This window comes from Chrysemys picta, unplaced genomic scaffold (assembly GCF_011386835.1).
Source record: "Chrysemys picta bellii isolate R12L10 unplaced genomic scaffold, ASM1138683v2 scaf129, whole genome shotgun sequence".
NCBI classification, from domain to species: domain Eukaryota; kingdom Metazoa; phylum Chordata; order Testudines; family Emydidae; genus Chrysemys; species Chrysemys picta.
The window spans coordinates 9,745-136,613 of NW_027052836.1; the positions used below are offsets into that span (position 1 = coordinate 9,745).

Here is a 126,869-nt window from a genome sequence, read left to right on the forward strand (position 1 = left end):
GGGGAGGAGGAGTCCGGCACTTGGGTGGGAAAAGCTGAGGTGACCCTAAGGGGGTGGGGAGGTTGGAGCCTGGGCGGGAAATGTTGTGGTGATTCTGAAGAGTGGGAGGTGTCAGAGCCTGGGCAAGAAAACACTGAGGTGACTCTGAAATGCGGGTGGGGGCGGGGTGAGAGCCTGGATGGGAAACACTGAGGTGAATCTGAAGTGGTTGGGGAAGGGGAGTCAGAGCCTGGGCGCGAAAGTCTGTGGTGACTCTGAATGGGGTGGGTCAGAGCCTGGGCGGGAAACACTGAGGTGACCCTAACGGGGGGAGGGTTCGGAGCCTGGGCGGGAAATGCTGTGGAGACTCTGAATTGCGGGGGGTGTCAGAGCCTGGGCAGGAAAGGCTGAGGTGTCTCTGAAGGGGTGGGCCGGAATGGCTGAGGTGATGCAGGAGGAGGAGCTCAGCGCGAAAGATTTGGTACTTTTCTGACTCAGGAGGGGAAAATCTTATCTGAGAGTTGTGGAGTTGTTGTAAGGGTGTCTGACTAACACATGCTTCTGTGCTCCCTCTCTCTGTTTCAGGCATCTTCAAACACAAGTGGACAAGAAGAAAGGTTGAGGAATGTCAAGCCAAGGGGAAGAAAGAAGAGAAGTCACTGAAGCTGGAGGCAAAGGAAAGGGACTCTGGGCACAGTAAACTGCCTGTAATCAGGCCTCCAGTCATCTTATTACACTGTATGGGGATCTCAAGCCTTTTAATCCCTTGAATAGTATGACCCCCCTGTAAATAAGCAGGATCCAGGTCTTATGCCTTTTCCCTTTTTTTTTGGAGGGGAGGAAGATTGGTCAAGTTTAACACTGTGGGTCAAGTGACCTACTGCAGTGAGCTCTCTTTCTGTTCTGGGAAGTCCCCCTTTCTTTTGTATGTATGTGTATGTGAGTGCATGTGATACAAATGGGTGTGAACATCTGCATTTATTTATTTATTTTGAGTTCTTTCAGTTAAATCACTGCAGTGCTTTTTCTTTACTCTCCTCAGAATTGGAAAAAGAGCTGAATGTGTATTAATATATTTATCCTCCTCCTCCACACAAAAGGGAACAGTAAAAGCTCAGATATCATCTTTTAGTGCATAGGAGAATCTCTCTCCACTTCTGCTTTCTTTAGGTTGAATTCCTATTAGTGGGTTGATGGCAATGAATGGCCTTTAATGAGCGTGATTTAGGTCAAAGGAAGTAAAGCATGTGCTAGAACCTGGACAACATGACCACTCTGTATCAAGGATTTTGGTACCTGCCCTTCATTCTTTTGACAGCATGCCACATCAGCAGGTTGCTGGAAGGCCTCATTTTGTAATTAGGGGAGAGACTGAGTCTCTCTCTCTTCTGGGGGGTATCGATCTCTGTGGAAACCTACGAAGACTGACCGCCCTGTAAGCTGGGTCCCGGTATGTGCCATTGTGTCCTTCTGACATTCTGCTGGGTTATCTGGCTAGTGTGAGTGACTGCCCTGTAATCAGAATGCCAGTCACCTCCCTCTGTCTTTGGAGGGGCATTGAGCTCTTTGTTAAACTGAGCAATGTGACCGCCCTGTATCTGGGGTCCGGGTCTCTGCCCTCTTGTTCATTTGGCTTTACGCCGTGCTCTGCCCCATTAGTCAGCGTGACAACCCTGTAATTAGGGTCTATGTCACAAGCCTCTCTAGGATGGGACATATTGAGCTCTTTGGTACTTTGACAGCTTGACCTTCCTGTAAATCAGGTTATGGTCTCCCCTATTTGGCTAATGCCAGTGACCACCCTGTAATCAGGGAACAGGTTGCATCTCGCTTTTGAAATCTGGGGGATTAGAATCTAGACCATAACATGGGCAGCTTGACCTCCCTGTAACTAGGGTTTGCGTCTCCGAGGCCCTTTGGGTCTCCGTTAACAGGTTGGTGAATGTGACTGCCCTGTAATCAGGGTACAAGTCACCTCCCCCTGTCTTTGGAGGGGCATTGAGCTCTTTGTTCAACTGAGCAATGTGACCGCCCTGTAACTGGGGTCCGGGTCTCTGCCCTCTTGCTCTTCTGGCTTTACGCCGTGCTCTGCCCCATTAGTCAGCGTGACATCCCTGTAATTAGGGTCCATGTCACAAGCCTCTCTAGGATGGGACATATCCAGCTCTTTGGTACTTTGACAGCTTGACCTTCCTGTAATTCAGGTTATGGTCTCTCCTCTTTGGCTAATGCCAGCGACCACCCTGTAATCAGGGTACAGGTTGGACGTTGCTTTTGAAATCTGGGTAATTAGAATCATTTCCGTTACGTGGGCAGCTTGACCTCCCTGTAACTAGGGTGTGCGTCTCCGAGGCCCTCTGGGTCTCTTGGCCTCGTGCTGTCTTCACAGCCTGCTGCCAACGACCGCCCTGTAATCAGGGATCTGGTCTTTGCCCTCTAGTCTCTTGGCACTTGGCCAAATGCAGCCACTGCCCTGAATGAGCACCCTGTAAACAGGGTACAGGTCTCATCTGCTACTATTTATGGCACGCCCATGACACTGTGTCCAGAGTTCCGGCCCTTCAAACAGCGCTTCCAACTTGCCTGGAATTCTGCAGCCAAGTCTCCTGCTTTCTACTCACTTTTTGGACTCTTGCAGATCTGACATGCTACTGGTGGTAAGATCCGAAAGGGAGTGTCTGGGGCTGTTTTGGACTAAGTCATTCCAGGCAGTATACCTTGTCACATTGATTTAGGAATACTTGTCAATTAATTCCTTACCCCCCTTCATCATTTTATTCCTCCTGATTTTGTATGGAGGCTGCCTGGTGAAATAATTGTCAAGGGGAAATCTGGAGATTGTGGCTTTGGAGGGGAATGGGCCCAGTAGTTTTCTCACCCAGTGCAGCTTGGGAGGAGCGGGAAATGCTTGTGGAAATGTCTGAGGACCACAAAGAACTGTCTTGGACCTAAATATCCAGACTGTCTGCAGATGCGGAAAGGAACAGTATTTCAGTAGATTACACTGAGTTTGCGTGCGGGACATGGCATTGTCGGTTCTCACTTACACACGCCTTGTGCTCTCTCTCTCTGTTTCAGACCTCATGAAGCAAAAGTGGAGAAGAAGGAAGTGTCAGGAATGCCACACACAGAGGAGAAAAGAAGATGGAGGAAAAGGAAAGGAACTCTGGGCACAGTAACCAACCTCAAATCAGGCCTCAGGTCATGTAATTAGACTGTAGGGGAATCTCGAGCCTCTTAATACCTTGAGCAGCGTGACCGCCCTGTAAGCTGGGTCCCGGTCTGTGCTATTGTGTCGTTTTGACATTCTGCTCCGTTATCTGGCTATTGAGGGTGACTGCCCTGTAATCCGGGTGCAAGTCACCTCCCTCTGTCTTTGGAGGGGCATTGAGCTCTTTGTTAAACTGAGCAATGTGACCGCCCTGTAACTGGGGTCTGGGTCTCTGCCCTCTTGCTCATTTGGCTTTACGCCGTGCTCTGCCCCATTAGTCAGCGTGACATCCCTGTAATTAGGGTCCATATCACAAGCCTCTCTAGGATGGGACATATCGAGCTCTTTGGTACTTTGACAGCTTGACCTTCCTGTAATTCAGGTGATGGTCTCTCCTCTTTGGCTAATGCCAGCGACCACCCTGTAATCAGGGTACAGGTTGCATCTCGCTTTTGAAATCTGGGGGATTAGAATCTGGACCATAACATGGGCACCTTGACCTCCCTGTAACTAGGGTTTGCGTCTCCGAGGCCCTTTGGGTCTCCGTTAACAGGTTGGTGAATGTGACTGCCCTGTAATCAGGGTGCAAGTCACCTCCCCCTGTCTTTGGAGGGGCATTGAGCTCTTTGTTAAACTGAGCAATGTGACCGCCCTGTAACTGGGGTCTGGGTCTCTGCCCTCTTGCTGATTTGGCTTTACGCCGTGCTCTGCCCCATTAGTCAGCGTGACATCCCTGTAATTAGGGTCCATGTCACAAGCCTCTCTAGGATGGGACATATCGAGCTCTTTGGTACTTTGACAGCTTGACCTTCCTGTAATTCAGGTTATGGTCTCCCCTATTTGGCTAATGCCAGCGACCACCCTGTAATCAGGGTACAGGTTGCATCTCGCTTTTGAAATCTGGGGGATTAGAATCATGTCCATAACATGGGCAGCTTGACCTCCCTGTAACTAGGGTGTGCGTCTCCGAGGCCCTCTGGGTCTCTTGGCCTCGTGCTGTCTTCACAGCCTGCTGCCAACGACCGCCCTGTAATCAGGGATCTGGTCTTTGCCCTCTAGTCTCTTGGCATTTGGCCAAATGCAGCCACTGCCCTGAATGAGCACCCTGTAAACAGGGTACAGGTCTCATCTGCTACTATTTATGGCACGCCCATGACACTGTGTCCAGAGTTCCGGCCCTTCAAACAGCGCTTCCAACTTGCCTGGAATTCTGCAGCCAAGTCTTCTGCTTTCTACTCACTTTTTGGACTCTTGGAGATCTGACATGCTACTGGTGGTAAGATCCGAAAGGGAGTGTCTGGGGCTGTTTTGGACTAAGTCATTCCAGGCAGTATACCTTGTCACATTGATTTAGGAATACTTGTCAATTAATTCCTTACCCCCCTTCATCATTTTATTCCTCCTGATTTTGTATGGAGGTTGCCTGGTGAAATAATTGTCAAGGGGAAATCTGGAGATTGTGGCTTTAGAGGGGAATGGGCCCAGTAGTTTTCTCACCCAGTGCAGCTTGGGAGGAGCGGGAAATGCTTCTGGAAATGTCTGAGGACCACAAAGAACTGTCTTGGACCTAAATATCCAGACTGTCTGCAGATGTGAAAAGGAACAGTGTATCAGTAGATTACACTGAGTTTGCGTGCAGGACATGGCATTGTCGGTTCTCACTTACACACGCCTTGTGCTCTCTCTCTCTGTTTCAGACATCATGAAGCAAAAGTGGAGAAGAAGGAAGTGTCAGGAATGCCACACACAGAGGAGAAAAGAAGATGGAGGAAAAGGAAAGGAACTCTGGGCACAGTAACCAACCTCAAATCAGGCCTCAGGTCATGTAATTAGACTGTAGGGGAATCTCGAGCCTCTTAATACCTTGAGCAGCGTGACCGCCCTGTAAGCTGGGTCCCGGTCTGTGCTATTGTGTCGTTTTGACATTCTGCTCCGTTATCTGGCTATTGAGGGTGACTGCCCTGTAATCAGGGTGCAAGTCACCTCCCTCTGTCTTTGGAGGGGCATTGAGCTCTTTGTTAAACTGAGCAATGTGACCGCCCTGTATCTGGGGTCCGGGTCTCTGCCATCTTGCTCATTTGGCTTTACGCCGTGCTCTGCCCCATTAGTCAGCGTGACAACCCTGTAATTAGGGTCTATGTCACAAGCCTCTCTAGGATGGGACATATCGAGCTCTTTGGTACTTTGACAGCTTGACCTTCCTGTAAATCAGGTTATGGTCTCCCCTATTTGGCTAATGCCAGCGACCACCCTGTAATCAGGGTACAGGTTGCATCTCGCTTTTGAAATCTGGGGGATTAGAATCTAGACCATAACATGGGCAGCTTGACCTCCCTGTAACTAGGGTTTGCGTCTCCGAGGCCCTTTGGGTCTCCGTTAACAGGTTGGTGAATGTGACTGCCCTGTAATCAGGGTGCAAGTCACCTCCCACTGTCTTTGGAGGGGCATTGAGCTCTTTGTTCAACTGAGCAATGTGACCGCCCTGTAACTGGGGTCTGGGTCTCTGCCCTCTTGCTCATTTCGCTTTACGCCGTGCTCTGCCCCATTAGTCAGCGTGACATCCCTGTAATTAGGGTCCATGTCACAAGCCTCTCTAGGATGGGACATATCGAGCTCTTTGGTACTTTGACAGCTTGACCTTCCTGTAAATCAGGTTATGGTCTCCCCTATTTGGCTAATGCCAGCGACCACCCTGTAATCAGGGTACAGGTTGCATCTCGCTTTTGAAATCTGGGGGATTAGAATCTAGACCATAACATGGGCAGCTTGACCTCCCTGTAACTAGGGTTTGCGTCTCCGAGGCCCTTTGGGTCTCCGTTAACAGGTTGGTGAATGTGACTGCCCTGTAATCAGGGTGCAAGTCACCTCCCCCTGTCTTTGGAGGGGCATTGAGCTCTTTGTTCAACTGAGCAATGTGACCGCCCTGTAACTGGGGTCTGGGTCTCTGCCCTCTTGCTCATTTGGCTTTACGCCGTGCTCTGCCCCATTAGTCAGCGTGACATCCCTGTAATTAGGGTCCATGTCACAAGCCTCTCTAGGATGGGACATATCGAGCTCTTTGGTACTTTGACAGCTTGACCTTCCTGTAATTCAGGTTATGGTCTCTCCTCTTTGGCTAATGCCAGCGACCTCCCTGTAATCAGGGTACAGGTTGCATCTCGCTTTTGAAATCTGGGGGATTAGAATCATGACCATAACATGGGCAGCTTGACCTCCCTGTAACTAGGGTTTGTGTCTCCGAGGCCCTTTGGGTCTCCGTTAACAGGTTGGTGAATGTGACTGCCCTGTAATCAGGGTGCAAGTCACCTCCCCCTGTCTTTGGAGGGGCATTGAGCTCTTTGTTCAACTGAGCAATGTGACCGCCCTGTAACTGGGGTCTGGGTCTCTGCCCTCTTGCTCATTTGGCTTTACGCCGTGCTCTGCCCCATTAGTCAGCGTGACATCCCTGTAATTAGGGTCCATGTCACAAGCCTCTCTAGGATGGGACATATCGAGCTCTTTGGTACTTTGACAGCTTGACCTTCCTGTAATTCAGGTTATGGTCTCCCCTATTTGGCTAATGCCAGCGACCACCCTGTAATCAGGGTACAGGTTGCATCTCGCTTTTGAAATCTGGGGGATTAGAATCATGTCCATAACATGGGCAGCTTGACCTCCCTGTAACTAGGGTGTGCGTCTCCGAGGCCCTCTGGGTCTCTTGGCCTCGTGCTGTCTTCACAGCCTGCTGCCAACGACCGCCCTGTAATCAGGGATCTGGTCTTTGCCCTCTAGTCTCTTGGCATTTGGCCAAATGCAGCCACTGCTCTGAATGAGCACCCTGTAAACAGGGTACAGGTCTCATCTGCTACTATTTATGGCACGCCCATGACACTGTGTCCAGAGTTCCGGCCCTTCAAACAGCGCTTCCAACTTGCCTGGAATTCTGCAGCCAAGTCTTCTGCTTTCTACTCACTTTTTGGACTCTTGGAGATCTGACATGCTACTGGTGGTAAGATCCGAAAGGGAGTGTCTGGGGCTGTTTTGGACTAAGTCATTCCAGGCAGTATACCTTGTCACATTGATTTAGGAATACTTGTCAATTAATTCCTTACCCCCCTTCATCATTTTATTCCTCCTGATTTTGTATGGAGGTTGCCTGGTGAAATAATTGTCAAGGGGAAATCTGGAGATTGTGGCTTTAGAGGGGAATGGGCCCAGTAGTTTTCTCACCCAGTGCAGCTTGGGAGGAGCGGGAAATGCTTCTGGAAATGTCTGAGGACCACAAAGAACTGTCTTGGACCTAAATATCCAGACTGTCTGCAGATGCGAAAAGGAACAGTGTATCAGTAGATTACACTGAGTTTGCGTGCAGGACATGGCATTGTCGGTTCTCACTTACACACGCCTTGTGCTCTCTCTCTCTGTTTCAGACATCATGAAGCAAAAGTGGAGAAGAAGGAAGTGTCAGGAATGCCACACACAGAGGAGAAAAGAAGATGGAGGAAAAGGAAAGGAACTCTGGGCACAGTAACCAACCTCAAATCAGGCCTCAGGTCATGTAATTAGACTGTAGGGGAATCTCGAGCCTCTTAATACCTTGAGCAGCGTGACCGCCCTGTAAGCTGGGTCCCGGTCTGTGCTATTGTGTCGTTTTGACATTCTGCTCCGTTATCTGGCTATTGAGGGTGACTGCCCTGTAATCAGGGTGCAAGTCACCTCCCCCTGTCTTTGGAGGGGCATTGAGCTCTTTGTTCAACTGAGCAATGTGACCGCCCTGTAACTGGGGTCTGAGTCTCTGCCCTCTTGCTCATTTGGCTTTACGCCGTGCTCTGCCCCATTAGTCAGCGTGACAACCCTGTAATTAGGGTCTATGTCACAAGCCTCTCTAGGATGGGACATATCGAGCTCTTTGGTACTTTGACAGCTTGACCTTCCTGTAAATCAGGTTATGGTCTCCCCTATTTGGCTAATGCCAGCGACCACCCTGTAATCAGGGTACAGGTTGCATCTCGCTTTTGAAATCTGGGGGATTAGAATCTAGACCATAACATGGGCAGCTTGACCTCCCTGTAACTAGGGTTTGCGTCTCCGAGGCCCTTTGGGTCTCCGTTAACAGGTTGGTGAATGTGACTGCCCTGTAATCAGGGTGCAAGTCACCTCCCCCTGTCTTTGGAGGGGCATTGAGCTCTTTGTTCAACTGAGCAATGTGACCGCCCTGTAACTGGGGTCTGGGTCTCTGCCCTCTTGCTCATTTCGCTTTACGCCGTGCTCTGCCCCATTAGTCAGCGTGACATCCCTGTAATTAGGGTCCATATCACAAGCCTCTCTAGGATGGGACATATCGAGCTCTTTGGTACTTTGACAGCTTGACCTTCCTGTAATTCAGGTTATGGTCTCTCCTCTTTGGCTAATGCCAGCGACCACCCTGTAATCAGGGTACAGGTTGCATCTCGCTTTTGAAATCTGGGGGATTAGAATCATGACCATAACATGGGCAGCTTGACCTCCCTGTAACTAGGGTTTGCGTCTCCGAGGCCCTTTGGGTCTCTGTTAACAGGTTGGTGAATGTGACTGCCCTGTAATCAGGGTGCAAGTCACCTCCCCCTGTCTTTGGAGGGGCATTGAGCTCTTTGTTCAACTGAGCAATGTGACCGCCCTGTAACTGGGGTCTGGGTCTCTGCCCTCTTGCTCATTTGGCTTTACGCCGTGCTCTGCCCCATTAGTCAGCGTGACATCCCTGTAATTAGGGTCCATGTCACAAGCCTCTCTAGGATGGGACATATCGAGCTCTTTGGTACTTTGACAGCTTGACCTTCCTGTAATTCAGGTTATGGTCTCCCCTATTTGGCTAATGCCAGCGACCACCTTGTAATCGGGGTACAGGTTGCATCTCGCTTTTGAAATCTGGGGGATTAGAATCATGACCATAACATGGGCAGCTTGACCTCCCTGTAACTAGGGTTTGCGTCTCCGAGGCCCTCTGGGTCTCTTGGCCTCGTGCTGTCTTCACAGCCTGCTGCCAACGACCGCCCTGTAATCAGGGATCTGGTCTTTGCCCTCTAGTCTCTTGGCATTTCGCCAAATGCAGCCACTGCCCTGAATGAGCACCCTGTAAACAGGGTACAGGTCTCATCTGCTACTATTTATGGCACGCCCATGACACTGTGTCCAGAGTTCCGGCCCTTCAAACAGCGCTTCCAACTTGCCTGGAATTCTGCAGCCAAGTCTTCTGCTTTCTACTCACTTTTTGGACTCTTGGAGATCTGACATGCTACTGGTGGTAAGATCCGAAAGGGAGTGTCTGGGGCTGTTTTGGACTAAGTCATTCCAGGCAGTATACCTTGTCACATTGATTTAGGAATACTTGTCAATTAATTCCTTACCCCCCTTCATCATTTTATTCCTCCTGATTTTGTATGGAGGTTGCCTGGTGAAATAATTGTCAAGGGGAAATCTGGAGATTGTGGCTTTAGAGGGGAATGGGCCCAGTAGTTTTCTCACCCAGTGCAGCTTGGGAGGAGCGGGAAATGCTTCTGGAAATGTCTGAGGACCACAAAGAACTGTCTTGGACCTAAATATCCAGACTGTCTGCAGATGCGAAAAGGAACAGTGTATCAGTAGATTACACTGAGTTTGCGTGCAGGACATGGCATTGTCGGTTCTCACTTACACACGCCTTGTGCTCTCTCTCTCTGTTTCAGACCTCATGAAGCAAAAGTGGAGAAGAAGGAAGTGTCAGGAATGCCACACACAGAGGAGAAAAGAAGATGGAGGAAAAGGAAAGGAACTCTGGGCACAGTAACCAACCTCAAATCAGGCCTCAGGTCATGTAATTAGACTGTAGGGGAATCTCGAGCCTCTTAATACCTTGAGCAGCGTGACCGCCCTGTAAGCTGGGTCCCGGTCTGTGCTATTGTGTCGTTTTGACATTCTGCTCCGTTATCTGGCTATTGAGGGTGACTGCCCTGTAATCAGGCTGCAAGTCACCTCCCTCTGTCTTTGGAGGGGCATTGAGCTCTTTGTTAAACTGAGCAATGTGACCGCCCTGTATCTGGGGTCCGGGTCTCTGCCATCTTGCTCATTTGGCTTTACGCCGTGCTCTGCCCCATTAGTCAGCGTGACAACCCTGTAATTAGGGTCTATGTCACAAGCCTCTCTAGGATGGGACATATCGAGCTCTTTGGTACTTTGACAGCTTGACCTTCCTGTAAATCAGGTTATGGTCTCCCCTATTTGGCTAATGCCAGCGACCACCCTGTAATCAGGGTACAGGTTGCATCTCGCTTTTGAAATCTGGGGGATTAGAATCATGACCATAACATGGGCAGCTTGACCTCCCTGTAACTAGGGTTTGCGTCTCCGAGGCCCTTTGGGTCTCCGTTAACAGGTTGGTGAATGTGACTGCCCTGTAATCAGGGTGCAAGTCACCTCCCCCTGTCTTTGGAGGGGCATTGAGCTCTTTGTTCAACTGAGCAATGTGACCGCCCTGTAACTGGGGTCTGGGTCTCTGCCCTCTTGCTCATTTGGCTTTACGCCGTGCTCTGCCCCATTAGTCAGCGTGACAAACCTCTAATTAGGGTCCATGTCACAAGCCTCTCTAGGATGGGACATATCGAGCTCTTTGGTACTTTGACAGCTTGACCTTCCTGTAATTCAGGTTATGGTCTCCCCTATTTGGCTAATGCCAGCGACCACCCTGTAATCAGGGTACAGGTTGCATCTCGCTTTTGAAATCTGGGGGATTAGAATCATGTCCATAACATGGGCAGCTTGACCTCCCTGTAACTAGGGTGTGCGTCTCCGAGGCCCTCTGGGTCTCTTGGCCTCGTGCTGTCTTCACAGCCTGCTGCCAACGACCGCCCTGTAATCAGGGATCTGGTCTTTGCCCTCTAGTCTCTTGGCATTTGGCCAAATGCAGCCACTGGCCTGAATGAGCACCCTGTAAACAGGGTACAGGTCTCATCTGCTACTATTTATGGCACCCCCATGACACTGTGTCCAGAGTTCCGGCCCTTCAAACAGCGCTTCCAACTTGCCTGGAATTCTGCAACCAAGTCTCCTGCTTTCTACTCACTTTTTGGACTCTTGGAGATCTGACATGCTACTGGTGGTAAGATCCGAAAGGGAGTGTCTGGGGCTGTTTTGGACTAAGTCATTCCAGGCAGTATACCTTGTCACATTGATTTAGGAATACTTGTCAATTAATTCCTTACCCCCCTTCATCATTTTATTCCTCCTGATTTTGTATGGAGGTTGCCTGGTGAAATAATTGTCAAGGGGAAATCTGGAGATTGTGGCTTTAGAGGGGAATGGGCCCAGTAGTTTTCTCACCCAGTGCAGCTTGGGAGGAGCGGGAAATGCTTCTGGAAATGTCTGAGGACCACAAAGAACTGTCTTGGACCTAAATATCCAGACTGTCTGCAGATGCGAAAAGGAACAGTGTATCAGTAGATTACACTGAGTTTGCGTGCAGGACATGGCATTGTCGGTTCTCACTTACACACGCCTTGTGCTCTCTCTCTCTGTTTCAGACCTCATGAAGCAAAAGTGGAGAAGAAGGAAGTGTCAGGAATGCCACACACAGAGGAGAAAAGAAGATGGAGGAAAAGGAAAGGAACTCTGGGCACAGTAACCAACCTCAAATCAGGCCTCAGGTCATGTAATTAGACTGTAGGGGAATCTCGAGCCTCTTAATACCTTGAGCAGCGTGACCGCCCTGTAAGCTGGGTCCCGGTCTGTGCTATTGTGTCGTTTTGACATTCTGCTCCGTTATCTGGCTATTGAGGGTGACTGCCCTGTAATCAGGGTGCAAGTCACCTCCCTCTGTCTTTGGAGGGGCATTGAGCTCTTTGTTAAACTGAGCAATGTGACCGCCCTGTATCTGGGGTCCGGGTCTCTGCCATCTTGCTCATTTGGCTTTACGCCGTGCTCTGCCCCATTAGTCAGCGTGACAACCCTGTAATTAGGGTCTATGTCACAAGCCTCTCTAGGATGGGACATATCGAGCTCTTTGGTACTTTGACAGCTTGACCTTCCTGTAAATCAGGTTATGGTCTCCCCTATTTGGCTAATGCCAGCGACCACCCTGTAATCAGGGTACAGGTTGCATCTCGCTTTTGAAATCTGGGGGATTAGAATCTAGACCATAACATTGGCAGCTTGACCTCCCTGTAACTAGGGTTTGCGTCTCCGAGGCCCTTTGGGTCTCCGTTAACAGGTTGGTGAATGTGACTGCCCTGTAATCAGGGTGCAAGTCACCTCCCCCTGTCTTTGGAGGGGCATTGAGCTCTTTGTTCAACTGAGCAATGTGACCGCCCTGTAACTGGGGTCTGGGTCTCTGCCCTCTTGCTCATTTCGCTTTACGCCGTGCTCTGCCCCATTAGTCAGCGTGACATCCCTGTAATTAGGGTCCATATCACAAGCCTCTCTAGGATGGGACATATCGAGCTCTTTGGTACTTTGACAGCTTGACCTTCCTGTAATTCAGGTTATGGTCTCTCCTCTTTGGCTAATGCCAGCGACCACCCTGTAATCAGGGTACAGGTTACGTCTCGCTTTTGAAATCTGGGGGATTAGAATCATGACCATAACATGGGCAGCTTGACCTCCCTGTAACTAGGGTTTGCGTCTCCGAGGCCCTTTGGGTCTCCGTTAACAGGTTGGTGAATGTGACTGCCCTGTAATCAGGGTGCAAGTCACCTCCCCCTGTCTTTGGAGGGGCATTGAGCTCTTTGTTCAACTGAGCAATGTGACCGCCCTGTAACTGGGGTCTGGGTCTCTGCCCTCTTGCTCATTTGGCTTTACGCCGTGCTCTGCCCCATTAGTCAGCGTGACATCCCTGTAATTAGGGTCCATGTCACAAGCCTCTCTAGGATGGGACATATCGAGCTCTTTGGTACTTTGACAGCTTGACCTTCCTGTAATTCAGGTTATGGTCTCCCCTATTTGGCTAATGCCAGCGACCACCTTGTAATCGGGGTACAGGTTGCATCTCGCTTTTGAAATCTGGGGGATTAGAATCATGACCATAACATGGGCAGCTTGACCTCCCTGTAACTAGGGTTTGCGTCTCCGAGGCCCTCTGGGTCTCTTGGCCTCGTGCTGTCTTCACAGCCTGCTGCCAACGACCGCCCTGTAATCAGCGATCTGGTCTTTGCCCTCTAGTCTCTTGGCATTTGGCCAAATGCAGCCACTGCCCTGAATGAGCACCCTGTAAACAGGGTACAGGTCTCATCTGCTACTATTTATGGCACGCCCATGACACTGTGTCCAGAGTTCCGGCCCTTCAAACAGCGCTTCCAACTTGCCTGGAATTCTGCAGCCAAGTCTTCTGCTTTCTACTCACTTTTTGGACTCTTGGAGATCTGACATGCTACTGGTGGTAAGATCCGAAAGGGAGTGTCTGGGGCTGTTTTGGACTAAGTCATTCCAGGCAGTATACCTTGTCACATTGATTTAGGAATACTTGTCAATTAATTCCTTACCCCCCTTCATCATTTTATTCCTCCTGATTTTGTATGGAGGTTGCCTGGTGAAATAATTGTCAAGGGGAAATCTGGAGATTGTGGCTTTAGAGGGGAATGGGCCCAGTAGTTTTCTCACCCAGTGCAGCTTGGGAGGAGCGGGAAATGCTTCTGGAAATGTCTGAGGACCACAAAGAACTGTCTTGGACCTAAATATCCAGACTGTCTGCAGATGCGAAAAGGAACAGTGTATCAGTAGATTACACTGAGTTTGCGTGCAGGACATGGCATTGTCGGTTCTCACTTACACACGCCTTGTGCTCTCTCTCTCTGTTTCAGACCTCATGAAGCAAAAGTGGAGAAGAAGGAAGTGTCAGGAATGCCACACACAGAGGAGAAAAGAAGATGGAGGAAAAGGAAAGGAACTCTGGGCACAGTAACCAACCTCAAATCAGGCCTCAGGTCATGTAATTAGACTGTAGGGGAATCTCGAGCCTCTTAATACCTTGAGCAGCGTGACCGCCCTGTAAGCTGGGTCCCGGTCTGTGCTATTGTGTCGTTTTGACATTCTGCTCCGTTATCTGGCTATTGAGGGTGACTGCCCTGTAATCAGGGTGCAAGTCACCTCCCTCTGTCTTTGGAGGGGCATTGAGCTCTTTGTTAAACTGAGCAATGTGACCGCCCTGTATCTGGGGTCCGGGTCTCTGCCATCTTGCTCATTTGGCTTTACGCCGTGCTCTGCCCCATTAGTCAGCGTGACAACCCTGTAATTAGGGTCTATGTCACAAGCCTCTCTAGGATGGGACATATCGAGCTCTTTGGTACTTTGACAGCTTGACCTTCCTGTAAATCAGGTTATGGTCTCCCCTATTTGGCTAATGCCAGCGACCACCCTGTAATCAGGGTACAGGTTGCATCTCGCTTTTGAAATCTGGGGGATTAGAATCATGTCCATAACATGGGCAGCTTGACCTCCCTGTAACTAGGGTGTGCGTCTCCGAGGCCCTCTGGGTCTCTTGGCCTCGTGCTGTCTTCACAGCCTGCTGCCAACGACCGCCCTGTAATCAGGGATCTGGTCTTTGCCCTCTAGTCTCTTGGCATTTGGCCAAATGCAGCCACTGCCCTGAATGAGCACCCTGTAAACAGGGTACAGGTCTCATCTGCTACTATTTATGGCACCCCCATGACACTGTGTCCAGAGTTCCGGCTCTTCAAACAGCGCTTCCAACTTGCCTGGAATTCTGCAACCAAGTCTCCTGCTTTCTACTCACTTTTTGGACTCTTGGAGATCTGACATGCTACTGGTGGTAAGATCCGAAAGGGAGTGTCTGGGGCTGTTTTGGACTAAGTCATTCCAGGCAGTATACCTTGTCACATTGATTTAGGAATACTTGTCAACTAATTCCTTACCCTCCTTCATCATTTTATTCCTCCTGATTTTGTATGGAGGCTGCCTGGTGAAATAATTGTCAAGGGGAAATCTGGAGATTGTGGCTTTAGAGGGGAATGGGCCCAGTAGTTTTCTCACCCAGTGCAGCTTGGGAGGAGCGGGAAATGCTTCTGGAAATGTCTGAGGACCACAAAGAACTGTCTTGGACCTAAATATCCAGACTGTCTGCAGATGCGAAAAGGAACAGTGTATCAGTAGATTACACTGAGTTTGCGTGCAGGACATGGCATTGTCGGTTCTCACTTACACACGCCTTGTGCTCTCTCTCTCTGTTTCAGACCTCATGAAGCAAAAGTGGAGAAGAAGGAAGTGTCAGGAATGCCACACACAGAGGAGAAAAGAAGATGGAGGAAAAGGAAAGGAACTCTGGGCACAGTAACCAACCTCAAATCAGGCCTCAGGTCATGTAATTAGACTGTAGGGGAATCTCGAGCCTCTTAATACCTTGAGCAGCGTGACCGCCCTGTAAGCTGGGTCCTGGTCTGTGCTATTGTGTCGTTTTGACATTCTGCTCCGTTATTTGGCTATTGAGGGTGACTGCCCTGTAATCAGGGTGCAAGTCACCTCCCTCTGTCTTTGGAGGGGCATTGAGCTCTTTGTTAAACTGAGCAATGTGACCGCCCTGTATCTGGGGTCCGGGTCTCTGCCATCTTGCTCATTTGGCTTTACGCCGTGCTCTGCCCCATTAGTCAGCGTGACAACCCTGTAATTAGGGTCTATGTCACAAGCCTCTCTAGGATGGGACATATCGAGCTCTTTGGTACTTTGACAGCTTGACCTTCCTGTAAATCAGGTTATGGTCTCCCCTATTTGGCTAATGCCAGCGACCACCCTGTAATCAGGGTACAGGTTGCATCTCGCTTTTGAAATCTGGGGGATTAGAATCATGTCCATAACATGGGCAGCTTGACCTCCCTGTAACTAGGGTTTGCGTCTCCGAGGCCCTTTGGGTCTCCGTTAACAGGTTGGTGAATGTGACTGCCCTGTAATCAGGGTGCAAGTCACCTCCCCCTGTCTTTGGAGGGGCATTGAGCTCTTTGTTAAACTGAGCAATGTGACCGCCCTGTATCTGGGGTCCGGGTCTCTGCCATCTTGCTCATTTGGCTTTACGCCGTGCTCTGCCCCATTAGTCAGCGTGACAACCCTGTAATTAGGGTCTATGTCACAAGCCTCTCTAGGATGGGACATATCGAGCTCTTTGGTACTTTGACAGCTTGACCTTCCTGTAAATCAGGTTATGGTCTCCCCTATTTGGCTAATGCCAGCGACCACCCTGTAATCAGGGTACAGGTTGCATCTCGCTTTTGAAATCTGGGGGATTAGAATCATGTCCATAACATGGGCAGCTTGACCTCCCTGTAACTAGGGTGTGCGTTTCCGAGGCCCTCTGGGTCTCTTGGCCTCGTGCTGTCTTCACAGCCTGCTGCCAACGACCGCCCTGTAATCAGGGATCTGGTCTTTGCCCTCTAGTCTCTTGGCATTTGGCCAAATGCAGCCACTGCCCTGAATGAGCACCCTGTAAACAGGGTACAGGTCTCATCTGCTACTATTTATGGCATGCCCATGACACTGTGTCCAGAGTTCCGGCCCTTCAAACAGCGCTTCCAACTTGCCTGGAATTCTGCAGCCAAGTCTTCTGCTTTCTACTCAGTTTTTGGACTCTTGAAGATCTGACATGCTACTGGTGGTAAGATCCGAAAGGGAGTGTCTGGGGCTGTTTTGGACTAAGTCATTCCAGGCAGTATACCTTGTCACATTGATTTAGGAATACTTGTCAATTAATTCCTTACCCCCCTTCATCATTTTATTCCTCCTGATTTTGTATGGAGGTTGCCTGGTGAAATAATTGTCAAGGGGAAATCTGGAGATTGTGGCTTTAGAGGGGAATGGGCCCAGTAGTTTTCTCACCCAGTGCAGCTTGGGAGGAGCGGGAAATGCTTCTGGAAATGTCTGAGGACCACAAAGAACTGTCTTGGACCTAAATATCCAGACTGTCTGCAGATGCGAAAAGGAACAGTGTATCAGTAGATTACACTGAGTTTGCGTGCAGGACATGGCATTGTCGGTTCTCACTTACACACGCCTTGTGCTCTCTCTCTCTGTTTCAGACATCATGAAGCAAAAGTGGAGAAGAAGGAAGTGTCAGGAATGCCACACACAGAGGAGAAAAGAAGATGGAGGAAAAGGAAAGGAACTCTGGGCACAGTAACCAACCTCAAATCAGGCCTCAGGTCATGTAATTAGACTGTAGGGGAATCTCGAGCCTCTTAATACCTTGAGCAGCGTGACCGCCCTGTAAGCTGGGTCCCGGTCTGTGCTATTGTGTCGTTTTGACATTCTGCTCCGTTATCTGGCTATTGAGGGTGACTGCCCTGTAATCAGGGTGCAAGTCACCTCCCCCTGTCTTTGGAGGGGCATTGAGCTCTTTGTTCAACTGAGCAATGTGACCGCCCTGTAACTGGGGTCTGAGTCTCTGCCCTCTTGCTCATTTGGCTTTACGCCGTGCTCTGCCCCATTAGTCAGCGTGACAACCCTGTAATTAGGGTCTATGTCACAAGCCTCTCTAGGATGGGACATATCGAGCTCTTTGGTACTTTGACAGCTTGACCTTCCTGTAAATCAGGTTATGGTCTCCCCTATTTGGCTAATGCCAGCGACCACCCTGTAATCAGGGTACAGGTTGCATCTCGCTTTTGAAATCTGGGGGATTAGAATCTAGACCATAACATGGGCAGCTTGACCTCCCTGTAACTAGGGTTTGCGTCTCCGAGGCCCTTTGGGTCTCCGTTAACAGGTTGGTGAATGTGACTGCCCTGTAATCAGGGTGCAAGTCACCTCCCCCTGTCTTTGGAGGGGCATTGAGCTCTTTGTTCAACTGAGCAATGTGACCGCCCTGTAACTGGGGTCTGGGTCTCTGCCCTCTTGCTCATTTGGCTTTACGCCGTGCTCTGCCCCATTAGTCAGCGTGACATCCCTGTAATTAGGGTCCATATCACAAGCCTCTCTAGGATGGGACATATCGAGCTCTTTGGTACTTTGACAGCTTGACCTTCCTGTAATTCAGGTTATGGTCTCTCCTCTTTGGCTAATGCCAGCGACCACCCTGTAATCAGGGTACAGGTTGCATCTCGCTTTTGAAATCTGGGGGATTAGAATCATGACCATAACATGGGCAGCTTGACCTCCCTGTAACTAGGGTTTGCGTCTCCGAGGCCCTTTGGGTCTCCGTTAACAGGTTGGTGAATGTGACTGCCCTGTAATCAGGGTGCAAGTCACCTCCCCCTGTCTTTGGAGGGGCATTGAGCTCTTTGTTCAACTGAGCAATGTGACCGCCCTGTAACTGGGGTCTGGGTCTCTGCCCTCTTGCTCATTTGGCTTTACGCCGTGCTCTGCCCCATTAGTCAGCGTGACATCCCTGTAATTAGGGTCCATGTCACAAGCCTCTCTAGGATGGGACATATCGAGCTCTTTGGTACTTTGACAGCTTGACCTTCCTGTAATTCAGGTTATGGTCTCCCCTATTTGGCTAATGCCAGCGACCACCTTGTAATCAGGGTACAGGTTGCATCTCGCTTTTGAAATCTGGGGGATTAGAATCATGACCATAACATGGGCAGCTTGACCTCCCTGTAACTAGGGTTTGCGTCTCCGAGGCCCTCTGGGTCTCTTGGCCTCGTGCTGTCTTCACAGCCTGCTGCCAACGACCGCCCTGTAATCAGGGATCTGGTCTTTGCCCTCTAGTCTCTTGGCATTTGGCCAAATGCAGCCACTGCCCTGAATGAGCACCCTGTAAACAGGGTACAGGTCTCATCTGCTACTATTTATGGCACGCCCATGACACTGTGTCCAGAGTTCCGGCCCTTCAAACAGCGCTTCCAACTTGCCTGGAATTCTGCAGCCAAGTCTTCTGCTTTCTACTCACTTTTTGGACTCTTGGAGATCTGACATGCTACTGGTGGTAAGATCCGAAAGGGAGTGTCTGGGGCTGTTTTGGACTAAGTCATTCCAGGCAGTATACCTTGTCACATTGATTTAGGAATACTTGTCAATTAATTCCTTACCCCCCTTCATCATTTTATTCCTCCTGATTTTGTATGGAGGTTGCCTGGTGAAATAATTGTCAAGGGGAAATCTGGAGATTGTGGCTTTAGAGGGGAATGGGCCCAGTAGTTTTCTCACCCAGTGCAGCTTGGGAGGAGCGGGAAATGCTTCTGGAAATGTCTGAGGACCACAAAGAACTGTCTTGGACCTAAATATCCAGACTGTCTGCAGATGCGAAAAGGAACAGTGTATCAGTAGATTACACTGAGTTTGCGTGCAGGACATGGCATTGTCGGTTCTCACTTACACACGCCTTGTGCTCTCTCTCTCTGTTTCAGACCTCATGAAGCAAAAGTGGAGAAGAAGGAAGTGTCAGGAATGCCACACACAGAGGAGAAAAGAAGATGGAGGAAAAGGAAAGGAACTCTGGGCACAGTAACCAACCTCAAATCAGGCCTCAGGTCATGTAATTAGACTGTAGGGGAATCTCGAGCCTCTTAATACCTTGAGCAGCGTGACCGCCCTGTAAGCTGGGTCCCGGTCTGTGCTATTGTGTCGTTTTGACATTCTGCTCCGTTATCTGGCTATTGAGGGTGACTGCCCTGTAATCAGGGTGCAAGTCACCTCCCTCTGTCTTTGGAGGGGCATTGAGCTCTTTGTTAAACTGAGCAATGTGACCGCCCTGTATCTGGGGTCCGGGTCTCTGCCATCTTGCTCATTTGGCTTTACGCCGTGCTCTGCCCCATTAGTCAGCGTGACAACCCTGTAATTAGGGTCTATGTCACAAGCCTCTCTAGGATGGGACATATCGAGCTCTTTGGTACTTTGACAGCTTGACCTTCCTGTAAATCAGGTTATGGTCTCCCCTATTTGGCTAATGCCAGCGACCACCCTGTAATCAGGGTACAGGTTGCATCTCGCTTTTGAAATCTGGGGGATTAGAATCTAGACCATAACATGGGCAGCTTGACCTCCCTGTAACTAGGGTTTGCGTCTCCGAGGCCCTTTGGGTCTCCGTTAACAGGTTGGTGAATGTGACTGCCCTGTAATCAGGGTGCAAGTCACCTCCCCCTGTCTTTGGAGGGGCATTGAGCTCTTTGTTCAACTGAGCAATGTGACCGCCCTGTAACTGGGGTCTGGGTCTCTGCCCTCTTGCTCATTTGGCTTTACGCCGTGCTCTGCCCCATTAGTCAGCATGACAAACCTGTAATTAGGGTCCATGTCACAAGCCTCTCTAGGATGGGACATATCAAGCTCTTTGGTACTTTGACAGCTTGACCTTCCTGTAATTCAGGTTATGGTCTCCCCTATTTGGCTAATGCCAGCGACCACCCTGTAATCAGGGTACAGGTTGCATCTCGCTTTTGAAATCTGGGGGATTAGAATCATGTCCATAACATGGGCAGCTTGACCTCCCTGTAACTAGGGTGTGCGTCTCCGAGGCCCTCTGGGTCTCTTGGCCTCGTGCTGTCTTCACAGCCTGCTGCCAACGACCGCCCTGTAATCAGGGATCTGGTCTTTGCCCTCTAGTCTCTTGGCACTTGGCCAAATGCAGCCACTGCCCTGAATGAGCGCCCTGTAAACAGGGTACAGGTCTCATCTGCTACTATTTATGGCACCCCCATGACACTGTGTCCAGAGTTCCGGCTCTTCAAACAGCGCTTCCAACTTGCCTGGAATTCTGCAACCAAGTCTCCTGCTTTCTACTCACTTTTTGGACTCTTGGAGATCTGACATGCTACTGGTGGTAAGATCCGAAAGGGAGTGTCTGGGGCTGTTTTGGACTAAGTCATTCCAGGCAGTATACCTTGTCACATTGATTTAGGAATACTTGTCAATTAATTCCTTACCCCCCTTCATCATTTTATTCCTCCTGATTTTGTATGGAGGTTGCCTGGTGAAATAATTGTCAAGGGGAAATCTGGAGATTGTGGCTTTAGAGGGGAATGGGCCCAGTAGTTTTCTCACCCAGTGCAGCTTGGGAGGAGCGGGAAATGCTTCTGGAAATGTCTGAGGACCACAAAGAACTGTCTTGGACCTAAATATCCAGACTGTCTGCAGATGCGAAAAGGAACAGTGTATCAGTAGATTACACTGAGTTTGCGTGCAGGACATGGCATTGTCGGTTCTCACTTACACACGCCTTGTGCTCTCTCTCTCTGTTTCAGACCTCATGAAGCAAAAGTGGAGAAGAAGGAAGTGTCAGGAATGCCACACACAGAGGAGAAAAGAAGATGGAGGAAAAGGAAAGGAACTCTGGGCACAGTAACCAACCTCAAATCAGGCCTCAGGTCATGTAATTAGACTGTAGGGGAATCTCGAGCCTCTTAATACCTTGAGCAGCGTGACCGCCCTGTAAGCTGGGTCCCGGTCTGTGCTATTGTGTCGTTTTGACATTCTGCTCCGTTATCTGGCTATTGAGGGTGACTGCCCTGTAATCAGGGTGCAAGTCACCTCCCTCTGTCTTTGGAGGGGCATTGAGCTCTTTGTTAAACTGAGCAATGTGACCGCCCTGTATCTGGGGTCCGGGTCTCTGCCATCTTGCTCATTTGGCTTTACGCCGTGCTCTGCCCCATTAGTCAGCGTGACAACCCTGTAATTAGGGTCTATGTCACAAGCCTCTCTAAGATGGGACATATCGAGCTCTTTGGTACTTTGACAGCTTGACCTTCCTGTAAATCAGGTTATGGTCTCCCCTATTTGGCTAATGCCAGCGACCACCCTGTAATCAGGGTACAGGTTGCATCTCGCTTTTGAAATCTGGGGGATTAGAATCTAGACCATAACATGGGCAGCTTGACCTCCCTGTAACTAGGGTTTGCGTCTCCGAGGCCCTTTGGGTCTCCGTTAACAGGTTGGTGAATGTGACTGCCCTGTAATCAGGGTGCAAGTCACCTCCCCCTGTCTTTGGAGGGGCATTGAGCTCTTTGTTCAACTGAGCAATGTGACCGCCCTGTAACTGGGGTCTGGGTCTCTGCCCTCTTGCTCATTTGGCTTTACGCCGTGCTCTGCCCCATTAGTCAGCGTGACAAACCTGTAATTAGGGTCCATGTCACAAGCCTCTCTAGGATGGGACATATCGAGCTCTTTGGTACTTTGACAGCTTGACCTTCCTGTAATTCAGGTTATGGTCTCCCCTATTTGGCTAATGCCAGCGACCACCCTGTAATCAGGGTACAGGTTGCATCTCGCTTTTGAAATCTGGGGGATTAGAATCATGTCCATAACATGGGCAGCTTGACCTCCCTGTAACTAGGGTGTGCGTCTCCGAGGCCCTCTGGGTCTCTTGGCCTCGTGCTGTCTTCACAGCCTGCTGCCAACGACCGCCCTGTAATCAGGGATCTGGTCTTTGCCCTCTAGTCTCTTGGCATTTGGCCAAATGCAGCCACTGCCCTGAATGAGCACCCTGTAAACAGGGTACAGGTCTCATCTGCTACTATTTATGGCACCCCCATGACACTGTGTCCAGAGTTCCGGCTCTTCAAACAGCGCTTCCAACTTGCCTGGAATTCTGCAACCAAGTCTCCTGCTTTCTACTCACTTTTTGGACTCTTGGAGATCTGACATGCTACTGGTGGTAAGATCCGAAAGGGAGTGTCTGGGGCTGTTTTGGACTAAGTCATTCCAGGCAGTATACCTTGTCACATTGATTTAGGAATACTTGTCAACTAATTCCTTACCCTCCTTCATCATTTTATTCCTCCTGATTTTGTATGGAGGCTGCCTGGTGAAATAATTGTCAAGGGGAAATCTGGAGATTGTGGCTTTAGAGGGGAATGGGCCCAGTAGTTTTCTCACCCAGTGCAGCTTGGGAGGAGCGGGAAATGCTTCTGGAAATGTCTGAGGACCACAAAGAACTGTCTTGGACCTAAATATCCAGACTGTCTGCAGATGCGAAAAGGAACAGTGTATCAGTAGATTACACTGAGTTTGCGTGCAGGACATGGCATTGTCGGTTCTCACTTACACACGCCTTGTGCTCTCTCTCTCTGTTTCAGACCTCATGAAGCAAAAGTGGAGAAGAAGGAAGTGTCAGGAATGCCACACACAGAGGAGAAAAGAAGATGGAGGAAAAGGAAAGGAACTCTGGGCACAGTAACCAACCTCAAATCAGGCCTCAGGTCATGTAATTAGACTGTAGGGGAATCTCGAGCCTCTTAATACCTTGAGCAGCGTGACCGCCCTGTAAGCTGGGTCCCGGTCTGTGCTATTGTGTCGTTTTGACATTCTGCTCCGTTATCTGGCTATTGAGGGTGACTGCCCTGTAATCAGGGTGCAAGTCACCTCCCTCTGTCTTTGGAGGGGCATTGAGCTCTTTGTTAAACTGAGCAATGTGACCGCCCTGTATCTGGGGTCCGGGTCTCTGCCATCTTGCTCATTTGGCTTTACGCCGTGCTCTGCCCCATTAGTCAGCGTGACAACCCTGTAATTAGGGTCTATGTCACAAGCCTCTCTAGGATGGGACATATCGAGCTCTTTGGTACTTTGACAGCTTGACCTTCCTGTAAATCAGGTTATGGTCTCCCCTATTTGGCTAATGCCAGCGACCACCCTGTAATCAGGGTACAGGTTGCATCTCGCTTTTGAAATCTGGGGGATTAGAATCTAGACCATAACATGGGCAGCTTGACCTCCCTGTAACTAGGGTTTGCGTCTCCGAGGCCCTTTGGGTCTCCGTTAACAGGTTGGTGAATGTGACTGCCCTGTAATCAGGGTGCAAGTCACCTCCCCCTGTCTTTGGAGGGGCATTGAGCTCTTTGTTCAACTGAGCAATGTGACCGCCCTGTAACTGGGGTCTGGGTCTCTGCCCTCTTGCTCATTTGGCTTTACGCCGTGCTCTGCCCCATTAGTCAGCGTGACAAACCTGTAATTAGGGTCCATGTCACAAGCCTCTCTAGGATGGGACATATCGAGCTCTTTGGTACTTTGACAGCTTGACCTTCCTGTAAATCAGGTTATGGTCTCCCCTATTTGGCTAATGCCAGCGACCACCCTGTAATCAGGGTACAGGTTGCATCTCGCTTTTGAAATCTGGGGGATTAGAATCATGTCCATAACATGGGCAGCTTGACCTCCCTGTAACTAGGGTGTGCGTCTCCGAGGCCCTCTGGGTCTCTTGGCCTCGTGCTGTCTTCACAGCCTGCTGCCAACGACCGCCCTGTAATCAGGGATCTGGTCTTTGCCCTCTAGTCTCTTGGCATTTGGCCAAATGCAGCCACTGCCCTGAATGAGCACCCTGTAAACAGGGTACAGGTCTCATCTGCTACTATTTATGGCATGCCCATGACACTGTGTCCAGAGTTCCGGCCCTTCAAACAGCGCTTCCAACTTGCCTGGAATTCTGCAGCCAAGTCTTCTGCTTTCTACTCACTTTTTGGACTCTTGGAGATCTGACATGCTACTGGTGGTAAGATCCGAAAGGGAGTGTCTGGGGCTGTTTTGGACTAAGTCATTCCAGGCAGTATACCTTGTCACATTGATTTAGGAATACTTGTCAATTAATTCCTTACCCCCCTTCATCATTTTATTCCTCCTGATTTTGTATGGAGGTTGCCTGGTGAAATAATTGTCAAGGGGAAATCTGGAGATTGTGGCTTTAGAGGGGAATGGGCCCAGTAGTTTTCTCACCCAGTGCAGCTTGGGAGGAGCGGGAAATGCTTCTGGAAATGTCTGAGGACCACAAAGAACTGTCTTGGACCTAAATATCCAGACTGTCTGCAGATGCGAAAAGGAACAGTGTATCAGTAGATTACACTGAGTTTGCGTGCAGGACATGGCATTGTCGGTTCTCACTTACACACGCCTTGTGCTCTCTCTCTCTGTTTCAGACATCATGAAGCAAAAGTGGAGAAGAAGGATGTGTCAGGAATGCCACACACAGAGGAGAAAAGAAGATGGAGGAAAAGGAAAGGAACTCTGGGCACAGTAACCAACCTCAAATCAGGCCTCAGGTCATGTAATTAGACTGTAGGGGAATCTCGAGCCTCTTAATACCTTGAGCAGCGTGACCGCCCTGTAAGCTGGGTCCCGGTCTGTGCTATTGTGTCGTTTTGACATTCTGCTCCGTTATCTGGCTATTGAGGGTGACTGCCCTGTAATCAGGGTGCAAGTCACCTCCCTCTGTCTTTGGAGGGGCATTGAGCTCTTTGTTAAACTGAGCAATGTGACCGCCCTGTATCTGGGGTCCGGGTCTCTGCCATCTTGCTCATTTGGCTTTACGCCGTGCTCTGCCCCATTAGTCAGCGTGACAACCCTGTAATTAGGGTCTATGTCACAAGCCTCTCTAGGATGGGACATATCGAGCTCTTTGGTACTTTGACAGCTTGACCTTCCTGTAAATCAGGTTATGGTCTCCCCTATTTGGCTAATGCCAGCGACCACCCTGTAATCAGGGTACAGGTTGCATCTCGCTTTTGAAATCTGGGGGATTAGAATCTAGACCATAACATGGGCAGCTTGACCTCCCTGTAACTAGGGTTTGCGTCTCCGAGGCCCTTTGGGTCTCCGTTAACAGGTTGGTGAATGTGACTGCCCTGTAATCAGGGTGCAAGTCACCTCCCCCTGTCTTTGGAGGGGCATTGAGCTCTTTGTTCAACTGAGCAATGTGACCGCCCTGTAACTGGGGTCTGGGTCTCTGCCCTCTTGCTCATTTGGCTTTACGCCGTGCTCTGCCCCATTAGTCAGCGTGACAAACCTGTAATTAGGGTCCATGTCACAAGCCTCTCTAGGATGGGACATATCAAGCTCTTTGGTACTTTGACAGCTTGACCTTCCTGTAATTCAGGTTATGGTCTCCCCTATTTGGCTAATGCCAGCGACCACCCTGTAATCAGGGTACAGGTTGCATCTCGCTTTTGAAATCTGGGGGATTAGAATCATGTCCATAACATGGGCAGCTTGACCTCCCTGTAACTAGGGTGTGCGTCTCCGAGGCCCTCTGGGTCTCTTGGCCTCGTGCTGTCTTCACAGCCTGCTGCCAACGACCGCCCTGTAATCAGGGATCTGGTCTTTGCCCTCTAGTCTCTTGGCACTTGGCCAAATGCAGCCACTGCCCTGAATGAGCGCCCTGTAAACAGGGTACAGGTCTCATCTGCTACTATTTATGGCACCCCCATGACACTGTGTCCAGAGTTCCGGCTCTTCAAACAGCGCTTCCAACTTGCCTGGAATTCTGCAACCAAGTCTCCTGCTTTCTACTCACTTTTTGGACTCTTGGAGATCTGACATGCTACTGGTGGTAAGATCCGAAAGGGAGTGTCCGGGGCGGTTTTGGACCGTTGTCGAAAGCGGTTCTCATTTACACACGCCTTTTGCTCCCTCTCTCTGATTCAGGCATCATGAAGCAGAAGTGGAAAAGAAGGATGTGTCAGTACCATGGCATAACTGTGAATCTGAAATGCATGGACCTTAAACACTCAAGTTGTATAGAATTATAACTTCCTATTATTAAGAAATCATCATTTCCTACTGGAAGTGCAAAGATGTGACTTAAGGGAAGGTATACATTTGAATCCTCCACTCCCCTCCAATTCTCCCCCCAAAACTCTTCCAATAAAGTTAAGGTTCAGAAAATTAACATTTACTCCAGGTAACGCCTAACTTGTGTATTTCTCACACATTTCTAAAAGGAAGCAAACACAACTAAATGTTTTGGCAACTGGCAGTTACTCTCCGCACTTCACAACTTTCAAACACCTGCTCTACTTAAACGGTCACACCAACCAAAGTGTACCACACATTCAAAATTAACTTTGCACCTATTGTGTCAGAAGTGAGAGTGTTTTTAGTAGTTGTGTCCATTGGTGGAAGTGGCAGTAGTGGTGTTTTAGTAGTCCTTTACGCTTATTGAATTCAAAGGATGATGATGTGGATGTTTTAGGTAGGTATTTTTCTGTTAAGTCTTGGTATTTGGGTAGAGGTGCAGTATTTTGTGATTATGACTGTTTTTCTGGTATTGGTTTAGTGTGAATTGTTGGCAATTCTAGATGTTTTTGTATCCGTACATTAGTAGATGTATTTAGAGGGCAAAGCTGAGGTTGCCTGTTTGGTGCAATTTAATTGGTGTGAAAGTTAATTTCGGGTAGGTGTTTGAAAGCACTGAGGTTTGAATTTTTAGCTCAACAAGGATGCAGGACCCACCTGGCTACCTCAGTTCTTACTGTCATTCCTAATTCCAAAATCTTGGATGAAGATGACCAGGCAGAATAAAGATATCTCCAGAGACTTTCAAGAGGGTAGCATTTCTGCAGCTTTAGGGGATCCCTTAAACCTTATTGAGCTTTTCAAAGTGTAATAATTGTGGGAAACTTCTACTTCTGCCAATTCCGTGTTGAACAATGACCTGTATTAAAGGACTTACACTGGGTAGTTAATTCTGTTCTGTATTAAGATGATTTTGCTAAAATCGCCGCTTTCTGATGTGTGAAATGAATTATCTAGCTCTGATTATACCTATTTGATAAAAGTGTGATAACGACCCCATGTTAAATGCATGGATTGAACTTTGATTGTCATATCACATTGCTTTGCTGTAACTCCTTATTTATGAATGTATTTGTTACTATTTATGTAATTCAATTAATAAAATGTATACATTCAAGTATAGTCTCAGTTCTTTCTTTGGCTAAACAAAAAGGAATCTGATAAACTTGTGAAGAATTTTGGTATTGTTACGTTTAATTTAATTAACATCTTTTTACCCTTTAAATGCGGCCGTTGGAAGTAACTACCCTTTAGTGGTGCAAGTTTGATTTTTCTCTTGGATCACACGTTTTGGGCAGACTGCAGTGTGATCTTGAGGATGGAGATCGCACTGCCACTTAGGTGCATAAGGTTGCCCTCCTAAAGCTTCTAAGGTGCACAAGAATAGGCCTTTGTTTGGTTCCTTCACTGTTCCCAGGCTTATAGATTGCTTGAGATCTGCAGGCCCTAAAGCTCACTTCCTGAGCACAATATATGATTGTGGCTATGATAAGATTGGACTAAAACTAGCAAGGTCCCCTGGTTTCTGCAACTTTCCCATTCAGACATTTTTTAAAAAGTAGATTAATGTAATATTTTTATATTCAATTCAATCTCAAGTTTCTCAGAAATTGACTTTTACGGTGCACTAAATTTTCAATATGCTAATACATGTGAGATAGTGTGGTCTAGTGGTTTAGAGCACTGGCCAGGGATTCAGGCGACCTGGTTTCTATTCCTGCCTCTGCTGCTGGGTCACTTGGTGGTCACTTTGCCTCCCTGTGCCAGTGTCCCCCTCCATTTAAAAAAAAAAGTGGGGGAGGGGAGATGATTGTACTGACCTCATTTGTAAAGTGTTTTGAGATCTACAAGCACTAAACAGAATTTTTACTAAAAATGAGATTCTATAGGGGTGGGAAAGAACTAGAGATTAACTTTGGTAGGGTGCATGAAGATATAATTCACTATGGAGGCATTAATTTTGCTAATGCTGTGAAGAAAACTCTCTTGTGCATAATGAATTGAAACAGCCTCTCTCTCTTTGCATGTGTTAATTCATTTCTCCTATACCAGGTGCTTTTTGTTCCATTGAAATATGCATGGGGATGTGCTTTTTATTTATTACCCTTGCCCTATGATTTATTATTCAAAAGTGGGCAACTTGGAAAGCAAATACTCAATATTAGGTGATTGTTCGCCTGCTGTAGAAAAAGCCCGTGAAGAAGTGTGCAGCAGCTGCAGTTACACTAGGGGAACTCCATGACTTCAATAGATTCAATAGTCGTCTTTTCTCTGTTTACAGGTACTCTGACTTGCCCCTTTCCCCCTTCACTTAAACCCAATTCAGAGGCAGCTGATGAGTCGCAGGTGCAGTGGCTTCTTCCTTCTTAGAGGATGAATGGCACGCTATGAGAGACCTGAAACCCGATGGTATGATGATGAGGGCTTTAATTCAGCAAAGTACCATTCTAGCATACCTCAGCCAGAGTCATCATGCGTACCTGGAAAAAGAAAGGGCTTCCACAGCTAAACAAAAGATCTGTCAGGACTGACTATTCAATAGAATAGATTGCTGCTAGTTAACCTGGTGTAAAGTTGGCTAAACCTCTCAAAGACTGCGTTGGTGCAGGTTGCATTTCCACTGAATAATTACCATACCTTCTGCCTATTTAAAAATTATCTTCCCTGCTGTTTGATTTTTCTATGATGGTCTTATTGTTTAAAACTATTGTGTCGTGTTGCTCTCCATTGCTAATTAGCGGAGCTTGTTAGAAAAAAACAATTGCCAGAGTTTGCTCTTTTGTTGAAATTGAAACACACTGCAGGACTGTGTCAATTCTGACAGAATCCACCAGAAACCAAGCATGTTTCCAATGGAACTTTGCTGGCCAGGCAGAATTTCATCAGAAACTTGCTTGGCTTCCTGACAGCTCAGCTGCCGGGCTCCTTGATAGACCATGTGGCACGCTGCTGGGGAACCTGGGTTTCCAGGCTCCCAGCTCCTCAGCTGCCTGCCTGGTGGGCTGATGGGAAGCTGGGAGCCTGAAAGTTGCGGGAGCCCCAGCTGCCAGGCTCGTGACTCCTCGCCAGGTAGGGCTCTTAGGGTCCATGGCTCCAGGACAGCCCACCAGGTGTGCTACCGTGGAGCTAGGTCTTGTAAGGCTCCAAGGATCTCCAGCTTTGGGGCAGCCTACAAGGCTGCTTTAGAGCTCAGTGGAGATCAGCAATGCCATTTCACACAGAATTTCAAAATTTTTGAATATGATTCCAAATCAGAATGAAATCTGATTTTGAAATAGCAAAATCCTCTATAAAATAGAATTACCGTTCTCCCCCCAGCTCTTTCCGACCGTGGTACTAGTGGGGCCTTGTAATGAACGCAACCCTGTTTTACCGCTTCCCCCATCTTTCCCCCTGTTATCTTTCTCCTTTCATCTCCGTGGAAAGAAATATTTCCCTTTCCTATATTCTTCCGGGGTGTGTGTGTGTGTGTGTGTGTGTGTGTGTGTGTTCACTCTGGGGGGTTTGGAACAGTTGCCCCAGGGGTAAAAGGATCTTTCCCTGCTGCATTCCTGAGCGGCCCTTTTCTTGGTCAGAGGTGCCTGTCTACTGGGATTATTATCGCTAAAGATTCAAACACACATACAAACCCTATATATTCTGTTTCTTCAGGGGGAATAAAGAACAGAATTTCCATGTAACTCTAGAATGCTTTAAAGTTTAAGGTACTGGGTTATGACCTTTGGTCTCTTGTAGATAGAATTGTAAAATTACAAGCTCTTTATTTTTGTGTACTATAAAACACATCCCTATAATTAAATCAAGGTTGAAAGTGCTTTGCCTAGAAGATTAATTTAAACCTCTATGGATAAAAAGAAGAACCTCCAGGACTCAATATACTGATGTGTAGATAGCACCTCAGCACATTTCAGTGTGCGGGTCATTTCCTTTCTGATGCCTGTGCAGGGGATGTCTCTTTACACTAGAAGCTTTTGCTGTATCTTTTGGCTATATTGGCCCAGCTCCTCCAAGGTACATAGCCATTATGGGAGTGAAGGGCCCAAACATCTTTGAGGATGTGGGTCGCTATCTCCTGGTTTCTCTTTCCTGTCAATGGAGTCGGGCTGTGCAAATGGGAAGTCACTGCCTAAGGCTGGGAGTGGCCCAACTCCTCCCTGGGCTGGTGGTGGGCTCTGCCAAAGAGTCTGGGATGGCTCCGCGCTGCTGGGGACGAGGGAAGCCATGGTGGGCTTGGTGCTAAAGCCTGAGCAGCAGGGATGGGGCCAAGCTTGGCACAGTGGGGAAGCAGGGGCAGGCAGGCTCTGTGCACTGCTGAGGGACAGCAGGGGATGGTTTGGTTCCCCCTGCCCCGTAGGAAGAGGCCAGGGCAGGCTCAGTGCGGGGGCTGCCATGGGAAGCCTGACAGGTGAGATCCGCCCCTCGCACCTCTGGAGGCAGCTCTGTGCATCGCTGCCCTGCCGCCATGGCACCAGGACTCCAAAACTTAGTCGCAGACACAAGGGCTGGACGGAGCCCACAGGGGGCTCCACCAGGGGGTGGGGCTCAGACTGGGCGGTAATTGGTTCAAGAGGGAGGGCGTTCGGTGTGAGAGAGAGGCTGAGTCAGCTCAAGACTGAGGCGAGACTTCAGGTTAGAGGACGGCGAGCGCCGACTGTGAGGTGGGCCCGAGAGAACCTCTGAGGTGGCATGATCCGGGGGCGGGGCTTAGGAGCAGAGGGCCACATGCCCAGGCGGGGGCCCTGGTCTTTGAAATTCTGACACTACTCCAGGCCCTCAGGGAAAGGGGGGCTCAATGGGGAGAAGCGGCACTAGGAGCTGCCCACAGCCAGTAGAACCCCGCTACCCCGGGAACATCAGAATGGTTGGGACCAGATGAAGCAAGCACCTCAGAGGCGGGGGGCTCGGTCCAGGCTTCCACATGGCGGCATGAGAGGGACTGCGGCTGAGGCTAAAAGCGGTGCAGGCACCGTGAGGAGGGCGGATGGGAAGCAGCGACAGGCACTGCCTGAGAAAGAGGAGCGGGTGGCCGGTTGTGAGTTGGCAGGAGGGGCAAAGCAGAGGCTGGAGCGCCGCGATGAGATATGTATGTAAGAAGGGTAATCCAGATAAGGTGGTCTGGACCAAGCAGTGGCAGAGGGGTCTCTGTGCTCTGAAAGAGGCTCTGGTCAAGGGCTCGGTGCTGGTAAAGCAGGACTTTGACAAGCTCTTTCTGGTGTTCACTGACGCTTCAGAAGAGGGCTGGGGGTGGTGCCAATGCAGATTGACGGAAAGGGGGAGAGACATCCCATCGGGTATGTGAGCAGAAAGCTGCTGCCCCAGAAGCAGAACTCTCCAGCCATAGAAAAGGAATGCCTGGCCAGGGCGGCTGGGCCTTAAAAAGCTGCAGCCATATCGCTTTGGGCGGCTTTCCGCCAGGCCAGAGGGGGGCGCCCGCCGATGGCCGCCAGGCCAGAGGGGGGTGCCCGCCGATGGCCGGTTTCCGAAAGATGGTGCTCAGCTAGTGAGGGTCTAATTCTGCCCGAAGAAACATAACATTTTCATGCTGTGACGTTCTGTACCTCCACCACTCTGGCCGACTTACCAGACCCCCCAGATAGCCATGGCTGCAATGTTTCCCATTCTCCGGTTACTTTCTGTGGGTGTTGGAGATGTGTATTCCCCACCAGGGTGAAGTTCAGGGGAAGCTGTTGAGGAGAGAGGGAAATAAGTAGTGTGAATACTAGGACAGGCTAAGGTGACAAAATAAACACAGGGTAATGGGAGGGGAGCCAAATCACCTTTTTCAGGAAACCTGTACAGTAACAGCTACTCAACCCCCCCCCACTCTGCCCACGGCCCCACCCGCCCCCATCCCCTAAGCTCCCACCCCCGCCCCGCCTCTTGCCGCCCCCGCTGCTCCCCAGGTCCTGCCCTCACCCCTTCCCCAACCCCCGCCCTGCCTTTTCCCACCCCACCCCCTCCTCACCTCGTCTGACCCCCTTCTGTCCCCTCCTCCAAGTGTGCCTCATCCCTGCTCCTCTTTCTGCCTCCCAGCGCCTCCTGCACGCCGTGGAACAGCTGATTGTGGCGGGTGGGAGGCACTGGGAGGGAGGGAGGGAGCTGGCTGCCGGTGGGTGCTAAGCACCCACTAATTTTTTTCAGTTGGCGCTCCAGCCCTGGAGCCCCCAAGGGGTTGGCACCTATGGTAACAGCAATTCAGGGGTCTGGAACAATTTTTATAGTGGGGATGCTGAAAGCCATTGAACAACACTGTAAACCCCATGTATGATGGAAACCGTGCATTCGCTTGCTAATATCACTTCATGCTGGGCACCCCAGTGCCCCTAGTTCCAGCTCCCCTGCAGCATATATGAAAACGGCTAGTCTCTTGCTTGAGGAAAGTTAGTTACAAATTGCTCAGAGCCTGCTGCAGAGGATTCGTGCAGGGATAGAGCCATCTGCACGGGACTCTTACTTGTGCCACATGGAAGTGAGATGAGGTGCCTGGAGTAAGATGCTTTTGCACATACTTCTCTTGGGTTGTTCTTCGTACAGTTATGATCCACGTGGGGGGCCTTTAGCGAGCATGCACACATTGGGCTGGGACAGTGCTAGTACAGCTCTAGTGGGCGTAGCTTGCAATATCAGTGGCACAAAAATTACGTTGTGTGGAAACACCTTGTGTTCTGTACAGAAACCAGAGCCTCATCTCTTTCTAGGATGAAAGCTGGAGACAAACCTGTCACTATTTCCTCCTGCCTACCAATGGTAGGATAAAGGCAAGCTTAAGTGGGGATCTAGTAGTAGCGTATTCCTCCCTTTTTATTCCCCTAAGGTTGGCTTTCCCACAGGAAGGCCTAAAATCCTAGATGATAGAAATCGCCCAATGGCTTCTTAAGGAAATGAATTCATTTGTTATATGTAGCCCAGCTTAAAAACAGTGTGATGGAATGATTGGCGGGAGGTTCCCCTCTGCACCATAGGGGTAATGATTTAGTTAGACTTTGAAGAAGAACGTGTATGGCTCCCACATGCTCTGTTACTGCCATGTACCACCAGAGAGGGGGATACATCTTGGAGGTTGTGAACCAATCTGTTTATAATCCTTGACTTGTTTATACAGTCTATTGTTTTTGGTTGTTGTTTTTTGCTCTCATTTTAATGTAATTGTGTTTTGTCAATATAACCTGTAGGTTTCCACTCCACCAAGGAATGAAAGAAGGCAGAGAGACTTGAGCAGGAAAGAACTCCTACTACCGATAGGCACAGCTACTGAAAAAAACCTGCACCATAAGAAAGGATAGGCATTTGTTGTAAGAGTTAACTCCTTGTACGTGCCTCTAAACCAGCAGGTCCCAAGTTGAGGTTTATGTATCGGTGGTGGCACATGGAGGACCTGATGGTGGTCTTCAGTGAGCAGGCAGATCTCACGTTCCTAGTACTGAAATTACTGTCAATATGTTCCTAGTACTACTTTTCTTTGGAAGCATTTGCTGTACCTGCCACGAAGGTGTTACCTGATCTCGAAGAGGTGAGGAAATGGTCCATAGAACAATTTTTGTAAGATTAGGCCCACATCAGAACTGTTTTAGAACCCCAGAGGAAAGACAAGCAAAGGCTTCTGCAGTGGCGCCATCTGTTGACTTTGAATGTACAGAGGCTCCTATTAGCAACTCCGTATTTTCGGTTGCATTATGAAAGGGATTGCCAGTGGGGAATATGTTCCTGTTTTTTCTCTAAAGGGAGATTGACAATCATTGTGAGAACTCACACCCAATTTGTTTTTATACTATTGGAACATTTAACGTAGTGGCTGTTTGACTTCTTTTAAAAACTTTTAAATAAGAAATCTCCAGTTTTAGTGTCTGGCTTAAATTTGTCCTAGGCAGTGCTAGCAACTCTTCAGAATACTGTCTACGTACCCAGATTTGGTAGAGAGGTAGATCCTCACTAGGTCTGGTCTAAGGGCTAGTTTTGTTTTGTTTTTCAAATCGTTTTAAATTATTGGGTTTAGGGTAACTTTTAGTCATTATTCACATTACAACTGCAATTTTGACGCACTGTGCTCATAAAACTGGCTGTTGGTGGAACATGCAGTCCATGAGCACACAAGCTTGATTTTAGGCCGGTAGGGGGAGGGCAAAAGGGGTAGCCCCCATAGGCGCAGACTCTAGTGGCGCTGGTGGGTGCTCAAGCCCCCTCTACCCCCAGCCCTGGCCCGACTCCACCCCTGCTCCGCCTCTCCTATCCCCATTCCAGTAGTAACTGATTGATGTATTCCACCAAATGGGGAGCTGCATTTTAGAGGTGACAAAGAGAAACTTTGATAATCCTAATACAAAATGGCCTCTTCCTGCTCTCATTATTCACATGTAATTTTGTTTGTGGTGTATGCCCAAGAATGAATTGGATCTGGGTGCACACAAAGGTAATGGGATCAGGCGGTGGGGGCACAAAGCTGATAAGAGTGCATGCGAGCACAAACTTAATAGTGGGGGCAGTGCTAGTAAGTGTATTGTGCGTAGGTGTTGGATACATACAAACCTGATTTGATTTGGGTGGGGGGAGAGGGTATGTGAATGCACATAAACCTGATGGATGGGGTATGGACAGGCTAATTACAAACTAACAATTGATATGTATTAAGGGATGCATGCACTCTTGCTTAGTGGGGGAAAGGGCACCAATCTAGCCTCTTCCAATACAACCGTCTACTACACCAAACATCCAAATGGCCAAGGTTTTCTGGGGAAAAATAACCTGGTAAAAAGTAGAATAGGAAAAGGTGGCAGAGTTCAGGTGTGGCGTGGGGTCTGTTTGAATGGAAAGGCTAATTATCATTCAGTAACTATGATTTTTAATATGGAATTATTGTGAACTGGGACACTGATTCATCAATGTATTTAAGCATGTTCCTGATTGGAGCACTAACAGCAGTGGGATGGCTCACATACTTTAAGTTAGTCACGTGCATAAGTACTCTCTGGAATTGGGGTTTTAAGGCTGAACAATTACAGGGCTTTTCTCTTCTCCTTTTTTCTTTTTGGTTCAATAGGTATTTAATTCAACTCATTATTGCTATAGGTTGCCATTTTATATAAAATAATTATTTATTGATCAGAAACAAATGCCTACAGTAATTACATAAATAGGAACAATAAATAAATGACTGACCTAAAGATCCTGTTACAAATGGCGTAAAATGATCTGAAACGATTGTCACAGTGCACAGATAGAATAAATAGTAACAGCTTTTAAAATTCCACCGCATCTCATTTTAAATCCTGTATAAAATATTACTTGATTTTGATGAGTACTTCTAAAAATGTTGGTATTTAAATTTCTAAACTTCTTTGTGAGTTTGTCCTAGATTTGAAAACCCCATCATTCCACATGGATTCTCCTGCTAGCACTGAGGCTGAAGTGCTTGTCTCTTATGAAAGAAATTGGTCTCTCTTCACTTTCAGCCTGGGAAACTATAGGTCCTTACCATGGGCGTGCGCACGGGGTGGGCCCGGGCACACACCCTAATGCCCATGGGCCGGATCCGGATCTGGCCCCTCGGGGCTTTGCATCCGGCCCGCGGGATTTGCCCCCCGTGGTGCCGCAGGCCCCGCGCTGCTTTCCGAAGCAGCCATCAGGGCAGCATGTCTCTGAGGGTAAGGGGTTGCTCTAGGCACCGCCTCCCGAAGCTCCCATTGGCCGGGAACGGGGAACTGCGGCCAATGGGAGCTTCAGGGGAGGTACCTGGAGGCGTGGCAAGGGCAGCGTGCAGAGCCCTGTGCTGCCCCGCCCCTCCCCTCCCCCGGGAGCGGCCCGGCATGGGGCCCTGGCAGGCAGGGAGCGCGCCGCTGCGGGTAAGCCCGAACCTCTCCTGCACCCCCTCTCCCTGCCCTGAGCCCCCGGCCTGCACCCCGTTGAGCCGGGCTCCCCCTCCCCAGGGCTGGGCTGGCTGCTTTAACAGCCCCATGTGCTCCCTGGCAGCCTCCCACCCGGCAGCACCAACACAGCCGCTTAAGGCGGCCCGCGGGGGTGCTGCCCCAGCTCCCCGCCCCAAGGCAGCTGCCCCCCTCCAGCGCCCAGGGTCCCAAACCCGCCTGCGGCTCCCCGCGCTGGCCAGGGGCCCGGGCACCACCCGGGGGGTCAGGCCGCCCCTGAGCCCAGCCCACCTTAAGTGGGGCCTGGGAGCCAGCAGGCCCGGGGCAGGGGGCGAGCCCGGCCCACAGGCCCCCTCCCGCAGCCCGGCTGCGAGCTCCGCTCCCCGGCGCTGTTCGGGGACTCCGGCCCGGCACCCTCGGGCTTGAGTCCAGCCCTGGGAGCAGCCCGGCGCCCTGCGATCCACCCTGGCTGCCTCTGCCCGGCCTGGCCCCAAGCGCCCAGCCCGGCCCCCTCTGCCCGGCCCTCGAGCCTGCCTGCCAGGGCGGGGGAGCCCAGATCCCTAGCCCCGGGCCTGCCTGCAAACAGCCTACCCTCCTGCACCCCAACTCCCTCTCCTGAGCCCCCTGCCTGCACCTCTCACCCCAACTCCCTGCCCTGAGCCCCCTGCCTGCACCTCTCACCCCAACCCCCTGCCCTGAACCCCCTGCCTGCACCCTGTACCCCTCCTGCATCCCAACTCCCTGCCCTGAGCCCCCTGCCTGCATCTTTCTCCCCAACCCCCTGTCCTGAGCCCCCTTCCTGCACCTTGCCCCCCAACCCCTGCCCCACAACTCCCTGCCCTGAGCCCCCGGCCTGCACCTTGCCCCGCAACCCCCTGCCCTGAGCCCCCTCCTGCCCCCAACCCGCTGCCCTGAACCCCCTGCCTGCACCCTGTACCCCTCCTGCATCCCAACTCCCTGCCCTGAGTCCCCTGACTGCACCTCTCACCCCAACCCCCTGCCCTGAGCTCCCAACCCCCTGTCCAGAGCCCCCTTCCTGCACCTTGCCCCCAACCCCTGCCCCACAACTCCCTGCCCTGAGCCCCCTGCCTGCACCTTGCCCCGCAACCCCCTGCCCTGAGCCCCCTCCTGCCCCCAACCCCCTGCCGTGAGCCCCCTGCCTGCACCCTGTACCCCTCCTGCACCCCAACTCCCTGTCCTGAGCCCCCTGCCGCACCTCTCCTGCATCCCAACTCCCTGTCCTAAGCCCCCTGCCACACCCTGGCCCCCAATCCCTTGCCCTGAGCCCCCTCCTGCACTCCGCACCCCTCCTGTACCCCAAGCCCCTTCCCTGAGCCCCCTCATACATCCCACACCCTCCTCTGTCCCAATCCCTTGCCCTGAGCCCCTTCCTGCACACTGCACCCCTCCTGAACCCCTGCCCTGAGCCCCCTGCCGCACTCCGCCCCCTCTTGCACCTCAACCCCCTTCCCTGAGCCCCCTCATACATCCCACACCCTCCTCTGTCCCAATCCCTTGCCCTGAGCCCCTTCCTGCACACTGCACCCCTCCTGAACCCCTGCCCTGAGCCCCCTGCCGCACTCCGCCCCCTCTTGCACCTCAACCCCCTTCCCTGAGCCCCCTCATACATCCCACACCCCCTCCTCTGCCCCCCAATCCCTTGCCCTGAGCCCCTTCCCGCACACAGCACCCCCTCCCACACCCAGCTGTTTATGATGTTCGCCTTTCAAAAAAAAAAAAAATTCCCTGGGTGCACACCCTAATGCAATGTGCTGCGCACGCCTATGGTCCTTACCTCCTGGTCAGAGAGTCCCATTTTCCATCACTGCAACCAAACATGTCTCCGCATGCCCAACTTGCTGATGAGTCTGTGTTGGAATATCTGAATGGAACTCTCACCTCAGGTCGTTTCAGAGAGATTTTTGCAAAAGCAGCAGGAAGATTTCCCAGATTGCCACCTTGCCGTTCCCCTTCAGAGACACTCGAGGCTTGAAAACCCCTTGGGGCCACCTGAAATCTCTCCCTTCGTTCTGACATTAGAGGAAAATTATGCACATCTTTTTTCTTGCAAAGTTTTTTCCAGTTCATATTTGTTATGCTGTTATACTGTGCTTAAGCTGCCTGTTACAGTTCAGACATGAGATTTTGATCAGAGAAGAGTTGAACCACAGAAATATATAGCAAACACATTATGTCAACAATGTTTAAGGTTTAACCCTTTCTTAATTTTCTTGTAACTTTTTTGCATCGATATCCTTCATTTTGCAATTTAAACTTTGAGTAAATCAACAGAGTATTATCACATACATTGTAATATGGACAGTTGGAATTTCATTATGGAGTGAAAAGAACAGGAGTACTTGTGGCACCTTAGAGACTAAGAATGCTCTAATAAATTTGTTAGTCTCTAAGGTGCCACAAGTACTCCTGTTCTTTTTGCAGATACAGACTAACACGGCTGCTACTCTGAAACCTGCCATTGTGGAGTGAGTGTATTGCATAATACAAGGTCAAGCATTTTGGAGCCTTAGAAATCACTGTGGGAAAAATCAGTAGAGAGGAGGGAATCCACTGCACGATACAATTTCCTCCAACTGTTTTAAGCTCTGTAGTCACTGCATCCTCAGCTGGAATGAAATGAGAGTTGGTTGAAACACAAAGGGAAAAATAAATGTTTCCCTTTATTAACGGCAATACATGAAATGAAAATATCTTTCTACACCTCATCATCTTACAAGTCTTATGCTCAGTTCACATATTTTATAAATGTCTCTAGGAAACTTCTCAAGCTCCGCTATATGATGAGGACAGAGTGAATGTATCGCATAACACGTCAAGCGTTCTGGAGTGTTAGAAGTCACCGTGGGAAGAATCAGCAGAGAGGAGGGATTCCACTGCATCCTTCTGTTTTAACCTCAGTAGTTGCAGCAGCCGGAGCTGAAATGAAATAGGGAATGGTTGAAATACAAAGGGAAAAAATATAATTTTCATTGAATTGATCTCAATAAATTAAATGAAAATATCTCTTCCACACATAAGCTCGCAAGTCATTTAGTATGTTCATATTTTTTTTTTAAAGTCTCTAGGAAGCTTCTCAAACCTTGAAATACTAGAAATAGTTCTCATGAGGACAGATGAATGAATAGCAACCCTGATCATAACAGAAACACACTACATATGTAGAAGTCAGAGTACTTTAGGGGTGGAGGGGAAGTACACCTCTACCCCGATATAAGGCGACCCGTTATAACAGGAATTCGGATATAACACGGTAAAGCAGCGCTCTGGGGGGCGGGGCTGCGCGCTCCGGCGGATCGGCGCATCAGCGTGTCTGGCTTCGACACGCTGCTCTGAGCGGTGTGTTAAAGGTGCTGGGCCGGGGCCGAGGGGTTGGATAAGGGGCAGAGGGTCAGGGGACAGGGAGTGGGGGGTTTGGATGGTTCAGAGGCTCTGGGGGGCGGGGCAGTCGGGGGATGGGGAATGGGGGCGTTGGATAGGCCGTGGGAGTCCTAGGGGTGATTAGGGACAGGGGGGTCTCTGGAGGAAAGGTTTAGGCCCCTCAAAAATATTGGCAAATCTCAACTTTAACCATTTCCTCCAATTTAGACGGCACATTTAAAATGTAGACAGCACAAACCGTCGGTCTCTTCCTTCTGTGAAACTATAGGAGAGAGTGTGCTCTGAGAAAATGAAACCTTAACTAATTGTTATTTCCCGATCTTAATATTCCTACCGGAGCTGAGGAATAGATGTAGTTGAAAGGTGTGAATATCATGTCCTGTTGATCACTCCAAGTAGCTGACAGTAGTGAAAAATTGAGAATAAATCATAAAACAGGATGAGCAATTAGGATAATAAAACATGCTAGAGAGGTACCCACATGGATGACTATGATTTCCAATGTGGTCAGAAGGAGGTTATGCAGAGAAGTCACATTAGGTATTTTTTTACCAAGTGTGTCCCTGGGATGAAAGAATTCAAATATTTTTTTAAAAATTGAAATTCAGTGTTCACCACTTTTGCTGGTTCCTTCTCTTTTAACATTTGCCTTCCCCTTTGCTTGGGCAGGGGAATTCTTCTGGTTTGTTTAATTCTCTTCCCTTCCTGTGGTCACGTTTCATTTTCTGGATCTCAAGCCCTAGCGCAGACTGTTGTGCTGGAGTTTCCATCATTGCAGAGAAATGTGTTTTAATTCAACAAGAAAAGAAAAATCACACGAAGAAACCATGAAAACATTTTTCTGCACATTAATTTGGTTAGAGTCTCCCAAGTTTTCCTGCACTTTTATAAGAAATTTGAGATTTTTGCTTCAAATTTTTGAAAGACACACTGCAAAGCAGAGAAAACAGACTTAGCAGAGCCCCCAGACTGTCCTGGGCTATGCTCCCCATTCTCCCATGATTTTCCAGCGGTGTTGGGCATCTGTATTCCACACCAGGGTGAAATCCCAGGGGAAGATGTTGCGGGGTACTGAAAGCAAATGAACAAAACTGCAAACCCAGTATACGATGAGACCATGTTTCGGTGGCTCTTATTACTTAAAGCTTCACACCCCCAGCACCCATTGTTCCAGCCTGGGGCAGCCCTGGCAGGGTGGCTGTAATGGAACCACGCTGATCGGGACCAGAAGGCAGGTCTCACAAAGCCCTAGAAGTGATGCGGACACTCAGGCGCTTTGTGTGGAAAGATTTTGTGTTCCGTGCAGAAGTCATCGGGTCATCTATTTCTATGATGAAAGCCTGCTAGTGGGATGATAAAGGTGAGCTTAAGTGGGGATGTATTGGTGGTGTTTTCCTCCCCTTTTATCTACCTGTGGCTGGCTTTCCCACAGGAAGACCTAAAGTCATAGATGATGGATAACCTCAAATGGCTCTTAAGTAGATGAAAAGATTCTTCCACATAGCACAGCTTAAAAACAGTGTGATGGAATGATTGTCAGGAGGTTCTCCTCTGCACTATAGGCGTAATGAAGACGTTAGACTTTGAGGAAGAGTTTGTATGGCTCCCAGGTGCAATAGGACCAGGTCAAGGCCCCTCTCCAGCCACTCCCCATAATTGAGGTTCCATTTCAGCATGTAGGTGTAGATAGTCTGGGTCGTTTCCCTAAGAAGACACCCAGAGGAAAGCTGTACAAACCGACTTGCTTGGCTGCAAGGCCAGAGGCGGTATCGACGGTGGCCGCAAGTTTCATAAAGATGTGTTCAGCTATTGAGGGTCTAATCCTCCCAGAAGAAATGTAACATTTTCATGGTGTGATGTTCTGTACCTCCACCACTCAGGCAGTGCAGCTCCCCCGTCCCACTCTTAGAGCCATAACTGAGTCCCACATGTATATATTTGTTATAACATTGCATTGGCCAGGGAGCATCACTTTATATTGCACATGCTACATTGTACGTGTACATTATACATACAATCATATTTCCTTTTGTAAAGATGTAACCACCTTATGTAAAATTGAGCAAAATGCTTAAAACAGTTCAAGCGCATTATGAGAGGAAAATATACACACTGAAAATGTGTTGCGGTTACTCAAGTATTTCCCAGGCCTATCTCCTTCAGTCCTGCATCTCAGGATAGAAGATACTGTAGACCGGCTATAAGCTGTACAAAGGGAGACTGTCTCTACAATGTAAAAAGGTGAAGTGGTCTAAGACATACTTGCTTTTCTTGGGCAAGACCTCATGAAATCAGATTACCCATCCTTCCGTTTTGCTCAGTTTTGCTGTGGAAAAGAATGAAAGCCGGCACCTCCTAGAGTAGGAAACCTCCCAAACATTTTTTTGCCAAACATTTTAGAAACTAGTCAACCACTATATTAAGTCACACATGCTGCCCTATCCTCTGTTTATATACCAGACCAGAATACAAGCAGAATAGCGGTACTGTGCTGAGAGCAGGGTGTGTGCTGGGAAGTCTCTATGCCCTTGAACTCTTGTCGTGCCTTTCTTTGCAACAGAATGGAGGGCTGCGGGTGTAGCCACTAGACGGCTCTGTGCTGTAGTAGGTGACAACCAATGGATGAGGTGTATAGGAACCCCATTTGTCTCTACCACTAGAGCACCACTGCAGCTATTCCTTGGCAACCCAGCAGGCTGAGGGGCAAAACAGTCCACCCAAAGCCAGATTGTTGAGCTTTGATGAGAGGTGGCCCCATTTGGTCCCATGTGTTCTGTGTTTCTCGCCTCATTTTCTTGCTAAGCGAGAGACGGATTTTTCCTGTGGTGGTTTCTTTTCACAATTTTTAGTGTCTTTTTTCTTCGCGTTCATCCCTGTATATTTATACAAGGCACCCAGTTTACTGTTCCACCATTTCTGTTTTGGGGAGGATGTTTTCTCCATTCTACTAGACACTGTTCTCTTTATTGTCCTGACACCAATATAAAAACTGTTTCACCAAGCTAGAGGTTTTATAAAATGCCAAACGCTGTTGGGCTGTCCAGTCTAGAAATACCTTTTAGAAAATAACAGATCTTCCCACTAGGTCTAAATAATTATCTTCTATATTTCCCTTACTCCTACTGTTCATCTAACAATTATGGCACCGTAACAAATGTCATGGCCTATTTCCCACATCATTTCTCCTCCTTTTCCTCTCTCTCTCGGTCTCTGTCAAGCTTGCCTGTACTTTTCCTTTTATGGATAGCTTCATCTCCCTGTTAGACCAAAACTGTGTTAGATAACCAGTAAGGGCCATCAACTAAACCCCTTTAATCCTAATTTCTCTTGAGGGGCTTTCCAACCTCGGGGAACTTTTTGGCTAAAAGAAAAGCTCATCTCGGCCTATATTCGTCTGAACTTCTGACAACGTGGCAACCCTTCCGCACAACTCCTTTCACAAAAGACCAATTTCATATTTAGTGGGGTGATTGTTTTCGGTTACTTGACTGTGGGTTCACGCTGGTGATGGTCAAATGCGCAGATAATTGCAGCATCAATGCAACTGACATTTGGAAAATAATCAAATGTTAAACTAGCTTTTATGTTGACATTTTCTGACTTTCAAAAACATAGACTAAATATGCAAGTCAGAATGCATCAGTTCTCCCCAGGTATAAATCTGTGTGGTATAAATCTGCTCCTTGAACATCTGTCTGATACTTCTTTGTATAATGTATGAGGAAATGCAAGTGCACTGATATGACACACAGGATCACAACTAGGGTGACCAGACGGCAAATGTGAAAAATCGGGACAGGGAGTGGGGGGGTAATAGGAACCTATATAAGAAAAAGACCCCAAATTCGGGACTGTCCCTATAAAATCGGGACAGCTGGTCACCCTAATCACAACACAGACTGACGTACAAGCAGAAGGACATAAATAGACAAGACCGAGGTGCTATAGTTGTTACCTAAACACAAAATCTTACACAAGGTGAAGAACCGCCAAGCTATGGGAAAGGTGATTCCACGTCTCAGGAAGGATGTTTTTCATGCTCATACTCACAGAGTAAAACATACTCTTCGGTCTAGATTTGTTTTCATTTCAGGTCAAGGAAAAACATCAAAGAAAGGGCTTAACCCTAAGAGACACTAACCACTTCCTGCAAGGTCCTGATCACCCTGAACTCCCACTGAACTAGTGGGTGCTGAGCACTTCTCAGAATTGGGCCCAAAGACTGAACAAAGAGAAATTTTCCATGACCGAGAAAACAGAGTGACTGTAACATGCTGCATCTTAAGGACAAGATGGCAGCTGCATTAGGCAGGGAGAAAAATCTACTTTTAAAAGTGTAATCTTTAGAAAACAGCCTTTAATTGATATTGCTACGTGTAGAAAGACTAGTTAGACATAATAGGCAAGATTCTGTCACCCCTACTCACACTGAGTAATACCTCACTCTACTAACTACTGATTTCAATGGGGCTTGCTTGTGGGGTATTGTACTAGTCAACATAAGGGGGAGAGAATCTGGCCCAACATGAGACCAATGGGCAGATCCTCAGCTCATGGAATGCAGCATGGCACCATTGGCTGGCCCAATAGCATGAAAAGAAAACAGATAACCCAGAGTAGAAGTCAGTTACAGTGATTGGTGTAAGAGGATCAGAGCCAAAGCCTGACAATAATTTTTTTATATATATATGGAAAGAGAGAGATCAACTCTCAGAGCTCATCCAGAGCTCTGAGATAATAATAGAGAGCCTCTGACTAAGCCAGCCCTGATTACAGAATGGGCCCCACCTGAGAGAAATTAGGTGATCCCAGGTTTAACTACTGAGTGGGCCCAGCTGAGGAAGGGCTGGAGGAAAGAGAATGCAGAGAGTCAAAAGGTGCCTGCAGGGGCTTGAGTGAGCACCCAGGGGACAGATTGGGAGACCGAGAAGGGAAGGAAAGAGGTGAGGAAGGAAATGGTGCATGGAAAACTGCACTATGGGTAGAGGATTTGACTTGGTTGTGCAGTCCAGGGCCCTGGGCTGTAACCCAGAATTGAGACTGAGATTGGGACTGGATTCCCCTACCAGCCCTCAGCAAGTGGTGTACAAGGGTAGCTGAGCCCAGTAAGGGGGCTGCAGTCTGAATGTGACCTTGCTGAAGAAGAGCTGTGGAGAGGCTGGAAGCTTTTGATTTCTATGAAGAGAGTTTAGAACTTTAGTCTGTTCCTTCCAGGGTCAGCCATCCACACTAAAGACTGTGCCCTGGCTGGAGGGGTGAGTTATCTAAAAGAAACCACCACAGCCCCAGAGTGACTGTTGACAAGGGCTGCTACCCCACAAGGATACCGTGATGCCATGCCTGGCCATGAGGCAGTGCAGGGTGGTGAGTAAACCCTGTTACAATGCTTTTTCTTAAATTCCTTTAATTGCAGCGTGTCTGAAACAACTACACTTTTGTAGTTTTCCTTGTCTGCTCTCTCTTTTCCTACCCCTCACGGCAAGCACTGTATCTCAGCCCTAGTCTACATCCAGCTGATGACAGCACCTTTGGTGAACAGTAAATGACTGACTGACTGACCTTGGCCACTTCTATATTGCGTGAGTACATGTGCTGCTAGACCCCTCTCTGCAGAAGGGATTCTTTCAACAGCAAGTTAACATGAAGTGATTTACTTTGTCCATATTGGATACACGGTTCAGGGGGTGGGGGAACAACTCCAGGTTGCACGTGCTTTTGAAATGTTTACTTCCCTATTCCGTAGGTCCTTTGGAAGAAATGTCATACAAAATGAACTCAAAGATTGCCTACTTGGAACTTCTTCTTTTTTGGATGGGATAAGTATTGCTGGTAAGTCATATAAATAATTGTGCTGCTAACCTTTGAATTTACTTAGCTCCTGGCCTAGCCCAAATTTGGTTGTAGGTTGTCTTTGTTTGTTTTAATTCTACATAAATTGTGCTGCCTTGGAACAATAAATAAACTCCACACTAGAAAAGGCCCATTCTGTGCATTAAGGGCTGGCTTCCTCTCTCCTTTACTTTCATTCCATGAGTCATCCCCTGAATCCAGTGAGAAACTTTACTACTAAGACAGCGGACGTATGTGCTGTAGCAGAATTGATCCCTTGTTGCCACATTTTCAAGAGCTCGGTTCCCATTTGGGCGCTTTAGTGAAGCGGCCAGACTTTCAAAAGTGCTCCATACCTGCCAGCTCCCACCATTCTACCTTTTGAAAATCTGATGCTAAATGTTTGTCAGTGCCCTAATTATGTTCTTCAAAGGCAGAAGGAATGTGGGGTCTTTTGTGGTAGAGTAGTTCTGAGCCATTGTAGCTCAGAATAATAGAACAGACTTGATGCTGCAATTCAGCGAATGCAAATGATTGTAGTCCCTTGCTGAACTACATTTCCCAGGATTATTTCAACCTAAGATCAGAACTCTTCCTCTTCCCAGGTATAAATGCCAATGGAAAGTCTTGATAAAGGGTCTTAAACAGCATAGTGTAGAGACCATCCAACCAGGTATGCATGTATGTCTAAATGCCTCAGTTTCCTTAGCCCCGATTTAACTACTCTTGCCAAAAACTGTGGCATTTAAATTTTCCTGTAATTATATGCTTTCTTAAATACTCCTTTTTCACCAGCTCACTAACTGTCTGAGGTCATAACCTGCATGGTTCAGAATTGCTTGTGTGTTTGTCACTCTCAAGATGCTGGACTGCAAAAAGTAGGGGGGTTGGGGTGAAGCAGAACATATTCATGCAGACATCAGTTCATTTGTATACATACATACATACATACATGTGCCTATTCCATACGTGCAAAGAGACCTGAGATCCCCTGACTCATTTGTTCACTGGCATAGCAAGCCGTGATTCCCCAAACAAGAAAATAAACCTACATAAAGGATCACATCCCCCTCCCCCTCCCTCCCCCCCAGTGTAATTCACAAAATAGAAGCACTAGGTAATAGTGCAGCTGGTGCCATGGCCAAGTGCTGCTGGGTATGTATCTACACTAGCCAACAGTAAAACAGCCATCGCTCTAGTACTTTATATAGGTGGCTAACACCATTCTATTTAAAACAAGAATTGTTCATTGCGGTATAGAAAGGAGCCCTCTGGGATCTATTTTCAAAATGTGTCCCATTCGAGAAATAGACGGTTGCCCCATTGTCCTCTATTGGGGCAGGCCTTCAAGGATGTTCCAACATTTTATTTTGTAAAATATATGGGCTCTTCCTGATCTCCAGCAGAGGGATGCTCCACAGACGAGGGCTCTCGGCTCCAGAGGGAAGTGTAACTTGTGCAGTGAGTGCTGGGCTTGTTGTTGTTTTGTTTTTTCCGCCCCCCCCAAGCTCTGTCAGTCATATTTCCTGTGTGGCTTGGTGTATTCTTGAAGGGTTGCACAGAGCCCCTGATCTAGCTCACATTATTGGGGCTTTATAGATTAGGCCTAGGACCGCAAAGCAAATCCAGCACTGGGGAGACACTCCAGAGCGTTGACCGTGGCCTAATAAGCTGTTGCCAAGGTGATGCTGTCAGGAGTTTGGCCAGCATGCTGGACCAATTGAAGCTTCATCTCGATTGGGCTGATGGAGGCAGTAGAGTGGAAGGTAAAGGCATGTATTGCTGCAGCCAGGGCTTCATCTGGGATGGGCAGGGGGGTTGTTTCCTGCTTCTGTTGTGCATAGCTGGAAGTCTCAAACAAACATCTGTTACTTTAGGGACTGTCTTCCCCTCAATTTAACATACACATGATACCTTGTTGTAGGGGGTTAGGACAACTCACCTTGATGGTGTCTTTTCTTGGCATGCCCATATTTTCTTTATAAAAGTGGCTACTCTTGTTACTGACCTTCTGGGAAGGACTAATGGACAGGCAGTAGATACTGAGGAGGTGGGGCCAATATTTCAAAGTCCAAAGGTAACTTAGTTATCTGCTTTAGAAGTAGGTTTTAGTTTCCTGTTGACTTCTAGCTAACAGATCTTTTAGGGCCAAACCTTGGCATTTGCACAAAGCCTTAGGCAAATCCAGAAACTACATGTAACTGATCAATTTGCCATGCAAAGAAATCTGCCTACAAATGTTGAAGCCTTTAAGGAGGTCTGTTAAACATTTGGCCCGGAGAGTCATACAAGAAAGGTAGGAATGTAAAAGTTTGCTTCTCTAACGTCCACGTCCAGCATATGTACGTGTGTCTTTATGATGGCAGTTAAGGGACTGGGTGAATCTGCTTTAAATTGCAAAATCTGTTGGAAAGAGGGATGGTGTCCCTAGCCTCTGTTTGCCCAAAACTGGGCATGGGCGATGGGGTGGATCGCATGATGACTTGTTGTTTTCATTTCCTGTGAGGCACCTGGCATTGGCCACTGGTGGAAGACCGGGTACTGGGCTAGCTGGACCTTTGGTCTGACCCAGTATGGCCATTCTTATGTTGAATAAGTTTCATAAAGACGTGCTCAGCTGTTGAGGATCTAATCATCCCAGAAGAAATGTAACCTTTTCATGGACTCTCACTGTGCTGGCGCCTGACTCTGGCCGCAAGGGTTTCCCTACATAGTTGATCTCATTCAGCTGCTTGAGGACCTTAAAGGGCCTGTCCCGGGCAGCCTGTAGTTTGTTCGTTCTGATGGGAATGAGAGCTGTCACCTGGTCCCCGGTAGCATAGGAGCGGGAACGCGCTGGGCGGTTGTACCAGACCTTTTGCTTACGTTGGGCCCTGGCTAAATTCTCCCCGGCCAAGTCCATGAGCTCAGCAAGCTTTTCCCAGAAAGTCAGTACATACTCCACTTCTGATTTTCCATCAGGGGAGGCCTTCCCCTCTCCTTCGTCCCTCAACAAGTCCACAGGTCCCCTTACTCTCCTCCCATACAGCCACTCGAAAGGAGAGAACACGGTTGATTTCTGGGCCCCTTCCCAGTAGGGGAACAACAGCTGGGGTAAATACTGGTTCGGGTGGGACCCAAGTGAGAGTGCCAATTCAGGACAAATGGCTTAAAACAGGGCAGTTAGACCAAGGCTGGGTTTTTCTACCTCTGCGCAAACCAAACCAAACTGGCCAGACAAAGAAGACTTTGGTCCTACCCCACGGGCTTAACCACAAGTCACACAAGCGGTTCCCTTAGACACTCCAGTTTCCCAGTATCACCAACCGTGCCACTTGGTATGGGGGCAAATGGTTATGAAAACCAATACCTCAGCAAAAGAAAAAAGGTTCTCTTGATCCCACAGGACCAAGCCCCAGGTCAATATACAAATCAGATCTTACCCACAAATCACACTGTTGCCAATCCTTTAGAATCTAAAGGTTTCTTCATAAAAGGAAAAAAGATATAGATGAGAGAGAATTGGTTAAATGGGATCCATGACATACAGTAATGGCAACAGAGGCTCCTGGGGCACCTTTAAGACTAACAGAAGGATTGGGAGCGTAAGCTTTCGTGGGTAAGAACCTCACTTCTTCAGATGCAAGTCATCTTGCATCTGAAGAAGTGAGGTTCTTACCCACGAGAGCTTATGCTCCCAATCCTTCTGTTAGTCTTAAAGGTGCCCCAGGAGCCTCGGTCTGACTCTGTAAAAAGCAACAACCACGGCTACCCCTCTGATACTGGAGTAAGGGCAAGGTTATTGGTTCAGGCTTTCAGCAGTGATAGACTAAACTGCAGGTTCAAATCAAGTCTCTGGAGTACATCCCCAGCTGGGATGGGTCATCAGTCCTTTGCTACAAATGGCAGCTCTACACAAAGTCCCTCCAGAGGTAAGAAGCAGGATTGAAGACAAGATGGAGATGAGGCATCAGCCTTTTATAGTCTTTTCCAGGTGTAAGAACACCTCTTTGTCCTTACTATGGAAAACTACAGCAAAATGGAGGCTGGAGTCACATGGGCAAGTCCCTGCCTACTTTGCTGAGTTACAAGGCGTATTTGCATTCTCTCAATGGGTCAGTTGTATAGCCGATGGTCCTTAATGGGCCGTCAAGCAGGCTAGGCAGAGCTGACACTGACTTGTCTGGGGTGTCACCTAGAAGCACAGCATGATTTTGAAATACAGACAGTATAGAGCCAATACTTTAAATACAACAATGATATATGCATCCAGCTAGCATAATCATAACCAAAACCTTGTCTTAGAGCCCTTATTTGACCTCCTTTCTACCGGCTTTGGTGCCACTACAGGACCGTGGTTGCAACAATGATCTGTATGGTCCCAGATTATATCAATAATGTCACACCCCCAATGCAAAACTGATGCAGGAAGGGATGACACCAACATCACTGACTACATCCCAAGAGCCCCCCATCCTTGGGTTCCGTCTCACTACAGCTAGTATTGGGTTAGAAGCCGTATTCGTGTAAAACAGAAATGGTTTATCCAAGTCCCGTTCAATAACCTGATTTAATCTCTTTACAAACTCAAGGTAAAACTTGGTTAGAACAATAATGGATTGGATCTGCTCTTGCAGCATGGTTTCTGTATGTTTCATTTTCTTTTGCCAAATGCTAAAGAACATAGCTACTTTATCCATACAAGCTCTGGCCAATGTTTGGAACCCAGTTAACATCAAGTCTATGTAGAGATTAATGTTGTCTATAGTATAGGAATCCTGGCATTTAGCCGTGACAGCAGTGTGGTAGTATGCCTCGGTTTCCCTTTTCATACAGCACATTAGGTTTGGAATGTCTTTTCCCCCGTTGAAAATTCCAATACTGTTCACAGGCATCAACTGTGAATTATCAGTTTAACAAGGCCCTTAACATAAAGTATGTTCTCATGTAATTCTTTTAACATGTTCAAGGTGGTGTGTTTTGTTTGTTTTTTCTCGCCCCCGCCAGATTAGGCACATTGCACATTTTTACAGTTCTTGGTAATAGCAACACATCAGTTACAAAAATTACCGTTAGCAATAAGAACAAATTCATTGCAAGTGTCCATTTACAATCCTGTTTGTTATGCCACACCTTTGGCTCCATACCATTGGGGTTTGGGCATTTTAGGGTTAACGTGGGGCTTCCCTTTGCAAAAGTAAGTACTCTCTTTCCTCCATGTCCTGAAGGTTTAAATCCTGATTTCTCTTGCTTAACAGAATTCCCTGGCTGATTGGGTGCGCTGTCTGTGCTAACAGCTATTAGCAAGTCTGTCTTCTCCCAGTCAGTCAGGTAATTTGCATCAACGCAAACACTAGCTTTTAAATTCTTAGCTGCTACCAATTTTAAGACTGGACTTCTGTCCTAAAGAGAGACCACACAAATCCCAAGAGGCTGAGGGTGAGAGTTTGCTTGCTCTCCCCTGTGGCCGGCCTCAAGCATTCAGCCATAAAACTGTTCTGCTCTGAAACACCAGTAACCAAATCTGTCACACCCTGAAGCACAGACTGCTCATTTAAGGAATTAGCATGGAGACATTCCTGTCCCAACACTAGTGTCTTTCCAACAAGCTAGCCACACACAAGTTCAGGAAGTTTTTCCTTCTTGCCACAAGTTTCCACACCATCAGTAGGTAACATGATCAAATCACCTTTCTGCTCTCCTGGTGTCCTGGCTAGGATATCACCCTGATCAGACAGAATTGCTACATCCTTTTCCAACCACCCATTAGCAACAGGTAAAATACAAGCACCAGAATTGTCCGGTCTCTGGGATTTTGCTAAGACGCTAACTGGATGCAACCTAGTTACAGTGCCATTCTCCCTAGCAGACACAAACTTAGGACCATTCCCTTCCTGGGCTTTAGTTGAATCCAGAACCAACTCTGAGACCACTGCACTATCCTCAACCATCACAGGCTGAAAGGCACCTTCTGTCTGCTTCACAAAGAAGAGCCGGAGCCGCATTCTCCTTTTCCAAACACGCAGCTTGGGATCTCATTTCCCTTGTCCCGGCACGCAGGGCTGTTCACAGACAATTGCTTGGAGACCGAGGTAGATTCCTCCGTAGGCAAGTTAAAATACCCCTGACGGACACAGGCACATTTCCTTCACTGTCACAATTCTCCCCACAGGAAACAAGTAAGGTGTAGGGGCCCTCATTTTCCGCTATCCTTGCCTTCCCAAACTGCTGACTAGATAAAGCCATCAGCTCACAAGGCTGTCTAGGCTCATCCAAACTTTCTTTACCAGACACGTTTCCACTCCCAACAGATAAACTGCTGCTCTATTCACTACCCTGAGCTACTGTCTGCAAATGAGAGTTACCCTTTTCAGGTTCACTTGTATAAGCTGTACTAGCCACCAATTCATTACCCCTTAAAAATCTACCCTTTCCTCCCTCAGCTGGGGCTTCCATCTGTCCATCCACTTTAAGCTGCTCCTGAGAAACATTTTCCTGACCAATGAGATCTTTCTGTGCTTGATCTAATTCCAGATTCACTTCTGAAACATTAGGCAGGCAGGCAGACATTCAGAAACTTCGTTCACAGCCAAACTACTACTTTCCAAAGACAAACCTTTGGAAAAACCTTCCAAAGACACAACTTTAGACACAACCTCTCCTGTGCCTGGTTTGTGCTAACTTGACTGAACATAGCTCTAATATCATTTCCAATCATAAGATCCTTAGGGATTGTGTTTTTTACTCCCGCAACCATGGTGCCCTCAAATCCCTTCCATTTCAGGTGGATTTGAGCCAAAGACGCCCTGACAAAATACTCAGCTGAGGCTACAACAGTTACACTTTCATCTGGCCAATAATCTTCCTCCCTGACAAGACTTGCTTTAACCAAAGTAATATCGGCTGCGGTGTCCTTCCATGCCATACACCTTACTCCATTCACTTCTGCACTGGTAATAAACTCTGCATTATTTTCCCCATATTTAGCTTTAATATGAGTTTTAAGGTCAAATTCTTCAGAGACCACAGAAACAGCATTTGCACACAGGGCACCAACGGTGGGCTGTGTGTGGCTTGCCTGTGAGTTTATAACAGGATTAGCATTTACCGTGGCATTTGGGGTTGCTGGTTTTGGGCTGCCCTTCAGGGTCGGGCAATCTGGTCTCATGTGGCCAAGCACACCACAGTGATGGCATTTAACCTGTTTATTCTTGTGGTGAGAGTTCCTATCCTCTGGGCCCCCATGAGCTCCTTTAGACTAGTCAGCGCCAGGTTTACTTTTAAATCCTTTTCCTCCCCTCCCCCCACCCCCTTGAACTGGGCAGAATGGTGATTAGTTTTCCCTGGGGGTTTATACCCTCCTCGAGCCCTGTTTTGGGTATGGGCACCCGCAATCTCTGCAGCCCGTAGGACTGACTCAGGGTTCCTATCACACACAGCTGCTCTCACGTGGTCAGGCACAATGTCCAAGAACTGTTGTTCCAAAATTATTAAATCCAGCAGTTTTTCAAAACTCCCATGCGCCTTTGCTTCCCACAACCCACTTTTTAACAAAGCCCATGGGCTTATGAGCACATTCTACAGAAGTGCAATCATTAGACACTTTAAACTTTCTAAACTTAACTCTGTAAGATTCAGGAGTAACCTTGAACGGCCTTAACACAGAATCTTTAAACCGCTCATAATCCAAGGCTTCTTGTTCCCCCAGTCCATTAAATACCTCCCTGGCTTTTCCAGTCAGTCTGGCCAGCAGGACAGGCATTCGCTGATCATCAGGGATCTGGTACAGATTGCAGAGGCATTCAAAGGTAGACAAAAACTCCTCTCTATCCTCAGTATCATTGTCAATGGGACACGTCCTTTCCCAGTTTTGCTTGTGGCGGTGGGGAAGTGGAGCACCAGGTGCTCCACTCTTCCATTACTTGGAGCTGAAGTTTGGCCGTCTCCTGTTCCATCTGTGGAGCTTTCTCCTCCGCAGCCAGCAGCTCCAGACGCCCCTTACGAGCTCTTTCTTCTCTCTTATCAGCTTCTCTTTCTAATTCAGCTGTTTTTTGGTTTTTTCCAGCAATCAAAGATCTGCTAGATTCCTTTCATGCTCAAGTTACAGTTTATTTGTTACCTTCTGTACTCTCATTTTTTCTGCATCTTCTGTAGCCGCCGGTAAGGGCTGCGCTCTTGCCCCCGGATCACTGGCCATTAACAGCTCTCTCAGTTCTTGATTTGTAGCTTTCTTTCTAAAGCTTATCCCCTTTTCTGAACACAAATCTTCCAGGGCTTCTTTGCCAAGGCCCTCATATGCTCTTTGCTTACCCGTTGCAACTGCTCTTTAACCAACCAAACTCTCAATCCCAAAATTCAAATTTGGATCGCGTGGGGTTCTGACCCAGAGCTTAATTGACCTGGTTCTGTGGATCCTAGCACGACTACGCCACTGTAACGATGCTGGTTCTGGCAGGACCCAACTGAGAGTGCCAATTTAGGACAAATTGCTTAAAACAGGGCAGTTACAGCCCAAGGCTGGGGTTTTTCCGCCTCTAAGGCAAACCAAACCTGCCCCACAAAGAGGACTTTGGTCTCACCCCACTGGCTAACCACAAGTCACACAAGCAGTTCCCTTTAAACACTCCAGTTTCCCAGTATCACCAACAGTGCCACTCGTTATGAAAACCAATACCCCAGTAAAAGAAAAAAAGGTTCTCTGGATCCCAAAGGACCAAGCCCCAGACTCATGTCAATATACAAATGAGATCGTACCCACAAATCACGCTGTTGCCAGAATCTAAAATCTAAAGGTTTATTCATAAAAGGAAAAAAGATATAGATGAGAGAGGGAATTGGTTAAATGGAATCAATGACATACAGTAATGGCAAAGTTCTTGGTTCAGGCTTGTAGCCGTGATAGACTAAGCTGCAGGTTCAAATCAAGTCTCTGGAGTACATCCCCAGCTGGGATGGGTCATCAGTCCTTTGCTACAAACGGCAGCTCTACACAAAGTCCCTCCAGAGGTAAGAAGCAGGATTGAAGACGAGATGGAGATGAGGCATCAGCCTTTTATAGTCTTTTCCAGGTGTAAGAACACCTCTTTGTCCTTACTATGGAAAATTACAGCAAAATGGAGTCTGGAGTCACATGGGCAAGTCCCTCCCTACATTGCTGAGTTGCAAGGCATATTTGCCTTCTCTCAATGGGTCAGTTGTATAGCCGGTGGTCCTTAAGGGGCCATCAAGCAGGCTAGGCAGAGCTGACACTAACCTGTCTGGGGTGTCACCCAGAAGCACAGCATAATTATGAAATACAGACAGTATAGAGCCAATACTTCTAACTTTAAATACAACAATGATCTATGCATCCAGATAGCATAAACATAACCAGCAAACCAGAACCTTGTCTTAGAGACCTTATTTGACCTCCTTTATACCAGCTTTGGTGTCACTACAGGACCTTGGTTGCAACAATGACCTATATGGTCCCAGATTATATCAATAACATCACAACTTGTCCCAGTCCTGTGAGTGCTGGTTCATGAAGGTTTTCAGCAGCATCTTTAGGGTCCCATTGAACCTCTTCACCAGCCCGTTGGACTGAAGGTGATACGCTGAGGCCCAGGTGCGTCGGACCCCACACTTCTCCCACAAGCACCGGAGCAGAGTTGACGTGAAATTGGAGCCCTGGTCTGTAAGGAGCTCCTTGGGGAACCCCCCACTCTGCTGAAAACAGACAAGGCCACCTCCTCAAGATAGGGAGTAGCGAAATCTACCACCCCCAGAATGTATTTTTTTCCCCTGTCCGAATTGCCTTGCTGAGGGGTCCCACTATGTCCACGGCCACCTTCTGGAAAGGCTCCTCTATGATGAGCGGGGGCCTCAAAGCTGCTTTCTCCTTGTCCTGGGCCTTCCCCACCCTCTGGCAGGGATTGCAGGACCTGCAGTACTGCTGGATGGCATCAAAGATCCCAGGCCAGTGTAAGTTCTGTAGCAGCTTCTGCCTGGTGCGCTGGATTTCCTGGTATCCCGAGAGAGGGACAGCATGGGCCAGGTACAGTAGCCTGCGGTAGTACTTCTGGGGGACCACTGGCTGTCTCCTGATCTCCTCCCTTCCCCCCCCCTCCCCCAGTTCCACTTCCCCTTGGGGAGCCCATTCCCAAGACAGGAATCCCTTCTCCCACAGGAATCTTTCCAGGCAGCCTACCCCCAGGGGTTTTGCCGGGCTGTGGCCAGCAAGTTCCCTTAGTTTCTCTAAAGAGGGATCTTTCCGCAGCTCGGCCTGGAATTCAGCGGCTGGGGAAGGGATGAGGACCTGCTCCCTCTCAGTGGCTGGGTCCCAGGCCGCAGCCCCGCCAAGTCCTGTCCCCAATGACTCTTTTCCCGCTGGGGTAGGAACCTGCACCCCCGGCAGGCCACCGCCCCCCATGTCAGGGCAGAATGCCCTTCGCTGGCTCTGGCTACAGGTGATGACTAGGGCACTCTGGGAGCTGCCCGGCCAATCTGCCAGGTCACCCCCCCCCCATCAGCACCTCGGTAGGCAACTGATAATGCACCCCCACATCTTTGGGGCCCTCCTTGGCCCCCTATTTCAGATGTACCCTGGTCATGGGTACCTTAAATGGGGGCTCGCAGACACCCGTCAGGGTTAGGTAGGTGTTGGACACCAGCCGGTTTGGGGCCACCACCTCGGGCCGGGCCAGTGTCACCTCAAGTCCCAGTGACCTGCTTCCCATCCACCTCCAGGGGAATGAGGCACTCGCTCCTCAGGGGCCGCCCCACACCCACCCTGTACACTGAGCATCAAGCCTCCCCGAGGAGCTGGCCTGGAAGACTTCTCCCTCTTGGGCCATTGCTAAACTGCCAGTCCCACCTGCCTGGGGATCCAGCCCCTTTGAGGGCTCGGTTTGCTCATTCTGTCCCTGAGCTTTTGGCTCCGGGCCCATCTGTGGCCCCCCTGCCCACAGTAATTACACCTCAGGTCCCGTTGGTCTCCAGGGGCTGGTGGGTCAGCTCTGGTATTGGCTGTGCCTCTCAGGAGGGATTTCTCCAAGACTTCCTTCAGGGAAGCCCCTGGGTGACCCCCCCCTCCCCACCTTCTGCACTGACGTGGGCCTGTCCCCCTGGGATTCCCTTCCAGTGCCCGACCTGCTAACTACAAACTCATCCGCCAGCAGCCCTGCGTGGCACAGGTCCTTCGGCCTCTTGTCTGCAAATTACATCCTCAGGTCAGGGGGGCAGAGTTCATACAGTTGCTCCAGCTCCATAATTCAATCACGTCCTCCTTGGTCTGGGCCCCGCCCCATTCACCCACTTGCGGGTGTATTTCCCAATCAGCGTGACCAGTTCCAGATAGGTCACCCCCTGGGTCTTCTGCACACTCAGGAACCTTTTCCTGTACGCCTCGGGGGGTCAGCTCAAACTTGCGCAGCAGGACTTGTTTGAACAGTTCATAGTCCCTTGCTTCCACCTCATCCATCTGGCTGAACATCTCTGTGGGTTTGGGACCCAGTAAGGGGGTGAGATGCCAAAGATGTCTGCAGGGTCAACCTGGTGCACATTGCAGACCTTCTCAAGGGCAGTGAAGAAGGCACCTCTATCATCCCCTTCCTTAAACTGTGGCAGCACTCTTACATCTGAGTTCCCTATGGGCTTAGCTAGCCTGGGCCCGTCCGCACTCACCACGGTAGGGGTCTCTCTGCTTCTCAGCTCTGCCATCGCCAGTTCATGCTGCCTCTGTCTCTGACGGTCCTCCCATTCCTTCTCATGGTCCTCCAGCTCTTTCAGTTTCTGTCCCTTTTCCAACTCCAACTGTCTCAGCTCCACCAACGGGGAACTCGGTCGGGAAGATCCCCTGCTGGTCGGAGAGATGGGCTGCCTGGCTGCTCCCAGCCTCTCTCTCAGGAACTGGCTCCTTAGAGTGATCATTCTCTTCCAACTGGGCAATCAGCTGTGTCTTGGTGAATTTTCCAAGGCGCGGCCCTCTCTCTCTCTCTCTGCACAGCTCTACAATGTCCTTCTTAAGGACATGGGTATAGGCCATCTCCATGCTGTTCCCAAGGGGTCATGGACTCACAGGCCTGTACTCTCTCAGCTCCCCACAATCCCTGGGAGGAACCCCTTCAGTGCGACAGCCACTCTCAGGGGTCCACTCTTTCTTGGGGGTTAAGCCGGAGGCTCCTCCGCCTCCTGGAATTGCACCTCTCAGAGCCTCCAGCATGCCCATCTCTCGCTAATCCCCCTTTGTTTTATTGCTCCCCAGTCACTTACTGCAGGATGCTCTGTCCACGGGGTGCAGTTTGATCCCACCTCTGCACCAGCTGTCCCGGAGTCACCGGGCGATGCTCTGGAACTGCTCCCTACGAAGCCAGGCAGGACTCTGGTCTAGCATGCCTCCTCTCTTTGAGCATACTGTCTGCAGGGCAAGAAGCTTACAGAGCTTCGACCTTCCTGGGTCTTACCTTGGAGCATTCAGCAGCCCCTTCCTCACCAGGCGCTTCCCGCAGCAAGTCTGCCCAGGCGAGGCTGCTGAGGAAGCCAGAGGGCCCTGCACCCCAACTCTGCAGTCAGAGGTGACTCTTAGCCAGCGTACAACAGAAGGTTTATTCGTTGACAGGAACACGGCGTAGAACAGACGTAACTATTACAAACATGTGTGCCTTTCAGCCAAGTCCATCTTGGGAATCCTGGGCCAGACGCCCTGGATTCCCCTTTTCCAGTCTCCCGAGGCAGACTGCCAGCCTCCAGCCACCTGACCTGGGACACTCCCCTTGATGCCCCTCCTCCTTCTTGGTCTCACTTCGCAGGCCAAAGGTGTCACCTGGCCGCACCCCCCTCCTGGGTCTCAGGTTACATAGATGCAAATAGCTGGGCAGTCTCACCTGCCCTGAGGGCCTCCGCAAAATCACACTCCCAATTCCCACCAGCTAAGTATTGGTGCATTACACTGGGAAACTAAGGTACACACAATATTAGTACAGGACAGTAAGACTCGCACGCAACATAACAAGATAAATAAAACCCCACTTCGTCATATCCACAGAACAAACTACAGCCTGCCTGGGATGGGTCCTTCAAGGTCATCAAACAGCTGAATGAGGTAAACTATGGAGTGAAACTGTCTAACTGGGCTCACAGCCACTGGGTGTACCATGTCAACGTGATTGAAGCCATACTTTGACAGGGAGAATTTGGTACTGGCCATCTGTGGCCAGCGGGAGGAGCAGGAAGATGACCCACTCGTGGATCTATTCCCTGAGACTGGGCCGGCCCTTCGCCGGAATCAATTCCCCTCTCAGATCAGCTAACCCCTGCCCAGTAGGCTGAGATCCGAGAGGCGCTGCTCTCCAACGAGCCTGGGCTCAGTAACCTGGCTGTCCACCAGGTGGCGACAGGAGCCCACCCCGCGGTAAGATGCTCCCCGTTCCAGGTCACTGGGAAAAAAGCCCAACCTGGAGAGAGAGGTCAAGGACATGCTGGCTATAGGGGTGGTCCAGCTGTCTTCCAGCCCTTGGGCCTCTCCCATAGTGTTGGTCCCCAAGAAGGACGGGTCAATCTGGTTTTGTGCGGATTACCGGAGGCTTAATGCCATCACCAAGTTCGATGCCTACCCCATGCCTAGGCCTGATGATCTTCTAGACGGGACGGGGAGGTGGGGGTCGTTATCTCACTACTATGGATCTCACCAAGGGCTACAGGCAAGTACCTTTTGGATCTGGATGCTGGGCAGAAATCTGCTTTTATCACCCTTCTGGGGTTATAAGAGTTCCTGGTCCTACCTTTTGGGCCTAAATGGGGCACCTGCCACCTTCCAGCGTCTGGTGGACCAGATGGCCGCCAGGCCAGAGGGGGGCGCCCGCCGATGGCCGCCAGGCCAGAGGGGGGCGCCCGCCGATGGCCGCCAGGCCAGAGGGGGGCGCCCGCCGATGGCCGCCAGGCCAGAGGGGGGCGCCCGCCGATGGCCGCCAGGCCAGAGGGGGGCGCCCGCCGATGGCCGCCAGGCCAGAGGGGGGCGCCCGCCGATGGCCGCCAGGCCAGAGGGGGGCGCCCGCCGATGGCCGCCAGGCCAGAGGGGGGCGCCCGCCGATGGCCGCCAGGCCAGAGGGGGGCGCCCGCCGATGGCCGCCAGGCCAGAGGGGGGCGCCCGCCGATGGCCGCCAGGCCAGAGGGGGGCGCCCGCCGATGGCCGCCAGGCCAGAGGGGGGCGCCCGCCGATGGCCGCCAGGCCAGAGGGGGGCGCCCGCCGATGGCCGCCAGGCCAGAGGGGGGCGCCCGCCGATGGCCGCCAGGCCAGAGGGGGGCGCCCGCCGATGGCCGCCAGGCCAGAGGGGGGCGCCCGCCGATGGCCGCCAGGCCAGAGGGGGGCGCCCGCCGATGGCCGCCAGGCCAGAGGGGGGCGCCCGCCGATGGCCGCCAGGCCAGAGGGGGGCGCCCGCCGATGGCCGCCAGGCCAGAGGGGGGCGCCCGCCGATGGCCGCCAGGCCAGAGGGGGGCGCCCGCCGATGGCCGCCAGGCCAGAGGGGGGCGCCCGCCGATGGCCGCCAGGCCAGAGGGGGGCGCCCGCCGATGGCCGCCAGGCCAGAGGGGGGCGCCCGCCGATGGCCGCCAGGCCAGAGGGGGGCGCCCGCCGATGGCCGCCAGGCCAGAGGGGGGCGCCCGCCGATGGCCGCCAGGCCAGAGGGGGGCGCCCGCCGATGGCCGCCAGGCCAGAGGGGGGCGCCCGCCGATGGCCGCCAGGCCAGAGGGGGGCGCCCGCCGATGGCCGCCAGGCCAGAGGGGGGCGCCCGCCGATGGCCGCCAGGCCAGAGGGGGGCGCCCGCCGATGGCCGCCAGGCCAGAGGGGGGCGCCCGCCGATGGCCGCCAGGCCAGAGGGGGGCGCCCGCCGATGGCCGCCAGGCCAGAGGGGGGCGCCCGCCGATGGCCGCCAGGCCAGAGGGGGGCGCCCGCCGATGGCCGCCAGGCCAGAGGGGGGCGCCCGCCGATGGCCGCCAGGCCAGAGGGGGGCGCCCGCCGATGGCCGCCAGGCCAGAGGGGGGCGCCCGCCGATGGCCGCCAGGCCAGAGGGGGGCGCCCGCCGATGGCCGCCAGGCCAGAGGGGGGCGCCCGCCGATGGCCGCCAGGCCAGAGGGGGGCGCCCGCCGATGGCCGCCAGGCCAGAGGGGGGCGCCCGCCGATGGCCGCCAGGCCAGAGGGGGGCGCCCGCCGATGGCCGCCAGGCCAGAGGGGGGCGCCCGCCGATGGCCGCCAGGCCAGAGGGGGGCGCCCGCCGATGGCCGCCAGGCCAGAGGGGGGCGCCCGCCGATGGCCGCCAGGCCAGAGGGGGGCGCCCGCCGATGGCCGCCAGGCCAGAGGGGGGCGCCCGCCGATGGCCGCCAGGCCAGAGGGGGGCGCCCGCCGATGGCCGCCAGGCCAGAGGGGGGCGCCCGCCGATGGCCGCCAGGCCAGAGGGGGGCGCCCGCCGATGGCCGCCAGGCCAGAGGGGGGCGCCCGCCGATGGCCGCCAGGCCAGAGGGGGGCGCCCGCCGATGGCCGCCAGGCCAGAGGGGGGCGCCCGCCGATGGCCGCCAGGCCAGAGGGGGGCGCCCGCCGATGGCCGCCAGGCCAGAGGGGGGCGCCCGCCGATGGCCGCCAGGCCAGAGGGGGGCGCCCGCCGATGGCCGCCAGGCCAGAGGGGGGCGCCCGCCGATGGCCGCCAGGCCAGAGGGGGGCGCCCGCCGATGGCCGCCAGGCCAGAGGGGGGCGCCCGCCGATGGCCGCCAGGCCAGAGGGGGGCGCCCGCCGATGGCCGCCAGGCCAGAGGGGGGCGCCCGCCGATGGCCGCCAGGCCAGAGGGGGGCGCCCGCCGATGGCCGCCAGGCCAGAGGGGGGCGCCCGCCGATGGCCGCCAGGCCAGAGGGGGGCGCCCGCCGATGGCCGCCAGGCCAGAGGGGGGCGCCCGCCGATGGCCGCCAGGCCAGAGGGGGGCGCCCGCCGATGGCCGCCAGGCCAGAGGGGGGCGCCCGCCGATGGCCGCCAGGCCAGAGGGGGGCGCCCGCCGATGGCCGCCAGGCCAGAGGGGGGCGCCCGCCGATGGCCGCCAGGCCAGAGGGGGGCGCCCGCCGATGGCCGCCAGGCCAGAGGGGGGCGCCCGCCGATGGCCGCCAGGCCAGAGGGGGGCGCCCGCCGATGGCCGCCAGGCCAGAGGGGGGCGCCCGCCGATGGCCGCCAGGCCAGAGGGGGGCGCCCGCCGATGGCCGCCAGGCCAGAGGGGGGCGCCCGCCGATGGCCGCCAGGCCAGAGGGGGGCGCCCGCCGATGGCCGCCAGGCCAGAGGGGGGCGCCCGCCGATGGCCGCCAGGCCAGAGGGGGGCGCCCGCCGATGGCCGCCAGGCCAGAGGGGGGCGCCCGCCGATGGCCGCCAGGCCAGAGGGGGGCGCCCGCCGATGGCCGCCAGGCCAGAGGGGGGCGCCCGCCGATGGCCGCCAGGCCAGAGGGGGGCGCCCGCCGATGGCCGCCAGGCCAGAGGGGGGCGCCCGCCGATGGCCGCCAGGCCAGAGGGGGGCGCCCGCCGATGGCCGCCAGGCCAGAGGGGGGCGCCCGCCGATGGCCGCCAGGCCAGAGGGGGGCGCCCGCCGATGGCCGCCAGGCCAGAGGGGGGCGCCCGCCGATGGCCGCCAGGCCAGAGGGGGGCGCCCGCCGATGGCCGCCAGGCCAGAGGGGGGCGCCCGCCGATGGCCGCCAGGCCAGAGGGGGGCGCCCGCCGATGGCCGGTTTCCGAAAGATGGTGCTCAGCTAGTGAGGATCTAATTCTGCCCGAAGAAACCACAGAGAACTGTATTGGACCTAAATATCCAGACTGTCTGCAGATGCGGAAAAGAACCGTGTATCAGTAGCTTACACTGAGTTTGCGTGCGGGACGTGGCATTGTCGGTTCTCACTTACACACGCCTTGTGCTCTATCTCTCTGTTTCAGACATCATGAAGCACAAGTGGAGAAGAAGGAAGTGTCAGGAATGCCATACACGGAGGAGAAAAGAAGATGGAGGACAAGGAAAGGAACTCTGGGCACAGTAACCAACCTCAAATCAGGCCTCAGGCCATGTAATTAGGCTGTAGGGGAATCTCGAGCCTCTTAATACCTTGAGCAGCGTGACCGCCCTGTAAGCTGGGTCCCGGTTTGTGCTATTGTGTCGTTTTGACATTCTGCTCCGTTATCTGGCTATTGACGGTGACTGCCCTGTCATCAGGGTGCAAGTCACCTCCCCCTGTCTTTGGAGGGGCATTGAGCTCTTTGTTAAACTGAGCAATGTGACCGCCGTGTATCTGGTGTCTGGGTCTCTGCCCTCTTGCTCATTTGGCTTTACGCCGTGCTCTGCCCCATTAGTCAGCGTGACAACCCTGTAATTAGGGTCTATGTCACAAGCCTCTCTAGGATAGGACATATTGAGCTCTTTGGTACTTTGACAGCTTGACCTTCCTGTAATTCAGGTTATGGTCTCTCCTCTTTGGCTAATGCCAGCGACCACGCTGTAATCAGGGTACAGGTTGCATCTCGCTTTTGAAATCTGGGTAATTAGAATCTTTTCCGTTATGTGGGCAGCTTGACCTCCCTGTAACTAGGGTGTGCGTCTCCGAGGCCCTCTGGGTCTCTTGGCCTCGTGCTGTCTTCACAACCTGTTGCGAACGACCGCCCTGTAATCAGGGATCGGGTCTGTGCCCTCTAGTCTTTTGGCACTTGGCCAAATGCAGCCACTGCCCTGAATGAGCACCCTGTAAACAGGGTACAGGTCTCATCTACTACTATTTCTGGCGCCCCCATGAGACTGTGTCCAGAGTTCCGGCCCATCCAACAGCGCTTCCAACATGCCTGGAATTCTGCAGCCAAGTCTCCTGCTTTCTGCTCACTTCTTGGACTCTTGGAGACCTGACATGCTATTGGTGGTACGATCCGAAAGTGAGTGTCCGCGGCGGTTTTGGACCGTTGTCGAAAGCGGTTCTCATTTACACACGCCTTGTGCTCCCTCTCTCTGATTCAGCCATCATGAAGCAGAAGTGGAGAAGAAGGCCTAACTTGTGTATTTCTCACACATTTCTAAAAGGAAGCAAACAAAACTAAATGTTCTGGCAACTGGCAGTTACTCTCCGCACTTCACAACTTTCAAACACCTACTCTACTTAAACGGTCACACCAACCAAAGTGTACCACACATTCAATATTAACTTTGTACCTATTGTGTCAGAAGTGAGAGTGTTTTTAGTAGTTGTGTCCATTGGTGGAAGTGGCAGTCGTGGTGTTTTAGTAGTCTTTTACGCTTATTGAATTCAAAGGATGATGATGTGGATGTTTTAGGTAGGTATTTTTCTGTTAAGTCTTGGTATTTGGGTAGAGGTGCAGTATTTTGTGATTATGACTGTTTTTCTGGTATTGGTTTAGTGTGAATTGTTGGCAATTTTAGATGTTTTTGTATCCGTACATTAGTAGATGTCTTTAGAGGGGAAAGCTGAGGTTGCCTGTTTGGTGCAATTTGATTGGTGTGAAAGTTAATTTCGGGTAGGTGTTTGAAAGCACTGAGGTTTGAATTTTTAGCTCAACAGGGATGCAGGACCCACCTGGCTACCTCAGTTCTTACTGTCATTCCTAATTCCAAAATCTTGGATGAAGATGACCAGGCAGAATAAAGATATCTCCAGAGACTTTCAAGAGGGTAGCATTTCTGCAGCTTTAGGGGATCCTTTAAACCTTATTGAGCGTTTCAAAGTGTAATAATTGTGGAAAACTTCCACTTCTGCCAATTCGAAGTTGAACAATGACCTGTATTAAAGGACTTACACTGGTAGTTAATTCTGTTCTGTATTAAGATGATTTTGCTAAAATCGCCACTTTCTGATGTGTGAAATGAATTATCTAGGTCTGATTATACCTATTTGATAAAAGTGTGATAACGACCCCATGTTAAATGCATGGATTGAACTTTGATTGTCATATCACATTGCTTTGCTTTCTGTAACTCCTTATTTATGAATGTATTTGTTACTATTTATGTAATTCAATTAATAAAATGTATACATTCAAGTATAGTCTCAGTTCTTTCTTTGGCTAAACAAAAAGGAATCTGATAAACTTGTGAAGAATTTTGGTATTGTTACGTTTAATTTAATTAACATCTTTTTACCCTTTTCAGGCGGTCGTTGGAAGTAACTACCCTGTAGTGGTGCAAGTTTGATTTTTCTCTTGGATCACACGTTTTGGGCAGACTGCAGTGTGATCTTGAGAATGGAGATCGCACTGCCACTTAGGTGCATAAGGTTGCCCTCCTAAAGCTTCTAAGGTGCACAAGAATAGGCCTTTGTTTGGTTCCTTCACTGTTCCCAGGCTTATAGATTGCTTGAGAGCTGCAGGCCCTAGAGCTCACTTCCTGAGCACAATATATGATTGTGGCTATGATAAGATTGGACTAAAACTAGCAAGGTCCCGTGGTTTCTGCACCTTTCCCGTTCAGACATTTTTTAAAAAGTAGATTAATGTAATATTTTTATATTTAATTCAATCCCAAGTTTCTCAGAAATTGACTTTTACGGTGCACTCAATTTTCAATATGCTAATACATGTGAGGTAGTGTGGTCTAGTGGTTTAGAGCACTGGCCTGGGATTCAGGCGACCTGGTTTCTATTCCTGCCTCTGCTGCTGGGTCACTGGCTGTCCTTGGGTCACTTGGTGGTCACTTTGCCTCCCTGTGCCAGTGTCCCCCTCCATTTAAAAAAAAAAGTGGGGGAGGGGAGATGATTGTACTGACCTCATTTGTAAAGTGTTTTGAGATCTACAAGCACTAAACAGAATTTTTACTGGGTGCATGAAGATATAATTCACTATGGAGGCATTAATTTTGCTAATGCTGTGAAGAAAACTCTCTTGTGCATAATGAATTGAAACAGCCTCTCTCTCTTTGCATTTGTTAATTCATTTCTCCTATACCAGGTGCTTTTTGTTCCATTGAAATATGCATGGGGATGTGCTTTTTATTTATTACCCTTGCCCTATGATTTATTATTCAAAAGTGGGCAACTTGGAAAGCAAATACTCAATATTAGGTGATTGTTCGCCTGCTGTAGAAAAAGCCCGTGAAGAAGTGTGCAGCAGCTGCAGTTACACTAGGGGAACTCCATGACTTCAATAGATTCAATAGTCGTCTTTTCTCTGTTTACAGGTACTCTGACATGCCCCTTTCCCCCTTCACTTAAACCCAATTCAGAGGCAGCTGATGAGTCGCAGGTGCACTGGCTTCTTCCTTCTTAGAGGATGAATGGCACGCTATGAGAGACCTGAAACCCGATGGTATGATGATGAGGGCTCTAATTCAGCAAAGTACCATTCTAGCATACCTCAGCCAGAGTCATCATGCGTACCTAGAAAAAGAAAGGGCTTCCACAGCTAAACAAAAGATCTGTCAGGACTGACTATTCAATAGAATAGGTTGCTGCTAGTTAACCTGGTGTAAAGTTGGTTAAACCTCTCAAAGACTGCATTGGTGCAGGTTGCATTTCCACTGAATAATTACCATACCTTCTGCCTATTTAAAAATTATCTTCCCTGCTGTTTGATTTGTCTATAATGGCCTTATTGTTAAAACTATTGTGTCGTGTTGCTCTCCACTGCTAATTAGCGGAGCTTGTTAGAAAAAAACAATTGCCAGAGTTTGCTCTTTTGTTGAAATTGAAACACACTGCAGGACTGTGTCAATTCTGACAGAATCCACCAGAAACCAAGCATGTTTCCAATGGAACTTTGCCGGCCAGGCAAAATTCCATCAGAAACTTGCTTGGCTTCCTGACAGCTCAGCTGCCGGGCTCCTTGATAGACCATGTGGCACGCTGCTGGGGAACCTGGGTTTCCAGGCTCCCAGCTCCTCAGCTGCCTGCCTGGTGGGCTGATGGGAAGCTGGGAGCCTGAAAGTTGCGGGAGCCCCAGCTGCCAGGCTCGTGACTCCTCGCCAGGTAGGGCTCTTAGGGTCCATGGCTCCAGGACAGCCCACCAGGTGTGCTACCGTGGAGCTAGGTCTTGTAAGGCTCCAAGGGTCTCCAGCTCTGGGGCAGCCTACAAGGCTGCTTTAGAGCTCAGTGGAGATCAGCAATTCCATTTCACACAGAATTTCAAAATTTTTGAATATGATTCCAAATCAGAATGAAATCTGATTTTGAAATAGCAAACTCCTCTACAAAATAGAATTACCGTTCTCCCCCCAGTTCTTTCCGACTGTGATACTAGTGGGGCCTTGTAATGAATGAAATCCTGTCTTACTGCTTCCCACATCTTTCCCCCTGTTATTTTTCTCCTTTCATCCCTGTGGAAACAAATATTTCCCTTTCCTATATTCTTCCGGTGTGTGTGTGTGTGTTCACTCTGGCGGGGTTGGAACAGATGCCCCTGGGGTAGAAGGATCTTTCCCTGCTGCGTTCCCGCGTGGCCCTTTTCTTGGTCAGAGCTGCCTGCAGAGCAGACTCCATCTTGGCTATGAGGATGCTAAAGATACATAAACATAAACATAAAGGCTGTGGTGACTCTGAAGGGGGTGGGTCAGAGCCTGGGCGGGAAACACTGAGGTGACTCTGAACTGGGGATGGGGAGGTGAGAGCTGGATGGGAAACACTGAGGTGAATCTGAAGTGGTTGGGGAGCGGGGGTCACAGCCTGGGCAGGAAAGTCTGTGGTGACTCTGAAGGGGGGTAAGGTCGGAGCATTGGCAGTAAAGGCTGAGGTAACTCCGAAAGAGTCGGGGGTCGGAGCCTGGGCAGGAAAGTCTGAGGTGGCACAGGAGGAGGAGTCCAGCACTTGGGTGGGAAACGCTGAGGTGACCCTAAGGGGGTGGGGAGGTGAGAGCCTGGGCAGGAAATGCTGTGGTGATTCTGAAGAGGGGGAGGTGTCAGAGCGTGGGCTGGAAAGGCTGAGGTGACTCTGAAGTGGGTGGGTCAGAGCCTGGGTGGGAAAAGCTGAGGTGACTCTGAAAGAGTTGGGGTCGGAGCCTGGGCAGGAAAGTCTGAGGTGGCAGAGGTGGAGAAGTCCAGCACTTGGGCGGGAAATGCTGAGGTGACCCTAAGGGGATGGGGAGGTGGGAGCCTGGGCGGGAAATGCTGTGGTCAATCTGAAGAGGGGGAGGTGTCAGAGCGTGGGCTGGAAAGGCTGAGGTGACTCTGAAGGGGCTGGGTCAGAGCCTGGGCGGGAAAGGCTGAGGTGACTCTGAAGGGGTTGGGTCGGAGCCTGGGTGGGAAAGTCTGAGGTGTCTCTGAAGGGAGGAGGCCAGAGCCTGGGTAACACCAGAGGAGGAACCTGGAGTCTGGGCAGGAAAGTCTGAGGTGGCTGAGGAGGAGGAGACCGGCACACTATGGTGAATTTGAAGTGGTTGGGGAGTGGGGGTCACAGCCTGGGCGGGAAAGTCTGTGGTGACTCTGAAGGGGGGTGAGGTCAGAGCATTGGCGGGAAAGGCTGAGGTAACTCGGAAAGAGTCGGAGGTCGGAGCCTGGGCAGGAAAGTCTGAGGTGGCAGAGGAGGAGGAGGAGTCCAGCATTTGGGCGGGAAACGCTGAGGGGAGGTGGGAGCCTGGGCGGGAAATGCTGTGGTGATTCTGAAGAGGGGGAGGTGTCAGAGCGTGGGCTGGAAAGGCTGAGGTGACTCTGAAGGGGCTGGGTCAGAGCCTGGGTGGGAAAAGCTGAGGTGACCCTAAGAGGGTGGAGAGGTTGGAGCCTGGGCGGGAAATGCTGTGGTGATTCTGAAGAGTGGGAGGTGTCAGTGCCTGGGCAAGAAAACACTGAGGTGACTCTGAAGGGGCTGGGTCAGAGCCTGGGCGGGAAAGGCTGAGGTGACTCTGAAGGGGCTGTGTCAGAGCCTGGGTGGGAAAAGCTGAGGTGACTCTGAAAGAGTTGGGGTCGGAGCCTGGGCAGGAAAGTCTGAGGTGGCAGAGGAGTAGGAGTCCAGCACTTGGGTGGGAAAAGCTGAGGTGGCCCTAATGGGGTGGGGAGGTGGGAGCCTGGGTGGGAAATGCTGTGGTGATTCTGAAGAGGGAGAGGTGTCAGAGCATGGGCTGGAAAGGCTGAGGTGACTCTGAAGTGGGTGGGATCAGAGCCAGGGTGGAAAAGGCTCAGGTGACTCTGAAAGGGTGGGTTGGAGCCGGGCAGGAAAGGCTGTGGTGACTCTGAATGGTGAGGGTCAGAGCCTGGGTCGGAAACGCTGAGGTGACTCTAAGAGGGGGAGGGTCGGAGCCTGGGAGGGAAATGCTGTGGTGACTCTGAAGAGGGGGTGAGGTCAGAGCATTGGCGGGAAAGGCTGAGGTAACTCCGAAAGAGTCGGGGGTCGGAGCCTGGGCAGGAAAGTCTGAGGTGGCACAGGAGGAGGAGTCCAGCACTTGGGTGGGAAACGCTGAGGTGACCCTAAGGGGGTGGGGAGGTGGGAGCCTGGGCAGGAAATGCTGTGGTGATTCTGAAGAGGGGGAGGTGTCAGAGCGTGGGCTGGAAAGGCTGAGGTGACTCTGAAGGGGCTGGGTCAGAGCCTGGGTGGGAAAAGCTGAGGTGACCCTAAGAGGGTGGAGAGGTTGGAGCCTGGGCGAGAAATGCTGTGGTGATTCTGAAGAGGGGGAGGTGTCAGAGCGTGGGCTGGAAAGGCTGAGGTGACTCTGAAGGGGCTGGGTCAGAGCCTGGGCGGGAAAGGCTGAGGTGACTCTGAAGGGGCTGGGTCGGAGCCTGGGCGGGAAAGTCTGAGGTTTCTCTGAAGGGAGGAGGCCAGAGCCTGGGTAACACCAGAGGAGGAACCTGGAGTCTGGGCAGGAAAGTCTGAGGTGGCTGAGGAGGAGGAGACCGGCACACTATGGTGAATTTGAAGTGGTTGGGGAGTGGGGGTCACAGCCTGGGCGGGAAAGTCTGTGGTGACTCTGAAGCGGGGTGAGGTCAGAGCATTGGCGGGAAAGGCTGAGGTAACTCGGAAAGAGTCGGAGGTCGGAGCCTGGGCAGGAAAGTCTGAGGTGGCAGAGGAGGAGGAGTCCAGCATTTGGGCGGGAAACGCTGAGGGGAGGTGGGAGCCTGGGCGGGAAATGCTGTGGTGATTCTGAAGAGGGGGAGGTGTCAGAGCGTGGGCTGGAAAGGCTGAGGTGACTCTGAAGGGGCTGGGTCAGAGCCTGGGTGGGAAAAGCTGAGGTGACCCTAAGAGGGTGGAGAGGTTGGAGCCTGGGCGGGAAATGCTGTGGTGATTCTGAAGAGTGGGAGGTGTCAGAGCCTGGGCAAGAAAACACTGAGGTGACTCTGAAGGGGCTGGGTCAGAGCCTGGGCGGGAAAGGCTGAGGTGACTCTGAAGGGGCTGTGTCAGAGCATTGGCGGGAAAGGCTGAGGTGACTCTGAAGGGGCTGGGTCAGAGCCTGGGTGGGAAAAGCTGAGGTGACTCTGAAAGAGTTGGGGTCGGAGCCTGGGCAGGAAAGTCTGAGGTGGCAGAGGAGTAGGAGTCCAGCACTTGGGTGGGAAAAGCTGAGGTGACCCTAAGAGGGTGGAGAGGTTGGAGTCTGGGCGAGAAATGCTGTGGTGATTCTGAAGAGGGGGAGGTGTCAGAGCGTGGGCTGGAAAGGCTGAGGTGACTCTGAACGGGCTGGGTCAGAGCCTGGGCGGGAAAGGCTCAGGTGACTCTGAAGTGGGTGGGTCAGAGCCAGGGTGGGAAAGGCTGTGGTGACTCTGAATTGCGGGGGGTTGCAGAGCCTGGATGGGAAAATCTGTGGTGACTCTTAACGGGGGTGGGTTCGGAGCCTGGGTAACACCAGAGAAGGAACCTGGAGTCTGGGCAGGAAAGTCTGAGGTGGCTGGGGAGGAGGAGTCCGGCACTTGGGTGGGAAAAGCTGAGGTGACCCTAAGGGGGTGGGGAGGTTGGAGCCTGGGCGGGAAATGTTGTGGTGATTCTGAAGAGTGGGAGGTGTCAGAGCCTGGGCAAGAAAACACTGAGGTGACTCTGAAATGCGGGTGGGGGCGGGGTGAGAGCCTGGATGGGAAACACTGAGGTGAATCTGAAGTGGTTGGGGAAGGGGAGTCAGAGCCTGGGCGCGAAAGTCTGTGGTGACTCTGAATGGGGTGGGTCAGAGCCTGGGCGGGAAACACTGAGGTGACCCTAATGGGGGGAGGGTTCGGAGCCTGGGCGGGAAATGCTGTGGAGACTCTGAATTGCGGGGGGTGTCAGAGCCTGGGCAGGAAAGGCTGAGGTGTCTCTGAAGGGGTGGGCCGGAATGGCTGAGGTGATGCAGGAGGAGGAGCTCAGCGCGAAAGATTTGGTACTTTTCTGACTCAGGAGGGGAAAATCTTATCTGAGAGTTGTGGAGTTGTTGTAAGGGTGTCTGACTAACACATGCTTCTGTGCTCCCTCTCTCTGTTTCAGGCATCTTCAAACACAAGTGGACAAGAAGAAAGGTTGAGGAATGTCAAGCCAAGGGGAAGAAAGAAGAGAAGTCACTGAAGCTGGAGGCAAAGGAAAGGGACTCTGGGCACAGTAAACTGCCTGTAATCAGGCCTCCAGTCATCTTATTACACTGTATGGGGATCTCAAGCCTTTTAATCCCTTGAATAGTATGACCCCCCTGTAAATAAGCAGGATCCAGGTCTTATGCCTTTTCCCTTTTTTTTTGGAGGGGAGGAAGATTGGTCAAGTTTAACACTGTGGGTCAAGTGACCTACTGCAGTGAGCTCTCTTTCTGTTCTGGGAAGTCCCCCTTTCTTTTGTATGTATGTGTATGTGAGTGCATGTGATACAAATGGGTGTGAACATCTGCATTTATTTATTTATTTTGAGTTCTTTCAGTTAAATCACTGCAGTGCTTTTTCTTTACTCTCCTCAGAATTGGAAAAAGAGCTGAATGTGTATTAATATATTTATCCTCCTCCTCCACACAAAAGGGAACAGTAAAAGCTCAGATATCATCTTTTAGTGCATAGGAGAATCTCTCTCCACTTCTGCTTTCTTTAGGTTGAATTCCTATTAGTGGGTTGATGGCAATGAATGGCCTTTAATGAGCGTGATTTAGGTCAAAGGAAGTAAAGCATGTGCTAGAACCTGGACAACATGACCACTCTGTATCAAGGATTTTGGTACCTGCCCTTCATTCTTTTGACAGCATGCCACATCAGCAGGTTGCTGGAAGGCCTCATTTTGTAATTAGGGGAGAGACTGAGTCTCTCTCTCTTCTGGGGGGTATCGATCTCTGTGGAAACCTACGAAGACTGACCGCCCTGTAAGCTGGGTCCCGGTATGTGCCATTGTGTCCTTCTGACATTCTGCTGGGTTATCTGGCTAGTGTGAGTGACTGCCCTGTAATCAGAATGCCAGTCACCTCCCTCTGTCTTTGGAGGGGCATTGAGCTCTTTGTTAAACTGAGCAATGTGACCGCCCTGTATCTGGGGTCCGGGTCTCTGCCCTCTTGCTCATTTGGCTTTACGCCGTGCTCTGCCCCATTAGTCAGCGTGACAACCCTGTAATTAGGGTCTATGTCACAAGCCTCTCTAGGATGGGACATATTGAGCTCTTTGGTACTTTGACAGCTTGACCTTCCTGTAAATCAGGTTATGGTCTCCCCTATTTGGCTAATGCCAGTGACCACCCTGTAATCAGGGAACAGGTTGCATCTCGCTTTTGAAATCTGGGGGATTAGAATCTAGACCATAACATGGGCAGCTTGACCTCCCTGTAACTAGGGTTTGCGTCTCCGAGGCCCTTTGGGTCTCCGTTAACAGGTTGGTGAATGTGACTGCCCTGTAATCAGGGTGCAAGTCACCTCCCCCTGTCTTTGGAGGGGCATTGAGCTCTTTGTTCAACTGAGCAATGTGACCGCCCTGTAACTGGGGTCTGGGTCTCTGCCCTCTTGCTCTTCTGGCTTTACGCCGTGCTCTGCCCCATTAGTCAGCGTGACATCCCTGTAATTAGGGTCCATGTCACAAGCCTCTCTAGGATGGGACATATCCAGCTCTTTGGTACTTTGACAGCTTGACCTTCCTGTAATTCAGGTTATGGTCTCTCCTCTTTGGCTAATGCCAGCGACCACCCTGTAATCAGGGTACAGGTTGGACGTTGCTTTTGAAATCTGGGTAATTAGAATCATTTCCGTTACGTGGGCAGCTTGACCTCCCTGTAACTAGGGTGTGCGTCTCCGAGGCCCTCTGGGTCTCTTGGCCTCGTGCTGTCTTCACAGCCTGCTGCCAACGACCGCCCTGTAATCAGGGATCTGGTCTTTGCCCTCTAGTCTCTTGGCACTTGGCCAAATGCAGCCACTGCCCTGAATGAGCACCCTGTAAACAGGGTACAGGTCTCATCTGCTACTATTTATGGCACGCCCATGACACTGTGTCCAGAGTTCCGGCCCTTCAAACAGCGCTTCCAACTTGCCTGGAATTCTGCAGCCAAGTCTCCTGCTTTCTACTCACTTTTTGGACTCTTGCAGATCTGACATGCTACTGGTGGTAAGATCTGGGGCTGTTTTGGACTAAGTCATTCCAGGCAGTATACCTTGTCACATTGATTTAGGAATACTTGTCAATTAATTCCTTACCCCCCTTCATCATTTTATTCCTCCTGATTTTGTATGGAGGCTGCCTGGTGAAATAATTGTCAAGGGGAAATCTGGAGATTGTGGCTTTGGAGGGGAATGGGCCCAGTAGTTTTCTCACCCAGTGCAGCTTGGGAGGAGCGGGAAATGCTTGTGGAAATGTCTGAGGACCACAAAGAACTGTCTTGGACCTAAATATCCAGACTGTCTGCAGATGCGGAAAGGAACAGTATTTCAGTAGATTACACTGAGTTTGCGTGCGGGACATGGCATTGTCGGTTCTCACTTACACACGCCTTGTGCTCTCTCTCTCTGTTTCAGACCTCATGAAGCAAAAGTGGAGAAGAAGGAAGTGTCAGGAATGCCACACACAGAGGAGAAAAGAAGATGGAGGAAAAGGAAAGGAACTCTGGGCACAGTAACCAACCTCAAATCAGGCCTCAGGTCATGTAATTAGACTGTAGGGGAATCTCGAGCCATTTGGCTTTACGCCGTGCTCTGCCCCATTAGTCAGCGTGACATCCCTGTAATTAGGGTCCATATCACAAGCCTCTCTAGGATGGGACATATCGAGCTCTTTGGTACTTTGACAGCTTGACCTTCCTGTAATTCAGGTGATGGTCTCTCCTCTTTGGCTAATGCCAGCGACCACCCTGTAATCAGGGTACAGGTTGCATCTCGCTTTTGAAATCTGGGGGATTAGAATCATGACCATAACATGGGCAGCTTGACCTCCCTGTAACTAGGGTTTGCGTCTCAGAGGCCCTTTGGGTCTCCGTTAACAGGTTGGTGAATGTGACTGCCCTGTAATCAGGGTGCAAGTCACCTCCCCCTGTCTTTGGAGGGGCATTGAGCTCTTTGTTCAACTGAGCAATGTGACCGCCCTGTAACTGGGGTCCGGGTCTCTGCCCTCTTGCTCATCTGGCTTTACGCCGTGCTCTGCCCCATTAGTCAGCGTGACATCCCTGTAATTAGGGTCCATGTCACAAGCCTCTCTAGGATGGGACATATCGAGCTCTTTGGTACTTTGGCAGCTTGATCTTTCTGTAATTCAGGTTCCGGTCTCTCCTCTTTGGCTAATGCCAGCGACCTCCCTGTAATCAGGGTACAGGTTGCATCTCGCTTTTGAAATCTGGGGGATTAGAATCTGGACCATAACATGGGCACCTTGACCTCCCTGTAACTAGGGTTTGCGTCTCCGAGGCCCTTTGGGTCTCCGTTAACAGGTTGGTGAATGTGACTGCCCTGTAATCAGGGTGCAAGTCACCTCCCCCTGTCTTTGGAGGGGCATTGAGCTCTTTGTTAAACTGAGCAATGTGACCGCCCTGTAACTGGGGTCTGGGTCTCTGCCCTCTTGCTGATTTGGCTTTACGCCGTGCTCTGCCCCATTAGTCAGCGTGACATCCCTGTAATTAGGGTCCATGTCACAAGCCTCTCTAGGATGGGACATATCGAGCTCTTTGGTACTTTGACAGCTTGACCTTCCTGTAATTCAGGTTATGGTCTCCCCTATTTGGCTAATGCCAGCGACCACCCTGTAATCAGGGTACAGGTTGCATCTCGCTTTTGAAATCTGGGGGATTAGAATCATGTCCATAACATGGGCAGCTTGACCTCCCTGTAACTAGGGTGTGCGTCTCCGAGGCCCTCTGGGTCTCTTGGCCTCGTGCTGTCTTCACAGCCTGCTGCCAACGACCGCCCTGTAATCAGGGATCTGGTCTTTGCCCTCTAGTCTCTTGGCATTTGGCCAAATGCAGCCACTGCCCTGAATGAGCACCCTGTAAACAGGGTACAGGTCTCATCTGCTACTATTTATGGCACGCCCATGACACTGTGTCCAGAGTTCCGGCCCTTCAAACAGCGCTTCCAACTTGCCTGGAATTCTGCAGCCAAGTCTTCTGCTTTCTACTCACTTTTTGGACTCTTGGAGATCTGACATGCTACTGGTGGTAAGATCCGAAAGGGAGTGTCTGGGGCTGTTTTGGACTAAGTCATTCCAGGCAGTATACCTTGTCACATTGATTTAGGAATACTTGTCAATTAATTCCTTACCCCCCTTCATCATTTTATTCCTCCTGATTTTGTATGGAGGTTGCCTGGTGAAATAATTGTCAAGGGGAAATCTGGAGATTGTGGCTTTAGAGGGGAATGGGCCCAGTAGTTTTCTCACCCAGTGCAGCTTGGGAGGAGCGGGAAATGCTTCTGGAAATGTCTGAGGACCACAAAGAACTGTCTTGGACCTAAATATCCAGACTGTCTGCAGATGCGAAAAGGAACAGTGTATCAGTAGATTACACTGAGTTTGCGTGCAGGACATGGCATTGTCGGTTCTCACTTACACACGCCTTGTGCTCTCTCTCTCTGTTTCAGACATCATGAAGCAAAAGTGGAGAAGAAGGAAGTGTCAGGAATGCCACACACAGAGGAGAAAAGAAGATGGAGGAAAAGGAAAGGAACTCTGGGCACAGTAACCAACCTCAAATCAGGCCTCAGGTCATGTAATTAGACTGTAGGGGAATCTCGAGCCTCTTAATACCTTGAGCAGCGTGACCGCCCTGTAAGCTGGGTCCCGGTCTGTGCTATTGTGTCGTTTTGACATTCTGCTCCGTTATCTGGCTATTGAGGGTGACTGCCCTGTAATCAGGGTGCAAGTCACCTCCCTCTGTCTTTGGAGGGGCATTGAGCTCTTTGTTAAACTGAGCAATGTGACCGCCCTGTATCTGGGGTCCGGGTCTCTGCCATCTTGCTCATTTGGCTTTACGCCGTGCTCTGCCCCATTAGTCAGCGTGACAACCCTGTAATTAGGGTCTATGTCACAAGCCTCTCTAGGATGGGACATATCGAGCTCTTTGGTACTTTGACAGCTTGACCTTCCTGTAAATCAGGTTATGGTCTCCCCTATTTGGCTAATGCCAGCGACCACCCTGTAATCAGGGTACAGGTTGCATCTCGCTTTTGAAATCTGGGGGATTAGAATCTAGACCATAACATGGGCAGCTTGACCTCCCTGTAACTAGGGTTTGCGTCTCCGAGGCCCTTTGGGTCTCCGTTAACAGGTTGGTGAATGTGACTGCCCTGTAATCAGGGTGCAAGTCACCTCCCACTGTCTTTGGAGGGGCATTGAGCTCTTTGTTCAACTGAGCAATGTGACCGCCCTGTAACTGGGGTCTGGGTCTCTGCCCTCTTGCTCATTTCGCTTTACGCCGTGCTCTGCCCCATTAGTCAGCGTGACATCCCTGTAATTAGGGTCCATGTCACAAGCCTCTCTAGGATGGGACATATCGAGCTCTTTGGTACTTTGACAGCTTGACCTTCCTGTAAATCAGGTTATGGTCTCCCCTATTTGGCTAATGCCAGCGACCACCCTGTAATCAGGGTACAGGTTGCATCTCGCTTTTGAAATCTGGGGGATTAGAATCTAGACCATAACATGGGCAGCTTGACCTCCCTGTAACTAGGGTTTGCGTCTCCGAGGCCCTTTGGGTCTCCGTTAACAGGTTGGTGAATGTGACTGCCCTGTAATCAGGGTGCAAGTCACCTCCCCCTGTCTTTGGAGGGGCATTGAGCTCTTTGTTCAACTGAGCAATGTGACCGCCCTGTAACTGGGGTCTGGGTCTCTGCCCTCTTGCTCATTTGGCTTTACGCCGTGCTCTGCCCCATTAGTCAGCGTGACATCCCTGTAATTAGGGTCCATGTCACAAGCCTCTCTAGGATGGGACATATCGAGCTCTTTGGTACTTTGACAGCTTGACCTTCCTGTAATTCAGGTTATGGTCTCTCCTCTTTGGCTAATGCCAGCGACCTCCCTGTAATCAGGGTACAGGTTGCATCTCGCTTTTGAAATCTGGGGGATTAGAATCATGACCATAACATGGGCAGCTTGACCTCCCTGTAACTAGGGTTTGTGTCTCCGAGGCCCTTTGGGTCTCCGTTAACAGGTTGGTGAATGTGACTGCCCTGTAATCAGGGTGCAAGTCACCTCCCCCTGTCTTTGGAGGGGCATTGAGCTCTTTGTTCAACTGAGCAATGTGACCGCCCTGTAACTGGGGTCTGGGTCTCTGCCCTCTTGCTCATTTGGCTTTACGCCGTGCTCTGCCCCATTAGTCAGCGTGACATCCCTGTAATTAGGGTCCATGTCACAAGCCTCTCTAGGATGGGACATATCGAGCTCTTTGGTACTTTGACAGCTTGACCTTCCTGTAATTCAGGTTATGGTCTCCCCTATTTGGCTAATGCCAGCGACCACCCTGTAATCAGGGTACAGGTTGCATCTCGCTTTTGAAATCTGGGGGATTAGAATCATGTCCATAACATGGGCAGCTTGACCTCCCTGTAACTAGGGTGTGCGTCTCCGAGGCCCTCTGGGTCTCTTGGCCTCGTGCTGTCTTCACAGCCTGCTGCCAACGACCGCCCTGTAATCAGGGATCTGGTCTTTGCCCTCTAGTCTCTTGGCATTTGGCCAAATGCAGCCACTGCTCTGAATGAGCACCCTGTAAACAGGGTACAGGTCTCATCTGCTACTATTTATGGCACGCCCATGACACTGTGTCCAGAGTTCCGGCCCTTCAAACAGCGCTTCCAACTTGCCTGGAATTCTGCAGCCAAGTCTTCTGCTTTCTACTCACTTTTTGGACTCTTGGAGATCTGACATGCTACTGGTGGTAAGATCCGAAAGGGAGTGTCTGGGGCTGTTTTGGACTAAGTCATTCCAGGCAGTATACCTTGTCACATTGATTTAGGAATACTTGTCAATTAATTCCTTACCCCCCTTCATCATTTTATTCCTCCTGATTTTGTATGGAGGTTGCCTGGTGAAATAATTGTCAAGGGGAAATCTGGAGATTGTGGCTTTAGAGGGGAATGGGCCCAGTAGTTTTCTCACCCAGTGCAGCTTGGGAGGAGCGGGAAATGCTTCTGGAAATGTCTGAGGACCACAAAGAACTGTCTTGGACCTAAATATCCAGACTGTCTGCAGATGCGAAAAGGAACAGTGTATCAGTAGATTACACTGAGTTTGCGTGCAGGACATGGCATTGTCGGTTCTCACTTACACACGCCTTGTGCTCTCTCTCTCTGTTTCAGACATCATGAAGCAAAAGTGGAGAAGAAGGAAGTGTCAGGAATGCCACACACAGAGGAGAAAAGAAGATGGAGGAAAAGGAAAGGAACTCTGGGCACAGTAACCAACCTCAAATCAGGCCTCAGGTCATGTAATTAGACTGTAGGGGAATCTCGAGCCTCTTAATACCTTGAGCAGCGTGACCGCCCTGTAAGCTGGGTCCCGGTCTGTGCTATTGTGTCGTTTTGACATTCTGCTCCGTTATCTGGCTATTGAGGGTGACTGCCCTGTAATCAGGGTGCAAGTCACCTCCCCCTGTCTTTGGAGGGGCATTGAGCTCTTTGTTCAACTGAGCAATGTGACCGCCCTGTAACTGGGGTCTGAGTCTCTGCCCTCTTGCTCATTTGGCTTTACGCCGTGCTCTGCCCCATTAGTCAGCGTGACAACCCTGTAATTAGGGTCTATGTCACAAGCCTCTCTAGGATGGGACATATCGAGCTCTTTGGTACTTTGACAGCTTGACCTTCCTGTAAATCAGGTTATGGTCTCCCCTATTTGGCTAATGCCAGCGACCACCCTGTAATCAGGGTACAGGTTGCATCTCGCTTTTGAAATCTGGGGGATTAGAATCTAGACCATAACATGGGCAGCTTGACCTCCCTGTAACTAGGGTTTGCGTCTCCGAGGCCCTTTGGGTCTCCGTTAACAGGTTGGTGAATGTGACTGCCCTGTAATCAGGGTGCAAGTCACCTCCCCCTGTCTTTGGAGGGGCATTGAGCTCTTTGTTCAACTGAGCAATGTGACCGCCCTGTAACTGGGGTCTGGGTCTCTGCCCTCTTGCTCATTTCGCTTTACGCCGTGCTCTGCCCCATTAGTCAGCGTGACATCCCTGTAATTAGGGTCCATATCACAAGCCTCTCTAGGATGGGACATATCGAGCTCTTTGGTACTTTGACAGCTTGACCTTCCTGTAATTCAGGTTATGGTCTCTCCTCTTTGGCTAATGCCAGCGACCACCCTGTAATCAGGGTACAGGTTGCATCTCGCTTTTGAAATCTGGGGGATTAGAATCATGACCATAACATGGGCAGCTTGACCTCCCTGTAACTAGGGTTTGCGTCTCCGAGGCCCTTTGGGTCTCTGTTAACAGGTTGGTGAATGTGACTGCCCTGTAATCAGGGTGCAAGTCACCTCCCCCTGTCTTTGGAGGGGCATTGAGCTCTTTGTTCAACTGAGCAATGTGACCGCCCTGTAACTGGGGTCTGGGTCTCTGCCCTCTTGCTCATTTGGCTTTACGCCGTGCTCTGCCCCATTAGTCAGCGTGACATCCCTGTAATTAGGGTCCATGTCACAAGCCTCTCTAGGATGGGACATATCGAGCTCTTTGGTACTTTGACAGCTTGACCTTCCTGTAATTCAGGTTATGGTCTCCCCTATTTGGCTAATGCCAGCGACCACCTTGTAATCGGGGTACAGGTTGCATCTCGCTTTTGAAATCTGGGGGATTAGAATCATGACCATAACATGGGCAGCTTGACCTCCCTGTAACTAGGGTTTGCGTCTCCGAGGCCCTCTGGGTCTCTTGGCCTCGTGCTGTCTTCACAGCCTGCTGCCAACGACCGCCCTGTAATCAGGGATCTGGTCTTTGCCCTCTAGTCTCTTGGCACTTGGCCAAATGCAGCCACTGCCCTGAATGAGCACCCTGTAAACAGGGTACAGGTCTCATCTGCTACTATTTATGGCACGCCCATGACACTGTGTCCAGAGTTCCGGCCCTTCAAACAGCGCTTCCAACTTGCCTGGAATTCTGCAGCCAAGTCTTCTGCTTTCTACTCACTTTTTGGACTCTTGGAGATCTGACATGCTACTGGTGGTAAGATCCGAAAGGGAGTGTCTGGGGCTGTTTTGGACTAAGTCATTCCAGGCAGTATACCTTGTCACATTGATTTAGGAATACTTGTCAATTAATTCCTTACCCCCCTTCATCATTTTATTCCTCCTGATTTTGTATGGAGGTTGCCTGGTGAAATAATTGTCAAGGGGAAATCTGGAGATTGTGGCTTTAGAGGGGAATGGGCCCAGTAGTTTTCTCACCCAGTGCAGCTTGGGAGGAGCGGGAAATGCTTCTGGAAATGTCTGAGGACCACAAAGAACTGTCTTGGACCTAAATATCCAGACTGTCTGCAGATGCGAAAAGGAACAGTGTATCAGTAGATTACACTGAGTTTGCGTGCAGGACATGGCATTGTCGGTTCTCACTTACACACGCCTTGTGCTCTCTCTCTCTGTTTCAGACCTCATGAAGCAAAAGTGGAGAAGAAGGAAGTGTCAGGAATGCCACACACAGAGGAGAAAAGAAGATGGAGGAAAAGGAAAGGAACTCTGGGCACAGTAACCAACCTCAAATCAGGCCTCAGGTCATGTAATTAGACTGTAGGGGAATCTCGAGCCTCTTAATACCTTGAGCAGCGTGACCGCCCTGTAAGCTGGGTCCCGGTCTGTGCTATTGTGTCGTTTTGACATTCTGCTCCGTTATCTGGCTATTGAGGGTGACTGCCCTGTAATCAGGCTGCAAGTCACCTCCCTCTGTCTTTGGAGGGGCATTGAGCTCTTTGTTAAACTGAGCAATGTGACCGCCCTGTATCTGGGGTCCGGGTCTCTGCCATCTTGCTCATTTGGCTTTACGCCGTGCTCTGCCCCATTAGTCAGCGTGACAACCCTGTAATTAGGGTCTATGTCACAAGCCTCTCTAGGATGGGACATATCGAGCTCTTTGGTACTTTGACAGCTTGACCTTCCTGTAAATCAGGTTATGGTCTCCCCTATTTGGCTAATGCCAGCGACCACCCTGTAATCAGGGTACAGGTTGCATCTCGCTTTTGAAATCTGGGGGATTAGAATCTAGACCATAACATGGGCAGCTTGACCTCCCTGTAACTAGGGTTTGCGTCTCCGAGGCCCTTTGGGTCTCCGTTAACAGGTTGGTGAATGTGACTGCCCTGTAATCAGGGTGCAAGTCACCTCCCCCTGTCTTTGGAGGGGCATTGAGCTCTTTGTTCAACTGAGCAATGTGACCGCCCTGTAACTGGGGTCTGGGTCTCTGCCCTCTTGCTCATTTGGCTTTACGCCGTGCTCTGCCCCATTAGTCAGCGTGACAAACCTGTAATTAGGGTCTATGTCACAAGCCTCTCTAGGATGGGACATATCGAGCTCTTTGGTACTTTGACAGCTTGACCTTCCTGTAATTCAGGTTATGGTCTCCCCTATTTGGCTAATGCCAGCGACCACCCTGTAATCAGGGTACAGGTTGCATCTCGCTTTTGAAATCTGGGGGATTAGAATCATGTCCATAACATGGGCAGCTTGACCTCCCTGTAACTAGGGTGTGCGTCTCCGAGGCCCTCTGGGTCTCTTGGCCTCGTGCTGTCTTCACAGCCTGCTGCCAACGACCGCCCTGTAATCAGGGATCTGGTCTTTGCCCTCTAGTCTCTTGGCATTTGGCCAAATGCAGCCACTGCCCTGAATGAGCACCCTGTAAACAGGGTACAGGTCTCATCTGCTACTATTTATGGCACCCCCATGACACTGTGTCCAGAGTTCCGGCTCTTCAAACAGCGCTTCCAACTTGCCTGGAATTCTGCAACCAAGTCTCCTGCTTTCTACTCACTTTTTGGACTCTTGGAGATCTGACATGCTACTGGTGGTAAGATCCGAAAGGGAGTGTCTGGGGCTGTTTTGGACTAAGTCATTCCAGGCAGTATACCTTGTCACATTGATTTAGGAATACTTGTCAACTAATTCCTTACCCTCCTTCATCATTTTATTCCTCCTGATTTTGTATGGAGGCTGCCTGGTGAAATAATTGTCAAGGGGAAATCTGGAGATTGTGGCTTTAGAGGGGAATGGGCCCAGTAGTTTTCTCACCCAGTGCAGCTTGGGAGGAGCGGGAAATGCTTCTGGAAATGTCTGAGGACCACAAAGAACTGTCTTGGACCTAAATATCCAGACTGTCTGCAGATGCGAAAAGGAACAGTGTATCAGTAGATTACACTGAGTTTGCGTGCAGGACATGGCATTGTCGGTTCTCACTTACACACGCCTTGTGCTCTCTCTCTCTGTTTCAGACCTCATGAAGCAAAAGTGGAGAAGAAGGAAGTGTCAGGAATGCCACACACAGAGGAGAAAAGAAGATGGAGGAAAAGGAAAGGAACTCTGGGCACAGTAACCAACCTCAAATCAGGCCTCAGGTCATGTAATTAGACTGTAGGGGAATCTCGAGCCTCTTAATACCTTGAGCAGCGTGACCGCCCTGTAAGCTGGGTCCCGGTCTGTGCTATTGTGTCGTTTTGACATTCTGCTCCGTTATCTGGCTATTGAGGGTGACTGCCCTGTAATCAGGGTGCAAGTCACCTCCCTCTGTCTTTGGAGGGGCATTGAGCTCTTTGTTAAACTGAGCAATGTGACCGCCCTGTATCTGGGGTCCGGGTCTCTGCCATCTTGCTCATTTGGCTTTACGCCGTGCTCTGCCCCATTAGTCAGCGTGACAACCCTGTAATTAGGGTCTATGTCACAAGCCTCTCTAGGATGGGACATATCGAGCTCTTTGGTACTTTGACAGCTTGACCTTCCTGTAAATCAGGTTATGGTCTCCCCTATTTGGCTAATGCCAGCGACCACCCTGTAATCAGGGTACAGGTTGCATCTCGCTTTTGAAATCTGGGGGATTAGAATCTAGACCATAACATTGGCAGCTTGACCTCCCTGTAACTAGGGTTTGCGTCTCCGAGGCCCTTTGGGTCTCCGTTAACAGGTTGGTGAATGTGACTGCCCTGTAATCAGGGTGCAAGTCACCTCCCCCTGTCTTTGGAGGGGCATTGAGCTCTTTGTTCAACTGAGCAATGTGACCGCCCTGTAACTGGGGTCTGGGTCTCTGCCCTCTTGCTCATTTCGCTTTACGCCGTGCTCTGCCCCATTAGTCAGCGTGACATCCCTGTAATTAGGGTCCATATCACAAGCCTCTCTAGGATGGGACATATCGAGCTCTTTGGTACTTTGACAGCTTGACCTTCCTGTAATTCAGGTTATGGTCTCTCCTCTTTGGCTAATGCCAGCGACCACCCTGTAATCAGGGTACAGGTTGCATCTCGCTTTTGAAATCTGGGGGATTAGAATCATGACCATAACATGGGCAGCTTGACCTCCCTGTAACTAGGGTTTGCGTCTCCGAGGCCCTTTGGGTCTCTGTTAACAGGTTGGTGAATGTGACTGCCCTGTAATCAGGGTGCAAGTCACCTCCCCCTGTCTTTGGAGGGGCATTGAGCTCTTTGTTCAACTGAGCAATGTGACCGCCCTGTAACTGGGGTCTGGGTCTCTGCCCTCTTGCTCATTTGGCTTTACGCCGTGCTCTGCCCCATTAGTCAGCGTGACATCCCTGTAATTAGGGTCCATGTCACAAGCCTCTCTAGGATGGGACATATCGAGCTCTTTGGTACTTTGACAGCTTGACCTTCCTGTAATTCAGGTTATGGTCTCCCCTATTTGGCTAATGCCAGCGACCACCTTGTAATCGGGGTACAGGTTGCATCTCGCTTTTGAAATCTGGGGGATTAGAATCATGACCATAACATGGGCAGCTTGACCTCCCTGTAACTAGGGTTTGCGTCTCCGAGGCCCTCTGGGTCTCTTGGCCTCGTGCTGTCTTCACAGCCTGCTGCCAACGACCGCCCTGTAATCAGCGATCTGGTCTTTGCCCTCTAGTCTCTTGGCATTTGGCCAAATGCAGCCACTGCCCTGAATGAGCACCCTGTAAACAGGGTACAGGTCTCATCTGCTACTATTTATGGCACGCCCATGACACTGTGTCCAGAGTTCCGGCCCTTCAAACAGCGCTTCCAACTTGCCTGGAATTCTGCAGCCAAGTCTTCTGCTTTCTACTCACTTTTTGGACTCTTGGAGATCTGACATGCTACTGGTGGTAAGATCCGAAAGGGAGTGTCTGGGGCTGTTTTGGACTAAGTCATTCCAGGCAGTATACCTTGTCACATTGATTTAGGAATACTTGTCAATTAATTCCTTACCCCCCTTCATCATTTTATTCCTCCTGATTTTGTATGGAGGTTGCCTGGTGAAATAATTGTCAAGGGGAAATCTGGAGATTGTGGCTTTAGAGGGGAATGGGCCCAGTAGTTTTCTCACCCAGTGCAGCTTGGGAGGAGCGGGAAATGCTTCTGGAAATGTCTGAGGACCACAAAGAACTGTCTTGGACCTAAATATCCAGACTGTCTGCAGATGCGAAAAGGAACAGTGTATCAGTAGATTACACTGAGTTTGCGTGCAGGACATGGCATTGTCGGTTCTCACTTACACACGCCTTGTGCTCTCTCTCTCTGTTTCAGACCTCATGAAGCAAAAGTGGAGAAGAAGGAAGTGTCAGGAATGCCACACACAGAGGAGAAAAGAAGATGGAGGAAAAGGAAAGGAACTCTGGGCACAGTAACCAACCTCAAATCAGGCCTCAGGTCATGTAATTAGACTGTAGGGGAATCTCGAGCCTCTTAATACCTTGAGCAGCGTGACCGCCCTGTAAGCTGGGTCCCGGTCTGTGCTATTGTGTCGTTTTGACATTCTGCTCCGTTATCTGGCTATTGAGGGTGACTGCCCTGTAATCAGGGTGCAAGTCACCTCCCTCTGTCTTTGGAGGGGCATTGAGCTCTTTGTTAAACTGAGCAATGTGACCGCCCTGTATCTGGGGTCCGGGTCTCTGCCATCTTGCTCATTTGGCTTTACGCCGTGCTCTGCCCCATTAGTCAGCGTGACAACCCTGTAATTAGGGTCTATGTCACAAGCCTCTCTAGGATGGGACATATCGAGCTCTTTGGTACTTTGACAGCTTGACCTTCCTGTAAATCAGGTTATGGTCTCCCCTATTTGGCTAATGCCAGCGACCACCCTGTAATCAGGGTACAGGTTGCATCTCGCTTTTGAAATCTGGGGGATTAGAATCTAGACCATAACATGGGCAGCTTGACCTCCCTGTAACTAGGGTTTGCGTCTCCGAGGCCCTTTGGGTCTCCGTTAACAGGTTGGTGAATGTGACTGCCCTGTAATCAGGGTGCAAGTCACCTCCCCCTGTCTTTGGAGGGGCATTGAGCTCTTTGTTCAACTGAGCAATGTGACCGCCCTGTAACTGGGGTCTGGGTCTCTGCCCTCTTGCTCATTTGGCTTTACGCCGTGCTCTGCCCCATTAGTCAGCGTGACAAACCTGTAATTAGGGTCCATGTCACAAGCCTCTCTAGGATGGGACATATCGAGCTCTTTGGTACTTTGACAGCTTGACCTTCCTGTAATTCAGGTTATGGTCTCCCCTATTTGGCTAATGCCAGCGACCACCCTGTAATCAGGGTACAGGTTGCATCTCGCTTTTGAAATCTGGGGGATTAGAATCATGTCCATAACATGGGCAGCTTAACCTCCCTGTAACTAGGGTGTGCGTCTCCGAGGCCCTCTGGGTCTCTTGGCCTCGTGCTGTCTTCACAGCCTGCTGCCAACGACCGCCCTGTAATCAGGGATCTGGTCTTTGCCCTCTAGTCTCTTGGCATTTGGCCAAATGCAGCCACTGCCCTGAATGAGCACCCTGTAAACAGGGTACAGGTCTCATCTGCTACTATTTATGGCACCCCCATGACACTGTGTCCAGAGTTCCGGCTCTTCAAACAGCGCTTCCAACTTGCCTGGAATTCTGCAACCAAGTCTCCTGCTTTCTACTCACTTTTTGGACTCTTGGAGATCTGACATGCTACTGGTGGTAAGATCCGAAAGGGAGTGTCTGGGGCTGTTTTGGACTAAGTCATTCCAGGCAGTATACCTTGTCACATTGATTTAGGAATACTTGTCAACTAATTCCTTACCCTCCTTCATCATTTTATTCCTCCTGATTTTGTATGGAGGCTGCCTGGTGAAATAATTGTCAAGGGGAAATCTGGAGATTGTGGCTTTAGAGGGGAATGGGCCCAGTAGTTTTCTCACCCAGTGCAGCTTGGGAGGAGCGGGAAATGCTTCTGGAAATGTCTGAGGACCACAAAGAACTGTCTTGGACCTAAATATCCAGACTGTCTGCAGATGCGAAAAGGAACAGTGTATCAGTAGATTACACTGAGTTTGCGTGCAGGACATGGCATTGTCGGTTCTCACTTACACACGCCTTGTGCTCTCTCTCTCTGTTTCAGACCTCATGAAGCAAAAGTGGAGAAGAAGGAAGTGTCAGGAATGCCACACACAGAGGAGAAAAGAAGATGGAGGAAAAGGAAAGGAACTCTGGGCACAGTAACCAACCTCAAATCAGGCCTCAGGTCATGTAATTAGACTGTAGGGGAATCTCGAGCCTCTTAATACCTTGAGCAGCGTGACCGCCCTGTAAGCTGGGTCCCGGTCTGTGCTATTGTGTCGTTTTGACATTCTGCTCCGTTATCTGGCTATTGAGGGTGACTGCCCTGTAATCAGGGTGCAAGTCACCTCCCTCTGTCTTTGGAGGGGCATTGAGCTCTTTGTTAAACTGAGCAATGTGACCGCCCTGTATCTGGGGTCCGGGTCTCTGCCATCTTGCTCATTTGGCTTTACGCCGTGCTCTGCCCCATTAGTCAGCGTGACAACCCTGTAATTAGGGTCTATGTCACAAGCCTCTCTAGGATGGGACATATCGAGCTCTTTGGTACTTTGACAGCTTGACCTTCCTGTAAATCAGGTTATGGTCTCCCCTATTTGGCTAATGCCAGCGACCACCCTGTAATCAGGGTACAGGTTGCATCTCGCTTTTGAAATCTGGGGGATTAGAATCTAGACCATAACATGGGCAGCTTGACCTCCCTGTAACTAGGGTTTGCGTCTCCGAGGCCCTTTGGGTCTCCGTTAACAGGTTGGTGAATGTGACTGCCCTGTAATCAGGGTGCAAGTCACCTCCCCCTGTCTTTGGAGGGGCATTGAGCTCTTTGTTAAACTGAGCAATGTGACCGCCCTGTATCTGGGGTCCGGGTCTCTGCCATCTTGCTCATTTGGCTTTACGCCGTGCTCTGCCCCATTAGTCAGCGTGACAACCCTGTAATTAGGGTCTATGTCACAAGCCTCTCTAGGATGGGACATATCGAGCTCTTTGGTACTTTGACAGCTTGACCTTCCTGTAAATCAGGTTATGGTCTCCCCTATTTGGCTAATGCCAGCGACCACCCTGTAATCAGGGTACAGGTTGCATCTCGCTTTTGAAATCTGGGGGATTAGAATCATGTCCATAACATGGGCAGCTTGACCTCCCTGTAACTAGGGTGTGCGTCTCCGAGGCCCTCTGGGTCTCTTGGCCTCGTGCTGTCTTCACAGCCTGCTGCCAACGACCGCCCTGTAATCAGGGATCTGGTCTTTGCCCTCTAGTCTCTTGGCATTTGGCCAAATGCAGCCACTGCCCTGAATGAGCACCCTGTAAACAGGGTACAGGTCTCATCTGCTACTATTTATGGCATGCCCATGACACTGTGTCCAGAGTTCCGGCCCTTCAAACAGCGCTTCCAACTTGCCTGGAATTCTGCAGCCAAGTCTTCTGCTTTCTACTCACTTTTTGGACTCTTGGAGATCTGACATGCTACTGGTGGTAAGATCCGAAAGGGAGTGTCTGGGGCTGTTTTGGACTAAGTCATTCCAGGCAGTATACCTTGTCACATTGATTTAGGAATACTTGTCAATTAATTCCTTACCCCCCTTCATCATTTTATTCCTCCTGATTTTGTATGGAGGTTGCCTGGTGAAATAATTGTCAAGGGGAAATCTGGAGATTGTGGCTTTAGAGGGGAATGGGCCCAGTAGTTTTCTCACCCAGTGCAGCTTGGGAGGAGCGGGAAATGCTTCTGGAAATGTCTGAGGACCACAAAGAACTGTCTTGGACCTAAATATCCAGACTGTCTGCAGATGCGAAAAGGAACAGTGTATCAGTAGATTACACTGAGTTTGCGTGCAGGACATGGCATTGTCGGTTCTCACTTACACACGCCTTGTGCTCTCTCTCTCTGTTTCAGACCTCATGAAGCAAAAGTGGAGAAGAAGGAAGTGTCAGGAATGCCACACACAGAGGAGAAAAGAAGATGGAGGAAAAGGAAAGGAACTCTGGGCACAGTAACCAACCTCAAATCAGGCCTCAGGTCATGTAATTAGACTGTAGGGGAATCTCGAGCCTCTTAATACCTTGAGCAGCGTGACCGCCCTGTAAGCTGGGTCCCGGTCTGTGCTATTGTGTCGTTTTGACATTCTGCTCCGTTATCTGGCTATTGAGGGTGACTGCCCTGTAATCAGGGTGCAAGTCACCTCCCTCTGTCTTTGGAGGGGCATTGAGCTCTTTGTTAAACTGAGCAATGTGACCGCCCTGTATCTGGGGTCCGGGTCTCTGCCATCTTGCTCATTTGGCTTTACGCCGTGCTCTGCCCCATTAGTCAGCGTGACAACCCTGTAATTAGGGTCTATGTCACAAGCCTCTCTAGGATGGGACATATCGAGCTCTTTGGTACTTTGACAGCTTGACCTTCCTGTAAATCAGGTTATGGTCTCCCCTATTTGGCTAATGCCAGCGACCACCCTGTAATCAGGGTACAGGTTGCATCTCGCTTTTGAAATCTGGGGGATTAGAATCTAGACCATAACATGGGCAGCTTGACCTCCCTGTAACTAGGGTTTGCGTCTCCGAGGCCCTTTGGGTCTCCGTTAACAGGTTGGTGAATGTGACTGCCCTGTAATCAGGGTGCAAGTCACCTCCCCCTGTCTTTGGAGGGGCATTGAGCTCTTTGTTCAACTGAGCAATGTGACCGCCCTGTAACTGGGGTCTGGGTCTCTGCCCTCTTGCTCATTTGGCTTTACGCCGTGCTCTGCCCCATTAGTCAGCGTGACAAACCTGTAATTAGGGTCCATGTCACAAGCCTCTCTAGGATGGGACATATCAAGCTCTTTGGTACTTTGACAGCTTGACCTTCCTGTAATTCAGGTTATGGTCTCCCCTATTTGGCTAATGCCAGCGACCACCCTGTAATCAGGGTACAGGTTGCATCTCGCTTTTGAAATCTGGGGGATTAGAATCATGTCCATAACATGGGCAGCTTGACCTCCCTGTAACTAGGGTGTGCGTCTCCGAGGCCCTCTGGGTCTCTTGGCCTCGTGCTGTCTTCACAGCCTGCTGCCAACGACCGCCCTGTAATCAGGGATCTGGTCTTTGCCCTCTAGTCTCTTGGCACTTGGCCAAATGCAGCCACTGCCCTGAATGAGCGCCCTGTAAACAGGGTACAGGTCTCATCTGCTACTATTTATGGCACCCCCATGACACTGTGTCCAGAGTTCCGGCTCTTCAAACAGCGCTTCCAACTTGCCTGGAATTCTGCAACCAAGTCTCCTGCTTTCTACTCACTTTTTGGACTCTTGGAGATCTGACATGCTACTGGTGGTAAGATCCGAAAGGGAGTGTCCGGGGCGGTTTTGGACCGTTGTCGAAAGCGGTTCTCATTTACACACGCCTTTTGCTCCCTCTCTCTGATTCAGGCATCATGAAGCAGAAGTGGAAAAGAAGGATGTGTCAGTACCATGGCATAACTGTGAATCTGAAATGCATGGACCTTAAACACTCAAGTTGTATAGAATTATAACTTCCTATTATTAAGAAATCATCATTTCCTACTGGAAGTGCAAAGATGTGACTTAAGGGAAGGTATACATTTGAATCCTCCACTCCCCTCCAATTCTCCCCCCAAAACTCTTCCAATAAAGTTAAGGTTCAGAAAATTAACATTTACTCCAGGTAACGCCTAACTTGTGTATTTCTCACACATTTCTAAAAGGAAGCAAACACAACTAAATGTTTTGGCAACTGGCAGTTACTCTCCGCACTTCACAACTTTCAAACACCTGCTCTACTTAAACGGTCACACCAACCAAAGTGTACCACACATTCAAAATTAACTTTGCACCTATTGTGTCAGAAGTGAGAGTGTTTTTAGTAGTTGTGTCCATTGGTGGAAGTGGCAGTAGTGGTGTTTTAGTAGTCCTTTACGCTTATTGAATTCAAAGGATGATGATGTGGATGTTTTAGGTAGGTATTTTTCTGTTAAGTCTTGGTATTTGGGTAGAGGTGCAGTATTTTGTGATTATGACTGTTTTTCTGGTATTGGTTTAGTGTGAATTGTTGGCAATTCTAGATGTTTTTGTATCCGTACATTAGTAGATGTATTTAGAGGGCAAAGCTGAGGTTGCCTGTTTGGTGCAATTTAATTGGTGTGAAAGTTAATTTCGGGTAGGTGTTTGAAAGCACTGAGGTTTGAATTTTTAGCTCAACAAGGATGCAGGACCCACCTGGCTACCTCAGTTCTTACTGTCATTCCTAATTCCAAAATCTTGGATGAAGATGACCAGGCAGAATAAAGATATCTCCAGAGACTTTCAAGAGGGTAGCATTTCTGCAGCTTTAGGGGATCCCTTAAACCTTATTGAGCTTTTCAAAGTGTAATAATTGTGGGAAACTTCTACTTCTGCCAATTCCGTGTTGAACAATGACCTGTATTAAAGGACTTACACTGGGTAGTTAATTCTGTTCTGTATTAAGATGATTTTGCTAAAATCGCCGCTTTCTGATGTGTGAAATGAATTATCTAGCTCTGATTATACCTATTTGATAAAAGTGTGATAACGACCCCATGTTAAATGCATGGATTGAACTTTGATTGTCATATCACATTGCTTTGCTGTAACTCCTTATTTATGAATGTATTTGTTACTATTTATGTAATTCAATTAATAAAATGTATACATTCAAGTATAGTCTCAGTTCTTTCTTTGGCTAAACAAAAAGGAATCTGATAAACTTGTGAAGAATTTTGGTATTGTTACGTTTAATTTAATTAACATCTTTTTACCCTTTAAATGCGGCCGTTGGAAGTAACTACCCTTTAGTGGTGCAAGTTTGATTTTTCTCTTGGATCACACGTTTTGGGCAGACTGCAGTGTGATCTTGAGGATGGAGATCGCACTGCCACTTAGGTGCATAAGGTTGCCCTCCTAAAGCTTCTAAGGTGCACAAGAATAGGCCTTTGTTTGGTTCCTTCACTGTTCCCAGGCTTATAGATTGCTTGAGATCTGCAGGCCCTAAAGCTCACTTCCTGAGCACAATATATGATTGTGGCTATGATAAGATTGGACTAAAACTAGCAAGGTCCCCTGGTTTCTGCACCTTTCCCATTCAGACATTTTTTAAAAAGTAGATTAATGTAATATTTTTATATTCAATTCAATCTCAAGTTTCTCAGAAATTGACTTTTACGGTGCACTAAATTTTCAATATGCTAATACATGTGAGATAGTGTGGTCTAGTGGTTTAGAGCACTGGCCAGGGATTCAGGCGACCTGGTTTCTATTCCTGCCTCTGCTGCTGGGTCACTTGGTGGTCACTTTGCCTCCCTGTGCCAGTGTCCCCCTCCATTTAAAAAAAAAAGTGGGGGAGGGGAGATGATTGTACTGACCTCATTTGTAAAGTGTTTTGAGATCTACAAGCACTAAACAGAATTTTTACTAAAAATGAGATTCTATAGGGGTGGGAAAGAACTAGAGATTAACTTTGGTAGGGTGCATGAAGATATAATTCACTATGGAGGCATTAATTTTGCTAATGCTGTGAAGAAAACTCTCTTGTGCATAATGAATTGAAACAGCCTCTCTCTCTTTGCATGTGTTAATTCATTTCTCCTATACCAGGTGCTTTTTGTTCCATTGAAATATGCATGGGGATGTGCTTTTTATTTATTACCCTTGCCCTATGATTTATTATTCAAAAGTGGGCAACTTGGAAAGCAAATACTCAATATTAGGTGATTGTTCGCCTGCTGTAGAAAAAGCCCGTGAAGAAGTGTGCAGCAGCTGCAGTTACACTAGGGGAACTCCATGACTTCAATAGATTCAATAGTCGTCTTTTCTCTGTTTACAGGTACTCTGACTTGCCCCTTTCCCCCTTCACTTAAACCCAATTCAGAGGCAGCTGATGAGTCGCAGGTGCAGTGGCTTCTTCCTTCTTAGAGGATGAATGGCACGCTATGAGAGACCTGAAACCCGATGGTATGATGATGAGGGCTTTAATTCAGCAAAGTACCATTCTAGCATACCTCAGCCAGAGTCATCATGCGTACCTGGAAAAAGAAAGGGCTTCCACAGCTAAACAAAAGATCTGTCAGGACTGACTATTCAATAGAATAGATTGCTGCTAGTTAACCTGGTGTAAAGTTGGCTAAACCTCTCAAAGACTGCGTTGGTGCAGGTTGCATTTCCACTGAATAATTACCATACCTTCTGCCTATTTAAAAATTATCTTCCCTGCTGTTTGATTTTTCTATGATGGTCTTATGTTTAAAACTATTGTGTCGTGTTGCTCTCCATTGCTAATTAGCGGAGCTTGTTAGAAAAAAACAATTGCCAGAGTTTGCTCTTTTGTTGAAATTGAAACACACTGCAGGACTGTGTCAATTCTGACAGAATCCACCAGAAACCAAGCATGTTTCCAATGGAACTTTGCTGGCCAGGCAGAATTTCATCAGAAACTTGCTTGGCTTCCTGACAGCTCAGCTGCCGGCTCCTTGATAGACCATGTGGCACGCTGCTGGGAACCTGGGTTTCCAGGCTCCCAGCTCCTCAGCTGCCTGCCTGGTGGGCTGATGGGAAGCTGGGAGCCTGAAAGTTGCGGGAGCCCCAGCTGCCAGGCTCGTGACTCCTCGCCAGGTAGGGCTCTTAGGGTCCATGGCTCCAGGACAGCCCACCAGGTGTGCTACCGTGGAGCTAGGTCTTGTAAGGCTCCAAGGATCTCCAGCTTTGGGCAGCCTACAAGGCTGCTTTAGAGCTCAGTGAGATCAGCAATGCCATTTCACACAGAATTCAAAATTTTTTGAATATGATTCCAATTCAGAATGAAATCTGATTTGAAATAGCAAAATCCTCTATAAATAGAATTACCGTTCTCCCCCAGCTCTTTCCGACCGTGGTACTAGTGGGGCCTTGTAATGAATGCAACCCTGTTTTACCGCTTCCCCCATCTTTCCCCCTGTTATCTTTCTCCTTTCATCTCCGTGGAAAGAAATATTTCCCTTTCCTATATTCTTCCGGGGTGTGTGTGTGTGTGTGTGTGTGTGTGTTCACTCTGGGGGGTTTGGAACAGTTGCCCCAGGGTAAAAGGATCTTTCCCTGCTGCATTCCTGAGCGGCCCCTTTTCTTGGTCAGAGGTGCCTGTCTACTGGGATTATTATCGCTAAAGATTCAAACACACATACAAACCCTATATATTCTGTTTCTTCAGGGGGAATAAAGAACAGAATTTCCATGTAACTCTAGAATGCTTTAAAGTTTAAGGTACTGGTTATGACCTTTGTCTCTTGTAGATAGAATTGTAAAATTACAAGCTCTTTATTTTTGTGTACTATAAAACACATCCCTATAATTAAATCAAGGTTGAAAGTGCTTTGCCTAGAAGATTAATTTAAACCTCTATGGATAAAAAGAAGAACCTCCAGGACTCAATATACTGATGTGTAGATAGCACCTCAGCACATTTCAGTGTGCGGGTCATTTCCTTTCTGATGCCTGTGCAGGGGATGTCTCTTTACACTAGAAGCTTTTGCTGTATCTTTTGGCTATATTGGCCCAGCTCCTCCAAGGTACATAGCCATTATGGGAGTGAAGGGCCCAAACATCTTTGAGGATGTGGGTCGCTATCTCCTGGTTTCTCTTTCCTGTCAATGGAGTCGGGCTGTGCAAATGGGAAGTCACTGCCTAAGGCTGGGAGTGGCCCAACTCCTCCCTGGGCTGGTGGTGGGCTCTGCCAAAGAGTCTGGGATGGCTCCGCGCTGCTGGGGACGAGGGAAGCCATGGTGGGCTTGGTGCTAAAGCCTGAGCAGCAGGGATGGGGCCAAGCTTGGCACAGTGGGGAAGCAGGGGCAGGCAGGCTCTGTGCACTGCTGAGGGACAGCAGGGGATGGTTTGGTTCCCCCTGCCCCGTAGGAAGAGGCCAGGGCAGGCTCAGTGCGGGGGCTGCCATGGGAAGCCTGACAGGTGAGATCCGCCCCTCGCACCTCTGGAGGCAGCTCTGTGCATCGCTGCCCTGCCGCCATGGCACCAGGACTCCAAAACTTAGTCGCAGACACAAGGGCTGGACGGAGCCCACAGGGGGCTCCACCAGGGGGTGGGGCTCAGACTGGGCGGTAATTGGTTCAAGAGGAGGGCGTTCGGTGTGAGAGAGAGGCTGAGTCAGCTCAAGACTGAGGCGAGACTTCAGGTTAGAGGACGGCGAGCGCCGACTGTGAGGTGGGCCCGAGAGAACCTCTGAGGTGGCATGATCCGGGGGCGGGGCTTAGGAGCAGAGGGCCACATGCCCAGGCGGGGGCCCTGGTCTTTGAAATTCTGACACTACTCCAGGCCTCAGGGAAAGGGGGGCTCAATGGGGAGAAGCGGCACTAGGAGCTGCCACAGCCAGTAGAACCCCGCTACCCCGGGAACATCAGAATGGTTGGGACCAGATGAAGCAAGCACCTCAGAGGCGGGGGGCTCGGTCCAGGCTTCCACATGGCGGCATGAGAGGGACTGCGGCTGAGGCTAAAAGCGGTGCAGGCACCGTGAGGAGGGCGGATGGGAAGCAGCGACAGGCACTGCCTGAGAAAGAGGAGCGGGTGGCCGGTTGTGAGTTGGCAGGAGGGGCAAAGCAGAGGCTGGAGCGCCGCGATGAGATATGTATGTAAGAAGGGTAATCCAGATAAGGTGGTCTGGACCAAGCAGTGGCAGAGGGGTCTCTGTGCTCTGAAAGAGGCTCTGGTCAAGGGCTCGGTGCTGGTAAAGCAGGACTTTGACAAGCTCTTTCTGGTGTTCACTGACGCTTCAGAAGAGGGCTGGGGGTGGTGCCAATGCAGATTGACGGAAAGGGGGAGAGACATCCCATCGGGTATGTGAGCAGAAAGCTGCTGCCCCAGAAGCAGAACTCTCCAGCCATAGAAAAGGAATGCCTGGCCAGGGCGGCTGGGCCTTAAAAAGCTGCAGCCATATCGCTTTGGGCGGCTTTCCGCCAGGCCAGAGGGGGGCGCCCGCCGATGGCCGCCAGGCCAGAGGGGGGTGCCCGCCGATGGCCGGTTTCCGAAAGATGGTGCTCAGCTAGTGAGGGTCTAATTCTGCCCGAAGAAACATAACATTTTCATGCTGTGACGTTCTGTACCTCCACCACTCTGGCCGACTTACCAGACCCCCCAGATAGCCATGGCTGCAATGTTTCCCATTCTCCGGTTACTTTCTGTGGGTGTTGGAGATGTGTATTCCCCACCAGGGTGAAGTTCAGGGGAAGCTGTTGAGGAGAGAGGGAAATAAGTAGTGTGAATACTAGGACAGGCTAAGGTGACAAAATAAACACAGGGTAATGGGAGGGGAGCCAAATCACCTTTTTCAGGAAACCTGTACAGTAACAGCTACTCAACCCCCCCCCACTCTGCCCACGGCCCCACCCGCCCCCATCCCCTAAGCTCCCACCCCCGCCCCGCCTCTTGCCGCCCCCGCTGCTCCCCAGGTCCTGCCCTCACCCCTTCCCCAACCCCCGCCCTGCCTTTTCCCACCCCACCCCCTCCTCACCTCGTCTGACCCCCTTCTGTCCCCTCCTCCAAGTGTGCCTCATCCCTGCTCCTCTTTCTGCCTCCCAGCGCCTCCTGCACGCCGTGGAACAGCTGATTGTGGCGGGTGGGAGGCACTGGGAGGGAGGGAGGGAGCTGGCTGCCGGTGGGTGCTAAGCACCCACTAATTTTTTTCAGTTGGCGCTCCAGCCCTGGAGCCCCCAAGGGGTTGGCACCTATGGTAACAGCAATTCAGGGGTCTGGAACAATTTTTATAGTGGGGATGCTGAAAGCCATTGAACAACACTGTAAACCCCATGTATGATGGAAACCGTGCATTCGCTTGCTAATATCACTTCATGCTGGGCACCCCAGTGCCCCTAGTTCCAGCTCCCCTGCAGCATATATGAAAACGGCTAGTCTCTTGCTTGAGGAAAGTTAGTTACAAATTGCTCAGAGCCTGCTGCAGAGGATTCGTGCAGGGATAGAGCCATCTGCACGGGACTCTTACTTGTGCCACATGGAAGTGAGATGAGGTGCCTGGAGTAAGATGCTTTTGCACATACTTCTCTTGGGTTGTTCTTCGTACAGTTATGATCCACGTGGGGGGCCTTTAGCGAGCATGCACACATTGGGCTGGGACAGTGCTAGTACAGCTCTAGTGGGCGTAGCTTGCAATATCAGTGGCACAAAAATTACGTTGTGTGGAAACACCTTGTGTTCTGTACAGAAACCAGAGCCTCATCTCTTTCTAGGATGAAAGCTGGAGACAAACCTGTCACTATTTCCTCCTGCCTACCAATGGTAGGATAAAGGCGAGCTTAAGTGGGGATCTAGTAGTAGCGTATTCCTCCCTTTTTATCCCCCTAAGGTTGGCTTTCCCACAGGAAGGCCTAAAATCCTAGATGATAGAAATCGCCCAATGGCTTCTTAAGGAAATGAATTCATTTGTTATATGTAGCCCAGCTTAAAAACAGTGTGATGGAATGATTGGCGGGAGGTTCCCCTCTGCACCATAGGGGTAATGATTTAGTTAGACTTTGAAGAAGAACGTGTATGGCTCCCACATGCTCTGTTACTGCCATGTACCACCAGAGAGGGGGATACATCTTGGAGGTTGTGAACCAATCTGTTTATAATCCTTGACTTGTTTATACAGTCTATTGTTTTTGGTTGTTGTTTTTTGCTCTCATTTTAATGTAATTGTGTTTTGTCAATATAACCTGTAGGTTTCCACTCCACCAAGGAATGAAAGAAGGCAGAGAGACTTGAGCAGGAAAGAACTCCTACTACCGATAGGCACAGCTACTGAAAAAACCCTGCACCATAAGAAAGGATAGGCATTTGTTGTAAGAGTTAACTCCTTGTACGTGCCTCTAAACCAGCAGGTCCCAAGTTGAGGTTTATGTATCGGTGGTGGCACATGGAGGACCTGATGGTGGTCTTCAGTGAGCAGGCAGATCTCACGTTCCTAGTACTGAAATTACTGTCAATATGTTCCTAGTACTACTTTTCTTTGGAAGCATTTGCTGTACCTGCCACGAAGGTGTTACCTGATCTCGAAGAGGTGAGGAAATGGTCCATAGAACAATTTTTGTAAGATTAGGCCCACATCAGAACTGTTTTAGAACCCCAGAGGAAAGACAAGCAAAGGCTTCTGCAGTGGCGCCATCTGTTGACTTTGAATGTACAGAGGCTCCTATTAGCAACTCCGTATTTTCGGTTGCATTATGAAAGGGATTGCCAGTGGGGAATATGTTCCTGTTTTTTCTCTAAAGGGAGATTGACAATCATTGTGAGAACTCACACCCAATTTGTTTTTATACTATTGGAACATTTAACGTAGTGGCTGTTTGACTTCTTTTAAAAACTTTTAAATAAGAAATCTCCAGTTTTAGTGTCTGGCTTAAATTTGTCCTAGGCAGTGCTAGCAACTCTTCAGAATACTGTCTACGTACCCAGATTTGGTAGAGAGGTAGATCCTCACTAGGTCTGGTCTAAGGGCTAGTTTTGTTTTGTTTTTCAAATCGTTTTAAATTATTGGGTTTAGGGTAACTTTTAGTCATTATTCACATTACAACTGCAATTTTGACGCACTGTGCTCATAAAACTGGCTGTTGGTGGAACATGCAGTCCATGAGCACACAAGCTTGATTTTAGGCCGGTAGGGGGAGGGCAAAAGGGGTAGCCCCCATAGGCGCAGACTCTAGTGGCGCTGGTGGGTGCTCAAGCCCCCTCTACCCCCAGCCCTGGCCCGACTCCACCCCTGCTCCGCCTCTCCTATCCCCATTCCAGTAGTAACTGATTGATGTATTCCACCAAATGGGGAGCTGCATTTTAGAGGTGACAAAGAGAAACTTTGATAATCCTAATACAAAATGGCCTCTTCCTGCTCTCATTATTCACATGTAATTTTGTTTGTGGTGTATGCCCAAGAATGAATTGGATCTGGGTGCACACAAAGGTAATGGGATCAGGCGGTGGGGGCACAAAGCTGATAAGAGTGCATGCGAGCACAAACTTAATAGTGGGGGCAGTGCTAGTAAGTGTATTGTGCGTAGGTGTTGGATACATACAAACCTGATTTGATTTGGGTGGGGGGAGAGGGTATGTGAATGCACATAAACCTGATGGATGGGGTATGGACAGGCTAATTACAAACTAACAATTGATATGTATTAAGGGATGCATGCACTCTTGCTTAGTGGGGGAAAGGGCACCAATCTAGCCTCTTCCAATACAACCGTCTACTACACCAAACATCCAAATGGCCAAGGTTTTCTGGGGAAAAATAACCTGGTAAAAAGTAGAATAGGAAAAGGTGGCAGAGTTCAGGTGTGGCGTGGGGTCTGTTTGAATGGAAAGGCTAATTATCATTCAGTAACTATGATTTTTAATATGGAATTATTGTGAACTGGGACACTGATTCATCAATGTATTTAAGCATGTTCCTGATTGGAGCACTAACAGCAGTGGGATGGCTCACATACTTTAAGTTAGTCACGTGCATAAGTACTCTCTGGAATTGGGGTTTTAAGGCTGAACAATTACAGGGCTTTTCTCTTCTCCTTTTTTCTTTTTGGTTCAATAGGTATTTAATTCAACTCATTATTGCTATAGGTTGCCATTTTATATAAAATAATTATTTATTGATCAGAAACAAATGCCTACAGTAATTACATAAATAGGAACAATAAATAAATGACTGACCTAAAGATCCTGTTACAAATGGCGTAAAATGATCTGAAACGATTGTCACAGTGCACAGATAGAATAAATAGTAACAGCTTTTAAAATTCCACCGCATCTCATTTTAAATCCTGTATAAAATATTACTTGATTTTGATGAGTACTTCTAAAAATGTTGGTATTTAAATTTCTAAACTTCTTTGTGAGTTTGTCCTAGATTTGAAAACCCCATCATTCCACATGGATTCTCCTGCTAGCACTGAGGCTGAAGTGCTTGTCTCTTATGAAAGAAATTGGTCTCTCTTCACTTTCAGCCTGGGAAACTATAGGTCCTTACCATGGGCGTGCGCACGGGGTGGGCCCGGGCACACACCCTAATGCCCATGGGCCGGATCCGGATCTGGCCCCTCGGGGCTTTGCATCCGGCCCGCGGGATTTGCCCCCCGTGGTGCCGCAGGCCCCGCGCTGCTTTCCGAAGCAGCCATCAGGGCAGCATGTCTCTGAGGGTAAGGGGTTGCTCTAGGCACCGCCTCCCGAAGCTCCCATTGGCCGGGAACGGGGAACTGCGGCCAATGGGAGCTTCAGGGGAGGTACCTGGAGGCGTGGCAAGGGCAGCGTGCAGAGCCCTGTGCTGCCCCGCCCCTCCCCTCCCCCGGGAGCGGCCCGGCATGGGGCCCTGGCAGGCAGGGAGCGCGCCGCTGCGGGTAAGCCCGAACCTCTCCTGCACCCCCTCTCCCTGCCCTGAGCCCCCGGCCTGCACCCCGTTGAGCCGGGCTCCCCCTCCCCAGGGCTGGGCTGGCTGCTTTAACAGCCCCATGTGCTCCCTGGCAGCCTCCCACCCGGCAGCACCAACACAGCCGCTTAAGGTGGCCCGCGGGGGTGCTGCCCCAGCTCCCCGCCCCAAGGCAGCTGCCCCCCTCCAGCGCCCAGGGTCCCAAACCCGCCTGCGGCTCCCCGCGCTGGCCAGGGGCCCGGGCACCACCCGGGGGGTCAGGCCGCCCCTGAGCCCAGCCCACCTTAAGTGGGGCCTGGGAGCCAGCAGGCCCGGGGCAGGGGGCGAGCCCGGCCCACAGGCCCCCTCCCGCAGCCCGGCTGCGAGCTCCGCTCCCCGGCGCTGTTCGGGGACTCCGGCCCGGCACCCTCGGGCTTGAGTCCAGCCCTGGGAGCAGCCCGGCGCCCTGCGATCCACCCTGGCTGCCTCTGCCCGGCCTGGCCCCAAGCGCCCAGCCCGGCCCCCTCTGCCCGGCCCTCGAGCCTGCCTGCCAGGGCGGGGGAGCCCAGATCCCCAGCCCCGGGCCTGCCTGCAAACAGCCTACCCTCCTGCACCCCAACTCCCTCTCCTGAGCCCCCTGCCTGCACCTCTCACCCCAACTCCCTGCCCTGAACCCCCTGCCTGCACCCTGTACCCCTCCTGCATCCCAACTCCCTGTCCTGAGCCCCCTGCCTGCACCTCTCACCCAACCCCCCTGCCCTGAGCTCCCAACCCCTTGTCCTGAGCCCCCTGCCTGCACCTCTCACCCCAACCTCCTGCCCTGAGCTCCCAACCCCCTGCCCTGAGCCCCCTGCCTGCACCTCTCACCCCAACCCCCTGCCCTGAACCCCCTGCCTGCACCCTGTACCCCTCCTGCATCCCAACTCCCTGCCCTGAGCCCCCTGCCTGCATCTCTCTCCCCAACCCCCTGTCCTGAGCCCCCTTCCTGCACCTTGCCCCCCAACCCCTGCCCCACAACTCCCTGCCCTGAGCCCCCGGCCTGCACCTTGCCCCGCAACCCCCTGCCCTGAGCCCCCTCCTGCCCCCAACCCGCTGCCCTGAACCCCCTGCCTGCACCCTGTACCCCTCCTGCATCCCAACTCCCTGCCCTGAGTCCCCTGACTGCACCTCTCACCCCAACCCCCTGCCCTGAGCTCCCAACCCCCTGTCCAGAGCCCCCTTCCTGCACCTTGCCCCCCAACCCCTGCCCCACAACTCCCTGCCCTGAGCCCCCTGCCTGCACCTTGCCCCGCAACCCCCTGCCCTGAGCCCCCTCCTGCCCCCAACCCCCTGCCGTGAGCCCCCTGCCTGCACCCTGTACCCCTCCTGCACCCCAACTCCCTGTCCTGAGCCCCCTGCCGCACCTCTCCTGCATCCCAACTCCCTGTCCTAAGCCCCCTGCCACACCCTGGCCCCCAATCCCTTGCCCTGAGCCCCCTCCTGCACTCCGCACCCCTCCTGTACCCCAAGCCCCTTCCCTGAGCCCCCTCATACATCCCACACCCTCCTCTGTCCCAATCCCTTGCCCTGAGCCCCTTCCTGCACACTGCACCCCTCCTGAACCCCTGCCCTGAGCCCCCTGCCGCACTCCGCCCCCTCTTGCACCTCAACCCCCTTCCCTGAGCCCCCTCATACATCCCACACCCTCCTCTGTCCCAATCCCTTGCCCTGAGCCCCTTCCTGCACACTGCACCCCTCCTGAACCCCTGCCCTGAGCCCCCTGCCGCACTCCGCCCCCTCTTGCACCTCAACCCCCTTCCCTGAGCCCCCTCATACATCCCACACCCCCTCCTCTGCCCCCCAATCCCTTGCCCTGAGCCCCTTCCCGCACACAGCACCCCCTCCCACACCCAGCCGTTTATGATGTTCGCCTTTCAAAAAAAAAAAAAATTCCCTGGGTGCACACCCTAATGCAATGTGCTGCGCACGCCTATGGTCCTTACCTCCTGGTCAGAGAGTCCCATTTTCCATCACTGCAACCAAACATGTCTCCGCATGCCCAACTTGCTGATGAGTCTGTGTTGGAATATCTGAATGGAACTCTCACCTCAGGTCGTTTCAGAGAGATTTTTGCAAAAGCAGCAGGAAGATTTCCCAGATTGCCACCTTGCCGTTCCCCTTCAGAGACACTCGAGGCTTGAAAACCCCTTGGGGCCACCTGAAATCTCTCCCTTCGTTCTGACATTAGAGGAAAATTATGCACATCTTTTTTCTTGCAAAGTTTTTTCCAGTTCATATTTGTTATGCTGTTATACTGTGCTTAAGCTGCCTGTTACAATTCAGACATGAGATTTTGATCAGAGAAGAGTTGAACCACAGAAATATATAGCAAACACATTATGTCAACAATGTTTAAGGTTTAACCCTTTCTTAATTTTCTTGTAACTTTTTTGCATCGATATCCTTCATTTTGCAATTTAAACTTTGAGTAAATCAACAGAGTATTATCACATAAATTGTAATATGGACAGTTGGAATTTCATTATGGAGTGAAAAGAACAGGAGTACTTGTGGCACCTTAGAGACTAAGAATGCTCTAATAAATTTGTTAGTCTCTAAGGGTACGTCTACACTACGAAATTAGTTCGAATTTATAGAAGCCGGTTTTATTGAAATCGGTTGTATACAGCCGATTGTGTGTGTCCACACAATAAAATGCTCTAGGTGCTCTAGTCGGCGGACCGCGTCCACAGTACAAGGCTAGCGTCGACTTCCAGAGCATTGCACTATGGGTAGCTATCCCACAGCTATCCCACAGTTCCCGCAGTCTCCGCCGCCCCTTTGAATTCTGGGTTGAGATCCCAATGCCCGGATGATGCAAAACAGTGTCGCGGGCGGTTCTGGGTACATGTCGTCAGGCCCCTCCCTCCCCCGTCACAGCAACGGCAGACAATAGATTCGCGCCTCTTTACCTGGGTTACCTGAGTTACCTGTGCAGACAACATGGAGCCCGCTCAGCTGAGCTCACCGTCACCATATGTCCTCTGGGTGTCGGCAGACGTGGGACTGCATTGCTGCACAGCAGCAGCTGCTAACTGCCTTTTGGCGGTAGACGGTGCAGTAGACTGGTAGCCTTCATCGGCGATCTGGGTGCTGGCAGCCGTGGGGCTTGCCTTTTGGCAGTAAATGGTGTATTACGACTATTAGCCGTCCTATTACAAGTCGGGTCATCGCACATTAGCAGAGTCTTCCCCGAGCAGCCGATTGTGCAATAGGCCTGAAGACCATCGTCATACGCCGCCCCGTATTTGCTGCCAAGCACCCAGAAAGATGCCGAGGGCTATCAGTCACGCTGCACCGTCGTCTTAAGATGTAAAAAATAGATTTGCTCTGTATTCATTTGCTTCCCCCTCCCTCCGTCAAATCAACGGCCTGCTAAGCCCAGGGTTTTCAGTTTAATCTTTGGGGGGAACATTCTGTGTGACAGTTGTTTGTGTTTCTCCCTGATGCACAGCCACCGTTCTTGATTTTAATTCCCTGTGCCTGTACGCCATGTCGTCACTCGGCCCCCCTCCCTCCTTCCCCTAGTCCGTCAGATACTACGTTTGCGCCACAGCTCAGAGAGCCGAGAAGCGGTTCGCGCCTTTTCTTTGAATTCTGGGTTGAGATCCCAATGCCCGGATGATGCAAAACAGTGTCGCGGGCGGTTCTGGGTACATGTCGTCAGGCCCCTCCCCCCTCGTCACAGCAACGCAGACAATAGATTCGCGCCTTTTTACCTGGGTTACCTGTGCAGACAACATATCACGGCAAGCATGGAGCCCGCTCAGCTCAGCTGAGCTCACCGTCACCATATGTCCTCTGGGTGCTGGCAGACGTGGGACTGCATTGCTACACAGCAGCAGCTGCTAACTGCCTTTTGGCGGTAGACGGTGTAGCATGAGTGATAGCCATGGGGCTGGCAGCCGTAGGGCTGCATTGCACCAGCCCCTTGCCAGGCGATGGTATATTATGACTGGTATCCGTCGTCATCGTATTGGTGTGGCTGTCAATCATGGCCACCTGGGCAGACATGCTACTGTTTCGATGATGATGGCTACCAGTCGTAATATACTATTTTCTGCCAATTGCCCAGTATTGTCTGCTAAGCACCCAGAAGAGGCCGAGGGCGATGCTGGGTGCTGGCGGACGTGGGGCTGGCAGACGTGGGGCTGCATTGCTACACAGCAGCAGCCCCTTGCCTTTTGGCAGATGATGGTATTTTATGATTGGTATCCGTCATCGTCGTACTGGTATGGCTGTCACTCATGCTGCACCGTCGGCTGCCACCTTAAGATGTAAAAAATAGATTTGTTCTGTATTCATATGCTTCCCCTTCCTCCGTGAAATCAATGGCCTGCTAAGCCCAGGGTTTTCATTTTAATCTTTGGGGGGACCATTCTGTGTGACAGTTGTTTGTGTTTCTCCCTGTTCCTGTACCTGTACGCCATGTCGTCACTCGGCCCTCCCTCCCTCCCGCCCTCCCTCCTTCTCCTGGTCCATCAGATACTACTTTCGCGCCTTTTTTCTGACCAGGCGCCATAGCTAGCACTGGGATCATGGAGCCCGCTCAGATCACCGCGGCAATTATGAGCACTATGAACACCACGCGCATTGTCCTGGAGTATATGCAGAGCCAGGACATGCCAAGGCGAAACCCGGACCAGGCGAGGAGGCGATTGCAGCGCGGCGACGAGAGTGATGAGGAAATTGACATGGACATAGACCTCTCACAAGGCACAGGCACCAGCAATGTGGAAATCATGGTGTCACTGGGGCAGGTTGATGCCGTGGAACGCCGATTCTGGGCCCGGGAAACAAGCACAGACTGGTGGGACCGCATCGTGCTGCAGGTATGGGACGATTCCCAGTGGCTGCGAAACTTTCGCATGCGTAAGGGCACTTTCATGGAACTTTGTGACTTGCTGTCCCCTGCCCTGAAACGCCAGGATACCAAGATGAGAGCAGCCCTCACAGTTGAGAAGCGAGTGGCGATAGCCCTGTGGAAGCTTGCAACGCCAGACAGCTACCGGTCAGTCGGGAATCAATTTGGAGTGGGCAAATCTACAGTGGGGGCTGCTGTGATCCAATTTGCCAGGGCAATGAAAGACCTGGTGATAGCAAGGGTAGTGACTCTGGGCAACGTGCAGTCAATAGTGGATGGTTTTGCTGAAATGGGATTCCCAAACTGTGGCGGGGCCATAGACGGAACCCATATCCCTATCTTGTCACCGGAGCACCAAGCCACTGACTACATAAACCGCAAGGGGTACTTTTCAATGCTGCTGCAAGCCCTGGTGGATCACAAGGGACGTTTCACCAACATCAACGTGGGATGGCCGGGAAAGGTACATGATGCTCGCGTCTTCAGGAACTCTGCTCTGTTTCGAAAGCTGGAGGAAGGGACTTTCTTCCCGGACCAGAAAGTGACCATTGGGGATGTTGAAATGCCTATCGTGATCCTTGGGGACCCAGCCTACCCCTTAATGCCATGGCTCATGAAGCCGTACACAGGCAGCCTGGACAGGAGTCAGGACCTGTTCAACTACAGGCTGAGCAAGTGCCGAATGGTGGTGGAATGTGCATTTGGACGTTTAAAAGCGCGCTGGCGCAGCTTACTGACTCGCTCAGACCTCAGCGAAAAGAATATCCCCATTGTTATTGCTACTTGCTGTGCGCTCCACAATATCTGTGAGAGTAAGGGGGAGACCTTTATGGCGGGGTGGGAGGTTGAGGCAACTCGCCTGGCCGCTGATTACGCGCAGCCAGACACCAGGGCGGTTAGAGGAGCACAGCAGGGCGCGGTGCGCATCAGAGAAGCTTTGAAAACGAGTTTTGTGACTGGCCAGGCTACTGTGTGAAACTTCTGTTTGTTTCTCCTTGATGAACCCTCCAAACCCCCCCCACCGACCCGGTTCACTCTACTTCCCTGTAAACCAACCACCCCACCCCACCCTCCCCTCCCGCTTGCAGAGGCAATAAAGTCATTTTTTTTTAACATTCATGCATTCTTTATTAGTTCCTTACAGAGGTAGGGGGATAATTGCCAAGGTAGCCTGGGATGGGTGGGGGAGGAGGGATGGAAAAGGACACACTGCATTTTAAAACTTTAACTCTTATTGAAGGCCAGCCTTCTGATGCTTGGGCGATCATCTGGGGTGGAGTGACTGGGTGGACGGAGGCCCCCCCACCGTGTTCTTGGGCGTCTGGGTGAGGAGGCTATGGAACTTGGGGAGGAGGGCTGTTGGTTACACAGGGGCTGTAGCGGCGGTCTCTGCTCCTGCTGCCTTTCCTGCAACTCAACCATACGCTCGAGCATATCAGTTTGATGCTCCAGCAGACGGAGCATTGCCTCTTGCCGTCTGTCTGCAAGCTGACGCCACCTATCGTCTTCAGCCCGCCACTTGCTCTGTTCTTCCCGCGATTCAGCCCGCCACCTCTCCTCTCGTTCATATTGGGCTTTTCTCATCTCCGTCATTGACTGCCTCCACGCATTCTGCTGTGCTCTATCAGCCTGGGCGGACATCTGCAGCTCCGTGAACATCTCGTCCCTCGTCCTACGTTTTCTCTTTCTAATGTTCACGAGCCTCTGCGAAGGAGAAACATTTGCAGCTGGCGGAGGAGAAGGGAGAGGTGGTTAAAAAAGACACATTTTAGAGAACAATGGGTACACTCTTTCATTACAAGGTCGCATATTTCGGCTTGCAGGCAGCCATCGTAGGCCACAGTGTTTTGGCTTTTTTAACCTTCTTAACATGCGGGAAAGGTTGCAAACAGCAGCGCATTTCCCATATCAAGGATGAATTGGGTTGTCCATTTAAAATGGGGTTTCAATGTAAAAGGAGTGGCTGCGGTTTCCCGGTTAACATGCGGCACAAACACAAGTAAACCCCCCCGCCCCACACACACACACGATTCTCTGGGATGATCACTTCACCCCTCCCCCCACCGCGTGGTTAACAGCGGGGAACATTTCTGGTCAGAAGAGCAGGAACGGGCGCCTCTGAATGTCCCCTTAATAAAATCACCCCATTTCAACCAGGAGAGCTTTCTGGAGATGTCCCTGGAGGATTTCCGCTCCATCCCCATACACGTTAACAGACTTTTCCAGTAGATGTACTGGCCGCGATTGCCAGGGCAAAGTAATCATTAAACACGCTTGCTTTTTTTTTGTAATGTTTACAAATAGTTACAAAGTTACACTCACCAGAGGTCTCCTGTGTGCCCTGAGGGTCTTGGGTGAGTTCGGGGGTTACTGGTTCCAGGTCCAGGGTCACAAACATATCCTGGCTGTTGGGGAAACCGGTTTCTCCGCTTCCTTGCTGCTGTGAGCTACCTACAGTACCTCCATCGTCATCATCCTCCTCGTTCCCCGAACCGTCTTCCCTGTGTGTTTCTCCAGTGAGAGAGTCATAGCACACGGTTGGGGTAGTGGTGGCTGCACCCCCTAGGATCGCATGCAGCTCCGCGTAGTAGCGGCAAGTTTGCGGCTCTGCCCCGGACCTTCCGTTTGCTTCTCTGGCTTTGTGGTAAGCTTGCCGTAGCTCCTTAATTTTCACGCGGCACTGCTGTGTGTCCCTGTTATGGCCTCGGTCCTTCATGGCCTTGGAGATCTTTTCTAATACTTTTCCATTTCTTTTACTGCTACGGAGTTCAGCTATCACTGCTTCATCTCCCCATATGGCGAGCAGATCTCGTACCTCCCGTTCGGTCCATGCTGGAGCTCTTTTGCGATCCTGGGAGGACTCCATCACGGTTACCTGTGCTGATGAGCTCTGCGGGGTCACCTGTGCTCTCCACGCTGGGCAAACAGGAAATGAAATTCAAACCTTCGCGGGTCTTTTCCTGTCTACCTGGTCAGTGCATCTGAGTTGAGAGTGCTGTCCAGAGCGGTCACAATGAAGCACTGTGGGATAGCTCCCGGAGGCCAATAACGTCGAATTCCGTCCACACTACCCCAATTCCGACCCGCAAAGACCGGTTTTATCGCTAATCCCCTCGTCAGAGGTGGTGTAAAGAAACCGGTTTAAAGGACCCTTTAAGTCGAAAGAAAGGGCTTCGTTGTGTGGACGTGTCCAGGCTTAATTCGGTTTAACGCCGCTAAAGTCGACCTAAACCCGTAGTGTAGACCAGGCCTAAGGTGCCACAAGTACTCCTGTTCTTTTTGCAGATACAGACTAACACGGCTGCTACTCTGAAACCTGCCATTGTGGAGTGAGTGTATTGCATAATACAAGGTCAAGCATTTTGGAGCCTTAGAAATCACTGTGGGAAAAATCAGTAGAGAGGAGGGAATCCACTGCACGATACAATTTCCTCCAACTGTTTTAAGCTCTGTAGTCACTGCATCCTCAGCTGGAATGAAATGAGAGTTGGTTGAAACACAAAGGGAAAAATAAATGTTTCCCTTTATTAACGGCAATACATGAAATGAAAATATCTTTCTACACCTCATCATCTTACAAGTCTTATGCTCAGTTCACATATTTTATAAATGTCTCTAGGAAACTTCTCAAGCTCCGCTATATGATGAGGACAGAGTGAATGTATCGCATAACACGTCAAGCGTTCTGGAGTGTTAGAAGTCACCGTGGGAAGAATCAGCAGAGAGGAGGGATTCCACTGCATCCTTCTGTTTTAACCTCAGTAGTTGCAGCAGCCGGAGCTGAAATGAAATAGGGAATGGTTGAAATACAAAGGGAAAAAATATAATTTTCATTGAATTGATCTCAATAAATTAAATGAAAATATCTCTTCCACACATAAGCTCGCAAGTCATTTAGTATGTTCATATTTTTTTTTTAAAGTCTCTAGGAAGCTTCTCAAACCTTGAAATACTAGAAATAGTTCTCATGAGGACAGATGAATGAATAGCAACCCTGATCATAACAGAAACACACTACATATGTAGAAGTCAGAGTACTTTAGGGGTGGAGGGGAAGTACACCTCTACCCCGATATAAGGCGACCCGTTATAACAGGAATTCGGATATAACACGGTAAAGCAGCGCTCTGGGGGGCGGGGCTGCGCGCTCCGGCGGATCGGCGCATCAGCGTGTCTGGCTTCGACACGCTGCTCTGAGCGGTGTGTTAAAGGTGCTGGGCCGGGGCCGAGGGGTTGGATAAGGGGCAGAGGGTCAGGGGACAGGGAGTGGGGGGTTTGGATGGTTCAGAGGCTCTGGGGGGCGGGGCAGTCGGGGGATGGGGAATGGGGGCGTTGGATAGGCCGTGGGAGTCCTAGGGGTGATTAGGGACAGGGGGGTCTCTGGAGGAAAGGTTTAGGCCCCTCAAAAATATTGGCAAATCTCAACTTTAACCATTTCCTCCAATTTAGACGGCACATTTAAAATGTAGACAGCACAAACCGTCGGTCTCTTCCTTCTGTGAAACTATAGGAGAGAGTGTGCTCTGAGAAAATGAAACCTTAACTAATTGTTATTTCCCGATCTTAATATTCCTACCGGAGCTGAGGAATAGATGTAGTTGAAAGGTGTGAATATCATGTCCTGTTGATCACTCCAAGTAGCTGACAGTAGTGAAAAATTGAGAATAAATCATAAAACAGGATGAGCAATTAGGATAATAAAACATGCTAGAGAGGTACCCACATGGATGACTATGATTTCCAATGTGGTCAGAAGGAGGTTATGCAGAGAAGTCACATTAGGTATTTTTTTACCAAGTGTGTCCCTGGGATGAAAGAATTCAAATATTTTTTTAAAAATTGAAATTCAGTGTTCACCACTTTTGCTGGTTCCTTCTCTTTTAACATTTGCCTTCCCCTTTGCTTGGGCAGGGGAATTCTTCTGGTTTGTTTAATTCTCTTCCCTTCCTGTGGTCACGTTTCATTTTCTGGATCTCAAGCCCTAGCGCAGACTGTTGTGCTGGAGTTTCCATCATTGCAGAGAAATGTGTTTTAATTCAACAAGAAAAGAAAAATCACACGAAGAAACCATGAAAACATTTTTCTGCACATTAATTTGGTTAGAGTCTCCCAAGTTTTCCTGCGCTTTTATAAGAAATTTGAGATTTTTGCTTCAAATTTTTGAAAGACACACTGCAAAGCAGAGAAAACAGACTTAGCAGAGCCCCCAGACTGTCCTGGGCTATGCTCCCCATTCTCCCATGATTTTCCAGCGGTGTTGGGCATCTGTATTCCACACCAGGGTGAAATCCCAGGGGAAGATGTTGCGGGGTACTGAAAGCAAATGAACAAAACTGCAAACCCAGTATACGATGAGACCATGTTTCGGTGGCTCTTATTACTTAAAGCTTCACACCCCCAGCACCCATTGTTCCAGCCTGGGGCAGCCCTGGCAGGGTGGCTGTAATGGAACCACGCTGATCGGGACCAGAAGGCAGGTCTCACAAAGCCCTAGAAGTGATGCGGACACTCAGGCGCTTTGTGTGGAAAGATTTTGTGTTCCGTGCAGAAGTCATCGGGTCATCTATTTCTATGATGAAAGCCTGCTAGTGGGATGATAAAGGTGAGCTTAAGTGGGGATGTATTGGTGGTGTTTTCCTCCCCTTTTATCTACCTGTGGCTGGCTTTCCCACAGGAAGACCTAAAGTCATAGATGATGGATAACCTCAAATGGCTCTTAAGTAGATGAAAAGATTCTTCCACATAGCACAGCTTAAAAACAGTGTGATGGAATGATTGTCAGGAGGTTCTCCTCTGCACTATAGGCGTAATGAAGACGTTAGACTTTGAGGAAGAGTTTGTATGGCTCCCAGGTGCAATAGGACCAGGTCAAGGCCCCTCTCCAGCCACTCCCCATAATTGAGGTTCCATTTCAGCATGTAGGTGTAGATAGTCTGGGTCGTTTCCCTAAGAAGACACCCAGAGGAAAGCTGTACAAACCGACTTGCTTGGCTGCAAGGCCAGAGGCGGTATCGACGGTGGCCGCAAGTTTCATAAAGATGTGTTCAGCTATTGAGGGTCTAATCCTCCCAGAAGAAATGTAACATTTTCATGGTGTGATGTTCTGTACCTCCACCACTCAGGCAGTGCAGCTCCCCCGTCCCACTCTTAGAGCCATAACTGAGTCCCACATGTATATATTTGTTATAACATTGCATTGGCCAGGGAGCATCACTTTATATTGCACATGCTACATTGTACGTGTACATTATACATACAATCATATTTCCTTTTGTAAAGATGTAACCACCTTATGTAAAATTGAGCAAAATGCTTAAAACAGTTCAAGCGCATTATGAGAGGAAAATATACACACTGAAAATGTGTTGCGGTTACTCAAGTATTTCCCAGGCCTATCTCCTTCAGTCCTGCATCTCAGGATAGAAGATACTGTAGACCGGCTATAAGCTGTACAAAGGGAGACTGTCTCTACAATGTAAAAAGGTGAAGTGGTCTAAGACATACTTGCTTTTCTTGGGCAAGACCTCATGAAATCAGATTACCCATCCTTCCGTTTTGCTCAGTTTTGCTGTGGAAAAGAATGAAAGCCGGCACCTCCTAGAGTAGGAAACCTCCCAAACATTTTTTTGCCAAACATTTTAGAAACTAGTCAACCACTATATTAAGTCACACATGCTGCCCTATCCTCTGTTTATATACCAGACCAGAATACAAGCAGAATAGCGGTACTGTGCTGAGAGCAGGGTGTGTGCTGGGAAGTCTCTATGCCCTTGAACTCTTGTCGTGCCTTTCTTTGCAACAGAATGGAGGGCTGCGGGTGTAGCCACTAGACGGCTCTGTGCTGTAGTAGGTGACAACCAATGGATGAGGTGTATAGGAACCCCATTTGTCTCTACCACTAGAGCACCACTGCAGCTATTCCTTGGCAACCCAGCAGGCTGAGGGGCAAAACAGTCCACCCAAAGCCAGATTGTTGAGCTTTGATGAGAGGTGGCCCCATTTGGTCCCATGTGTTCTGTGTTTCTCGCCTCATTTTCTTGCTAAGCGAGAGACGGATTTTTCCTGTGGTGGTTTCTTTTCACAATTTTTAGTGTCTTTTTTCTTCGCGTTCATCCCTGTATATTTATACAAGGCACCCAGTTTACTGTTCCACCATTTCTGTTTTGGGGAGGATGTTTTCTCCATTCTACTAGACACTGTTCTCTTTATTGTCCTGACACCAATATAAAAACTGTTTCACCAAGCTAGAGGTTTTATAAAATGCCAAACGCTGTTGGGCTGTCCAGTCTAGAAATACCTTTTAGAAAATAACAGATCTTCCCACTAGGTCTAAATAATTATCTTCTATATTTCCCTTACTCCTACTGTTCATCTAACAATTATGGCACCGTAACAAATGTCATGGCCTATTTCCCACATCATTTCTCCTCCTTTTCCTCTCTCTCTCGGTCTCTGTCAAGCTTGCCTGTACTTTTCCTTTTATGGATAGCTTCATCTCCCTGTTAGACCAAAACTGTGTTAGATAACCAGTAAGGGCCATCAACTAAACCCCTTTAATCCTAATTTCTCTTGAGGGGCTTTCCAACCTCGGGGAACTTTTTGGCTAAAAGAAAAGCTCATCTCGGCCTATATTCGTCTGAACTTCTGACAACGTGGCAACCCTTCCGCACAACTCCTTTCACAAAAGACCAATTTCATATTTAGTGGGGTGATTGTTTTCGGTTACTTGACTGTGGGTTCACGCTGGTGATGGTCAAATGCGCAGATAATTGCAGCATCAATGCAACTGACATTTGGAAAATAATCAAATGTTAAACTAGCTTTTATGTTGACATTTTCTGACTTTCAAAAACATAGACTAAATATGCAAGTCAGAATGCATCAGTTCTCCCCAGGTATAAATCTGTGTGGTATAAATCTGCTCCTTGAACATCTGTCTGATACTTCTTTGTATAATGTATGAGGAAATGCAAGTGCACTGATATGACACACAGGATCACAACTAGGGTGACCAGACGGCAAATGTGAAAAATCGGGACAGGGAGTGGGGGGGTAATAGGAACCTATATAAGAAAAAGACCCCAAATTCGGGACTGTCCCTATAAAATCGGGACAGCTGGTCACCCTAATCACAACACAGACTGACGTACAAGCAGAAGGACATAAATAGACAAGACCGAGGTGCTATAGTTGTTACCTAAACACAAAATCTTACACAAGGTGAAGAACCGCCAAGCTATGGGAAAGGTGATTCCACGTCTCAGGAAGGATGTTTTTCATGCTCATACTCACAGAGTAAAACATACTCTTCGGTCTAGATTTGTTTTCATTTCAGGTCAAGGAAAAACATCAAAGAAAGGGCTTAACCCTAAGAGACACTAACCACTTCCTGCAAGGTCCTGATCACCCTGAACTCCCACTGAACTAGTGGGTGCTGAGCACTTCTCAGAATTGGGCCCAAAGACTGAACAAAGAGAAATTTTCCATGACCGAGAAAACAGAGTGACTGTAACATGCTGCATCTTAAGGACAAGATGGCAGCTGCATTAGGCAGGGAGAAAAATCTACTTTTAAAAGTGTAATCTTTAGAAAACAGCCTTTAATTGATATTGCTACGTGTAGAAAGACTAGTTAGACATAATAGGCAAGATTCTGTCACCCCTACTCACACTGAGTAATACCTCACTCTACTAACTACTGATTTCAATGGGGCTTGCTTGTGGGGTATTGTACTAGTCAACATAAGGGGGAGAGAATCTGGCCCAACATGAGACCAATGGGCAGATCCTCAGCTCATGGAATGCAGCATGGCACCATTGGCTGGCCCAATAGCATGAAAAGAAAACAGATAACCCAGAGTAGAAGTCAGTTACAGTGATTGGTGTAAGAGGATCAGAGCCAAAGCCTGACAATAATTTTTTTATATATATATATGGAAAGAGAGAGATCAACTCTCAGAGCTCATCCAGAGCTCTGAGATAATAATAGAGAGCCTCTGACTAAGCCAGCCCTGATTACAGAATGGGCCCCACCTGAGAGAAATTAGGTGATCCCAGGTTTAACTACTGAGTGGGCCCAGCTGAGGAAGGGCTGGAGGAAAGAGAATGCAGAGAGTCAAAAGGTGCCTGCAGGGGCTTGAGTGAGCACCCAGGGGACAGATTGGGAGACCGAGAAGGGAAGGAAAGAGGTGAGGAAGGAAATGGTGCATGGAAAACTGCACTATGGGTAGAGGATTTGACTTGGTTGTGCAGTCCAGGGCCCTGGGCTGTAACCCAGAATTGAGACTGAGATTGGGACTGGATTCCCCTACCAGCCCTCAGCAAGTGGTGTACAAGGGTAGCTGAGCCCAGTAAGGGGGCTGCAGTCTGAATGTGACCTTGCTGAAGAAGAGCTGTGGAGAGGCTGGAAGCTTTTGATTTCTATGAAGAGAGTTTAGAACTTTAGTCTGTTCCTTCCAGGGTCAGCCATCCACACTAAAGACTGTGCCCTGGCTGGAGGGGTGAGTTATCTAAAAGAAACCACCACAGCCCCAGAGTGACTGTTGACAAGGGCTGCTACCCCACAAGGATACCGTGATGCCATGCCTGGCCATGAGGCAGTGCAGGGTGGTGAGTAAACCCTGTTACAATGCTTTTTCTTAAATTCCTTTAATTGCAGCGTGTCTGAAACAACTACACTTTTGTAGTTTTCCTTGTCTGCTCTCTCTTTTCCTACCCCTCACGGCAAGCACTGTATCTCAGCCCTAGTCTACATCCAGCTGATGACAGCACCTTTGGTGAACAGTAAATGACTGACTGACTGACCTTGGCCACTTCTATATTGCGTGAGTACATGTGCTGCTAGACCCCTCTCTGCAGAAGGGATTCTTTCAACAGCAAGTTAACATGAAGTGATTTACTTTGTCCATATTGGATACACGGTTCAGGGGGTGGGGGAACAACTCCAGGTTGCACGTGCTTTTGAAATGTTTACTTCCCTATTCCGTAGGTCCTTTGGAAGAAATGTCATACAAAATGAACTCAAAGATTGCCTACTTGGAACTTCTTCTTTTTTGGATGGGATAAGTATTGCTGGTAAGTCATATAAATAATTGTGCTGCTAACCTTTGAATTTACTTAGCTCCTGGCCTAGCCCAAATTTGGTTGTAGGTTGTCTTTGTTTGTTTTAATTCTACATAAATTGTGCTGCCTTGGAACAATAAATAAACTCCACACTAGAAAAGGCCCATTCTGTGCATTAAGGGCTGGCTTCCTCTCTCCTTTACTTTCATTCCATGAGTCATCCCCTGAATCCAGTGAGAAACTTTACTACTAAGACAGCGGACGTATGTGCTGTAGCAGAATTGATCCCTTGTTGCCACATTTTCAAGAGCTCGGTTCCCATTTGGGCGCTTTAGTGAAGCGGCCAGACTTTCAAAAGTGCTCCATACCTGCCAGCTCCCACCATTCTACCTTTTGAAAATCTGATGCTAAATGTTTGTCAGTGCCCTAATTATGTTCTTCAAAGGCAGAAGGAATGTGGGGTCTTTTGTGGTAGAGTAGTTCTGAGCCATTGTAGCTCAGAATAATAGAACAGACTTGATGCTGCAATTCAGCGAATGCAAATGATTGTAGTCCCTTGCTGAACTACATTTCCCAGGATTATTTCAACCTAAGATCAGAACTCTTCCTCTTCCCAGGTATAAATGCCAATGGAAAGTCTTGATAAAGGGTCTTAAACAGCATAGTGTAGAGACCATCCAACCAGGTATGCATGTATGTCTAAATGCCTCAGTTTCCTTAGCCCCGATTTAACTACTCTTGCCAAAAACTGTGGCATTTAAATTTTCCTGTAATTATATGCTTTCTTAAATACTCCTTCATGCAGACATCAGTTCATTTGTATACATACATACATACATACATGTGCCTATTCCATACGTGCAAAGAGACCTGAGATCCCCTGACTCATTTGTTCACTGGCATAGCAAGCCGTGATTCCCCAAACAAGAAAATAAACCTACATAAAGGATCACATCCCCCTCCCCCTCCCTCCCCCCCAGTGTAATTCACAAAATAGAAGCACTAGGTAATAGTGCAGCTGGTGCCATGGCCAAGTGCTGCTGGGTATGTATCTACACTAGCCAACAGTAAAACAGCCATCGCTCTAGTACTTTATATAGGTGGCTAACACCATTCTATTTAAAACAAGAATTGTTCATTGCGGTATAGAAAGGAGCCCTCTGGGATCTATTTTCAAAATGTGTCCCATTCGAGAAATAGACGGTTGCCCCATTGTCCTCTATTGGGGCAGGCCTTCAAGGATGTTCCAACATTTTATTTTGTAAAATATATGGGCTCTTCCTGATCTCCAGCAGAGGGATGCTCCACAGACGAGGGCTCTCGGCTCCAGAGGGAAGTGTAACTTGTGCAGTGAGTGCTGGGCTTGTTGTTGTTTTGTTTTTTCCGCCCCCCCCAAGCTCTGTCAGTCATATTTCCTGTGTGGCTTGGTGTATTCTTGAAGGGTTGCACAGAGCCCCTGATCTAGCTCACATTATTGGGGCTTTATAGATTAGGCCTAGGACCGCAAAGCAAATCCAGCACTGGGGAGACACTCCAGAGCGTTGACCGTGGCCTAATAAGCTGTTGCCAAGGTGATGCTGTCAGGAGTTTGGCCAGCATGCTGGACCAATTGAAGCTTCATCTCGATTGGGCTGATGGAGGCAGTAGAGTGGAAGGTAAAGGCATGTATTGCTGCAGCCAGGGCTTCATCTGGGATGGGCAGGGGGGTTGTTTCCTGCTTCTGTTGTGCATAGCTGGAAGTCTCAAACAAACATCTGTTACTTTAGGGACTGTCTTCCCCTCAATTTAACATACACATGATACCTTGTTGTAGGGGGTTAGGACAACTCACCTTGATGGTGTCTTTTCTTGGCATGCCCATATTTTCTTTATAAAAGTGGCTACTCTTGTTACTGACCTTCTGGGAAGGACTAATGGACAGGCAGTAGATACTGAGGAGGTGGGGCCAATATTTCAAAGTCCAAAGGTAACTTAGTTATCTGCTTTAGAAGTAGGTTTTAGTTTCCTGTTGACTGCTAGCTAACAGATCTTTTAGGGCCAAACCTTGGCATTTGCACAAAGCCTTAGGCAAATCCAGAAACTACATGTAACTGATCAATTTGCCATGCAAAGAAATCTGCCTACAAATGTTGAAGCCTTTAAGGAGGTCTGTTAAACATTTGGCCCGGAGAGTCATACAAGAAAGGTAGGAATGTAAAAGTTTGCTTCTCTAACGTCCACGTCCAGCATATGTACGTGTGTCTTTATGATGGCAGTTAAGGGACTGGGTGAATCTGCTTTAAATTGCAAAATCTGTTGGAAAGAGGGATGGTGTCCCTAGCCTCTGTTTGCCCAAAACTGGGCATGGGCGATGGGGTGGATCGCATGATGACTTGTTGTTTTCATTTCCTGTGAGGCACCTGGCATTGGCCACTGGTGGAAGACCGGGTACTGGGCTAGCTGGACCTTTGGTCTGACCCAGTATGGCCATTCTTATGTTGAATAAGTTTCATAAAGACGTGCTCAGCTGTTGAGGATCTAATCATCCCAGAAGAAATGTAACCTTTTCATGGACTCTCACTGTGCTGGCGCCTGACTCTGGCCGCAAGGGTTTCCCTACATAGTTGATCTCATTCAGCTGCTTGAGGACCTTAAAGGGCCTGTCCCGGGCAGCCTGTAGTTTGTTCGTTCTGATGGGAATGAGAGCTGTCACCTGGTCCCCGGTAGCATAGGAGCGGGAACGCGCTGGGCGGTTGTACCAGACCTTTTGCTTACGTTGGGCCCTGGCTAAATTCTCCCCGGCCAAGTCCATGAGCTCAGCAAGCTTTTCCCAGAAAGTCAGTACATACTCCACTTCTGATTTTCCATCAGGGGAGGCCTTCCCCTCTCCTTCGTCCCTCAACAAGTCCACAGGTCCCCTTACTCTCCTCCCATACAGCCACTCGAAAGGAGAGAACACGGTTGATTTCTGGGCCCCTTCCCAGTAGGGGAACAACAGCTGGGGTAAATACTGGTTCGGGTGGGACCCAAGTGAGAGTGCCAATTCAGGACAAATGGCTTAAAACAGGGCAGTTAGACCAAGGCTGGGTTTTTCTACCTCTGCGCAAACCAAACCAAACTGGCCAGACAAAGAAGACTTTGGTCCTACCCCACGGGCTTAACCACAAGTCACACAAGCGGTTCCCTTAGACACTCCAGTTTCCCAGTATCACCAACCGTGCCACTTGGTATGGGGGCAAATGGTTATGAAAACCAATACCTCAGCAAAAGAAAAAAGGTTCTCTTGATCCCACAGGACCAAGCCCCAGGTCAATATACAAATCAGATCTTACCCACAAATCACACTGTTGCCAATCCTTTAGAATCTAAAGGTTTCTTCATAAAAGGAAAAAAGATATAGATGAGAGAGAATTGGTTAAATGGGATCCATGACATACAGTAATGGCAACAGAGGCTCCTGGGGCACCTTTAAGACTAACAGAAGGATTGGGAGCGTAAGCTTTCGTGGGTAAGAACCTCACTTCTTCAGATGCAAGTCATCTTGCATCTGAAGAAGTGAGGTTCTTACCCACGAGAGCTTATGCTCCCAATCCTTCTGTTAGTCTTAAAGGTGCCCCAGGAGCCTCGGTCTGACTCTGTAAAAAGCAACAACCACGGCTACCCCTCTGATACTGGAGTAAGGGCAAGGTTATTGGTTCAGGCTTTCAGCAGTGATAGACTAAACTGCAGGTTCAAATCAAGTCTCTGGAGTACATCCCCAGCTGGGATGGGTCATCAGTCCTTTGCTACAAATGGCAGCTCTACACAAAGTCCCTCCAGAGGTAAGAAGCAGGATTGAAGACAAGATGGAGATGAGGCATCAGCCTTTTATAGTCTTTTCCAGGTGTAAGAACACCTCTTTGTCCTTACTATGGAAAACTACAGCAAAATGGAGGCTGGAGTCACATGGGCAAGTCCCTGCCTACTTTGCTGAGTTACAAGGCGTATTTGCATTCTCTCAATGGGTCAGTTGTATAGCCGATGGTCCTTAATGGGCCGTCAAGCAGGCTAGGCAGAGCTGACACTGACTTGTCTGGGGTGTCACCTAGAAGCACAGCATGATTTTGAAATACAGACAGTATAGAGCCAATACTTTAAATACAACAATGATATATGCATCCAGCTAGCATAATCATAACCAAAACCTTGTCTTAGAGCCCTTATTTGACCTCCTTTCTACCGGCTTTGGTGCCACTACAGGACCGTGGTTGCAACAATGATCTGTATGGTCCCAGATTATATCAATAATGTCACACCCCCAATGCAAAACTGATGCAGGAAGGGATGACACCAACATCACTGACTACATCCCAAGAGCCCCCCATCCTTGGGTTCCGTCTCACTACAGCTAGTATTGGGTTAGAAGCCGTATTCGTGTAAAACAGAAATGGTTTATCCAAGTCCCGTTCAATAACCTGATTTAATCTCTTTACAAACTCAAGGTAAAACTTGGTTAGAACAATAATGGATTGGATCTGCTCTTGCAGCATGGTTTCTGTATGTTTCATTTTCTTTTGCCAAATGCTAAAGAACATAGCTACTTTATCCATACAAGCTCTGGCCAATGTTTGGAACCCAGTTAACATCAAGTCTATGTAGAGATTAATGTTGTCTATAGTATAGGAATCCTGGCATTTAGCCGTGACAGCAGTGTGGTAGTATGCCTCGGTTTCCCTTTTCATACAGCACATTAGGTTTGGAATGTCTTTTCCCCCGTTGAAAATTCCAATACTGTTCACAGGCATCAACTGTGAATTATCAGTTTAACAAGGCCCTTAACATAAAGTATGTTCTCATGTAATTCTTTTAACATGTTCAAGGTGGTGTGTTTTGTTTGTTTTTTCTCGCCCCCGCCAGATTAGGCACATTGCACATTTTTACAGTTCTTGGTAATAGCAACACATCAGTTACAAAAATTACCGTTAGCAATAAGAACAAATTCATTGCAAGTGTCCATTTACAATCCTGTTTGTTATGCCACACCTTTGGCTCCATACCATTGGGGTTTGGGCATTTTAGGGTTAACGTGGGGCTTCCCTTTGCAAAAGTAAGTACTCTCTTTCCTCCATGTCCTGAAGGTTTAAATCCTGATTTCTCTTGCTTAACAGAATTCCCTGGCTGATTGGGTGCGCTGTCTGTGCTAACAGCTATTAGCAAGTCTGTCTTCTCCCAGTCAGTCAGGTAATTTGCATCAACGCAAACACTAGCTTTTAAATTCTTAGCTGCTACCAATTTTAAGACTGGACTTCTGTCCTAAAGAGAGACCACACAAATCCCAAGAGGCTGAGGGTGAGAGTTTGCTTGCTCTCCCCTGTGGCCGGCCTCAAGCATTCAGCCATAAAACTGTTCTGCTCTGAAACACCAGTAACCAAATCTGTCACACCCTGAAGCACAGACTGCTCATTTAAGGAATTAGCATGGAGACATTCCTGTCCCAACACTAGTGTCTTTCCAACAAGCTAGCCACACACAAGTTCAGGAAGTTTTTCCTTCTTGCCACAAGTTTCCACACCATCAGTAGGTAACATGATCAAATCACCTTTCTGCTCTCCTGGTGTCCTGGCTAGGATATCACCCTGATCAGACAGAATTGCTACATCCTTTTCCAACCACCCATTAGCAACAGGTAAAATACAAGCACCAGAATTGTCCGGTCTCTGGGATTTTGCTAAGACGCTAACTGGATGCAACCTAGTTACAGTGCCATTCTCCCTAGCAGACACAAACTTAGGACCATTCCCTTCCTGGGCTTTAGTTGAATCCAGAACCAACTCTGAGACCACTGCACTATCCTCAACCATCACAGGCTGAAAGGCACCTTCTGTCTGCTTCACAAAGAAGAGCCGGAGCCGCATTCTCCTTTTCCAAACACGCAGCTTGGGATCTCATTTCCCTTGTCCCGGCACGCAGGGCTGTTCACAGACAATTGCTTGGAGACCGAGGTAGATTCCTCCGTAGGCAAGTTAAAATACCCCTGACGGACACAGGCACATTTCCTTCACTGTCACAATTCTCCCCACAGGAAACAAGTAAGGTGTAGGGGCCCTCATTTTCCGCTATCCTTGCCTTCCCAAACTGCTGACTAGATAAAGCCATCAGCTCACAAGGCTGTCTAGGCTCATCCAAACTTTCTTTACCAGACACGTTTCCACTCCCAACAGATAAACTGCTGCTCTATTCACTACCCTGAGCTACTGTCTGCAAATGAGAGTTACCCTTTTCAGGTTCACTTGTATAAGCTGTACTAGCCACCAATTCATTACCCCTTAAAAATCTACCCTTTCCTCCCTCAGCTGGGGCTTCCATCTGTCCATCCACTTTAAGCTGCTCCTGAGAAACATTTTCCTGACCAATGAGATCTTTCTGTGCTTGATCTAATTCCAGATTCACTTCTGAAACATTAGGCAGGCAGGCAGACATTCAGAAACTTCGTTCACAGCCAAACTACTACTTTCCAAAGACAAACCTTTGGAAAAACCTTCCAAAGACACAACTTTAGACACAACCTCTCCTGTGCCTGGTTTGTGCTAACTTGACTGAACATAGCTCTAATATCATTTCCAATCATAAGATCCTTAGGGATTGTGTTTTTTACTCCCGCAACCATGGTGCCCTCAAATCCCTTCCATTTCAGGTGGATTTGAGCCAAAGACGCCCTGACAAAATACTCAGCTGAGGCTACAACAGTTACACTTTCATCTGGCCAATAATCTTCCTCCCTGACAAGACTTGCTTTAACCAAAGTAATATCGGCTGCGGTGTCCTTCCATGCCATACACCTTACTCCATTCACTTCTGCACTGGTAATAAACTCTGCATTATTTTCCCCATATTTAGCTTTAATATGAGTTTTAAGGTCAAATTCTTCAGAGACCACAGAAACAGCATTTGCACACAGGGCACCAACGGTGGGCTGTGTGTGGCTTGCCTGTGAGTTTATAACAGGATTAGCATTTACCGTGGCATTTGGGGTTGCTGGTTTTGGGCTGCCCTTCAGGGTCGGGCAATCTGGTCTCATGTGGCCAAGCACACCACAGTGATGGCATTTAACCTGTTTATTCTTGTGGTGAGAGTTCCTATCCTCTGGGCCCCCATGAGCTCCTTTAGACTAGTCAGCGCCAGGTTTACTTTTAAATCCTTTTCCTCCCCTCCCCCCACCCCCTTGAACTGGGCAGAATGGTGATTAGTTTTCCCTGGGGGTTTATACCCTCCTCGAGCCCTGTTTTGGGTATGGGCACCCGCAATCTCTGCAGCCCGTAGGACTGACTCAGGGTTCCTATCACACACAGCTGCTCTCACGTGGTCAGGCACAATGTCCAAGAACTGTTGTTCCAAAATTATTAAATCCAGCAGTTTTTCAAAACTCCCATGCGCCTTTGCTTCCCACAACCCACTTTTTAACAAAGCCCATGGGCTTATGAGCACATTCTACAGAAGTGCAATCATTAGACACTTTAAACTTTCTAAACTTAACTCTGTAAGATTCAGGAGTAACCTTGAACGGCCTTAACACAGAATCTTTAAACCGCTCATAATCCAAGGCTTCTTGTTCCCCCAGTCCATTAAATACCTCCCTGGCTTTTCCAGTCAGTCTGGCCAGCAGGACAGGCATTCGCTGATCATCAGGGATCTGGTACAGATTGCAGAGGCATTCAAAGGTAGACAAAAACTCCTCTCTATCCTCAGTATCATTGTCAATGGGACACGTCCTTTCCCAGTTTTGCTTGTGGCGGTGGGGAAGTGGAGCACCAGGTGCTCCACTCTTCCATTACTTGGAGCTGAAGTTTGGCCGTCTCCTGTTCCATCTGTGGAGCTTTCTCCTCCGCAGCCAGCAGCTCCAGACGCCCCTTACGAGCTCTTTCTTCTCTCTTATCAGCTTCTCTTTCTAATTCAGCTGTTTTTTGGTTTTTTCCAGCAATCAAAGATCTGCTAGATTCCTTTCATGCTCAAGTTACAGTTTATTTGTTACCTTCTGTACTCTCATTTTTTCTGCATCTTCTGTAGCCGCCGGTAAGGGCTGCGCTCTTGCCCCCGGATCACTGGCCATTAACAGCTCTCTCAGTTCTTGATTTGTAGCTTTCTTTCTAAAGCTTATCCCCTTTTCTGAACACAAATCTTCCAGGGCTTCTTTGCCAAGGCCCTCATATGCTCTTTGCTTACCCGTTGCAACTGCTCTTTAACCAACCAAACTCTCAATCCCAAAATTCAAATTTGGATCGCGTGGGGTTCTGACCCAGAGCTTAATTGACCTGGTTCTGTGGATCCTAGCACGACTACGCCACTGTAACGATGCTGGTTCTGGCAGGACCCAACTGAGAGTGCCAATTTAGGACAAATTGCTTAAAACAGGGCAGTTACAGCCCAAGGCTGGGGTTTTTCCGCCTCTAAGGCAAACCAAACCTGCCCCACAAAGAGGACTTTGGTCTCACCCCACTGGCTAACCACAAGTCACACAAGCAGTTCCCTTTAAACACTCCAGTTTCCCAGTATCACCAACAGTGCCACTCGTTATGAAAACCAATACCCCAGTAAAAGAAAAAAAGGTTCTCTGGATCCCAAAGGACCAAGCCCCAGACTCATGTCAATATACAAATGAGATCGTACCCACAAATCACGCTGTTGCCAGAATCTAAAATCTAAAGGTTTATTCATAAAAGGAAAAAAGATATAGATGAGAGAGGGAATTGGTTAAATGGAATCAATGACATACAGTAATGGCAAAGTTCTTGGTTCAGGCTTGTAGCCGTGATAGACTAAGCTGCAGGTTCAAATCAAGTCTCTGGAGTACATCCCCAGCTGGGATGGGTCATCAGTCCTTTGCTACAAACGGCAGCTCTACACAAAGTCCCTCCAGAGGTAAGAAGCAGGATTGAAGACGAGATGGAGATGAGGCATCAGCCTTTTATAGTCTTTTCCAGGTGTAAGAACACCTCTTTGTCCTTACTATGGAAAATTACAGCAAAATGGAGTCTGGAGTCACATGGGCAAGTCCCTCCCTACATTGCTGAGTTGCAAGGCATATTTGCCTTCTCTCAATGGGTCAGTTGTATAGCCGGTGGTCCTTAAGGGGCCATCAAGCAGGCTAGGCAGAGCTGACACTAACCTGTCTGGGGTGTCACCCAGAAGCACAGCATAATTATGAAATACAGACAGTATAGAGCCAATACTTCTAACTTTAAATACAACAATGATCTATGCATCCAGATAGCATAAACATAACCAGCAAACCAGAACCTTGTCTTAGAGACCTTATTTGACCTCCTTTATACCAGCTTTGGTGTCACTACAGGACCTTGGTTGCAACAATGACCTATATGGTCCCAGATTATATCAATAACATCACAACTTGTCCCAGTCCTGTGAGTGCTGGTTCATGAAGGTTTTCAGCAGCATCTTTAGGGTCCCATTGAACCTCTTCACCAGCCCGTTGGACTGAAGGTGATACGCTGAGGCCCAGGTGCGTCGGACCCCACACTTCTCCCACAAGCACCGGAGCAGAGTTGACGTGAAATTGGAGCCCTGGTCTGTAAGGAGCTCCTTGGGGAACCCCCCACTCTGCTGAAAACAGACAAGGCCACCTCCTCAAGATAGGGAGTAGCGAAATCTACCACCCCCAGAATGTATTTTTTTCCCCTGTCCGAATTGCCTTGCTGAGGGGTCCCACTATGTCCACGGCCACCTTCTGGAAAGGCTCCTCTATGATGAGCGGGGGCCTCAAAGCTGCTTTCTCCTTGTCCTGGGCCTTCCCCACCCTCTGGCAGGGATTGCAGGACCTGCAGTACTGCTGGATGGCATCAAAGATCCCAGGCCAGTGTAAGTTCTGTAGCAGCTTCTGCCTGGTGCGCTGGATTTCCTGGTATCCCGAGAGAGGGACAGCATGGGCCAGGTACAGTAGCCTGCGGTAGTACTTCTGGGGGACCACTGGCTGTCTCCTGATCTCCTCCCTTCCCCCCCCCTCCCCCAGTTCCACTTCCCCTTGGGGAGCCCATTCCCAAGACAGGAATCCCTTCTCCCACAGGAATCTTTCCAGGCAGCCTACCCCCAGGGGTTTTGCCGGGCTGTGGCCAGCAAGTTCCCTTAGTTTCTCTAAAGAGGGATCTTTCCGCAGCTCGGCCTGGAATTCAGCGGCTGGGGAAGGGATGAGGACCTGCTCCCTCTCAGTGGCTGGGTCCCAGGCCGCAGCCCCGCCAAGTCCTGTCCCCAATGACTCTTTTCCCGCTGGGGTAGGAACCTGCACCCCCGGCAGGCCACCGCCCCCCATGTCAGGGCAGAATGCCCTTCGCTGGCTCTGGCTACAGGTGATGACTAGGGCACTCTGGGAGCTGCCCGGCCAATCTGCCAGGTCACCCCCCCCCCATCAGCACCTCGGTAGGCAACTGATAATGCACCCCCACATCTTTGGGGCCCTCCTTGGCCCCCTATTTCAGATGTACCCTGGTCATGGGTACCTTAAATGGGGGCTCGCAGACACCCGTCAGGGTTAGGTAGGTGTTGGACACCAGCCGGTTTGGGGCCACCACCTCGGGCCGGGCCAGTGTCACCTCAAGTCCCAGTGACCTGCTTCCCATCCACCTCCAGGGGAATGAGGCACTCGCTCCTCAGGGGCCGCCCCACACCCACCCTGTACACTGAGCATCAAGCCTCCCCGAGGAGCTGGCCTGGAAGACTTCTCCCTCTTGGGCCATTGCTAAACTGCCAGTCCCACCTGCCTGGGGATCCAGCCCCTTTGAGGGCTCGGTTTGCTCATTCTGTCCCTGAGCTTTTGGCTCCGGGCCCATCTGTGGCCCCCCTGCCCACAGTAATTACACCTCAGGTCCCGTTGGTCTCCAGGGGCTGGTGGGTCAGCTCTGGTATTGGCTGTGCCTCTCAGGAGGGATTTCTCCAAGACTTCCTTCAGGGAAGCCCCTGGGTGACCCCCCCCTCCCCACCTTCTGCACTGACGTGGGCCTGTCCCCCTGGGATTCCCTTCCAGTGCCCGACCTGCTAACTACAAACTCATCCGCCAGCAGCCCTGCGTGGCACAGGTCCTTCGGCCTCTTGTCTGCAAATTACATCCTCAGGTCAGGGGGGCAGAGTTCATACAGTTGCTCCAGCTCCATAATTCAATCACGTCCTCCTTGGTCTGGGCCCCGCCCCATTCACCCACTTGCGGGTGTATTTCCCAATCAGCGTGACCAGTTCCAGATAGGTCACCCCCTGGGTCTTCTGCACACTCAGGAACCTTTTCCTGTACGCCTCGGGGGGTCAGCTCAAACTTGCGCAGCAGGACTTGTTTGAACAGTTCATAGTCCCTTGCTTCCACCTCATCCATCTGGCTGAACATCTCTGTGGGTTTGGGACCCAGTAAGGGGGTGAGATGCCAAAGATGTCTGCAGGGTCAACCTGGTGCACATTGCAGACCTTCTCAAGGGCAGTGAAGAAGGCACCTCTATCATCCCCTTCCTTAAACTGTGGCAGCACTCTTACATCTGAGTTCCCTATGGGCTTAGCTAGCCTGGGCCCGTCCGCACTCACCACGGTAGGGGTCTCTCTGCTTCTCAGCTCTGCCATCGCCAGTTCATGCTGCCTCTGTCTCTGACGGTCCTCCCATTCCTTCTCATGGTCCTCCAGCTCTTTCAGTTTCTGTCCCTTTTCCAACTCCAACTGTCTCAGCTCCACCAACGGGGAACTCGGTCGGGAAGATCCCCTGCTGGTCGGAGAGATGGGCTGCCTGGCTGCTCCCAGCCTCTCTCTCAGGAACTGGCTCCTTAGAGTGATCATTCTCTTCCAACTGGGCAATCAGCTGTGTCTTGGTGAATTTTCCAAGGCGCGGCCCTCTCTCTCTCTCTCTGCACAGCTCTACAATGTCCTTCTTAAGGACATGGGTATAGGCCATCTCCATGCTGTTCCCAAGGGGTCATGGACTCACAGGCCTGTACTCTCTCAGCTCCCCACAATCCCTGGGAGGAACCCCTTCAGTGCGACAGCCACTCTCAGGGGTCCACTCTTTCTTGGGGGTTAAGCCGGAGGCTCCTCCGCCTCCTGGAATTGCACCTCTCAGAGCCTCCAGCATGCCCATCTCTCGCTAATCCCCCTTTGTTTTATTGCTCCCCAGTCACTTACTGCAGGATGCTC

The 126,869-nt window shown here is 50.1% G+C and overlaps 3 long non-coding RNA genes across 31 annotated transcripts; 1 reads left to right on the plus strand and 2 right to left on the minus strand.

Annotated features, from left to right (window-relative positions):
* Nucleotides 1-26,249: 26,249 nt before the first annotated feature.
* Nucleotides 26,250-36,264, minus strand: LOC135978126 (uncharacterized). The gene is made up of 3 exons (XR_010595563.1): nucleotides 36,075-36,264; nucleotides 32,187-32,289; nucleotides 26,250-26,446 (listed from the first exon to the last, which is right to left on the minus strand). It is a non-coding gene; the product is annotated as an uncharacterized LOC135978126 (long non-coding RNA).
* Nucleotides 36,265-36,285: 21 nt separating this feature from the next.
* On the plus strand, nucleotides 36,286-121,558 carry LOC135978124 (uncharacterized). Of its 29 annotated transcripts, XR_010595555.1 has the most exons (9): nucleotides 36,305-36,441; nucleotides 39,239-41,221; nucleotides 45,076-45,225; nucleotides 45,303-45,440; nucleotides 45,605-45,690; nucleotides 46,296-46,363; nucleotides 52,454-52,622; nucleotides 58,694-58,750; nucleotides 62,603-64,702. It is a non-coding gene; the product is annotated as an uncharacterized LOC135978124 (long non-coding RNA). The 29 variants fall into 29 exon arrangements; XR_010595545.1 differs by lacking the exons at nucleotides 46,296-46,363; nucleotides 52,454-52,622; nucleotides 58,694-58,750; nucleotides 62,603-64,702 and adding exons at nucleotides 114,135-114,284; nucleotides 114,664-114,749; nucleotides 121,390-121,558; XR_010595537.1 differs by lacking the exons at nucleotides 45,303-45,440; nucleotides 46,296-46,363; nucleotides 52,454-52,622; nucleotides 58,694-58,750; nucleotides 62,603-64,702 and adding exons at nucleotides 114,135-114,284; nucleotides 114,362-114,499; nucleotides 114,664-114,749; nucleotides 121,390-121,558.
* Nucleotides 89,593-99,589, minus strand: LOC135978125 (uncharacterized). Its single transcript, XR_010595562.1, has 3 exons — nucleotides 99,399-99,589; nucleotides 95,511-95,613; nucleotides 89,593-89,789 (listed from the first exon to the last, which is right to left on the minus strand). It is a non-coding gene; the product is annotated as an uncharacterized LOC135978125 (long non-coding RNA).
* Nucleotides 121,559-126,869: the final 5,311 nt, after the last annotated feature.